Raw genomic sequence first — 144,179 nt, 5'->3', positions numbered from 1 at the left:
AGATAGTAAAAGAGCTCCACAATGTACATTTTCTTTAAGTAAAGTGACTCTGCAATGTTTCCAATTTAACATAAATTGATAAAATGATAATGAACAGCTTACATTTGTATTGCACTATATAGAATATGTAGCACACTTTGATCCAAATTAAATCATTTTATTTCCATACCAAACAATGTAGAGTTTTCCACCTCATAGATTAAGATATTGATGTCCTCAGAGTCAAGCAAGCTGTTCTTAGAAGTATTTGGTCCAGAAAACCCACATCCTATTACAAGGTTGTTTCTGTTCCTGATGTAGTGTAAGTGTTGTCATATTCTGAAATGAAAAGCATAGAAAAGTGAGAGATGCAGGTAACAAAAATATTTCTTTCTCCCCTCATTATCCAATACTGTAAAGCAGGCAGATCACCGGCTTCTTTCTTGATGTATCTATCGTGTGCCCAGTTCTCCATTATCCCCTTGTCCTATCCAGTCACCAAGGGATAAAGGTAGTCTGTGATCCAGGACTCCCAGAGCAGGGAGCATTCGCTAGAGGAGAAGGTGGAGGCGTCTCCGTCGATGGTGGGTTAGAGGGCACAGGCTGGAACATGTAGGGCTAACCATGCGCCCTCTGACATGACTGCTCAGGGAGGTGTGTTGGGACCCGACAGTAGGCATCCTGGTAGCACAGGTGACCCAGAGGCAAGTGCGGATTGCTGTGTGAGACCCTCCACTCTAATCTGCTAGAACCCACTGAATCTATTCACCAAATGATCAAATGTGCAGGATACAAGGTAATGTCTCATGTGTCCACAGTCCCATAACCTCAGAGAAACTTCCGTCTGAACGGGGCCCCATCCAATTCCCTGGACATTGTGACATTGCTTGCCTGTGTTCTTGATCCCCTCCCTGTTGAGAATCTCTGAAATCTGCTTTCCTGTGGTTAAAAAGAATTGATCCTTGGAAGGTCAATAAAATTCTATGTTCTCCTGTTATATTCTACACAAACCAGGCATATCATATATAATATAATGAGTGACCTCTTCTATTCTGTGGAAATATGAGAAAGTGGAGCAGAATGTAGAAAAGATTTACATCTGAATAATGATGTATGATCCACATGCAGGTCTCTAAAATTCTTGGTCTGAAGTCATCTACTGCTTGTGCTTGTACTGACCTTTTTTAAAAAAACAAATTCATTTCCAACAAAAAATATTTATAAACTATGTAAAAGTACAGGTAAGATAGTAAAATCAAAATATGTCCAACCACTTTCATAAATAATACTCACATTTTATTCTTTCTTGCCATTTATGAATGTCTTTAAAATAATGAGATTGATAAAAGGAAAAGTTTGTATACTATTTCTTACTCCTCAATAGTTTTATAACATGCCTTTTGTCAAATAAAGATAAAAAAACTAAAGAAATCTAAAATAGAAATGAGAAAACCACAATAAAATCCTGTACCTGTTCTGGATCCTGGATTTCTTTGTTCCCTGCTTTCTGTCTGCCAGAGGGTTCAGCACTGTCCCCTCCGTGACCTGGCATATATCACCCTGGCTGTGTCCGGACCTGGGTGCTGGTCTCTCAGGAGCAAGGGACAGGTATAACAAGATGTTGTGTCATGTGTTATTCCCTACAGGCTGGTGATTGAGAAAGAAACATGGACCTTTTGAAAATGTTGCTTTTGTCCCTCCCTGCCTTTTGCCTAATATTGTACTTACTTATCAATAGTAAAATGAGTGTATTGAGGGCTCTTTGTGTCCAGCTCACCAAATCTTATCCAAGTATGTTGTTTCCATCTCATAATTTGCAAAAACATCCACTCAAGTTACACAGAAAGACACACATATACAAACACTCTCACATTAAATATTTTCACAAAATAAAGATTTTTGTAAATACAGACAAAACTGACTATAATCATAGTGCTTAAGGAAAACTAAATTTTGTTGTCTATTATGGGATTTTTAAGGTTCAAACAAAAATAACAGCAGGATAAATAGAGCTTATATGCAAATAGTTATTCTGGAAAATGACAATGCAGCCTTTTTTACATTAATTTATTCATTCTTTTGCTAATAGCCTGTAGGTTTACAGAGAATCTTTATACCACAAAATTTTGATAGGAGTATAATTATACATACATAATTTATCATAGCTAAGTTCTTCTTTAAAATAAATTCTAAGAAATGAACTTTAAGAGCATATAAATATGACAGTAAATAAAGTTAATTTTGGCCTTTTTAACAGAGTGAGATGTTTTATGTTGTGTAATAATCACCATATATTATCACATATGTTATGATACATACATCCTGAGTTGTTTCTAATAAACTCATTATTTGATACAGAAATTGTAACCTAGAAATAATAAGTAAAGTAGAGTCTTTTACACATTTTCATTAAACTCATAAAAGTTGCTCAGAATAGGTGTTCTTTGAATGTTTGGTAAAATTCACCTGTGAAGCCATCTGGTCCAGGACTTTTGTTTGTTGGGAGTTTTTTGGTTACTGCTTCAATTTCCCTAGTTGTAACCTGTCTATTCAGATTCTCTGATTCTTCCTGATTCAGTGTTGCAAGATTGTGTGTTTCTAGGAACTTATCTATTTTGTCCTGGTTGTCCTATTCGTTAGCATATAGTCGTTTGTACTACTTTCTTACAATCATTGGCATTTCCTACGTATGGAGAAGAGGGATATCTCGTGCACTATTGGTGAGCTTGCAGATTGGTGCAGCCATGCTAGAAAGCAATATGGAGTTAACTAAAACAATAAAAATAAAGCTGCTGTATGACCCCGAAATTCCATTTCTGGGAATTTATGCTTGGTAACGGCACCAAGGGAAATGAGGTTCACTAGTCTCCTTGTTCCTGGAAATGATATTGGAAGGGACAACACATTAAAAGTCCTAGAGGAAAACATAGGCAGGAAAATCTCAGATATTCCATGCAGCAATGTTTTTACCTACATCTCCCCTATAGCAAGGGATGTTAAGGAAAGAATAAAGAAATGGGACTTAATCAAAATGAAAAGCTTCTCCACAGCTAAAGAAAACATCAGCAAAATGAAAAGGGAACCTACCGCATGGGAAAATGTATTTACAAATGACACCTCAGACAAGGGTTTGATCTTGAAAATATATAAACAATTCACAAGACTCTACTCAAAGAAGACAAAGAACCTAATTAAAAAATGGGCAAAGGACCTGAAGAGATAATTCTCAAACAGGACATACAGAGGGCCCAGAGACACATGAAAGGATGCTAGCCATTAGAGAGATGCAAATTAAAACCACAGTGAGATACCACTCCAGACCAGTGAGAATGGCCACCATAACCAATCAGCAAACAGGTGCTGGTGAGGTTGTGGAGAAAAGGAAACCCTAGTGCACTGTTGGTGGGAATGCAGACTGGGGCAGCCACTCTGGAAAACACTGTGGAATTTCCTCAGAAATGTAAAAAATGGAACTGACTTTTGACCTGACAATTCCACTGCTGGGGTTATGCCATAAGAATCCTGAAAGACCAATTCAAATGAATCTATACACCCCAATGTTCATAGCAGCACAATTTACATAAACCAAGTTTCAGAAGCATCATAAGTGCCTATCAGTAAATGAGTGGACCAAAAAATTATAGTACATTTACCCAATGGAATACTACACAGCAGAAAGAAAGAAGGAGCTCCTACTCTTCTGACAGCATGGATGGATCTGGAGAGCATTATGCTAAGTGAAATAAATCAGCCAGTGAAAAATAAATACCATATGATTAAACCTACAAGTGGAACATAGTCAACAATCCAAACAAACAAGCAAAATATAACCAGAGACATTGAAATAAAGAACAAACTGTCAGTAACCAAAGGGGAGGGAGGAGAGGAATAATGGGGGCAATTGGGGAGTGGTCGTCAATGAACATATATGAAGAATACCTGGACAGAGCCAAAGGGGGTAGGATCGAGGGTAGGGGGAGGTGATGGGTAGACTGGGAGGGAGTTGTGTGTTGAAAATGCAGACAACTGTACTTGAACAACAATAAAAAAAGAATGTTCATATTTTGAATAAGACATATTTTCTTAAAAAATACAGTAATCATTTATAAGCAAAGAGACACATTTTCACAGAAATATTCCATAAAGTCGCTCCATTATTTTACAAGAATATACTGAACTTTATTGTAGACAAGGCAGACTGGAAATAAGCATTTTATAATGATAAATTTCTGAAGTTTCTTAGAATCTAATGGTGCATACATAGATTTACTTTTTGGAGAACCTTTTTGATATGATTTTACTTAAATTATAAGTATAAAGCAAGATAAATTTAAAAATGAATACCCTAGTAACCAGGACTTGAACAATAGACAGAACACTACCAGAATCACCAAAGCCTTCTACTCGAGGATATCCTTTCATTAAAATATTTTACTTATTTGTGTTTAGAGAGATGGGACAGGAGGCTGAAAAAGAAGGAGAGAAACATGTGAGAGGGAAAGAGCAGTTGGTTGCCTCTTGTACACACCTTGACAGGGGACTGAACCTGCAACCCTTGTCTGTGCCCTGATTGGGTATCAAACTGGCAACCTTCCACTTTGCAGATGACACCCAAGAAACAGAGCCACATCCATCAATGCACCAGAAATCCTCTTAAGTCTCCAGTCTATTCATGCAAAGGAATAACTACATTTTCGGTTATTATCACGGAATATTAGTTTCGAACTGACCACAAGCAGACACCTAAAGCCTGTGCTGCTGTGGTCAGTTACACCCTTGTTCACGTTGTTGTGTTCAGTTGCAAAGATGGACCCCATTGGTGTACAGCATAGTTTTGTACAAGTGTATTGTTACTTTTTGATCTACTTTAATGTGCATTGTAGGCAGTGGAGTTGTTTTCTCTTTTGTTAGTAGTACTAATATTAGTGTGAAAACTCCTGAAATACCTTTTAGTAGACACAAACACTCATTTATCTTGTATATAAAACCAGGAGTTGAAATGTGTGTGGGTGTGTATGTGAAATTTATATTTATTAAATATCATCATACAGTTTTCTATGAAGTCTGCCAATCCACCTGGCAGTAACACAGTGCCCTTGTGTGAGTCCCTTGTTGAACATCCTTACCAATAACTAAGAGGATCTTTTCCTTTAACTGCAGCCATTATTTGGAGTATTTGATATTCCTGACAGCTAAGAAAGTTGAATATTCACTTTTATAAAGTGTGTCTCCTAGTGCAAATTCAGAATTGAAGGCCTGTTAAGGAGACCAGCTTGGTGGTAGTGGGACTCCCGCATCCCAAACTCTCTGTCTGTCTGCCGTCACTGCCACTTCCAGTTCAGGTCTGACTGGCCTACAGCTGTAATGCATTCCCCTGGTATGAGTGTATCCCTGCCATCTGCTATTGTCTCAATCATGCCCAGTGGGTAAGTGCACTGATAGACTCATGTTACTATAACCCAGGATGCAGTGACTTGAATAAAAAATTAAGATTGTTCCGTTTAAACACCTCATTTGACAGAGTTGAACCTGAGGTCCAAAGAGAAACAGTGGTTTGTTGAAGGTCAGAGTAGAGTCAGATGGGAAGAGACACTCTGACTGAATATTGTAATTGCTTCTGCGGTTCAGAGTGTGTTTCTGCACAAGATTTCAAGCTCGGTTGACTATGCTGCCTCTTCATATGGAGCCACACACTTATATATGACATGAGAATTAGTTCAGTTTTGATTTAACAAATTTTGCTAACCAGATTTTTACCACTATGTAGCTATTTGTTTGAATTATTATGCATAGATACTAACTGTTAAACCTGGTAGTGATTATGTTTCGAGATATTAATCCCTGAGCGGAAATAAAGAAGTATAGTTAAGGATTTGACGTGTAACACAAATTACAAAAAATTACTGAAGGAGACTATGCTCAGGAGCCAGACATGGGAAGAGGAAACTAGAGACAGTGGGACGACAGTGTGGTTGTGTTCTGGGGAAAGAACCCTACTGAAGTTAGGACTGTAAATTGAAAGAAAGTATATCAAGTGTGTGTGGAAAGAGTCCAGGCATTTTTAATATAAGAACAGTTTGTGTCATGAAATGTAACCTGTCAGCCAAGGAGCTTGGACTGGAATGCATATGACTGAGCATTGACCACTTCCCTGCACTAGTCAGTGGGGCAATGGATGCCCCTGAGTGAGCATGTGTGCTTGTGGGCATCACTTTCAAAGTGACTGAGTCAGGAGAGCAAAGAATCTGCATCAGATTTTATGTTAAGCTGATCATTCGTCTGTGTAAACTGTTGGGATGACTCTGAAGGCTCCAGCTATGGGCAACAGGTGATTGGCAGCTGCATCACGACAACATGACTGTTGTGCATCATGTCTACTGCAGAGTTTTTTGACTAAACATCTGATCAACCAGGTGACTAAGACCCCTCCATCCCTGATTTGCCTCTCTGTGACTTAATGGATTTTCCCCAAACTGAAATCTTTTGAAATGGAAGAGATTTCAGACCCAAAAGAGATTCAGGAAAATATGACAGGGCAGAGGACGGCTATTGGGATAACTGTGTGAGGGCCCAAGGTGCCTGCTTGCAGGAGACTGAGATGCTTTGTCCTTGTTGTTGTCCAATGATTCTTGTACCGTGTGTCTTCTTCAGTAAATGTCTCCATTTTTCAAATTCCGTGGGTGGATACCTTCTGGACAGATCTTGTACACATCAGGTGAGTTTGAGTAAAGGGAGAGAGGATGGAGTAGTGAGGAAAGCCTTCTGATAGTGAACATGTATGTTGGGTTATAATGTAGATTACAGTACCCTTTACTGCAAAGGAAGCTAACTTTCCAAACAGGGACTTGTCTGTGTAGATCAGTGGTGAGGTCGGGCTCTGGCCAAGGTGAGGTTTCAATAGAGAAGAATGGAATGGTGACCTATGAGGGATGAGAATCAAATACTGTTTTCTAAATCCTGAGCAGAAAATGTCCAGAGCACATGAGTTCATTGTAATAGATAAATATTGGTTCCTTTGTAGCTAATTGTGTCATTACAGCCACAGTCCTTGGGATGGGGACAAACAGAACACCATGAAGTGAGGTCCACTGGGAGTAATGATCTGAGCTCCTTTCTTGGCAGTGTGGGGTCTGGGATTAGACTAGTGGAGTGGGTGCAGGGATTTGGCCTGCATATGGGAATGGAGTGGCCAGGAGAGGTGGCCATGAGAAAACCTCTACTCAGCTCGAACAGTGAAGGCAGGGTCAGGAAAGGCAAGTTCTGAGGTGGGTTGCAGAGAGCCCCACACTAGCTGAGGCAGGGTGCACACAGGAGTCTGACCGTGGGGTGAGCAGGCTCCACTGCAGATGAGGGTGGAGCCTGGAGACTCCCCTTCCTGACACGAGGCCAGGAAGGACACGGTCTCTTCTTTCAGCACCAGGGCTTTAGCTCCTGATGAGCAGATGGTTGGCTCTGTATGATCTTATAGACTCAACAATCATAATTGTTTGTTTTTATATATATTTCCCCTCATAATGTATATATTAAGCCTGTGATAAAGAGATGAGGAAACTAAGGCTTAAAACAATTAAGTACTCTAAGGGTACACAGCTGACAAGGGAAGGAATTTTTTCTTCTTTTTTTCTTTGTATGGAATTTACTGGGGACAGGATAAGATTGAACAAATTTGAATTCAGGAGTGTCTCACTTCAAATTACAGTTCTTATCTTTAAAAAATATATATTTGAATTTTATTGTTGTTCAAGTACTGTTTTCTGCCTTTTCCTTGCACCCCTACCCACCACCCTAGCTATCCCCACCTCCCTCCTCTGTTTCTGACCCCCCTTTTTTTGGTCCATATGTCCTTTATAGTTGTTCCTGTAAATCCTTCCCCCTTCCCCCCACCCCCATTATCCCTGCTCATGTCTCCTCTGGTTACTGTCGGTTTTTCCCAGATCTTATCTTAACCGGTCTCCCATTTGATCATAATCTTAAAATAAGAAAATGAAAATGATGAAAATAAGAAACAAACGGAAACAAAAATTCAGCTTTCCTGACTATGTGTAAAAGCTAGTATTTCAGTATCTTTAAAGAAAAAGATAAATAAAAAAGCATGGGATTTTTCCCCTTAAAAATATACGCAAATTATGATCAACAAATCTAATTTTATACAACATAAATAGATATGAATACATTTTGTATGTTTTTAATAAAGTAATTGCCAGTGGAAGGAGTTTGGACAAAGATTGAGAGGTCCTGATGTGTTAGATATTCTATGAATAACAATGAGATTATTTGGTATTATAAAACAAAATAGTTAAGAGTAATAAAATATTTTTGTCTTAAAACTCTCTCCAATCAGTAACTGAAGTCAGGTTACCTGCTGAAAATTGCAGGCTTTTAATGTACTGTTTTCTTCTTATCATGCTCGGAAGCACGTGGCTCTCAGCACTTCTCATACACTGCAGGGGAGATACCACTGGGGATGGGGACCTGGATGGGAAGTCTTCTATCACCCAGTGCTCTGTCCTTCTGGACCCAGAAGAGAGAGTCTCCTCATTCCCTTCCAGGCAACATCACATAAAATAATCACCCATTAGAATCTGAAATTGTGTTTTGTTTTTCATAGGTGGTAATTGTTAGTTGAGTGCAAGGAGAACAACATAAGCAATTTAGTTAATTAAGTTATTAGAATAGTGTTGACATATTCAGAGATGACTATTATTAAAGATGTGTGTAAAATATGGTTCCAGTTTATTACACAGATAAACACACAGCAAAGGTAAATTGTTACAAGTGAAACACTATTTTCCTTATTTTGGTATTGGACAAATATTTTTGTTTATAACTATGCCTTTACAATTTACCCTGTGTCAATTGGGCAATTCAGTTTTTAAAATTTTGTTTTAATTAGTGTGGTGCTCTGAGCATATCAGATGCAGTTTTCTTCTCCAGTGACCTTGAGGAGGTCCTGCTGTTATTAAGCCCAACTTCCATTCCTGCATTTCTGTACCTGTATCAATAGGGTCACGTCTGTTCTCCACGGTGAGGGCAAGAGGGGAAATCCATAGGCTGATGTGCATAATCTGAGGTGCAATATGAATCTACAGCTCCTGATCCTTTGGATATTTGTTAATAAATTTGGGGCAGAATGATGAGAAATAGAGGTTTCAGGAAGTTCTCTATATGTGATCCCTGTGCCTGAAACTTATTCAGCCTAGGCTGAAAGACAAGGAGCACTGATGAACTTGGTCTAAGACGAACATACTAGCATAGAATAAAGTAAAATACAGGGAGGTCTGTATTTCAAAAAATTTTGCATCACTTTTGCAGAGGACACTTGTTCATTCATTCAACAAATGTATTTGAGTAACATCCTGGAACAGGGCATTGTCAATAGCAAGGCAGAAATATTAGTGAACAAGACAGGGAAGGGTCATGCATTTATGCCACTTTCAGTTCAGGCTATAGTTCTTTTGTAAATTCTTATTTACTAACTACACATAATTCTAAGTATTATGATGAACTATTTATATGGTTATACAAGTGCACAGGAATAAGACAAAAACATTTTCACACTTAAACTCCTTCTGAATGAGCAAGTTTATTATATCCATTCTTTGAAAAAAAAAATGGAACCTGGGAGAGTGAGTTGACCTGAGGGGAGTGGAACGGTTGCTCTGCCTGTGATGTCTCCCTGGGACTTACCCATGACTAGAGAAGGAGGGATAAAAAAAGTCCTCTTTGAAAAATATTAAAGTGAACATATTACTAGTCTCCCTTAGCGGGGGTGGGGGGAAGATTATGATCAATGATGACTGCCCCCCACATTGCATTTAGACACAATGATCAGTAATGAAAAATATCTAAAAAGGGCACTGTTGAGCCAGTAGAAATGTATGTCAAAATGCCTAAAAATGGAACTGGATTTTGACCCAGCAATTCCACTGCTGGGATTATACTCTAAGAATGCTGACACATCAGTTCAAAAGCACCGATGCACCCCAATGTTCATAGCAGCACAATTTACATGAGCCAAGTGTGGAGGCAACCCAAGTGCCTATCAGTAAATGAGTGGATCCAAATACTATGGTACACTTACACAATGGATCACTACAGAGCAGAAGGAATGAAGGAGCTCCTAACCTTGGCAACAGCATGGATGGATCTGGAGAGCATATGCTAAGTAAAATAAGCCAGGTGGTGAAAGACAAATACCATATAATCTCATCTATAAGTGGAATTTAACAAACAAAGCAAACAAATGAGCAATATAGAACCAGCGAATAGGAAATAAAGCACACACTGACAGTGACTAGAGGGGAGAGGGGAGGAGTATAAGGGGAGAAAGAAGGAGAAGGAGTAAGCAAAGGAACAGGAATAGAACACTCAGGGGCATGGGAAATGGAGGGGCATTGACTGTGGAGTTGCAGGGGATGGGGTAGAGGAGAGTAATAGGGAAAAAGACAAAAAAACCCAAACCCCAAACAACTATAACTGAAAACCAATAAACTAAAATACCTGAACTTTAGCTCTCAGGATCTTCACATAAATGCTTTGGGGGAAAGTATGGCTTCAGTCAGAAATAATATAGTGGCAACTGCTTTTTTAATGGCATCTTTCACATCCTTATTCCTCAAACTGTAGATCAGTGGGTTTAACATGGGGATGACAACTGTGTAGAAAACAGAGGCCACTTTGTCCGTGTCCATGGAGTAACTGGAGCTGGGTCGGAAATACATGAAGAGCAGTGTCCCATAAAACATAGCCACAGCGGTTAAGTGGGAGGCACAGGTAGAGAAGGCTTTGTGTCTGCCTTTGGCTGATTTCATTCTAAGGATGGTAGTTATGATGTAGCTGTAGGAGAGGAGGACAGTGACAATACTGAACCCCAGAACACAGCTACTGTAGGTGAATATCACTATCTCATTGATGGTTGTGTCTGGGGTGGAGATGGCTAGTAAGGGTGGGAAGTCACAGAAAAAGTGATTGATGGTATTGGACTTGCAGAATGACAATTGAATTGTGCAATAGGTAAAGATTGCAGAGTACAGCAGACTTTGGATGTACACAATGGCCACTAGCTGGGCACAGACTCTTCCAGACATGGCTGTTGTATACAGAAGGGGATTACAAATGGCTACATAACGGTCATAGGCCATGACAGACAGCATGACACATTCTATATCTGCAAAGGCAACAAAAAAGAACATCTGAAGGGCACATAAATTATATGAGATCTTCTTCTGCTCAGATAAGAAATCAGCCAGCATCTTGGGGGAGACAGAGGAGGAGTAGCAGATATCACTGAAAGACAGACTGCTCAGGAAATAATACATGGGCGTGTGGAGTCGGGCGTCCATGCTGATCAGCAGGATCATCCCTAGGTTGGCGATCACTGTGATGCCATAAACCAGCAGGAAGAGCCCGAAGAGCCCTCGCTGCACATCCCGCCTGCCAGAGAGTCCTAAGAGTATGAAGTCTGTGAACACAGTGCAGTTCTCAACAGCCATCAGTCATGTCTGGAAATCCCTAGTTGTGGAGGAAGGAAATGGATGTGCAGTGTTAACATCATCTATCTTATTAGTGAAATTGCTGATTCTCACTATTTTTCAGTAATTAGAAAAAGAAGTAAACAATGCGGGAACTCCATGAGGAAATCTGCCCTTTTGTAAATACATGCATTATAATGTAAATCAATACAGATGAATGATAATATCTCTTACATTTACATAGCATTATACTTAGTTTGTGGCACAGTTTTATATTAAATCATGCTATTTCCACACCAACCTATGTAGTATTTGTGATAAATTTTGTTACTCCCTTCTTAGAGATTAGAAAATTGATGCTTTCATAGCTAAGGAATAGTTCTTAAATTAATTGGTTCAGTAACCCATTATTCTGATAAGATTGTTGCTGTTTTTCAGTATTGTGGAGCCTGCGTTATATGCTGTAATTGAGAAAAATAGTTAGTTGAGAGGTACAAAGAGTGAATATGTTGTTTTATTTTCCTCCATTGTTATAATTGTGGATGGGCAGAGACATGGTGGTTTCTGGATAGAACATTCCCCTATTCACTACTAACTCCTCATGTCCTTTCCAGTCTCCACAGCCAGGGAGAGAGATAGTCTGTGATTCAGGACCCCCTGGAGCAGGAGGGTGGTGGTGCTCGGGAAGAGGCTGGAGGGTCCCCATGGGCAAGAGTTAGACTGGAATAGGCCTGGGCTCACTGTGTTCCCTCTGACAGCGGCTGTGGTTCCGCAGAGCCTCTGCAGAGTGTTTGGGACCTGACTCCAGGCATGCTGGTCTCAGGGGTGACAGAGAGGTAAGAAAGGGTTGTTGTATTTCCATGTGGGTCACTTTCCTCTAACCAACTAGAATCCACAGGATGTATTCACCAACAGAACAGTCGTGTCAGTCACAGGATAAAAGTCCTCATCTGTCCACTGCTCAGTAAATTCAGAGACAAATCATATTGAACTCTACCCTTGTATTCCCCCAAGTTAAAATATTGCTGATTGTTTTATATGATCCCTATTTTCCTTAAGTATCTCTGAAATCTGACTCTCTTTGCTTTAAAAGAATTGGTCTTTGGGAGGCCAATATGTTCTATGTGCCACTGTTCTAATTTACCCAATCAATTATGTCATGTGTGTCATATGTGACCCCTTCTGTTCTGCGAAAATATAGTGACAGTGGAGCGGAAGATAGAAGAACAGAAAAAGAAAATCCAATTGGTGATGTAGTATCCATGGGTATTCTCTAAACCCTTGGCACAAACTCATTTGAATATCTGTTCCTGAAGACACATCTTTAAAAAACACTTTGCTTAATAAAAGGAAATATTTCTTTTAAAATATACCAAGTACAGGTAAGAGATTGGAAATAAAAAATCCTCTCACGTCCATAATCCATGCTTGCATTTCATAGTATTTCCTGCCATTTATGTATATGTCTTTAAAATAATTAGATTGATAAAAGTAATTAAAATTTTTTATAACATTACATACCCTTTATAGGTTTCCTAGCATATATTCAGTGCCATGACGATAAAAATTGGAGAAATCTAATACAGTCATCAAACGAACAGCAGGTCCCTGCGCCTGTCCAGGAGCACTGACCTCTGTGCTCCATCCAGTCCGTCTGCAGGAGGGATCGGCCCTGCCTCCCCACTGAGCTACCTTATGTTGCTGTCTCTGTGTCTGCTCCCTGGGTTCTGAACACGGTCTCTCAGGAATACGTGACAGATACAATTAATTATATGTTTTATCATGTGTTATCTTTCTACAGGCAGGGTGATTGAGAAAGAACTACAGACTTAAAAGAAATGTTTGGTGTGTTGAATAACCACCTAAGTATTTTTCCACCAGGTAACCACAAGAGAGTGCTGTACCTGGGGGACCAAAGAGCTCCACTACCATTGTCTTATTTCCCTGGGGTGTGTGTGGAGGAGGCAGAGTCCTCCTTGGTCACCTCCTTCAGATTCCTCTCCACCCTCATTTTCCCCTCAGGTGCTCCCTGTCTCCAGGGATGCCAGCTGCCTCAGGGGACACCCCCTTCAAGCAGGATTCAAGGGTGATCTTCACAAGCTGGGAGCCCCTGTAGTGTAACTCCTACTCCTCATGACATCCGGAGTATGGAGAGCAACATAGTGTCAAAAAGTTGGTAATTTAAATTCATTCCCAAAGGTTTTACGTTCTAATACAATGGATTTTTTTAACTACACGGTGAGGGGGGAAGATTCACAACAAAATTTAAGACTTCAGAGCAAACAAGGGAGAAAAGATTTTCTATGTCTAGAGGGCTTTCCTGAGATCCCAGGCACTCCACACTCAGTGCTGCAGAGAGAACAGTCTACTCACAATCTCCTTCTTCCAGATAATGGGTGTTCCGCCCTGAGGCCTGGGTCCTTATCACAAAGTGCAGAGCTTGACAAAGCCACCAAGGAAAACCAGTTCAGTGAGGCTTCCTGGGTGAGGACAAGGAAAGTAGTTTCTGAAGGCTGCTAAAAATACCTCTGGTATATGTGAGGTAGCACTTTCTGGTAAAAAAGAAAAAGACAATCATTTAATGAAATAGTTTATATGGAAGTCGTATGCTTTGTTGTTTTACAATAATATTTTGAAAATGTGTGTATATAAGAAACTTAATGAATTAAAATCTCTGTAATAGGTTTAATTAATAGCATACTTTCAGTCCATTAAGATAAAAAGTAGAGAAATCTAAAACAGAAATCAGACCATTGCCTACAATCTGATAGTAAGTAGTCTTTGGTTTTTGGAAAACTTTTTAACGATATGTATATGTGTATTTTAAAAAGTACGTTTTTGAAAGTTCAAATGTGCCTGCATCCAAACCCTGAACAACAATGAGAAAACTAGCCTTTCAGAGACTGTTTGTGGACCGTAACACAATTGATACCAAAATGGCAAATAGTTGTGTATGTTTTTATAAAGTGTATGGAATTACAGTCTTCTGCTTTTATCCTCTAATGTCTGTATCCTTTCATTCAGTTCTATGTATATGAAACTCCCCCAAGCTGTTTCATGTGAGTGTATCAGGGTGCAGCCAACAGGGTGGCCCCACATAGGGATTTGTAATGGGGTGCAGAACTCAAGGTGTCCAGGAAATATTAGAACAATATATACAGGATGTCCTCACCCCCACAAGCCTGAGGTGGGGGCAGAGACACGTGGAGCAGGGCCATTCAGAGTTGTTTTGTACAGCAACAGCTGTGCAGCTAACCTCTGGCATGGTCATTTAACGTATTTATTACCTTTAACTGGTTTCATAGATATGTTCAATAGCTGTGGCCAAGCTTTGAGCCAGTGGGATGGAAGTGACTTCCACCCAAGATGTAACTGGGAGGCAACTTCCCCTGGTTCCAGAGCCTGCTTGAGAGCTTGGAGATTATTGGCACCATGCCAAGGAGCCACACCTGTCCAGACTTACTATGGCAGCCCAGCAAAGCTGGAAGAATCCTGGAATGCTGGCAGCTGTAAGAGATTGTAGGAGGAGTAGGAAATGGGGCTGCAAAGGAAGACTGGCACAGGGATTTAAACCCAGGCCCAGCAGCCATACCAAAGAGAGGATCACTCACAGGGTTTTGGCAGAGTGGACACCTTGTGGTGGAGACACAGTTGATGTTGCTGGGAGCCGGAATCATGGACTTGTACTTCTTTTCCTGATATATGCTACCCGGGACTGGGCAGAGGGAAAAGGAAGGACTGTGTGCATCTGTGGGTATTCTAAAGGACTTTAGTATTTTAATGAAGACATTAAGTCATGCCTCTAAGTCTATATAACTTCTAAATAAATAATTCCTTTCCTTTTCACCAATCTCTGGCATTGAGAGACATCTCTCCCTGGTGGTGGGCTAGGCGAACCTAGTAGGAGGGGGGACCCCCAGAGAGAAAGAGGGGGATCCCTTGGTAATAGTATATGGTTCATTCCCCCCACTCTGTCTGTTCTGCAACAGGAGGATAGTTTATTCATTCTGTTTGCTGTGTAGTATTCCAATTAATAATCACACTAAGTATTTTTTTTGAAATTCCAAATAATGCTACATTGATCACTTTTGTACAACCTTTGCCTGTACATACTTTCTCATTTCTGATGGGTACAAATGTACTAATGAGATTTGGGGGTCGGCTGCGACAGAAAGCTGCCATTCAGTTTAACAAAGCTGAACATCAGGTTTGAATTCCGTCAGTGGGTGAGAGCTGTAGACGTTCCACATTCAGGCAGGTGCTTGGTATTAATATTGAGAATCTTTCTCATGGTAGCTGATCTTAGGTGAGGCCTGGTGCAGCACGTACATACAGGGAATATGTGAGTGCTAAGTACACAAGTTGTTTTAAAAAATATCCTCGCAATCAGTATCCAGACCAAGAAACAGAACGTTATTACAATCGCTAAAGCCTCCTACCTTCTCCCTTCATTTTAGTTGTCTTTAGTTCACACATTATTCTCAGATCTGTTTAGAGTAGCTAGAAACTTATGCAGTCTGATTTTAAACATGTTTCCGTTGTGTTACAGGGGAACAGTGTGCCAGCTCGATGCTGTTATCGTTCTGTTTTCAGGGTCCACACTCATCTGTGCTTGGGCTTTGGTCTAGGTCAGTTGCACTCCTGCCACGTTGCTGTGCAGGACACGACCCAGGTCAGAGGTAGAGCTTCCAAGGCCATGGGTTAAAATGGACATATTATTACTACAAGAAGCATCTCCTGTTGTTATTCTACTGTATTGTGTCTGAGAATCCCAGCAACAATACCTCCCTAGAGACCAGAGCAGCGTCCTTTTCCTCCTTGGGTTTCCCTAGCAATCTGGAATGTTCTCACTCGAAAGCATTTTGTAACTGCACCTAGATATTGAATGACTTCTGGTTTTGTGTAACTGCCAAAAATGTAAGATGCCCTTGCTTCTTGTGTGGTCCTTCAAATTCATGTCCTTGTGCCTGTTTACTAAACAAGCCACTTCCCGTAATTTGGCCATGAACAAAGTTGAGCATAAGCATGTGAAGTTGTCAAATATCTTGATAATTGCTGCTTGGTGTATTTGTTCTCCAAATAATTTCTCTGCATGTCTTTAACATTCCCTTATTTCATCATCCACAACCACTTTATGTTCTTGCATAGGAGATACCAAAAGTGAATGGAAGTCACATACTAGGCTGTCAGTGAATTTTTTCTGCCTTAGATGTACAAGCCTTCAGTAACAATGAACATCTTTGATATCTTTCTTTCAGGTGCTATGCTAGTGTTTGGGTAAAGAAACAGAATGCACAGTTCTGAATCTCAGAGTGCTGGAAACCCCACATTGATGCTAGTGAATAGGGAACAGAGTCATGGATTCATCAGTGTCCCAGGGCACATGATGGTGCATGGACCAATGTGGAGAGTGCCGCAGGGAAGGACAGCCCCTGGAGGACGCCAATGAATTGTGAATTGCAGCCCAGGGATTGAGTCATGAGGCCAGTCCCCTTTGCTTTTCATACCTTAGCCACGCTGGTCTGCATTAAGCTTTTACATCCCAGAGAAATGGCGTGGTTTTGTCCATCTCAAGGCCTCTCTAATAGCTGATCCATCTGCCTAGAATGATGCTGTAAGTACTTGAAGCTCTCACTTACTTCCTACTTGTCATTTTGATCACAGGTAATTGTGTTCATGTCAGGAAGCACATTTAATCTTCCTTCACTCTATTTGCTCCATATGCTTTGGATATATAGTGCCTAGTCCTTTTTCATATGGTATCATTATAGTTTGTTATAAATAATTCAAATGATCATTTATCAAAATTTGTCACTTCCACCAGATGATAAGCTTCCTCAGTAGAAAAGCTGCAGGACTCACTGTGTAATAAAAAACACAAAGAACTGCAACAGAGATTGGAAACTCTCAGTAAGTTATAGAAAATTAAATTAATGCACAAATAATAGATCAATGTAATAAAAGTTTGGTAAGTAGAAGTCAACAGCATTTCCACAAATAAAGAGTAACACAGATACATTCAAGGCATGAAAGAAAGCATGGAGTAATTAGGAAATGACATATTTAGAGTGGCTGAAACATGGTATAAATAGTTATTGGTTCATACCAAATGAATCAAAACATTCCATTTTTGGAACATAGTGTATGTAATGTTGGGATATATATTGCATTGTATAACTTTTCAATGGACCCATTTTTTGTTTCTAAGTTTTTCCAGGTCCTCTTTTATATCCTTGGCTAGTAAGCTATAAGTCCCAGGGTTTACCATGATTCCCATGGTAATTGTCATTCCCTTGTGATTCCACAAGGGTGTAAAACAGTGAGTTTGCTTTGTCTTATGAAGTAGTAACAACTTGGCCTGAAATACATGAAGATCGAGTCCCCTGGGAAATTGCCACAACAGTTAATTATGAGGTGCTTCTGGAGAAAGCTTGACCCTCCCCTCAGCGCAGTTGGTCTTCATCAGTGCCAGGATATATAACAATTAGCACAAAAAGTCCTGACATAGTAATCAGGTAATGAAGCCCAGAATTGTGAATATCACCAACTGATTGAGCTGAGAATCATCAATACAGCAGAATGTAAGGTGGGCCATCCCAGAAGAAGTGGTTAATCTCATTTGACCCACAGGAACATAAGCAGCATATTAACATTGTATTTACTGAAGCATCCGTAATTCCCACCATGTGCTCCCCAGCCATGAGCAGGGTGCACACTCTACTGGACTTGGGGAATGTAAAGAGGAAGGGGTTGCTACTGGCCTTGTGCCCATCCAGGGCCATCACCACCAAATTTGGACACTCAGACTCTGCAAAGGTGCAGAAGATCAAGCATTGCAGAGTTAAACCACAGAAGGGAATTGACTTCTTGGCAAAGAAACCTACCAGCATTCTGGGTCCAGTTGCTGTGCTGTAGCAGAAGTCACTGAAAGAGAGGTGGCTGAGTAAAAAATACATCGGCATGTGCACCCAGAACCAGGCCAAAAGAAACACAATATTACTAGCATCTCAGAAATTATTCCCACACCCATCACAAATTGATGTCCAGTATGGTAAATCAGTTTGTATATTTTTGAGGTATATAGTAGTCAAATCATGTAATTTTTTACCCATCTTTGCCTGGCTTGTTCACTCAACATTATGTCTGTAAAATTTCTCTGTGCTGTTACATGTGGAAGCAGTTCATTCATCTTCGTTGCTGTTTAGTTTTTGAATGTACGAACTTATCATGAAGTAATTTGTCAAATCTAGACCACGGGTCATCAAACTACAGCACGTGAAGTGTTATTGAAGCTGCGATGCACCATTTCTTTACATATTGTCGATGGTTTCTCTTATGAAACAAAGGCCAATCTCAGTGCTTGTGGAAAAATTTTATAGCTCATAAATCTTAAAAGTGTGCACTACTTATCACTTTAAGGAAAAGTGTGTCGGCTCCTGATTTAATGTGTTGAGAAAAAAATGAGTTGTTTTCAGTTTTATACTGTTGCAAATAATTCAATGGTGAGTATTCTGTACATGTGTTTGGGTGAACATATTCATTGGTTTCCCTGGAGTATAATTCTAAGATTGTTGTGTGGGTCATAGGCATCTATATGGTTAACATCCATGAAGTGCTTCAAATGGCTTAGGCAGTCTTCTCAGCATTCACTTAGTTAATCATGTAACAATCAGTGACACAGGGTAGTATATTCTCCCCATTTCACAGATAGTTAACTGAGGAATAAAAAAATCAAGTAACTTATTCAAAGTGCCACTCAATAGCTGAGTACAGAGCTGGCATATGAATCAAGGGAACCTGGCTTCTTTCCTCATCCAGTAATCTACCCTTGCCAATGGATAATCTATACATGATGTTGCCTGCACACACACACTGTTTTGAGGTACTTGCTATATCATTTATTGGGTGTCAGCCTTTTGGTGTCTCTGGGCCACAGTGGAAGAAGACGAGTTGTCTTGGGCCAAGCATTAAATACGTTGCAACATGTAATCACAAAAAAAAAATCTCATAATGTTTTAAATAAATTTATAATTTTGTGTCGGGCTGTTTTCTCAACCATCCTGGGCCACATGCAACCTGCAGGCTGCAAGTGAGACACCCCTGTGACAACTGGTTACATTCCATTGCAGCTTTAACTTTAAGCAGCGATTTCAAAACTTAAATGTTTTCAAATACTTTGGGGCCATAAACTTCATTGGACTATGTGAAAAATGAGGGTTTGATGAAATTCTTGTGAGAGAAGTTGTGTGTGTGCTGGTAAGGCTGTTGCGGGTTGCCAGTTAGAGCTTGGAATTAGGGAATTGGACACATCTTGGAAAGTTGTGTCTCACGAGGAATCTGCCTTCAGTCCTGTGGCCTTCCTAGTGGTGCCGTTTACATATTTGTTCGTCAAACTATAAATCAGCAGGTTCAGCATGAGGATGACCATGGTGTAGAACTGAGATAAATTTATCAATATTGGGAGAAGACTGCCCTGATGGGTGGCCACAGAAACAGTTGAGAGGCCCATAGAGAGAAGGTATTTCTTCTTCCAGTGATAAAGCGGATCTTGAAGTCTGAGAAAGGGGTGAAAATGTAGGATTTGGTGATGTGATAAAACAGATCACTTCCACTGAGCTGCCCTATGTGGAGAGAAGCCACTCATTTATTGATGTGTCTTTGCAGGCTAGCTTAACCAGGGGAGGTGCAAGCTAGCAGCACAGAAAAATGATTCATAACCTTTTTTGTCACAGTACTTCAGAATAAATGCAAAGGATGTGTGAACCAAGCAATTCTTGTTGCCTCCAATGTGTGACAAGACACGGGCTTTCTTAAGTAATTGTATTTCAAAATAATCAGTATGCCAAAGTGGCATTTTGGGGGGTAGTATAAGTGCTCTTCTTTCATTGTATAACGCTGAATTCCCCTGGTACACACATTTTATAATTTACATATATATTTATGTATGTATTTGAAATCTATCACTGTACCTATCTAATTGATATGGCTATAGATATGTTTTTCTACATTCTCACAATCCTTAGCATAGAACTGATATGAATAATGACTCAGTACATGTGTGTTTTAGGTATTTTTCTCTGGTTAGGCTGGTGGATATCCAACAAAGTGTAGAAATAAAAAGCCATGAAAAGCTGCTTCTGCTAATGTAGTTCATTTGCTTGAGGGTATTTTTAGTAGTTTATTTTTTATGGTGTTTTTTCATTACCGTTTATCACCCTTATACTCTCATTCTCTTCCACCCACCCCATGAGTATGATCTTTTATAAAATGTATGTTTTTGGATAATGCTTTACAAAATACAATGATTTCTACTATACTGTTGCTCATAATATAATTCTGGTGGAGACTGGAGCAGAGGTAGTTGAAATCGACAAGTCTGAGGAATGTTCCGAGGTGAATGCTCTTTACTTAGAGTGTAAGTGTCACGTGGGTCTTTACAGATCCATCACTTCAGCGCCCACAACCATTCATGTACTTTCTGGTGGGTGATGGAATGTGTATTGCCAAGCATCGTACCCTGAGGTTTGTTGTTTTAGTGACTCTAACAAGAGGTAAAATGTCATCTAATTCTCCATTTTAGTATCTATTTGTCTGTTTTGTCATTTGGTGTGACTGACACCACGCAGGTGCTTTGGATAATAGTCATGGAATACTCAGTGCTTGAGCTAAGAACACTCACAATCTCATCTTGGAGATGGTGATATAGTAACAGATGATATTAGTACAATGCTTAAAGGAATAGTTGCCCATGATTTAAGATTGGGGCATTTAACCAGAGCTGAGAAGTGTGTTGTTTCATTCTTAGGATGTTTGAAGTAGGTAAATTAAGGACACTTTTTACATTAAAGGGAGGGGTGTGTGTGTGTATGTGTGTGTGTAAGGAGAAGAGGTCCTAAATGAGAAGCCTTGTGCAGTCTAGTGCTGTGTCCTCCAGGGAGAAGGAGAGAGAGGCTCCAGGTTTTTCTACAGAATGGCAACCTTAAAATTAAATGAATATTCTGAGACCCTGAAATTATATAATGTTTTTTAATAATGATATTAATAGTTATTCAGTAATAGTATAAATATCAGGTACAATTACCTTAAGTTATTAAAATAGATTGTAGCATTATTTAACATCCAACCACTAAGCAAAGACCACTATTACAATTTTGTTTAGACTAAGGTTTCAGTTTATTTCACAGATTGACAGAGAACCAAATTAAGACATCACAACTGGAATACTATTGTAAACACTATTTTGTTTTATGTTTTTTTCTCCATCAAAAATAAGTTTTTGTTAATAATTCTTCAAGTTAAACTACATCAATTTGGAATTTCATGTTTTTTTAAGTTAATTATTAAAATGCTATGAACATGTTGTAAAGGGAGATAAAGTACATACATTAAGCACACTTTATACAATAAAGGGATAGTGGCTATTAGAGGAGGTCAAGATTCTACACCCCCAAGCACCGTTCATGCAGTGTCTGTTCAGTTGTCAAAAGCAGGTATCTGTTCCCCAGAGCGAGGGCAAGAGGGGAAATCCACAGTCTGAGGTGAAGGCCATGATGTGACAAATGAATGTAGAGCTGCTGATGCTGCTCACCCCTGGGGTAGCACGATCAGAAATAGAGGATCTGAGAAGTTGTCTACATCACATGAACCGTGTCCCTGATGGTTACTCAGCCTTGGGCAAAGAAAAAATACAGGTGGGTTTCGTGTAAAATGAACATGCTAGAATAAAACAACACAAAGTTATTCTCTTTTTCATACACAAAGGCTGCTTTTTCCATCTGTCTTGCAGGACACACTCTTTCATTCAATAAATGTTTTTGAAATAATCCTGAAAATGAGCATTGTAAATGACAAAGTATAAATACTAGTGAACAAGACAGACAAGAGACTTGCATTGATAGGACTTTGAGCTAAAAGCAGAAGAATTTTAAGTTATTCTTATTCATTCATTTACTACTTATTACTTCTAAGTGTAATGATAGAAAATTTATAGGATGATACAAGCACATAGGAAGAAGAAAACAAAAGGTAACTTAAACCATTAAAAGTCACTTCAGGCTCAGCAATTTTATTAAAATAATTTTCTTAAAAAACTGGAATTTGAACATGGAGGAAAATGATACTGTGCCCATATATTCCTGGGATGTATATATATATATATATATATACACATACACTCATGAATAGAGCAGAATAGTACAAAAAAATCCTATTTCCAAAACAGCAGAGTAAACCTATTACTCCTCCTCTTTAATTCACAGAAATACAGATTTATAATTACTATCCTCCACATCAATTTAGGCACGAATGTGGGTAAAGAAACGTCCAGCATAGTATTTGTGAGACCACAGAAAACTGTGCCAATGTCCATAAACTTTAGGTGTCAACATCTATAAATAAAACCTTCGTGATTGACCACTCTTTCACGCAGTACACAATTTAGTGCCAATTGCTTTTTTCAGGGCACCTTTCACATCCTTATTCCTCAAACAGTAGATGAGTGGGTTTAACATGGGGATGACAACTGCGTAGAAAACAGAGGCCACTTTGTCTGTGTCCATGGAGTAACTCGAGCTAGGTTGGAAATACATGAAAAAGAGTGCCCCATAAAATATAGCCACAGTGGTTAAATGGGAGGCACAGGTAGAGAAGGCTTTGCATCTGCCTGCAGCGGACTTCATGCGAAGGATGGTAGTTACAATGTAGCTGTAGGAGAGGAGGACAGTGATGACGCTGGACCCCACTACACAACTACAGGAAATGGTCATTGCTATTTCGCTGGTGGTTGTGTCTGAGGTGGAGAGGTCTAGTAACGGTGGGAAGTCACAAAAGAAGTGATTGATGATATTGGAATTGCAGAATGACAATCGAACTGTGAAATAGGTAAAGACTGTGACATCCATAAAACCTGCAGTGTAGGCAGTGGCTATGAGCTGGATGCACACTCTCCTGGACATGGTCACTGTATACAGAAGGGGATTACAAATGGCTACGTAACGGTCATAGGCCATGACAGACAGCATGACACATTCCGCAACTGCAAAGGCACCAAAAAAGAACATTTGAGCCACACATAAATTATATGAGATCTTCTTCTGCTGAGATAAGAAATCAGCCAGCATCTTGGGAGAGACAGAGGAGGAGTAGCAGATATCACAGAAAGACAGATTGCTCAGGAAATAATACATGGGTGTGTGGAGCCGGGCGTCCATGCTGATCAACAGGATCATCCCTAGGTTGGCGACCACAGTGATGCCATAAACCAGCAGGAAGAGCACAAAGAGCCCCTGCTGCACATCCCGCCTGCCAGAGAGTCCCAAGAGTATGAAGTCTGTGAACACGGTGCAGTTCTCAACAGCCATGAGTCATGTCTGGAAATCCCTGGATGTGGAGGAAGGAAATGCAAGTGGAGGGCAAAAGCATCTTACTGTCTTAGCAGTTATACTGCTGGTTCTTTCTATTTGTCAGCAGTTAGTAAAAGAGCTCAACAATGTACATTCTCTTTAAGTAAACTGTCTCTGCAATGTTTCCAAAACTACATAAATTGTAAAAATGACAATTAATAGCTTACATTTGTATTGCACTATATAGAATATGTACACACTTTGAACCATATTAAATCATTTTATTTCCATACCAAACTATGTAGTGCTTTCCCATCTTATACATTAAGAAATTGATGTCCTCAGAGTCAACTAATTTGTTCTTAGAAGTATTTAGTCCAGAAAACCCACATCGTATTACAAGGTTGATTCTGCTCTGATGTAGTATAAGTGTTGTTGTATTCTGAAATAAAAATGCATAGAGAAGTGAGAGATACAGGTAACAAAAATATTTATTTCTCCCCTGATTATCCAATACTCTAAAGCAGGCAGATCACTGGCTTGTTTCTTGAAGTATCGGGTGCCCACCTCCCCATTATCCCCTTGTCCTGTCCAGCCTCAGTCACCAAGGGATAAAGATAGGCTGTGATCCAGGACTCCCAGAGCAGGCAGCATTCACTAGAGGAGAAGGTGGAGGGGTCTCCGTGGATGGTAGGTTATAGGGCCCAGGCCAGAACATGTAGGGCTAACCATGCGCCCTCTGACATGACTGCTCAGGGAGGTGTGTTGGGACCCGACAGTAGGCATCCTGGTAGCGCAGGTGACCCAGAGGCAAGTGTGGATTGCTGTGTGAGACCCTCCACTCTAATCTGCTGGAACCCACTGAATCTATTCACCAAAAGATCAAATGTGCAGGATAGAAGGTATTGTCTTATGTGTGCAATGTCCCTTAACATCAGGGAAATCTCTTTCTGAACTGGGCACCATCCAGTTCCCTAGATATTGTGACATTGTGTGACTGTGCTCTTGATCCCCTTCTTCTTGAGAATCTCTGAAATCTGCTTTCCTTTGGTTAAAAAGAGTTGGTCCTTGGAAGGACAATAAAATTCTATTTTCCACTGTTATATTCTACACAAACCAGGCATATCATATATAATGTAATATGTGACCTCTTCTATTCTGTGGGAATATGAGAAAATGGAGCAGAATGTAGAAAAGAGAAAGAATTACATCTGAATAATGATGTAGTGATCCACATACAGGTCTCCAAAAATCTTGGTCTGGACTCATCTAATTGTCCATGCTTGTAGAGACATTTTTTAAAAAACAACTTCATTTCCAACCAAAAATATTTGTAACTATGTAAAAGTCCAGGTAAGGAGTAAAAACAAAAAATGTCCAACCACTTTCATAAATAATACTCACATTTTATTCTTCCTTGCCATTTATGAATGTCTTAAAATAATGAGATTGATAAAAGAAAGGAAAAGTTTGTATACTATTTCTTACCCTGCATTAGTTTTATAACATGCTTTATGTCAAATAAAGATAAATACATCTAAAGAAATCTAAAATAGAAATGAAAAAACCACAATAAAATCCTCTACCTGTTCCGGATCCCTGACTTCTTTGTTGCCTGCCTTGTGTCTGCTTGATGGTTCAGCACTGTGCCCTCGGTGACCTGGCTTATATCACCCTGGCTGTGTCTGGACATAGGTGCTGGTGTCTCAGGAACAAGGGAGAGGTATAACAAGATGTTGTGTCATGTGTTATTCCCTACAGGCTGGTGATTGAGAAAGAAACATGGACCTTTTGAAAATGTTACTTTTGTCCCTCCCTTCCTTATTGCCTAATATTGTACTTACTTAGCAATAGTAAAGTGAGTGTATTGAAGGCTCTTTATCTCCAGCTCACCAAATCTATGCTTTCCATCTCATAATTATCAGAAACAACTACTCAAGTTACAGACAAAGACACATGTATACAAACACTCTCATTAAATACTTTTACAGAATAAAGATTTTTGTAAATAAAGACAAAACTGACTATAATCACAGTGCCTAGGGAAAAGTAAATTTTGTTGTCTATTATGGGATTTTTAATATTCATACAAAAATTACAGCAGGATAAATATGGTTCATATGCAAATAGTTATTCTGCAAAATGACAATGTAGCCTTTTTTACATTAATTTATTAAGTCTTTTTTTGCTAATATCGTCTAGGTTTACAGAGAAATTTTATACCATAAAATTTTGGTATGAGTATAATGATACATACATAATTTATCATAGCTAAGTTCTTCTTTAAAATAAATTCTAAGAAATAAACTTTAAGAGCATATAAATTTGACAGTAAATAAAGTCAATTTTTGTCTTTTTAACAGAGTGAGATGTTTTATGTTGTGTAATAATCACCATATATTATCACATATGTTATGATACATACATCCTGAGTTGTTTCTAATAAACTCAGTATTTGATACAGAAATTGAAACCTAGAGGTAATAAGTAAAGTAGAGTCTTTACAATTTTCATTGACTCATAAAAGTTGCTCAGAATAGGTGTTCTTTGAATGTTTGGTAAAATTCACCTGTGAGACTGCCTGGTCCAGGACTTTTGTTTGTAGGGGTTTTTGGTTACTGCTTCAATTTCCCTAGTTGAAACCTGTCTATTCAGATTCTCTGATTCCTCCTGATTCAGTGTTGCAAGATTGTCTGACTCTAGGAACTTATGTATTTTGTCCTGATTGTCCTATTTGTTAGCATATATTCATTTGTACTATTTTCTTAAAACCATTTGTATTTACTTGGTGTGGAGAAGAGGGATATCTCATGCACTATTGGTGAGCTTGGAGATTTGTGCAGCCATGGTAGAAAGCAGTATGGAGTACTTTTTAAGAAATTAAAAATAAAACTGCTTTATGACCCTGCAATTCACTTCTGGGAATTTATGCTTCGTAATGGCACCAAGGGAAAAAAAAAAGGTTCACTAGTCTTCTTGTTCCTGGAAATGATATTAGAAGGGGCAACACATTAAAAGTCCTAGAGGAAAACATAGGCAGGGAAATCTCAGATATTCCATACAGCAATATTTTCACCTACATCTCCCCTAGAGCAAGGGACGTTAAGGAAAGAATAAACAAATGGGACTTAATCAAAATGAAAAGCTTCTGCACGGTTAAAGAAAACATTAGCAAAATGAAAAGGGAACCTACCACATGGGAAAATGTATTTACAAGGACACCTCAGACAAGGGTTTGATCTCTTAAATATATAAAGAATTCACAAGACTCTACTTGAAGAAGACAAAGAACCTAATTAAAAAAATGGGCAAAGGACCTGAACAGATTATTCTCCAAACAGGACATAGACAAGGCCCAGAGGCACATGAAAGGATGCTAGCCATTAGAGAGATGCAAATTAAAACCACAATGAGATACCACTCCACACTGGTGAGAATGGCCACCATAACCAATCAGCAAACAGGTGCTGGTGAGGTTGTGGAGAAAGGAAACGCTAGTGCACTGTTGGTGGGAATGCAGACTGGTGCAGCCACTCTGGAAAACACCATGGAATTTCCTCAGAATAGTAAAAAATGGAACTGACTTTTGACCTGACAATTCCACTGCTAGGTTTATGCCCTAAGAATCCTGAAAGACCAATTCAAATGAAACTATGCGCCCCAATGTTCATAGCAGCAGAATTTACATAAGCCAAGTTTCAGAAGCATCATAAGTGCCTATCAGTAAATGAGTGGATCAAAAAATTATAGTACATTTACCCAATGGAATACTATGCAGCAGAAAGAAAGAAGGAGCTCCTACTCTTCATGACAGCATGGATGGATCTGGAGAGCATTATGCTAAGTGAAATAAACCAGCTAGTATAAAACAAATACCATATGATTAAACCTACAAGTGGAACATAGTCAACAATCCAAACAAACAAGCAAAATATAACCAGAGACATTGAAACAAAGAACAAACTGTCGGTAACCAAAGGGGAGGGAGGAGAGGAATAATGGGGGAAATTGGGGAATGGTCACCAATGAACACATATGAAGAATACCTGGACAGAGCCAAAGGGGGTAGGATCGAGGGTGGGGGGAGGTGATGGGTAGACTGGGAGGGAGTTGTGTGTTGAAAATGCAGACAACTGTACTTGAACAACAATAAAAAAAGAATGTTCATATTTTGAATAAAACATATTTTCTTAAAAAATACAGTAATCATTTATAAGCAAAGAGACACATTTTCACAGAAATATTCCATAAAGTAGCTCCATTATTTTACAAGAACATACTGAACTTTATGGTAGACAAGGCAGACTGGAAATAAGCATTTTATAATAATAAATTTCTGAAGTTTCTTAGAATATAATGGTGCATACATAGATTTACTTTTTTGAGAACCTTTTTGATATGTAATGTACATGAATTTACTTAAATTATAAGTATAAAGCAAGATAAATTTAAAGATAAATACCCTAGTAACGAGGACCAGAACAATAGATAGAACATTACCAGAATCACCAAAGCCTTCTACTTGAGGATATCCTTTCATTAAAATATTTTACTTATTTGTGTTTTAGAGAGAGGGGACAGGAGGCTGAAAAAGGAGAGAAACACGTTGTGAGAGGGAAAGAGCAGTTGGTTGCCTCTTGTAGAAGCCCCGACAGGAGACTGAACATGCCACCCGTGTCTGTGCCCTGATTGGGAATCAAACTGGCAACCTTTCACTTTGGGATGACACCCACCAAACACAGTCACATCCGTCAGGTCACCAGAAATCCTCTGAAGTCACTAGTGTCTTCATGCAAAGGAAAAACTACATTGTTGGTTATTATCACCGAAGATTAGTTTTGAACTGAGCACAAGCAGACACCTAAAGCATGTGCTGCTGTGGTCAGTCACACACTTGTTCACGTTGGCGCGTTCAGGTGCAAAGATGGATCCCATTCGTGTACAGCATAGTTTTGTACAAGTATATCGTTACTTTTTGATCTATTTTAATGTTCATGGTAAGCAGTTGAATTGTTTTCTCCTCTGTTATTACCAATAAGTTTAGTGTGAACATCCTTGTAATACCCTTTGGTAGACACAAACACCCATTTATCTTGTATATAAAAGCAGGAGTTGAAAATGTGTGTGGGTGTGTGTATAAATTTTATATTTAGTAAATATCATCATCCAGTTTTCTATGAAGTCTGTGAATCCATCTGGCAGTAACACACTGCCCTTGTGTGAGTCCCTTGTTGAACATCCTCACCAGTAACTAAGAGGACCTTTTCCTTTAACTGTAGCTATTATTTGGAGTATTTGATATTCCTGACAACTAAGAAAGTTGAATAATCAGTACTATAAAGTGTGTCTCCTAGTGCAAATTCAGAATTGAAGGCCTGTTAAGGAGACCAGCTTGGTGGTAGTGATGCTCCCGCATCCCAAACTCTCTGTCTGTCTGCCATCACTGCCACTTCCAGTTCAGGTCTGACTGGCCTACAGCTGTAATGCATTCCACTGGTATGAGTGTGTTCCCTGCCATCTGCCATTGTCTCAATCATGCCCAGTGGGTACAAACACTGATAGACTCATGTTACTATAATCCAGGATGCAGTGACTTGAATAAAGAATTGAGATTATTCAGTTTAATCCCCTCATTTGATGGAGTGGAACCCTAGGTCCAAAGAGAATAGTGGTTTGTTGAAGGTCACAGGTAGAGTAAGATGGGAGGAGACACACAGACTGAATATTGTTTTCATTGTCAACGCGGTTCAGAATGTGTTTCTGCAGAAGATTTCAAGCTCAGTTGAGTATGATGCCTCTTCATATGGAGCCTCACACTTATAGATATCATGAGAATTATTTCAGTTTTGATTCATCAGATTTTGCTAACCAAATTTTTACCACACTGAGCTGTTTGCTTGGATTATTATACATAGACCCGTCATCCTTGGCAGTGCTTGTGTTTGGAGATATTAATGCCTGTAGAGAAATAAAGAAGTATAGTTAAGGATTTGACATGTAACACTGATTGATTGCACACATTACTGAAGGAGACTATGCTCAGGAGCCAGAAATGGGAAGACAAACCTACAGATGTTCGGACAGCAGTGTGGTTGTTTTCTGCAGAATGAACCCTACTGAAGTTGGGAGTGTAAGTTAAACGAAGGTATACGAGGCATGTCTGGAAAAAGCCATTGTTAATATAAGGAAAACAGTGTGTGCCACATTGCTGTAATTGTCAACCAAGGAGAGTGGAATAAAATTCTCTTGTGTGAATGATGACCACTCCTGTCACTAGTAGTGCAGGCATTAGATGCCCCTGAGTGAGCATGTGTGCCTGTGGCCATCACATTCAAAGTGACTGAGCCAGTACAGCAAAGAATCTGCATCAGATTTCACGTTAAGCTGAACATTCCTGTGTAAACTGTTGGGACGACTCTGAAGGCTACAGCTATAGGCAACAGGTGATTGGCAACTGTATCACGACAACGTGGCCCCTCGTGCGACATGTAGTGTGCATCATGCAGAGTTGTTTGACTAAACCTCTGACCCCTCCAGCCCTGATGTGGTGCCCTGCGACTTATGGATTTTCCCAAAACTGAAATCTTTTGAAATGGAAGAGGTTTCAGACCCTCAAAGAGATTCAGGAAAATATGACAGGGCAGATGACGGAAATTGGGAGAACTGTGTGAGGGCCCAAGGTGCCTGCTTGCAGGAGACTGAGATGCTTTGTCCTTGTTGTTGTCCAGTGATTCTTGTACCTTGTGTCTTCTTCAGTAAGTGTCTCTATTTTTCATATTCCGTGGCTGGATACCTTCTGCACAGACCTGGTACACATCAGGTGAGTTTGCATAGAGGTTGAGAGGATGGAGTAGTGAGGAAAGCCTTCTGACAGTGAACATGTATGTTGGGTTATAATGTAGATTACAGTACCCTTTACTGCAAAGGAAGCTAACTTTCCAAACAGGGACTTGTCTGTGTAGATCAGTGGTGAGGTCGGGCTCTGGCCAAGGTGAGGTTTCAATAGAGAAGAATGGAATGGTGACCTGTGAGGGATGAGAATGAAATGTTTTTTTCTAAATCCTGAGCTGAAAATGTCCAGAGTACATGAGTTCATTGTAATAGATAAATATTGGTTCCTTTGTAGCTAATTGTGTCATTACAGCCACAGTCCTTGGGATGGGGACAAACAGAACACCATAAGTGAGGTCCACTGGGATTAATGATCTGAGCTCCTTTCTTGGCAGTGTGGGGTCTGGGATTAGACTAGTAGAGTGGGTGCAGGGATTTGGCCTGCACATGGGAATGGAGTGGCCAGCAGAGGTGTCTATGAGGAAACCTCTATTCAGCCTGAAGAGTGAAGGCAGGGTCAGGAAAGGCAAGTTCTGGGGTGGGTTGCAGAGAGCCCCACACTAGCTGAGTCAGGGTGCACACAGGAGTCTGACTGTGGGGTGAGCAGGCTCCACTGCAGATGAGGGTGGAGCCTGGAGACTTCCCTTCCTGACACGAGGCCAGGAAGGACGAGGTCTCTTCTTTCAGCACCAGGGCTTTAGCTGCTGATGAGCAGATGGTTGGCTCTGTATGATCTTACAAACTCTTTCAACAATCATAAATGTCTGTTTTTATATATATTTCTCTACATAATGCATATATTAAACCTGTGTTAAGGAGATGAGGAAACTAGGTTTAAAACAGTTAAGTACTCTAAGGTTACACAGCTAAGGAGAAAAGGATTTTTTTCTCCTTTTTTTCTTTTTATTGTATTTACTGGGGACAGGAAAGGATTTGAACAGAGTTGAATGCCGGTGTGTCTCACTTCAAAGTTCAGTTTGTATCTTAATCTCTCTCCCATTTCATCATTCCCTTAATATGAAAGAAAGACAGAAACAGGAAGAAAAATTCCACTTGCTGAGTACATGTAAAAGCTATTATTTCAGTATCTTTAAAGAAAAATATAAAAATATATATATATGGAATATTTTTTCCCTAAACATATATGTGAATAATGACCATCCGATCCAAATTTATACAACATAAAGAGATTTCATCTTTATAGATATGAATACATTTAACATGTTTTTTATAAAATAATTGACAGTGGAAGGGGTCTGGACAAAGATTGAGAGGTCCTGATGTGTTAAATATTCTATGAATAACAATGAAATTATTTGCCATTATAAAAGAAAAGAGTTAAGAGTAATAAAATATTTTTGTCTTAAAACTCTCTCCAAGCAGTAATTGAAGAAAAGTTACCTGCTGAAAACTGCAGGCTTTTAATGTACTGTTTTCTTCTTATCATGCTTGGAAGTGCTTGACACTCAGTACTTCTCATACACTGAAGGGGAGATAACCCTGGGGATTAGGACCTGGATGGAAGTCTTTTATCACCCACTGCTCTGTCCTTCTGGACCCAGAAGAGAGAGTCTCCTCGTTCCCTTCCTGACAACAATATAACATAAAAGAAGCACTCATTAGAATCTGAAATTGTGTTTTGTTTTTCATAGCTGGTAATTGTTAGTTGAGTGCAAGGAGAACAACATAAGCAATTTAGTTAATTAAGTTATTGGAATAGCGTTGACATATTCAGAGATGACTATTATTAAAGATGTGTATAAAATATGGTTCCAGTTTATTACACAGATAAAGAGACAGCAAATGTAAATTATTACAAGTGAAATATTATTTTAACAAGTGCACTTTTTTTCTCCAGTGACCTTGAGGAGGTCCTGCTGTTATTAAGCCCAACTTCCATTCCTGCATTTCTGTACCTGTATCAATAGGGTCACATCTGTTCTCCACAGTGAGGGCAAGAAGGGGAATCCATAGGCTGATGTGCATACTCTGAGGTGCAGTATGAATCTACAGCTCCTGATCCTTTGGATATTTGTTAATAAATTTGGGGCAGAATGATGAGAAATAGAGGTTTCAGAGAGTTCTCATTATGTGATCCCTGTGCCTAACATTTATTCAGCATCGGCTGAAAGACAAGGAGCACTGATGAACTTGGTCTAAGACGCACATACTAGCATAGAATAAAATAAAATAAAGTAAGGTCTGTATTTCAAAATAAATTTGCATCACTTTTGCAGAGGACACTCATTCATTCATTCAACAAATGTATTTGAATAACATCCTAGAACAGGGCATTGTCAATAGCAAGGCAGAAATATTAGTGAACAAGACAGGGAAGGGTCATGCATTTATGCAACTTGCAGTACAGGCTATAGTTCTTTTGTAAATTTTTATTTACTTACTACATATAATTCTATGTGTAATGATGAACTATTTATATGGTGATACAAGTGCACAGGAATAAGACAAAAACATTTTCACACTTAAACTACTTCTGAATGAGCAAGTTTATTATATCCATTGTTCAAAAAATAAAATGGAACCTTGGGAGAGTGAGTTGACCTGAGAGGGGTGGAAGGGTTGCTCTGCCTGTGATGTCTCCCTGGGACTTAGCCATGAATAGAGAAGGAGGGATAAAAAAAGTCCTCTTTGAAAAATATTAAAGTGAACATATTACTAGTCTCCCTTAGCGGGGGTGGGGGGAAGATTATGATCAATGATGACTGCCTCCCACATTGCATTTAGACACAATGATCAGTAATGAGTAACATTTAAAAAGGGCACTGGTGAGCCAATAGAAATGTCTGTCAAAATGCCTAAAAATGGAACTGCATTTTGACCCAGCAATTCCACTGCTGGGATTATACTCTAAGAATGCTGAAACACCAGTTTGAAAGCACCGATGCACCCCAATGTTCATAGCAGCACAATTTACATGAGCCAAGTGTTGGAGGCAACCCAAGTGCCTATTAGTAAATGAGTGGATCCAAATACTATGGTACACTTACACAATGGATCACTACATAGCAAAAGGAAAGAAGTAGCTCCTAACCTTGGCAACAGCATGGATGGATCTGGAGAGCATTATGCTAAGTGAAATACGTCAGGTGGTGAAAGACAAATACCATATAATCTCATCTATAAGTGGAATTTAACAAACAAAGCAAACAAATGAGCAATATAGAACCAGAGAATAGGAAATAAAGCACACACTGACAGTGACTAGAGGGGAGAGGGGAGGAGTATAAGGGGAGAAAGAAGGGGAAGGAGCAAGCAAAGGAACACGAATAGAGGACTCAGGGGCATGGGAAATGGGGGGGCCTTGACTGTGGAGTTGCAGGGGAAAGGGTAGAGGAGAGCAATAGGGGAAAAGGCAAAACCCCCCCCCAAAAAAACCTGTAACTGAAAAACAATAACTATAATACTTGAACTTTAGCTCTCAGGATCTTCACATAAATGCTTTAGGGGAAAGTATGGCTTCAGTCAGAAATAATTGAGTGGCAACTGCTTTTCTGAGGACATCTTTCACATCCTTATTCCTCAAACTGTAGATGAGTGGGTTTAACATGGGGATGACAACGGTGTAGAAAACAGAGGCCACTTTGTCTGTGTCCATGGAGTAACTGGAGCTGGGTCGGAAATACATGAACAGGAGTGCCCCGTAAAACATAGCTACAGTGGTTAAATGGGAGGCACAGGTAGAGAAGGCTTTGTGTCTGCCCTTGGCCGATTTCATTCTAAGGATGGTGGTTATGATGTAGCTGTAGGAGAGGAGGACAGTGACAATACTGAACCCCAGAACACAGCTACTGTAGGTGAATATCACTATCTCATTGATGGTTGTGTCTGAGGTGGAGATGGCTAGTAAGGGTGGGAAGTCACAGAAAAAGTGGTTGATGGTATTGGACTTGCAGAATGACAATCGAATTGTGCAATAGGTAAAGATTGCAGAGTACAGCAGACTTTGGATGTACACAATGGCCACTAGCTGGGCACAGACTCTTCCGGACATGGCTGTTGTATACAGAAGGGGTTTACATATGGCTACATAACGGTCATAGGCCATGACAGACAGCATGACACATTCCACATCCCCAAAGGCAACAAAACAGAACATCTGAAGGGCACATAAATTATATGGGATCGACTTTTGCTGAGATAAGAAATCAGCCAGCATCTTTGGAGAGATAGTGGAGGAGTAGCAGATATCACTGAAGGACAGGTTGCTCAGGAAATAATACATGGGTGTGTGGAGTCGGGCGTCCATGCGGATCAGCAGGATCATCCCTAGGTTGGCGATCACCGTGATGCCATAAACCAGCAGGAAGAGCACAAAGAGCCCCTGCTGCACATCCCGCCTGGCAGAGAGTCCTAAGAGTATGAAGTCTGTGAACACGGTGCAGTTCTCAAAAGCCATCAGTCATGTCTGGAAATTCCTGGTTGTGGAGGAAGGAAATGGATGTGTAGTGTTAACATCATCTATCTTATTAACTAAATTGCTGATTCTCTCTATTTTTCAGTCATTAAAAAAAGAAGTAAACAATGCCAGAACTCCATGAGGAAATCTGACTTTTTGTAAATACATGCATTATAATGTAAATCAATACAGGTGAATGATCATATCTCTTACATTTATATAGCATTTACCTAGTTTGTGGCATACTTTTTCATTAAATCATGCTGTTTCCATACCAACGTATGTAGTATTTATGGTAATTTTTGTAACTCCTTTCTTAGAGATTAGGAAATTGATGTTCCCATAGCTGTGGCAATAGTTCTTAAATTAATTCTTTCAGTAACCTACTCTTCTGATAAGATTGTTGCTGTTTTCATAATTATGGAGCCTGTGTTATATCCTGTAATTGAGAAACATAGTTGAGAGGTAAAAAGAGTGAATATGTTGTCTTATTTTCCTTCAGTGTTACAATTGTGGACAGGTAGAGACATGGTGGGTTATGGATATAACATTCCCCTATTCCCTCCTAACCCTTCATGTCCTTTCCAGTCTCCACAGACATGGATAGAGATAGTCTGTGATTCAGGACCCCCTGGAGCAGGAGGGTGGTGGTGCTGGGGAAGAGGCTGGAGGGTCCCCATGGGCGAGAGTTAGACTGGAATAGGCCTGGGCTCACTGTGCTCCCTCTGACAGCGGCTGCTGTTCAGCAGAGCTTCTGCAGAATGTTTGGGACCTGACTTTAGGCATGCTGGTCTCAGGGGTGACAGAGAGGTAAGAAAGGGTTGTTGTATGTCCGTGTGAGTCACTTTCCTATAAGCAACTAGAATCCACATGATGCATTTACCACAGAACAGATGTGTCAGTGTCAGGATAAAAGTCCTTATCTATCCACAGCCCAGTAAATTCAGAGAAAATTCATGTTGAACCATGTCTCCATTTCCCTAAAATTTGATATATTGCTTATTGTTTTCTTTGATCCCTATTTTTCTTAAATAGCTGTGAAATCTGCCCCTCTTTGCTTTAAAAGAATTGTCTTTGGGATGCCAATTATGTCCTATGTTCCACTGTTACAATTTACCCAATTAATTATGGCATATGTGTCATATATTACCCCTTCTCTTCTGTGAAAATATAGTGACAGTGGAGTGGAAGTTAGAAGAACACAAAAAGAAAATCCGATTAGTGATGTAGTTTCCCCGGGTATTTCTGCAAACCCTTGGCACAAACTCATTTGAATATCTGTTCCTGAAAACACATCTTTAAAAAATGCTTTGCTTAATAAAAGGCAATATTTCTTCAAAAATATACAAAGTACAGGTAAGGGATTAAAAATAAAATATCCTCCCAACTCCACAATCTATGTTTGCATTTCATTGTATTTCCTGCCATTTATGTATATGTCTTTAAAATAATTAGATTGATAAAAGTAATTAAAATTTTGTATAACATTTCATACCCTTCATAGGTTTCCTAGCATACATTCAGTCCAATGATGATAAAAATTAGAGAAATCTGATACAGACATCAGACGGACAGCAAGTCCCGGTGTATTGACTTCCGTGCTCCACCCAGTCTGTCTGCAGGAGGGCTCAGCCCTGCCTCCCACTGAGCTGCATTAAATCACCTTCTCCATGTCTGCTTGCTGGGCCTTTAACACGGCCTCTCAGGAATACGTGGCAGATACAAGTAATTATATGTTTTGTCATGTGTTATTTTTCTACAGGCAGGGTGATTGAGAAAGAACTACAGACTTAAAAAAATGTTAGGTGTGTTGAAAAACCACCTAAGTGTTTTCCACCAGGCAAACACAAGAGAGTGCTGTACCTGGGGGACCAAAGAGATCTCCCACAATTTTCTTATTTCCCTGGGGTGTGTGTGGAGGAGGCAGAGTCCTCCTTGGTCACCTCCTTCAGATTCCTCCCCACCCTCATTTTCCCCTCAGGTGCTCCCTGTCTCCAGGGATGCCAGCTGCCTCAGGGGACACCCCCTTCAAGCAAGATCCAAAGGTGATCTTCACAAACTGGGGGACCCTGTAGTGTAACTCCCATTCCCCATGACATCTGGAGTATGGAGAGCAACATATGGTCAAAAAGTAGATAATTTAAATTCATTCCCAAAGGTTTTATGTTCTAATACAATGGCTTTCTTTAACTACACGGTGAGAGGGAAAGATTCACAACACAAGTTAAGACTTCAGAGCAAACAAGGGAGAAAAGATTTTCTATGTCTACAGGGCTTTCCTGAGATCCCAGGTACGCCCCACACCCAGTGCTGCAGAGAGAACAGTCTACTCACAATCTCCTCCTTCCAGATAATGGCTGTTTGGCCCTGAGGCCTGGGTCCTTATCACAAAGTGCAGAGCTTGACAAAGGCACCAAGGAAAACCAGTTCAGTGAGGCTTCCTGGGTGAGGACAAGGAAAATAGTTTCTGAAGGCTGCTAAAAATACCTCTGGTATATGTGAGGTAGCACTTTCTGGTAAAAAAAGAAAAAGACAATCATTTAATGAAATAGTTTATATGGAAGTCGTATGCTTTGTTAACTTTACAATAATATTGTGAAAATGTGTCTATGTAAGAAACTGTTAGTGATTTAAAATCTCTGTAATAGGTTTCATAGCATACTTTCAGTCCAATAAAGATAAAAATTAGAGAAATCTAAAACAGAAATCAGACCATTGCCTACAATCTGATAGTAAGTAGTCTTTGGTTTTTCGAAAACTTTTAAATGATATGTATATGTATAATTTAAAATGTACGTTTTTGAAAGTTCAAATGTGCCTGCATCCAAACCCTGAACAACAATGAGAAAACTAGCCTTTCAGAGACTGTTCGTGGACCGTAACACAATCGATGCCAAAATGGCAAATAGTTGTGTATGTTTTTATAAAGTGTATGGAATTACAGTCTTCTGCTTTCCCCCCTCATGTCTGCATGCTTTCGTTAAGCACTGTGTATGTGAGATTCCCCCAGCTGTTCCAGGTGAGGATAGTTATTCATTATCTTTGCTGTGTAGGATTGCAATGAATAATCACATGGAATATTTTTGTGAAATCCCAAATCATGCTACACTGATCATTTTTGTACAGCCTTTGCATGTACATACTTTCTCATTTCTGATGGGTACAAAAGTACTAGGGGGAATTTGGGGACGGCTGCAACAGAAAACTGCCATTGAGTTTAACAAAGTTGAACTCAGGTTTGAATTCCGTCAGTGGGTGAGAGCTGTAGACGTTCCACATTCAGGCAGGTGCTTGGTATTAACACTGAGAATCTTTCTCATGGTAGCTGATCTTAGGTGCAGCACGTACGTACAGGGAATATGTGAGTGTTAAGTATACAACTTGTTTTAAAAAATATCCTCGTAATCAGTATCCAGACCAAGAAACAGAACGTTATTACAATCGCTAAAGCCTTCTACTTTCTCCCTTCTTTTTAGTTCTCTTTAGTTCACACATTAGACTCAGATCTGTTTAGAGTAGCTAGAAACTTATGCAATCTGATTTTAAACACGTTTCTGTTGTGTTACAGGGGAGCAGTGTGCCAGCTCGATGCTGTTATTGTTCTGCTTTCAGGGTCCACACCCATCTGTGCTTGGGCTTTGGTCTAGGTCATTTGCACTCCTGCCAATTGCTGTTCAGGATACGACCCAGGTCAGAGGTAGAGCTTCCAAGGCCATGGGTTAAAATGGACATATTATTACTACAAGAAGCATCTCCTATTGTTTTTCTACTGTATTGTGTCTCAGAATCTCAGCAACAATACCTCCCTAGAGAACAAAGCAGCGTCCTTTTCCTCCTTGGGTTTCCCTAGCAATCTGGATTGTTCTCACTGAAAAGCATTTTTGCTCAAGTATCTGCATTTTTTATTTAGTATTTTTAATTAATTAATTAATTATGCTTTTTAAAAATTGCTATTCAATTAGAGTTGTCTGCATTTTCTCCCCATCCCTCCACCCCACCCCAGACAAACCCACCTCCGTCCCCCACCTCCACCCTCCCCCTTGGTTTTGTCCTTGTGTCCTTTATAATAGTTCCTGAAAACCCCTCTCCCCACTGTCCCCTCCCTCCTCCCCTCTGGTTATTGTTAGATTGCCCTTAACTTCAATGTCTCTGGTTATATTTTGTTTGCTTTATTCTTTTGTTGATTAGGAAAATCATTTTGTAACTGCACCTAGATATTGAATGACTTCAGATTTTGTGTAACTGTGGCAAAAATTTAAGATTGCCCTTGCTTCTTGTGTGGTCCTTCAAATTCATGTCCTTGTCCCTGTTTAGTAAATAAGCCACTTCCTGTAATTTGGCCATCAACAAAGTTGAGCAGAGGCATGTGATGTTGTCAAATGTCTTGATAAGTGCTGTTTGGTGTATTTATTTTCCAAATAATTTCTCTGTATGTTTCTTTAAATTTTTTATTGTTATCCAATTACAGTTGTATGCTTTTTCTCCCCATCCCTCCACCCCACTCCAGCTGAACCCACCTCCCTCCCCCAACTCCACCATTCCCCTTGATTTTTTCCATGAGTCCTTTATAGTAGTTCCTCCAATCCCCTCTCCTCGATGTCCCCTCCCCACTCCCCTCTGGCTATTGTTAAATTGTTCTTAACTTCAGTTAAGTCTCTGGTTATATTTTGTTTGCTTTTTTGTTTTGTCGATTATGCTCCAGTAAAGGTGAGATCTGTATGTCTTTAACATTCCCTTATTTTATCATCCACTTTCTTAAGTGACTATATTTCAAAATAATCAGCATGCCAAAGTGGTTTTGGGGGGTAGTATAACTGCTCGTCTTTCACTGTATAACATTGAATTCCCCTGGTACAAAGGTTTTACAGTTTACATATATATATATGTATGTATGTATGTATGTATTTGAAATGTATCAATCTATCTATCTAATCTGTATGGCTATAGATATTTTTCTACATTCTCACAATCCTTAGCATAGAATTGATATGAACAATGACTCAGTAAATGTGTGTTTTAAGTATTTTTCTCTGGTTAAGCTGGTGGATATCCAACAAAGTGTAGAAATAGTCATTAAAAGCTGCTTCTGCTAATGTTAGTTCATTTTCATGAAAGTATTTTTAGTAGTTTATTTTTTATGGTATTTTTTCATTACCATTTATCACCCTTATACTCTTGTTCACTTCTACCTACCCCATGAGTATGATCTTTTATAAAATATACGCTTTTGGATAATGCTTTACAAAATACAATGTACTGTACTATATACTGTTGCTCATAGTATAGTTCCGGTGGAGACTGAGGCAGAGGTAGTTGGAATCGTCAAATCTGAGGAATGTTCCGAGGTGAATGCTCTTTACTTAGAGTGTAAGTGTCATGTGTGTCTTTACAGAGCCATCACTTCAGTGCCCACAACCATTCATGTACTTTCTGGAGGGTGATGGAATGTGTATTGCCAAGCCTCATACCCTGAGATTGTTGTTTTAGTGACATATAACAGGAGGCAAAATGTCATCTAATACATCATTTCAGTATCTATTTGTCTGTTTTGTCATTTGGTGTGACTGACACCACGCAGGTACTTTGGATAATGCACATGGAATGCTCAGTGCTTGAGCTAAGAACACGCACATTCTGATCTTGGAGATGGTGATATAGTAACAGATGATATTAGTACAATGCTTAAAGGAGATAGTTGCCTGTGATTTAAGATTGGGGTATTTAACCAAAGTTGAGAAGTGTGTCGTTTCATTCTTAGGATGTTTGAAGTAGGTACATTAAGCACACTTTATACATTAAAGGGAGAGGGGTGTGTGTGTGGGTGTGAGTGTGTGTGTAAAGAGAAGAGGACCTAAGTGAGAAGCCTTGTGCAGTCCACTACTCTGTCCTCCAGGGAGAAGGAGAGAGAGCCTCCAGGGTTTTCTGCAGAATGGCAACCTTAAAATTAAATGAATATTCCTAGACCCTGAAATTATATAATGTTTTAATAATGGTATTAATAATTATTCAACAGTAGAGAAAGTATCAGGTACAATTACCTTAAGTTATTGAAATAGATTTTAGCGTTACTTAACATCCAACCTCTAAGCAATGACCACTATTACAATTGTGTTTAAACTAAAGTTTCAGTTTATTTTACAGATTGACAGAGAACCAAATTAAGGCATTACAACTGGAATACTAATGTAAATACTATTTGTCTGTTTGTTTGTTTGTTTTTCATCAAACATAAATTCTTGTTAATAACTCTTGAACTTCAACTACATCAATTGGGAATTTCATGGTTTTTATTAAAGTTAATTAGTATAATGCTGTGAACATGTTGTAAAGGGAGATAAAATACATATATTAAGCACACTTTATACATTAAAGGAATAGAAGCTATTAGAGGAGGTCAAGGTCCAACACCCCCAAGCACTGTTCATGCAATTTCTGTTCAGTTGTCAAGAGCAGGTATCTGTTCCCCAGAGCGAGGGCAAGAGGGGAAATGCACAGTCTGAGGTGAAGGCTGTGATGTGCCAAATTAATGTAGAGCTGCTGATGCTGCTGACCCCTGGGGTAGCACGATCACAAATAGAGGTTCTGAGAAGTTGTCTACATCCCATAAACCGTGTCCCTGATGGTTACCCAGCCTTGGGCAAAGAAGAAATACAGGTGGGTTTTGTGTAAAATGAACACGCTAGAATAAAACAAAACAGTTATTCTACTTTTCATACACAAAGGCTGCTTTTTCCATCTGTCTTGCAAGGGGACACGTCATTCATTGCATAAATGGTTTTGAATGGAATCCTGAAAATGAGCACTGGAAGTAACAAAGTAGAAATATCGGTGAACCAGATAGAGAAGAGCCTTGCAGTTATAGGACTCTGAGCGAAGGCAGGACAGTTTTAATTTACTCTTACTCATTCATTTACTACTTATTACTTCTAAGTGTTATGATGGGAAATTTATAGGGTGATACAAGCACATAGGAAGAAGACAACAAAAACTAACTTAAACCACTAAAACTCCCTTCTGGCTCAGCAAGTTTACTAAAATAATTTGCTTAAAAAATGGAACTTTAATTATAGAGGAACATGGTACTATGCCCATATCTCTCTGGGATATATACCCATGAAGAGAGCAAAGTAATACATACAGACCCTCTTTACAAAACCAAGAGTAAGCCTATTACGTGTCTTTAGTTTGAAGAGATGAAGATTCATGATGACTATTCTCTGCATTCAATTTAAGCACAGAAGTTAATAAAGAAATGTTCAGAGTTGTATTTCTGAGACTACAGAAAACTGTGTCATACTGCCTAAATTTTAATTCTCAACAACTGTAAATAAATATTTTTTGGTGAACATGTTTTTGCTCAAAACATAATTTAGTGACAACTTTTTTCAGGGCACCTTTCACATCCTTATTCCTCAAACTGTAGATGAGTGGGTTTAACATGGGGATGACAACTGTGTAGAAAACAGAGGCCACTTTGTCTGTGTCTTTGGAGTAACTCAAGTTGGGTCGGAAATACATGAAGAGGAGTGTCCCATGAAATATAGCCACAGTGGTTAAGTGGGAGGCACAGGTGGAGAAGGCTTTGTGTCTGCCCTCAGCCGATGTCATGCGAAAGATGGTAGTTATGATGTAGCTGTAGGAGAGGAGGACAGTGATGATGCTGGACCCCACTACACAACTACACAAAACGGTCATTGCTATTTCACTGATGGTTGTGTCTGAGGTGGAGATGGCTAGTAAGAGTGGTAAGTCACAGAAAAAGTGATTGATAATATTGGAATTGCAGAATGACAACTGAATTGTGAAATAGGTAAAGATTGCCATATCTATAAATCCTGTGGTGTAGGCAGTGGCCACGAGCTGGATGCACACTCTCCTGGACATGGTCACTGTATACAGAAGGGGATTACAAATGGCAACGTAACGGTCATATGCCATGACAGACAGCATGACACATTCCACACCCCCAAAGGCACCGAAAAGCATTTGAACCATGCATAAATTATATGCAATCTTCTTTTGCTCAGATAAGAAATCAGCCAGCATCTTGGGAGAGACAATGGAGGAGTAGCAGACATCACAGAAAGACAGATTGCTCAGGAAATAATACATGGGCGTGTGGAGCCGGGGTTCCATGTGGATCAGCAGGATCATCCCTAGGTTGGCGATCACAGTGATGCCATAAACCAGCAGGAAGAGCCCAAAGAGCCCCTGCTGCACATCCCGCCTGCCAGAGAGTCCTAAGAGTATGAAGTCTGTGAACACGGTGCAGTTCTCAACAGCCATCAGTCATGTCTGAAAATCCCTGGTTGTGGAGGAAGGAAATGCAAGTGGAGGGAAAAGCATCTTTCTTCTTAGCACTTAAATGGCTAGTTCTTTCTATTTGTCAGCAGTTAGAAAAAGAGCTCAACAATGTACATTCTCTTTAAGTGAACTGACTCTGCAATGTTTCCAATTTAATATGAATTGATTGAATGATAATAATACAGCTTATATAGATAGGTACCACAATTTGATCCAAATTAGATCATTTAATTTCCATACCTACCTATGTAGAATTTTCCATGTTATAGATTAAGAAATTGATGTCCTCGGAATCAACCCAGTTTTTCGTAGAACTATTTGGCTCAGATAACCCATATCTAATTACATGGTTGTTTCTATTCCTGATGTATTGTAAGTGTTGTCATATTCTGAAATAAAAATGCATAGAGAAGTGAAAGATGCAGGTAACAAAAATATTTCTTTCTCCCCTCATTATCCAATATTGTAAAGCAGTGAGATCACTGACTTTTTTGTTGATGTAATGTCTGCCCACTTCCCCATCATCCCCTTGACTTATCCAGACTCAGTAACCAAGGGATAAAGATAGTCTGTGATCCAGGACTCCCAGAGCAGGGAGCATTCACTAGAGGAGAAGGTGGAGGGGTCTCCATGGACGGTAGGTTAGAGGGCACAGGCTGGAACAAGTAGGGCTAACTGTGTGCCCTCTGACATCACTGCTCGGACAGGTGTGTTGGGATCTGACAGTAGGCATCCTGGTAGCACAGGTGACCCAGTGGCAAGTGTGGATTGCTGTGTGAGACCCTCCAGTCTAATCTGCTAGAACCCACTGAATCTATTCACCAAAAGATCAGATGTGCAGGATACAAGGTAATGTCTCATGTGTCCACAGTCCCATAACCTCAGAGAAACTCCCATCTGAACTGGGCCCCATCCAACTCCCTAGACATTGTGACATTGCTTGACTGTGTTCTTGATCCCCTTCCTCTTGAGAATCTCTGAAATCTGCTTTCCTTTGGTTAAAAAGAGTTGGTCCTTGGAAGGTCAATAAAATTCTATGTTCTATTGTTATATTCTACACAAACAAGGCATATCATGTATAATATAATATGTGACCTCTTCTATCCTGTGGGAATATGAGAAAATGGAGAAGAGTGTAGAATAGAAAAGAATTACATTTGAACAATGACGTGTGATCCATATGCAGGTCTCTAAAAACCCTGGTCACAACTCATCTAATTATCTGTGCTTGTAGAGACATTTCCTAAAAAGAAACTTCATTTCCAATCAATAATATTTATAAAATATGTAAAAGTACAGGTAAGATAATAAAAACAAACAATACCTAACCATTTTCAGAAATAAAATACTTACATTTTATTCTTTGCCATTATGAATGTCTTTAAAATAATGAGATTGATAAAAGTAAGGAAAAGTTTGTATACTATTTCTTACTCTCCATTAGTTTTATAACATGCTTTATCAAATAAAGATAAAAGAACAAAGCAATCTAAAATAGAAATGAGAAAACCACAATAAAATCCTGTACCTGTTCCAGATCCCGGACTTCTTTGTTGCCTGCTTTCTGTTTGCCAGAGGGTTCAGCACTGTCCCCTCGGTGACCTGCCTTATATCAACCTGGCTGTGTCTGGAACTGGGTGCTGGTGTCTTAGGAACAAGGGACAGGTATAACAAGATGTTGTATCATCTGTTATTCCCTACAGGCTGGTGATTGAGAAAGAAACATGGACCTTTTGAAAATGTTGCTTTTGTCCCTCCCTACCTTCTTGCCTAATGTTGTACTTACTTAGCAATAGTAAAATGAGTGTATTGAGGGCTCTTTGCGTCCAGCTCACCAAATCTTGTCCAGGTATATTGTTTCCATCTCAAAATTATCAGAAACAACTACTCAAGTTACACACAAAGACACACATATAAAAATAATCACACATTAAACATTTTCACAAAACAAATATTTTTGTAAATACAGACAAAACTGACTATAATCATAGTGCTTAGGGAAAAACAAATTTTGTTGTCTATTATGGGATTTTAAATACTCAAACAAAAGTTACATCAAAATAAATACAGCTTATATGCAAATAGTTATTCTGAATAATAACAATGCAGCCTTTTATTCATACTTCTTTTGCTAATATCATTAGGTTTATAGAGAATCTTGAGACCTTAAAATTTTGAAATGAGTACAATTACACATACATAATTTTTCATAGCTAGGTTCTTCTTTAAAATACACTCTAGGAAATGAACGTTAAGAGAATATAAATATGACAGTAAATAAACTCAATTTTGGCAACAGAGTGAGATGTTTTATGTTGTATTATAATCACCATATATTATCATATATGTTTTGATACATATATCCTCAGTGGTTTATAATAAAGTCATTATTTGATACAGAAATTGAAACCTAGAGGTAACAAGTAGAGTCTATGAAATTTTCATTAAACTCGTAAAAGTTGTTCAAAATAGGTGTTCTTTGAATGTTTGGTAAAATTCACCTGTGAAGCCATCTGGTCCAGTACTTTGGTTTGTTAAGAGGTTTTGGTTACTGCTTCAATTTCTTAGTTGTAATCTGTGTATTTAGATTCTCTGATTCTTCCTGATTCAGTGTTGCAAGATTGTATGTTTCTAGCAACTAATCTATTTTTTCCTGATTAACTTGTTAGAGTATAGTTGTTTGTGCTCCTTTCTTACAACCATTTGTATTTCCTTGGTGTGGAGAAGAGGGATATCTCGTGCACTATTGGTGAGCTTGCAGATTGGTGCAGCCATGGTAGAAAGCAGTATGGAGTATTTTTTTAAAAATTAAAAATAAAACTGATTTATGGCCCAGCAATTCCATTTCTGGGAATTTATGCTTGGTAATGACATTAAGGGAAATGAGGTTCATTAGACTCCTTGTCCCTGGAAACAATATTAGAAGTGCCAACACATTGAAAGTCCTAGAGGAAAACATAGGCAGGAATATCTCAGATATTCCATGCAGCAGTATTTTCACCTACATTTCCCATAGAGCAAGTGACATAAAGGAAAGAATAAACGAATGAGACTTAATCAAAATAAAAAGCTTCTGCACGGCTAAAGAAAATATCAGCCAAATGAAAAAGGAACCTACCATATGGGAAAATGTATTCACAAATGATATCTCGGACAAAGGTTCGATCTCCAAAATATATAAAGAACTCACATGACTCTACTCCAGGAAGAAAAACAAGCCAATTAAAAAATGGCTAAAGGACCTGAACAGACAATTCTCCAAACAGGACATACAGAAGGCCCAGAGATACAGGAAAGGATGCTAGCCATTAGAAAGGTGCAAATTAAAACCACAGTGAGATACCACTCCACACCAGTGAGAATGGCCACCATAATCAATCAACAAACAAGTACTGGTGAGGCTGTGGAGAAAAGGGAACCCTAGTGCACTGTTGGTGGGAATGAAGACTGGTGCAGCCACTCTGGAAAACACTAGGAATTCCCTCAGAAAAGTAAAAATGGGACTGACTTTTGACCCAGTGATACCACTGCTGGGGTTATCCCTGAAGAATGCTGAAGCAGCAATTCAAAAGAAGCTATGCACCCCAATGTTCACAGCAGCACAATTTCCAATGGCCAAGTACTGGAAGCAACCCAAGTGCCATTCAGGAAACGAGTGGATCAAAAAATTATGGTACGTTTACCCAATGGAATACTGCGCAGCAGAGAGAAAGAAGGAGCTCCTACTCTTGCAACAGCATGGAAGGATCTGGAGAGAATTATGCTAAGTGAACTAAGCCAGGCTTTGAAGGACAAATACCATATGATCTCACCTATGAGTGGTCAACCAAACAAACAAGCAAGCAAAACATAACCAGAGACATTGAAATAAAGAACAAACAATCAGAAACCAAAGGGATGGTGGGTGTGAAATAATGGAGTAAAATAGGGGAAGGGTCACTAATGAACATACATGAAGGACACATGGACAAACCAAAGAGTAGGAACGAGGTTGTGGGTAGGGGGATTGGTTAGGCAGGCGTGAGTAGTGTGGGAAATTGGAGACAACTGTAGTTGAACATCAATAAAAAAAGAAAGTGCTCACATTTTGAATAAGACACTTTTGTTTAAAAATATAGTGATCATGTATAAGCAACTTGACATATTATTACAGACATATTCCTTAAAAGTTGCTCCATTATTTTACAAGAATATACTGAACTTTTTTGTAGACAAGGCAGTCCTGGAACTAAATATTTTACAACATTAAATTTCTGAAATTTCTTAGAATCTAATGGTGCATTCACAGATTCGCTTTTTGGAGAACATTTTTGATATGTAATGTACATGATATTACTTAAATTATAAGTATATAGCTAGACAAATTTAAAATATATACTGTTTAACCAAGACCAAAACAACAAATAGAAACCCAAAACAGAATCACCAAAGCATTCTACTCTAGGATATCCTGTTTAAAAATGATTTTATGGATTTGTGTTTAGAGAGAGGGCACAGGAGGGAGAAAAAGAAGGAGAGAAACATGTTGTGAGAGGGAAAGAGCAGTTGGTTGCCTCTTGTACACGCCCCGGCAGTGAATGAACCTGCCACCTGTATCTGTGCCCTGATTGGGAATCAAACTGGCAACCTTTCACTTTGCAGATGACACCCGACAGACTGAGCCTCATCCGTCAGAGCACCTGAAATCCTCTGAAGTCACTAGTGTCTTCATGCAAAGCAATAACTACATTTTGGTTATTATCACAGAAGATTAGTTTTGAACTGAGCACAAGTAGACACCTAAAGCACGTGCTGCTGTGGTCAGTGACACACTTGTCCACGTTTTTGCGTACAGTTGTAAAGATGGATCCGATCGGTGTAGAGCATAGTTTTGTACAAGTATATTGTCACTTTTTGATCTACTTTAATGAGCATGGTAGGCAGTGGAGTTGTTTTCTCTTTTGTTATTACTACTAATATTCATGTGAAAACTCCTGAAATACCATTTGGTAGATATAAACACCCATTTATCTTGTATATAAAAGCGGGAGTTGAAATGTGTGTGGGTGTGTATGTGAAATTTATATTTAGTAAATATTATCATACAGTTTTCTATGAAGTCTGCCAATCCACCTGGCAGTAACACACTGCCCTTGTGTGAGTCCCTTGTTGAACATCCTCACCAGAAACTAAGAGGATCTTTTCCTTTAATTGCAGTCATCACTTGGAGTATTTGATATTCCTGACAGCTAAGAAAGTTGAATATTCACTATTATACACTGTGTCTCATAGTGCAAATTCAGAATTGAAGGCCTGTGAAGGAGACCAGCTTGGTGGTAGTGATGCTCCCGCATCCCAAACTCTCTGTCTGTCTGCCATCACTGCCACTTCCAGTTCAGGTGTGACTGGCCTACAGCTGTAATGCATTCCCCTGGTATGAGTGTGTTCCCTGCCATCTGCCATTGTCTCAATCATGCCCAGTGGGTACGTGCACTGACAGACTCATGTTACTATAATCCAGGATGCAGTGACTTGAATAAAGAATAAGATTACTCACTTTTAAACCCCTCATTTGACAGAGTGGAACCTGAGGTCCGAAGAGAAAGAGTGGTTTGTTGAAGGTCACAGGCAGAGTAGGATGGGAGGAGAAACTCTGACTGAATATTGTAATTGCCTCCATGGTTCAGAGCATGTTTCTGCAGAAGATTTCAAGCTCAGTTGAGTAGCTGTCTCTTCATATGGAGCCACAAGCTTATAGATACCATGCAAATTATTTCATTTTTGATTCATCAAATTTTGCTAACCAAATTTTTACCACACAGAGCTGTTTGCTTGGATTATTATACATAGACCCTTCATCCTTGGTAGTGCTTGTGTTTGGAGATATTAATGCCTGAGCAGAAATAAAGAACTCTAGTTAAGGAATTATTGTGTAACACTGATTGATTACACAAAATTACTGAAGGAGACTATGCTCAGGAGCCAGAGATGGGAAGACAAACCTACAGATGTTGGGACGACAGTGTAGTCGTCTTCTGGGGAATGAACCCTACTGAAGTTAGGACTGTAAGTTGAAAGAAGGTATATCAAGTGTGTGTGAAAAGAGTCCAGCCATTGTTAATATGAGAACCATTTGTGTCACATCAATGTAGCCTGTCAGCCAAAGAGCTTGGACTGGAATGCACATGACTGAACAATGACCACTTCCCTGCACTAGTCAGTGGGGCAGCATAATGGTATGAACATGGTGTAAAGAGATATAAAGTACATACATTAAGCACCTTTATACATTAAAGGGAGAGTGGCTATTAGAGAAGGTCAAGGTCCTCCACCCCCAAGCACCGTTCATGCAATTTCTGTTCTGTTGACAAGAGCAGGTATCTGTTCCCCAGATCGAGGGCAAGAGGGAAAATCCACAGTCTGAGGTGAAGGCTGTGATGTGCCAAATAAATGTAGAGCTGCTGATGCTGCTCACCCCTGGGGTGGCACGATCAGAAATAGAGGTTCTGAGAAGTTGTCTACATCACATGAACCGTATACCTGATACCTAGCCAGCCTTGGGCAAAGAAGAAATACAGGTTGGTTTTGTGTAAAATGAACATGCTAGAAAAAAACAAAACAAAGTTATTGTCTTTTTCATAGACAAAGGCTGCATTTTCCATCTGTATTGCAGGGGGCACATCTTCACTTATTGCATAAATATTTATGAATGCCACCCTGAAAATGAGCATTGTAAATAACAAAGTAGAAATACCTGTGAACCAGATAGAGAGGAGCCTTGCAGTTATTGGACTCTGAGCAAAGGCAACAGTTTTAATTTACTCTTACTCATTCATTTACTAGTTATTACTTCTAAGTGTTATGATGGGAAATTTATAGGATGATATGAGCACATAGGAAGAAGACAGCAGAAGGTAATTTAAACCACTGAAGCTCCCTTCTGGTTCAGCAAGTTTATTAAAATCATTTGCTTAAAAATGGAGCTTTAAACCTGCAGGAGCATGGTACTATGCCCGTAATTGTCTGAGATATATACCAATGAATAGAGCAGAGTAATACATAAAGACCCCCTTTACAAATCCAAGAGTAAACCTATTACGAGTCTTTAGTTTGAAGAGATGAAGATTCATGATGACTATTCTCTGCATTCAATTTAGGCACAAAGGGAATAAAGAAATATTCAGATTTATTTGTGAGACTACAACAAAACTGTGTCCAAGTGCCTAAATTGCAATTCTCAACATCTCTAAATGAATATTTTTTGGTGAACATGATTTCAATGGGAACATAATTTAGTGACAACGACCTTTTTGAGGGCACCTTTCACATCCTTATTCCTCACACTGTAGATGAGTGGGTTTAACATGGGGATGACAACTGTGTAGAAAACAGCGGCCACTTTGTCTGTGTCCATGGAGTAGCTCAAGTTGGGCCGGAAATACATGAAGAGGAGTGTCCCATAAAACATAGCCACAGCAGTTAAATGGGAGGCACAGGTGGAGAAGGCTTTGCGTCTGCCTGTGGTGGACTTCATGTGAAGGATGGTAGTTATGATGTAGCTGTAGGAGAGGAAGACTGTGATGACGCTGTACCCCACTACACAACTACAGTAAATGGTCATTGCTATTTCATTGGTGGTTGTGTCTGAGGTGGAGATGGCTAGTAAGGGTGGTAAGTCACAAAAGAAGTGATTGATGATATTGGAATTGCAGAATGACAATCGAAGTGTGAAATAGGTAAAGATTGCCATATCCATAAAACCTGCAGAGTAGGCAGTGGCCACCAGCTGAGTGCACACTCTCCTGGACATGGTCACTGTATACAGAAGGGGATTACAAATGGCCATGTAATGGTCATAGGCCATGACAGACAGCATGACACATTCTGCATCTGCAAAGGCCCCAAAAAGCATTTGAACCACACATAAATTATATGCAATCTTCTTCTGCTCAGATAAGAAATCAGACAGCATCTTGGGACAGACAGAGGAGGAGTAGCAGACATCACAGAAAGACAGATTGCTCAGGAAATAATACATGGGCGTGTGGAGTCGGGCGTCCATGCTGATCAGCAGGATCATCCCTAGGTTGGCGATAACCGTGATGCCATAAACCAGCAGGAAGAGCACAAGGAGCCCCTGCTGCACATCCCGCCTGCCAGAGAGTCCTAAGAGTATGAAGTCTGTGAACACGGTGCAGTTATCAACAGCCATCACTCAGGTTGGCAATCCCTGGTTGTGGAAGAAGGACATGGATGTTCAGTGTTAACATCATCTATCTTATCAGTTAAATTGCTGATTCTTTCTATTTCTCAGTAATCAGAAAAAGAAGTAAACAATGCCAGAACTCCTTGAGGAAATCTGACTCTTTGGAAATACTTGATATATAATGTGAATCCATAAACGTTAATGATCCTATCTCTTACATTTATATAACATTATACCTAGTTTGTGGCACAGTTTTATATTAAATCATGCTTTTTCCATACCAACCTATGTAGTATTTGTGATAATTTTTGTTACTCCTTTCTTAGAAATGGAGAAATTAATGCTTTCATAGCTGAGGCAATAGTTCTTTAATTACTTGGTTCAGTTACCCACTCTTCTGATAAGATTGTTGCTGTTTTTCAGTATTGTGGAGCCTGTGTTACATCCTGTAATTGAGAAGCACAGTTAGCTGAGAGGTACAAAGAGTGGATATGTTGTTTTATTTTCCTTCACTGTTAGAATTGTGGACGGGCAGAGACATGGTGGTGTCTGGATAGAACATTCCCCTAATCCCTACTCACCCCTCATGTCCTTTCCAGTCTCCACAGCCAGTGAGAGAGATAGTCTGTGATTCAGGACCCCCTGGAACAGGAGGGTGCTGGTGCTCGGGAAGAGGCTGGAGGGTCCCCATGGCGAGAGTTAGACAGAAATAAGCCTGCGCTAACCATGCTCCCTCTGACAGTGGCTGCTGTTCAGCAGAGCTTCTGCAGAATGTTTGGGACCTGACTCCAGGCATGCTGGTCTCAGGGGTGACAGAGAGGAAAGAAAGTGTTGTTGGATGTCCCCGTGGGTCACTTTCCTCTAACCAACTAGAATCCACAGTATGTATTCACCAACAGAACAGATGTGTCAATGTCAGGATAAAAGTCCTCATCTGTCCACAGCCCAGTAAATTCAGAGAGAATTCATGTTGAACCATGTCTCCATTTCCCTAAAATTTGATATATTGCTTCTTGTTTTCTTTCATTCCTATTTTCCTTAAGTAGCTCTGAAATCTGCCCTTCTTTGTTTTAAAAGCATTGGTCTTTGGGAGGCCAATTATGTTGTATGTCCCACTGTTCTAATTTACCCAATGAATTATGTTATGTGTGTTGTATGTGACCCCTTGTGTTCTGTGCAAATAGTGACAGTGGATTGGAAGATAGAAGAACAGAAACAGAAAAGCAGATTAATGATGTAGTATCCATGGGTGTTTCTCCAAACCCTTGGCATAAACTCATTTGAACATCTGTTCCTGAAAACACATCTTTTAAAAATGCTTTGATATTTCTTTTAAAATATACAAAGTATAGGTAAGAGATTAAAAATGAAAAGTCCTATCACCTCCACTATTCATGCTGGCATTTCATTGTATTTCCTTCCATTTATATATATGTCTTTATAATAGATTGATAAAAGTAATTAAAATTTTGTATAACATTACATACCCTTTATAGGTTAGATAGCATATATTCAGTGCAATGATGATAAAAATTAGAGAAATCTGATACAGACATCAGAGGAACAGCAAGTCCAGGTGCACTGACTTCCGTGCTCCACCCAGTCTGTCTGCAGGAGGGCTCAGCCCTGCCTCCCCACTGAGCTGCGTTATTTTGCTGTTTCTGTGTCTGCTTGCTGGGCGTTGAACACGGCCTCTCAGGAATACGTGGCATATTCAATTAATTACATGTTTTGTCATGTGTTATTTTTCTACAGGCAGGGTGATTGAGGAAGAACTACAGATTTAAAAAACTGTTAGGTGTGTTGAAAAACCACCTAAGTATTTTTCCACCAGGTAACCACAAGAGAGTGCTGTACCTGGGGGACCAAAGAGCTCCACTACCATTGTCTTATTTCCCCGGGGATGTATGTAGAGGAGGCAGAGTCCTCCTTGGTCACCTTCTTCAGATTCCTCCCCACCCTCATTTTCCCCTCAGGTGCTTCTTGTCTCCAGGGATGCCAGCTGCCTCAGGGGACACACCCTTCAAGCAGGATCTAAAGGTGATCTTCATAAACTGGGAGCCCCTGTAGTGTAACTCCCACTCCCCATGACATCCGGAGTATGGAGAGCAATATATTGTCAAAACGTAGATAATTTAAATTCATTCCCAAAGGCTTTATGTTCTAATACACTGACTTTCTTTAACTACATGTGGAAGGGGGAAGAATCACAAGACAATTTAAGACTTCAGAGCAAACAAGGTAGAAAATATTTTTTATATCTACAGGGTTTCCCTGATATCACAGGCACCCCACACCCAGTGCTGCAGAGAGAACAGTCTACTCATAATCTCCTCCTTCCAGATAATGGCTGTTTGCCCCTGAGGCTTGGGTCTTTATGACAAAGTGCAGCACAGGACAATGTCACCAGGGAAAACCAGTTCAGTAAGGCTTCCTGGGTCAGGAACAAGGAAAGTAGTGACTGAAGGCTGCTAAAAATACCTCTTATATGTAAGTGAGGTAGTACTTTCTGGTGAGAAAAGACAATTATTTAATGAAGTAGTTTATATGAAAGTCATATGCTTTGTAAATTTTACAATAATATTTTGAAAATGTGTGTATATAAGAAACTGGAGCATCTGTAATTCCCACCATGTGCTCCCCAGCCATGAGCAGGGTGCACACTCTGCTGGACATGGGAATGTAAAGAGGAAGGGGTTGGTACTGGCCTTGTGCCCATCCTGGGCCATCACCACCAACTTCAGACACTGAGACTCTGCAAAGGTGCAGAAGATCAAGCATTGCAGAGAGTAGCGACTGAAGGGAACTCACTTCTTGGCAATGAAACCTACCAGTGTTCTGGGTCCAGTTGCTGTGCTGTAGCAGAAGTCACTGAAAGAGTGGTCGCTGAGGAAAAAATACATCAGCGTGTGCACCCAGAACCAAACCAAAAGAAAAAGAACGTTACTAGCATCTCAGAAAATGTACCCACACCAATCACAGATTGATGTCCAGTATGCTTGATCAGTTTTTATGCTTTTGAGGTTTACAGTAGTCAAACCATGTAATTTTTTACCCATCTTTGTCTGGCTTGTTCACTCAACATTATGCCTGTGAAATTTCTCTGTGCTGTTGCTTGTGGAAGCAGTTCATTCATCGTCATTGCTGCGTAGTTTTCAAACGTACAAACTTAATATGAAGTAATTTGTCAAATCTGGACCATGGGTCAGCAAACTACAGCACGTAAAGAGTTATTGAAGCTGCGATGCACCATTTCTTTACATATTGTCGATGGTTTCTCTTATGAAACAAAGGCTAATCTCAGTGCTTGTGGAAAAATTTTATAGCTCATATATCTTAAAAGTGTGTACTACTTATCACTTTAAGGAAAAGTGTGTCAGCTCCTGATTTAATGTGTTGAGGAAAAAATGAGTTGTTTTCAGTTTTATACTGTTGCAAATAATTCAATGGTGAGTATTCTGTACATGTGTTTGGGTGAACATATTCATTGGTTTCCCTGGAGTATAATTCTAAGATTGTTGTTTGGGTCATAGGCATCTATATGGTTAACATCCATGAAGTGCTTCAAATGGCTTAGGCAGTCTTCCCATCATTCACTCAGTTAAGCATGTAACAATCAGTGACACAGGTAGTATATTCTCCCCATTTCACAGATAGTTAACTGAGGCATAGAAAAATCAAGTAACTTATTCAAAGTGCCTCTCAATAGCTGAGTACAGAGGTGGCTCATGAATCAAGGTAACCTGGCTTCTTCCCTCATCCAGTAATCTACCTTGTGAATGGATAACCTGTACATGATCACATACCCACATTTCTGAGGTGTTTACTGTATCCTTTAAGACAACCAGCTACAGTCCATGGTAGCATAAACTTTAAGCACTGATTTTAAAACTTTTAAATATTTTCTTATAATTTGGGGCCATGAAATGCGTTGTACTTTGTGAAAAACGAGGGTTTGATGCAATTCTTGTGAGAGAAGTTGTGTGTGTGCTGGTAAGGCCATTGGGGGTTGCCAGTTAGAGCTCGGAATTAGGGAATGGATACATCTTGGAAAGTTGTATCTCACAAGGAATCTACCTTCAGTCCTGTGGCTTTCCTAGTGGTGTCATTTATGTATTTGTTTGTCAAACTATGAACAAACAGGTTCAGCATGAGGAGGACCATGGCTTAGAACTGAGATAAATTTATCAATATTGGGAGAAGACTGCCCTGATGGGTGGCCACAGAAATCAGGTGAGAGGCACATAGAGAGAAGGTATTTCTTCTTCCAGTGATAAAGCACATCTTTAAGTCTGAGAAAAGGGTGAAAAAGTAGGATTTGGTCATGCGATAAACGGATCACTTACACTGAGCTGCACTATGTGGAGAGAAGCCACTCATTTATTGATGTGTCTTTGCAGGCTAGCTTCACCAGGGGAGGGCATCACAGAAAAATGATTCATAACCTTTTTTGTCACAGTACATCAGAATAAATGCAAAGGATGTGTGAACCAAGGAATTCTTGTTGCCTCCAATGTGTGACAAGACACGGGCTTTCTTAACTTAACTGTATTTCAAAATAATCAGTATGCCAAAGTGGCATTTTGGGGGGTAGTATAATGGCTCTTCTTTCATTGCATAACATTGAATTAGTTGGTACACACATTTTGTAATTTACATATGTATATGTATGCATGTATTTGAAATCTATCACTCTATCTATCTCATCTATATGGCTATAGATATGTTTTTCTACATTCTCACAATCCTTAGCATAGAACTGATATGAATAATGACTCAGTAGATGTGTGTTTTAAGTATTTTTCTCTGGTTAGGCTGGTGGATATCCAACAAAGTGTAGAAATAAACAGCCATGAAAACCTGCTTCTGCTAATGTAGTTCATTTGCTTGAGGGTATTTTTAGTAGTTTATTTTTTATGGTATTTTTCATTACCATTTATCACCCTTATACTCTGATTCTCTTCCACCCACCCCATGAGTATGATCTTTTATAAAATGTATGTTTTTGGATCATGCTTTACAAAATACAATGTATTCTATTATACATTTGCTCATAATATCGTTCCAGTGGAGACTGGAGCAGAGGTAGTTGAAATCGACAAATCTGAGGGATGTTCCGGGGTGAATGCTCTTTACTTAGAGTGTAAGTGTCATGTGGGTCTTTACAGATCCATCACTTCAGTGCCCACAACCATTCATGTAGTTTCTGGGGGATGACGGAATGTGCATTGCCAAGCCTTGTACCCTGAGATTGTTGTTTTAGTGACTCTAAGAAGAGGGAAAATGTCATCTAATACTCCATTTTAGTATCTATTTGTCTGTTTTGTCATTTGGTGTCACTGACACCATGCAGGTGCTTTGGATAATACACATGGAATGCTCAGTGCTTGAGCTAAGAATGCTCACAATCTCATCTTGGAGATGGTGATATAGTAACAGATGATATTAGTACAATGCTTAAAGGAGATAGTTGCCTGTGATGTAAGAATGGGGCATTTAACCAGAGCTGAGAAGTGTGTTGTTTCATTCTTATGATGTTTGAAGAACGTACATTAAGCACACTTTATATGTTAAAGGGAGGTGTGTGTGTGTGCGTGTGTGTGTGTGTAAGGAGAAGAGGACCTAAATGAGAAGCCTTGTGCAGTCTACTACTCTGCCCTCCAGAGAGAAAAGGAGAGAGCCTCCAGGTTTTTCTACAGAATGGCAACCTTAAAATGAAGTGAATATTCTAAGACCCTGAAATTATATAATGTTTCTTATAACGGTATTAACAATTGTTCATTAATAGTGTAAAGATCAGGTACAATTACCTTAAGTTATTAAAATAGATTGTAGCATTATTTAACATCCAACCACTAAGCAATGACTACTATTACAATTGTGTTTAGACTAAAGTTTCAGTTTATTTCACAGATTGACAGAGAACCAAATTAAGACATCACAACTGGAATACTATTGTAAACACTATTTTGTTTTATGTTTTCTTCTCCATCAAAAATAAGTTTTTGTTAATAATTTTTCAAGTTAAACTACATCAATTTGGAATTTCATGTTTTTTTAAGTTAATTATTAAAATGCTATGAACATGTTGTAAAGGGAGATAAAGTACATACATTAAGCACACTTTATACAATAAAGGGATAGTGGCTATTAGAGGAGGTCAAGATTCTACACCCCCAAGCACCGTTCATGCAGTGTCTGTTCAGTTGTCAAAAGCAGGTATCTGTTCCCCAGAGCGAGGGCAAGAGGGGAAATGCACAGTCTGAGGTGAAGGCTGTGATGTGCCGAAGAAGTGTAGAGCTGCTGATGCTGCTGACCCCTGGGGTAGCACGATCAGAAATAGAGGATCTGAGAAGTTGTCTACATCCCATGAACCGTGTCCCTGATGGTTAATCAGCCTTGGGCAATGCAGAAATACAGGTGGGTTTTGTGTAAAATGAACACGCTAGAATAAAACAAAACAGTTATTCTACTTTTCATACACAAAGGCTGCTTTTTCCATCTGTCTTGCAGGACACACACTTTCATTCAATAAATGTTTTCAAAATAATCCTGAAAATGAGCATTGTAAATGACAAAGTATAAATACTAGTGAACAAGACAGACAAGAGCCTTGCATTTATAGGCCTTTGAGCTAAAGCAGAAGAATTTAAATTTATTCTTATTCATTCATTTACTACTTATTACTTCTAAGTGTAATGATGGAAAATTTATAGGATGATACAAGCACATAGGAAGAAGAAAACAAAAGGTAACTTAAACCATTAAAAGTCACTTCAGGCTCAGCAACTTTGTTAAAATAATTTTCTTAAAAAACTGGAATTTGAACATGGAGGAAAATGGTACTGTGCCCATATCTTCCTGGGATACATATATATACATATATACTCATGAATAGAGCAGAATAGTACAAAAAAAATCCTCTTTCCAAAACAGTAGAGTAAACCTATTACTCCTCCTCTTTAATTCACAGAAATACAGATTTATAATGACTATTCTCTACATCCAATTTAGGCACAAATGTGGGTAAAGAAACGTCCAGCATAGTATTTGTGAGACCACAGAAAACTGTGCCAATGTCCATAAACTTTAGGTGTCAACATCTATAAATAAAACCTTCGTGATTGACCACACTTTCACCCAGTACACAATTTAGTGCCCACTGCTTTTTTCAGGGCACCTTTCACATCCTTATTCCTCAAACAGTAGATGAGTGGGTTTAACATGGGGATGACAACTGCATAGAATACAGAGGCCACTTTGTCTGTGTCCCTGGAGTAACTTGAGCTAGGTTGGAAATACATGAAAAAGAGTGCCCCATAAAATATAGCCACAGTGGTTAAATGGGAGGCACAGGTAGAGAAGGCTTTGCATCTTCCTGTGGCGGACTTCATGCGAAGGATGGTAGTTACAATGTAGCTGTAGGAAAGGAGGACAGTGATGACACTGGACCCCACAAGACAACTACAGGAAACTGTCAATGCTATTTCACTGGTGGTTGTGTCTGAGGTGGAGAGGTCTAGTAAGGGTGGGAAGTCACAGAAAAAGTGATTGATGATATTGGAATTGCAGAATGACAATCGAATTGTGCAATAGGTAAAGATTGCCATATCCATAAAACCTGCGGTGTAGGCAGTGGCTATGAGCTGGATGCACACTCTCCTGGACATGGTCACTGTATACAGAAGGGGATTACAAATGGCTACATAACGGTCATAGGCCATGACAGACAGCATGATACATTCTACATCTGCAAAGGCACCAAGAAAGAACATCTGAACAGCACATAAGCTATATGAGATCTTCTTTTGCTCAGATAAGAAATCAGTCAGCATCTTTGGAGAGATAGTGGAGGAGTAGCAGACGTCACAGAAAGACAGATTGCTCAGGAAATAATACATGGGCGTGTGGAGCCGGGCATCCATGCTGATCAGCAGGATCATCCCTAGGTTGGCGATCACCGTGATGCCATAAACCAGCAGGAAGAGCACAAAGAGCCCCTGCTGCACATCCCACCTGCCAGAGAGTCCTAAGAGTAAGAAGTCTGTGAACACGGTGCAGTTCTCAACAGCCATCACTCAGGTTGGCAATCCCTGGTTGTGGAGGATAGAAATAGAAGTGGAGAGGAAAAGCACCTTACTGTCTTATCAGTTAAACTGCTCATTCGTTCTATTTGCCAGCAGTTAGAAGAAGAGCTCAGCAATGTACATTCTCTTTAAGTAAACTGACTCTGCAATGTTTCCAATATGACATAAATTGTAAAAATGACAGTAAATAGCTTACATTTGCATTGCACTATGTAGAGTATGTAAGACACTTTGAATCAAATTAAATCATTTTATTTCCATACCAAACTATGTAGTGTTTTTCCATCTTATAGATTAAGAGATTGATGTCCTCAGAGTCAAGCAAGTTGTTCTTAGAAGTATTTGGTCCAGAAAACCCACATCCTATTACAAGGTTGTTTCTGTTCCTGATGTAGTGTAAGTGTTGTTATATTCTGAAATGAAAGTGCATAGAGAAGTGAGAGATGCAGGTAACAAAAATATTTCATTCTCTCAACATCATCCAATACTGTAAAGCAGGCAGATCACGGGCTTCTTTCTTGATGTATCATATGCCCACCTCCCCATTATCCCCTTGTCCTGTCCCGCCTCAGTCACCAAGGGATAAACATAGGCTGTCATCCAGGACTCCCAGAGCAGGGAGCATTCACTAGAGAAGAAGTTGGAGGGGTCTCCGTGGACGGTAGGTTAGAGGGCGCAGCCTGGAACATGTAGGGCTAACTGTGTGCCTCTGACATGACTATTCCGGGAGGTGTGTTGGGATCCGACAGTAGGCATCCTGGTAGCACAGGTGACCCAGAGGCAAGTGTGGATTGCTGTGTGAGACCCTCCAGTCTAATCTGCTAGAAGCCACTTAATCTATTCACCAAATGATCAAATGTGCAGGATACAAGGTAATGTCTCCTGTGACCACAGTCCCATAACCTCAGAGAAACTTCCATCTGAACTGGGCCCCATCCAACTCCCTAGACATTATAACATTGCTTGACTGTGTTCTTGACCCCCTTCCTCTTGAGAATCTCTGAAATCTGCTTTCCTTTGGTTAAAAAGAGTCGGTCCTTGGAAGGTCTATAAAATTCTATTTTCTACTGTTATATTCTACACAATCCAGCGATATCATACATAATATAATATGTGACCTCTTCTATTCTGTGGGAATATGAGAAAATGGAGCAGAATGTAGAATAGACAAAGTACATCTGAATAACGATGTAGTGATCCACATGCAGGTCTCCAAAATTCTTGGTGTGACATCATCTAGTTATCTGTGCCTGTAGAGACACGTTTTTTAAAAAAATAACTTTATTTCCAACCAAAAGTAAACGTTTGTATACTATTTCTTACCCTCCATTAGTTTTATAACATGGTTTAAGTCAAATAAAGGTAAATACATCTAAAGAAATCTAAAATAGAAATGAGAAAACCACAGTAAAATCCTGTACCTGTTCCAGATCCCGGACTTCTTTGTTGTCTGCTTTCTGTCTGCCAGAGGGTTCAGCACTGTCCCCTCAGTGACCTGGCTTATATCACCCTGGCTGTGTCTGGACCTGGGTGCTGGTCTCTCAGGAGCAAGGGACAGGTATAACAAGATGTTGTATCATGTGTTATTCCCTATGGGCTGGTGCTTGAGAAAGAAACATGGACCTTTTGAAAATGTTGCTTTTGTCCCTCCCTACCTTATTGCCTAATATTGTACTTACTTAGCAATAGTAAAATGAGTTTATTGACGGCTCTTTGCATTCAGCTCCACAAATCTTGTCCAGGTATATGGTTTCCATCTCATAATTATCAGAAACAACTACTCAAGTTACACACAAAGACACACATTTACAAACACTCTCATTAAATATATTTACAAAATAAAGATTTTCATAAAAACAGATAAAATGACTAGAATCATAGTGCTTAGGGAAAAGTAAATTTTGTTTTCTAATATGGGATTTTTAGTATTCAAACAAAAATTACACCAGAATAAATACAGCTTATGTCCAAATATTTATTTTGAAAAATGACAATGCAGCCATTTTTACATTAATTTATTCTTTCTTCTTTTGCTAATATCATTAGGTTTATAGAGAATCTTTATACCACAAAATTTTGATATGAGCATAATTATATGTACATAAATTATCATAGGTAGTTTCTTCTTCAAAATGAATTCTAAGAAATGAACTTTAAGAGCATATAAGTTGACAGTCAATTTTGGCCTTTTTAACAGAGTGAGATGTTTTATGTTGTGTAATAATCACCATATATTATCATATATGTTATGATGCATACATCCTGAGTTGTTTCTAATAAACTCATTATTTGATACAGAAATTGAAACCTAAAATTAATAAGTAAAGTAGAGACTTTTAGACATTTTCATTAAACTCAAAGGTTGCTTAAAATAGGTGTTCTGTGAATGTTTGGTAAAATTCACCTGTGAGACTGTCTGGTCCAAGACTTTGGTTTGTGGAGAGTTTTTGGTTACTGCTTCAATTTGTGTAGTTGTAACCTGTCTATTCAGATTCTCTGATTCTTCCTGATTCAGTGTTGCAAGATTGTATGTTTCTAGGAACTTAGCTATTTTGTCCTGATTGTCCAATTTGTTAGCATATAGTTGTTTGTATTATTATTTTACAACCAATTGTATTTCCTTCATGTGGAGAAGAGGGATATCTCGTGCACTATTGGTGAGCTTGGAGATTGGTGCAGCCACGGTAGAAAGCATTATGGAGTATACTTTAAACAATTAAAAATAAAACTTCTATATGACCCCGGAATTCCATTTCTGGGAATTTATGCTTGGTAACAGCACCAAGGGAAATGAGATTCAGTAGTCTCCTTGTCCCTGGGAGCAATATTAGAAGGGGCAACACATTAAAAGTCCTAGAGGGAAACATAAGCAGGAAAATCTCAGATATTCCAAGCAGTAATGTTTTCACCTATTTCTCCCCTCAAGCAAAGGATGTTAAAGAAAGAATAAACAATGGGACTTAATCAAAATAAAAAGCTTCTGCACGGCTAAAGAAAACATCAGCAAAATGAAAAGGGAACCTACCATATCAGAAAAGTGTATTTATAAATGATACCTCAGACAAGGGTTTGATCTCCAAAATATATAAAGAATTCAGAAGACTCTACTCAAAGAAGACAAAGAACCTAATTAAAAAATGGGCAAAGGACCTGAACAGATAATTCTCCAAAGAGGATATACAGAGGGCCCAGAGACACATGAAAGGATGCTAGCCATTAGAGAAATGCCAATTAAAACCACAATGAGACACCACTCCACACCAGTGAGAATGGCCACCATAACCAATCAGCAAACAAGTGCTGGTGAGTTTGTGGAGAAAAGGAAACCCTAGTGCACTGTTGGTGGGAATGCAGACTGGTGCAGCCACTTTGGAAAACACTGTGGAATTTCCTCAGAAAACTTAAAATGGAACTGCCTTTTGACCCAGTGATACCACTGCTGGGGTGATACCCAAAGAATGTTGAAGCAGGAACTCAGAAGAAGCTATGCACCCCAATGTTCATAGCAGCACAATTTCCAATAGCCAAGTGCTGGGAGCAACCCAAGTGCTTATCAGGAAATGAGTGGATCAAAAATTATGGTACAATTACCCAATGGGATACTATGCAGCAGAGAGAAAGAAGGAGCTCCTACTCTTCATGACAGCATGGATGGATCTGGAGAGAATTATGCTAAGTGAACTAAGCCAGGCATTGAAAGACAAATACCATCAGATCTCACGTGCAAGTGGAACCTAATCAACCAAAGAAACACGCAAGCAAAACATAACTAGAGACACTGAAATAAAGAACAAACCGACAGAAACCAAAGGGATGGGGGGTGTGTAATAATGGAGTAAAATAGGGGAAGGGTCACCAATGACCATGCATGAAGGACACATGGAGAAAACCAAAGGGTAAGATCGAGGGTGGGGGAGGGGATTGGAGAGGTGGGCGGGAGCAGTGTGGGAAAGTGGAGACAACTGTACTTGAACATCAACAAAAAAGAAAGTGCTCACATTTTGAATAAGACATATTTGCTTAAAAATACAGTGATCATTTATAAGCAACATGACATATTATTACAGAAATATTCCTTATTAGTTGCTCCATTATATTACAAGAATATATTGAACTTTAATTGTAGACAAGGCAGCACTGGGACTAACATTTTACAACACTAAATTTCTGAAGTTTCTTAGAATCTAATGGTGCTTACACAGATTTGCTTATTGGGGAACCTTTTTGATATGTAATGTACTTGATATTACTTAACTGATAAATATATAGCTAGATATATTTAAAAAAAATACCGTTGTAAGCAAGACCACAACAACAAATAGAACACCAAAACAGAATCACCAAAGCCTTCTACTTGAGGATATCCTTTTTAAAAAAAGATTTTATTGATTTGTGTTTAGAGAGAGGGGAAAGGAGGGAGAAAAAGAAGGAGAGAAACAAGCTGTGAGAGGGAAAGAGCAGTTGGTTGCCTCTTGTACTCACCCCGACAGGAGATTGAACCTGCCACCCGTGTCTGTGCCCTGATTGGGAATCAAACTGGCAACTTTTCACTTTGCAGATGACGCCCAACTACATGAGCCCCATCCGTCAGGGCACCAGAAATCCTCTTAAGTCTCTAGTCTCTTCAAGCAAAGGAATAACTTCATTTTTGGTTATTAATTAACCAAATTAATTAATTTACCATGGAAGATTAATTTTGGATTAAGAACAAGCACACACCCAAAGCATGTGCTGCTGTGGTCATTTATACACTTGTCCACGTTTTTGCGTACAGTTGTAAAGATGGATCCGATCGGTGTAGAGCATAGTTTTGTACAAGTATATTGTCACTTTTTGATCTACTTTAATGAGCATGGTAGGCAGTGGAGTTGTTTTCTCTTTTGTTATTACTACTAATATTCATGTGAAAACTCCTGAAATACCATTTGGTAGATATAAACACCCATTTATCTTGTATATAAAAGCGGGAGTTGAAATGTGTGTGGGTGTGTATGTGAAATTTATATTTAGTAAATATTATCATACAGTTTTCTATGAAGTCTGCCAATCCACCTGGCAGTAACACACTGCCCTTGTGTGAGTCCCTTGTTGAACATCCTCACCAGTAACTAAGAGGATCTTTTCCTTTAACTGCAGCCATTATTTGGAGTATTTGATATTCCTGACAGCTAACAAAGTTGAATGTTCACTATTATAGAGTGTGTCTCCTAGTGCAAATTCAGAATTGAAGGCCTGATAAGGAGACCAGCTTGATGGTAGTGGGACTCCCACATCCCACACTCTCTGTCTGTCTGCCATCACTGCCACTTCCAGTTCAGGTGTGACTGGCCTACAGCTGTAATGCATTCCCCTGGTATGAGTGTGTTCCCTGCCATCTGCCATTGTCTCAATCATGCCCAGTGGGTATGTGCACTGGTAGACTCATGTTACTATAATCCAGGATGCAGTGACTTGAATAAAGAATTAAGATTATTAGGTTTAAGCCCCTCATTTGAGAGTGGAACCAGAGGCCCAAAGAGAAGATGGTAGAAGGCTTACCTTATTGAAGGTCACAGGTAGAGTGAGATCGAGGAGACACTCTGACTGAATATTGTAATTGCTTCCGTGGTTCAGAGCGTGTTTCTGCAGAAGATTTCAAGCTCAGTTGAGTATACTGCCTCTTCATATGGAGCCACACACTTATAGATGTCATGAGAATTATTTCATTTTTGATTCATCAAATTTTGCTAACCAGATTTTTACCACACAGAGCTGTTTGCTTGGATTATTATACATGGACCCTTCATCCTTGGTAGTGCTTGTGTTTGGAGGTATTGATGCCTGAGCAGAAATAAAGGACTCTAGTTAAGGATTTGACGTGTAGCACTGATTGATTACACACATTACTGAAGAAGACTACGCTCAGGAGCCAGACATGGGAAGAGGAAACTAGAGATGGTGGGATGACAGTGTGGTTGTGTTCTGGGAAAAGAACCCTACTCAAGTTAGGACGGTAAGTTGAAAGAAAGTATATGAAGTGTGTGTGGAAAGAGCCCAGCCATTGTTAATATAAGAACAGTATGTGTCACATAAATGTAACCTGTCAGCCAAGGAGCTTGGACTGGAATGAGCATGACTGAACAATGACCACTTCCCTGCACTAGTCAGTGGTGCCATAGCTGCCCCTGAGTGAGCATGTGTGCCTGTGGCCATCACATTCAAAGTGACTGAGCCAGGAGAGCAAAGAATCTGCATCAGATTTTATGTTAAGCTGATCATTCGTCTGTGGAAACTGTTCGGATGACTCTGAAGGCTGCAGCTATGGGCAACAGGTGATTAGCAGGTGCATCAAGAAAACGTGACCCCTCATGCAACATGTCATGCAGAGTTGTTTCACTAAACATCTGAACCCTCCAGCCCTGATTAGGCACGCTGCAACTTATGGATTTTCCCAAAACTGAAATCTTTTGAAATGGAAGAGATTTCAGACCCTCAAAGAATGAGGAAAATATGACAGGGCAGATCATCGCAATTGGGAGAACTGTGTGAGGTCCCAAGGTACCTCCTTTGCAGGGAATTGAGACGTCACTGTCCTATGTACAGTGTCTTGTATCTTGTGTCTTCTTCCATAAGTGTCTCCATTTTTCACATTCCATGAATGGATACATTCTGGACAGACCTTGTGCACCTCAGGCGAGTTTGTGTAGAGGTTGAGAGGATGGAGTATTGAGGAAAGCCTTCTGACAGTGAACATGTATGTTGGGTTATAATCTAGGTTACAGTACTCTTTACTGCAATGGAAGCTAACTTTCCAAACAGGGACTTGTCTATATAGATCAGTGGTATACGAGGCATGTCTGGAAAAAGCCCAGCCATTGTTAATATAAGGATAACAGTGTGTGCCACATTGCTGTAATGGTCAACCAAGGAGAGTGGAATAAAATTCCCCTGTGTGAATGATGACCACTTCCCTGCACTAGTTGTGCAGGCATTAGATGCCCCTGAGTGAGCATGTGTGCCTGTGGCCATCACATTCAAAGTGACTGAGCCAGTACAGCAAAGAATCTGCATCAGATTTCACGTTAAGCTGAACATTCCTGTGTAAACTGTTGGGACGACTCTGAAGGCTACAGCTATAGGCAGCAGGTGATTGGCAACTGCATCACGACAACATCGCCCCTCATGCAACATGTCGTGCATCATGCAGAGTTGTTTGACTAAACCTCTGACCCCTCCAGCCCTGATGTGGTGCCCTGCGACTTATGGATTTTCTCAAAACTGAAATATTTTGAAATGGAAGAGATTTCAGACCCTCAAAGAGATTCAGGAAAATATGACAGGGCAGATGACGGCTATTGGGAGAACTGTGTGAGGGCCCAAGGTGCCTGCTTGCAGGAGACTGAGATGCTTTGTCCTTGTTGTTGTCCAGTGATTCTTGTACCTTGTGTCTTCTTCAGTAAGTGTCTCCATTTTTCATATTCCATGGCTGGACACCTTCTGCACAGACCTGGTACACATCAGGTGAGTTTGAGTAGAGGGAGAGAGGATGGAGTGGTGAGGAAAGCCTTCTGACAGTGAACATGTATGTTGGGTTATAATCTAGGTTACAGTGCCCTTTACTGCAATGGAAGCTAACTTTCCAAACAGGGACTTGTCTGTGTAGATCAGTGGTGAGGTCGGGCTCTGGCCAAAGTGAGGTTTCAATAGAGAAGAATGGAATGGTGACCTGTGAGGGATGAGAATGAAATGTTTTTTTCTAAATCCTGAGCTGAAAATGTCCAGAGTACATGAGTTCATTGTAATAGAGAAATATTGGTTCCTTTGTAGCTAATTGTGTCATTACAGCCACAGTCCTTGGGATGGGGACAAACAGAACACCATAAGTGAGGTACACTTGGATTAATGATCTGAGCTCCTTTCTTGGCAGTGTGGGGTCTGGGATTAGACTAGTAGAGTGGGTGCAGGGATTTGGCCTGCACTTGGTAATGGAGTGGCCAGCAGAGGTGGCCATGAGAAAACCTCTACTCAGCTCGAAGAGTGAAGGCAGGGTCAGGAAAGACAAGTTCTGAGGTGGATTGCAGAGAGCCCCACACTAGCTGAGTCAGGGTGCACACAGGAGTCTGACCATGGGGTGAGCAGGCTCCACTGCAGATGAGGGTGGAGCCTGGAGACTTCCCTTCCTGACACGAGGCCAGGAAGGACACGGTCTCTTCTTTCAGCACCAGGGCTTTAGCTGCTGATGAGCAGATGGTTGGCTCTGTATGATCTTAGAAACTCAACAATCACAAACGTCTGTTTTTATATATATTTCTCCACATAATGCATATATTAAGCCCATGATAAGGAGATGAGGAAACTAGGTTTAAAAGAGTGAAGTACTCTAAGGTTACACAGCTAAGGAGAGAAATATTTTTTTCTCCTTTTTTTAAGTTTTATCGAATTTAATGGGACAGGAAAGGATTTGAACACATTTGAATTCAGGTGTGTCTCACTTCAAAGTTCAGTTCTTATCTTAATCTCTATCTCATTTCATCATTTCCTTAATATGAAAGAAAGACACAAACAGGAACAAATATCACACTTGCTGAGTAAATGTAAAAGTAATTATTTCAGTATCTTTAAAGAAAAATATAATAATAATATGGAATATTTTTTTCCCTAAACATATATGTGAATCATGACCATCCTATCCAAATTTATCCAACATAAAGAGATTTCATCTTTATAGATATGAATACATTTTATATGTTTTTAATAAAGTAATTAACAGTGGAAGAGGTTTGGACAAAGATTGAGAGGTCCTGATGTGTTAAATATTCTATGAATAACAATAAAATTATTTGGTATTATAAAAGAAAAGAGTTAAGAGTAATAAAATATTTGGTCACCTTCTTCAGATTCCTCCCCACCCTCATTTTCCCCTCAGGTCTTCCCTGTCTCCAGGGATGCCAGCTGCCTCAGGGGACACCCCCTTCCAGCAGGATCCAAAGGTGATCTTCATAAACTGGGAACCCCTGTAGTGTAACTCCCACTCCCCATGACATCCAGAGTATGGAGAGCAACATATGGTCAAAAAGTAGACAATTTAAATTCATTCCCAAAGGTTTTATGTTCTAATAGAATGGTTTTCTTTAACCACATGTGGAGCGGGGAAGATTCACAACACAAGTTAAGACTTCAGGGCAAATAAGACAGAAAAGATATTCTATGTCTACAGGGCTTTCCTGAGATCCCAGGTGCCCCCCACACCCAGTGCTGCAGAGAGAACAGTCTACTCACAATCTCCTTCTTCCAGATAATGGCTGTTTGGCCCTGAGGCCTGGGTCTTTATCACAAAGTGCAGAGCTTGACAAAGCCACCAAGGAAAACCAGTTCAGTAAGGCTTCCTGGGTGAAGACGAGTAAAGTAGTTTCTGAAGGCTGCTAAAAATACCTCTGATATATCAGTGAGGTAGCACTTTCTGGTAAAAAAAAAAAAAAAAGACAATCATTTAATGAAATACTTTATATGGAAGTTGTATTCTTTGTTAATTTTACAATAACATTTTGGAAATGTGTGTATATAAGAAACTGTTAGTGACTTAAAATCTCTGTTTAATAGCATACTTTCAGTCCAATAAAGATAAAAATTAGAGAAATCTAAAACAGAAATCAGACGATTGCCTACCATCTGATAGTAAGTAGTCTTTGGATTTTGGAAAACTTTTTAACGATACGTATATGTATATTTTAAAATGTACGTTTTTGAAAGTTAAAATGTGCCTTCATCCAAATCCTGAACAACAATCAGAAAACTAGCTTTTTAGAGACTGTGGACCGTAACACAATTGATGCCAAATTGGCACATAATTGTGTACGTTTTTATAATGTGTAAGTATTATAGTCTTCTGCTCTTATCCTGTCATGTCTGTATCCTTTCATTCAGTGCTATGTATATGAGATTCCCCCAAGCTGTTTCATGTGAGTGTATCAGGGTGCAGCCAAGAAGGCGGCCCCACATAGGGATTTGTAATGGGGTCCAGAACTCAAAGTGTCCAGGAACTATTATAAATATATATATAGGATGTCCTCACCCCACAAGCCTGAGCTGGGGGAAGTGACACGTGGAGCAGGGCCATTCAGAGTTGTTTTGTACAGCAACAGCTGTGCAGGTAACCTCTGGCATGGTCATTTCACATATCCATAACCTTTAACTGGTTTCATAGATAAGTTAAATAGCAGTGGCCAAGCTTTGAGCCAGGGGGATGGAAGTGACTTCCACCCAGATGTAACTGGGGGGTAACTCCCACTGGCTCCAGCCCTGCTAGAGAGCTTGGAGACGATTGGCTCCATGCCAAGGGGCCAACCTGCCCAGACTTACTATGGCAGCCCAGCAAAGAATCCTGGAATGCTGGCAGGTATAACTGGTTGTAGGAAGAGTGGAAAATTGGGCTGCCTAGGAAGACTGGTGCCAGGATTTAAACCCAGGCATAGTTGCTGTGCTGCAGAGAGTATCAGGTGGTTTTGGCAGAGTACAGGGTGAGAGGACCATGTGGCTTTGGCAGAATGGGCCCCCTGCAGCAGAGACACAGTTGATGTTGTCGGGACCCTGAATCATGGAATTCTACTTCTTTTCCTGAGATATGGTACCAGGGAGTTGGCAGAGGGAGATGCGTCTGTGGGTATTCTAAAGGATTTAATTATTAATGAAGACATTAGGTTATGACTCTAAGTCTATATAACTTTTAAATAAATAATTCCTTTCCTTTTCACCATCTCTGGCATTAAGAGACATCTTTCCCTGGTGGTGGGCTAGGAGAACCTAGTGGGGGGGGCCCACAGAGAGAAAGAGGGGGATCCCTTGGTAATAGTATGTCTCTCATCCCCTCCACTCTTTCTGTTCTGCAGCATGAAGATAGTTATTCATTCTCTTTGCTGTGTAGTATTCCAATTAACAATCACATAAATATTTTTGTCAAGTCCCAAATAATGCTACATTGATCATTTTTGTACAGCCTTTGCATGTACATACCTTCTCATTTCTGATGGGTACAAAAGTACTAACGGGATTTGGGGGACGGCTGCAACAGAAAGCTGCCATTCAGTTTAACAAAGTTGAACTCAGGTTTGAATTCCGTCAGTGGGTGAGAGCTGTAGACGTTCCACATTCAGGCAGGTGCTTGGTATTAATACTGAGAATCTTTCTCATGGTAGCTGATCTTAGGTGCAGCACGTACGTACAGGGAATATGTAAGTGTTAAGTATACAACTTGTTTTAAAAAATATCCTCGTAATCAGTATCCAGACCAAGAAACAGAACATTATTACAATTGCTAAAGCCTCCTACTTTTCTCCCTTCTTTTTAGTTCTCTTTAGTTCACACATTAGACTCAGATCTGTTTAGAGTAGCTAGAAACTTATGCAATCTGATTTTAAACACGTTTCTGTTGTGTTACAGGGGAGCAGTGTGCCAGCTCGATGCTGTTATCGTTCTGCTTTCAGGGTCCACACCCATCTGTGCTTGGGCTTTGGTCTAGGTCAGTTGCACTCCTGCCACGTTGCTGTGCAGGACACGACCCAGGTCAGAGGTAGAGCTTCCAAGGCCATGGGTTAAAATGGACATATTATTACTACAAGAAGCATCTCCTGTTGTTTTTCTACTGTATTGTGTCTGAGAATCCCAGCAACAATACCTCCCTAGAGAACAGAGCAGCGTCCTTTTCCTCCTTGGGTTTCCCTAGCAGTCTGGAATGTTCTCACTCAAAAGCATTTTGTAACTGCACCTAGATATTGAATGCCTTCTGGTTTTGTGTAACTGTGGGAAAAATTTATGATTGCCCTTGCTTCTTGTGTGGTCCTTCAATTTCATGTCCTTGTGCCTTTTTACTAAACAAGCCACTTCCCGTAATTTGGCCATTAACAAAGTTGAGCAGAGGCATGTGAAGTTGTCAAATATCTTGATAAATGCTGTTTGGTTTTTTGTTTACCAAATAATTTCTCTGCATGTCTTTAACATTCCCTTATTTTATCATCCACAACCACTTTATGTTCTTGCATAGGAGATACCAAAAATGAATTGAAGGCACATACTGGGCTGTCGGTGAATTTTTTCTGCCTTAGATGTAAAAGCATTCAGTAACAATGTACATTTTTGATATCTTTCTTTCAGGTGCTATGCTAGTGCTTGGGTAAAGAAACAGAATGCAGAGTCCTGAATCTCAGAGTGCTGGAAACCCCACATTGATGGTAGTGAACAGGGAACAGAGTCATGGATTCATCAGTGTCCCAGGGCACATGATGGTGCATGGACCAATGTGGAGAGTGCCGCAGGGAAGGACAGCCCCTGGAGGACGCCAATGAATTGTGAACTGCAGCCCAGGCATTGAGTCATGAGGCCAGTCCCCTTTGCTTTTCATACCTTAGCCACGCTGGTCTGCATTAAGCTTTTACATCCCAGAGAAATGACATGGTTTTGTCCAACTCAAGGCCTCTCTAATAGGTGATCCATCTGCCTAGAAAGCTCCTCTAACTACTGGAAGCTCTAAGAACTGTGACAGAGACTTTGGAAACTCTCAGTAAGTTTTAGAAAATTAAATTAGTGCACAAATAATAGATCATTGCAATAAAAATATGGTAACTAGAAGTCCACAGCATTTCCACAAATAGAGAGTACCACATATACCTTCAAGGCATAAAAAAAAGCATGGACTATTTAGTAAATGACACATTTTGGAGTAGCTGAAACATGGTTAAAATAGTTATTGGTTCATACCAAATAAATCAAAACTTCCATTTTTCAAACATAGTGTATATAATGTTGGGATATATATTGCATTGTATAACTTTTCAATGGAGGCATTTTTTGTTTCTATGTTTTTCAAGGTCCTCTTTCACCTCCTTGGCTTATAAGCTATAAGTTCCAGGGTTTACCATGGGAATCATAAGGGTGTAAAACAGTGAGTTCACTTCATCCTATGAAGTAGGAACAACTTGGCCTGAAATACATGATGATGGAGTCCCCTGGGAAATTGCCACAACAGTTAAATAGGAGGTGCTGGTGGCGAAAGCTTGACCCTCCCCTCAGTGCAGTTGGTCTTCATCAGTGACAGGATATATAACAATTAGCATAAAAAGTCCTGATACAGTAATCAGTTAATGAAGCCCAGAAATGTAAATATTACCAACTCATTGAGCTGAGAATCAGCAATATAGCAGAAGGCGAGGTGGGCCATCCCAGAAGAAGTGGCTAACCTTATTTGACCCACAGGAACATAAGCAGCACATTAACATTGTATTTAGTGAAGCATCCGTAATTCCCACCATGTGCTCCCCAGCCATGAGCAGGGTGCGCACTCTGCTGGACATGGGTAACATAAAAAGGAAGGGGTTGCTACTGGCCTAGTGTCCATCCAGGGCCATCACCACCAACTTCAGACACTCAGACTTTGCAAAGGTGCAGAAGATCAAGCATTGTAGAAAGCAGCAGATGAAGGGGACTGACTTCTTGGCAATGAAACCTACCAGTGTTCTGGGTCCAGTTGCTGTGCTGTAGCAGAAGTCACTGAAAGAGAGTTGGCTGAGGAAAAAATACATCAGCATGTACACCCAGAACCAGGCCAAAAGAAAAGCAACATTGCTAGCATCTCAGAAATTATCCCCACACCCATCACAAATTGAGGTCCAGTATGCTAGATCAGTTTGTAAGTTTTTGATGTATATAGTAGTCAAACCATGTAATTTTTTTACAGATCTTCATCTGGCTTGTTCACTCAAAATTATGTCTGTAAAATTTCTCTGTGTTGTTGCATGTGGAAGCAGTTCATTCATCTTCGTTGCTGTTTAGTTTTTGAATGTACAAACTTATCATGAAGTATTTTGCCAAATCTAGACTACGGGTCAGCAAACTATGGTATATAAAGTGTTATTGAAGCTGCGATGCACCAATTCTTTACATATTGTCGATTGTTTCTTTTATGAAACAAAGGCCAATCTCAGTGCTTGTGGAAAATTGTATAGCCCACAAATCTTAAAAATGTGCACTACTTATGACTTTAAGGAAAAGTGTGTCAGCTCTTGATTTAATGTGTTGAGGAAAAAATGAGTTGTTTTCAGTTTTATACTGTTGCAAATAATTCAATGGTGAATATTCTGTACATGTGTTTGGGTGAACATATTCATTGGTTTCTCTGGCGTATAATTCTAAGATTTTTGTTTGGGTCATAGGCATCTACATGGTTAACATCCATGAAGTGCTTCAAATGGCTTAGGCAGTCTTCCCATCATTCACTTAGTTAATCATGTAACAATCAGTGACACAGGTAGTATATTCTCCCCATTTCACAGATAGTTAACTGAGGCATAGAAAAATCAAGTAATTTATTCAAAGTGCCTCTCAATAGCTGGGTACAGACTGGCACATGTATCAAGGGAATCTGGCTTCTTCCCTCACCCAGTAATCTACCCTTGTCTGTGGATAACCTGTACATGATCAACAAATATATTTCTGAGGTATTTACTATATCCTTTAAAACAACCATCTACGGTCCATGGCAGCATTTACTTTAAGCAGCGATTTAAAAACTTTTAAATGTTTTCTTAAGGGTTGGGGCAATAAACTGCATTGGACTATGTTAAAAATAAGGGTTTGGTGCAATTCTTGTGAGAGAAGTTGTGTGTGTGCTGGTAAAGGCTGTTGCGGGTTGCCAGTTAGAGCTTGGAATTAGGGAATTGGACACATCTTGGAAAGTTGTGTCTCACAAGGAATCTGCCTTCAGTCCTGTGGCTTTCCTAGTGGTGCCGTTTACGTATTTGTTTCTCAAACTATGAATCAGCAGGTTCAGCATGAGGATGACCATGGTGTAGAACTGAGATAAATTTATCAATATTGGGAGAAGACTCCCCTGATGGGTGGCCACAGAAAGCAGGTGAGAGGCCCATAGAGAGAAGGTTTTCCTCCTCTCAGTGATAAAGCCGATCTTTAAGTCTGAGAAAGGCTGAAAAAGTAGGAGATGAGGCTGTGATAATACAGATCATTTCCCCTGAGCTGCCCTATGTGGAGGGAAGCCACTCATTTATTGATGTGTCTGTGCAGGCTAGCTTCACCAGGGGAGGGCATCACAGAAAAAATGGTTCATAATGTCTTTTGTCACAGTACTTCAGAATCAATGCAAAGGATGTGTGAACCAAGGAATTCTTGTTTTCTCCCATGTATGACAAGACACTGGCTTTCTTAAGTAACTGTATTTTAAAATAATCAGCATGCCAAAGTGGCATTTTGGGGGGTAGCATAACTGCTCTTCTTTCATGGTATAACATTGAATTCTCCTCAGACACAAATGTTGTAATTTACATATATATGTATGTATGTATTTGAAATCTATCACTCTCTCTATCTAATCGATATGGCTATAGATATGTTTTTCTACATCCTCACAATCCTTAGCATAGAACTGATATGAATAATGACTCAGTACATGTGTGTTTTAAGTATTTTTCTCTTGTTTGGCAGGTGGATATCCAACAAAGTATAGAAATAAACAGCCATTAAAAGCTGCTTCTGCTAATGTAGTTCATTTGCATGAAGGTATTTTTAGTAGTTTATTTTTTATGGTATTTTTTCATTACCCTTTATTACCCTTATACTCTTATCCATTTCCTCCCACCCCATGAGTATGATCTTTTATATAATATGTGTTTTTGGATCATGCTTTACAAAATACAATGTATTCTACTATACAGTTGCTCATAATATAGTTCCAGTGGAAACATATTTTATGGAGCAGAGATATTTGAAATAGACAAATCTGAGGAATGTCCTGAGGTGAATGGTCTTTACTTAGAGTGTAAGTGTCATGTGGGTCTTTACAGATCCATCACTTCAGTGCCCACAGCCATTCATGTACTTCCTGGTGGATGATGGAATGTGCATTGCCAAGCCTCGTACCCTGAGATTGTTGTATTAGTGATATCTAACAGGAGGTAAAATGTCATCTAATACTTCATTTCAGTACCTATTTGTCTGTTTTGTCATTTTGTGTCACTGATACCATGCAGGTGCTTTGGATAATAGACATGGAATGCTCAGTCCTTTAGCTAAGAATGCTCACAATCTCATCTTGGAGACAGTGTTGTAGTAACAGATGATATTAGTACAATGCTTAAAGGAATAGTTGCCTGTGATTTAAGATTGGGGCATTTAACCAGAGGTGAGAATTGTGTTGTTTCATTCTTATGATGTTTGAAGTAGGTACATTAGCACACTTTTTACATTAAAGGGAGGGGCGTGTGTGTGTGTAAAGAGAAGAGGACCTCAGTGAGAAGCCTTGTGCAGTCTAGTGCTCTGTCCTCTAGGGAGAAAGGGAGAGAGCCTCCAGGTTTTTCTACAGAATGGCAACCTTAAAATTAAATGAATATTCTGAGACCCTGAAATTATATAATGTTTTTTACAATGGTATTAATAGTTGTTCAATATTAGTATAAGTATCGGGTACAATAACCTTAAGTTATTGAAATAGATTTTAGCATTACTTAACATCCACCACTAAGCAAAGACCACTATTACAATTGTGTTTAAACTAAGGTTTGAGCTTATTTCACAGATTGACAGAAACCAAATTAAGGCATTGCAACTGGAATATTAGTGTAAATACTATTTGTTTGTTTGTTTTTCTTCATTGAACATAAATTCTTATTAATAACTCTTCTACTTCAACTACAGCATTTGGGAATTTCATGTTTTTTTAAAGTTAATTATTAAAATGCTATGAACATATTGTAAAGGAAGATAAAGTACATACATTAAGCACACTTTATACATTAAAAGGATAGTGGCTATTAGAGAAGGGCAAGGTTCTATGACCCCATGCACCGTTCATGCAGTTTCTGTTAAGGTGTCAAGAGCAGGTATCTGTTCCCCAGTGCGAGGGCAAGAGGGGAAATCCACAGTCTGAGGTGAAGGCTGTGATGCGCCAAATAAATGTAGAGCTGCTGATGCAGCTGACCCCTCGGGTAGCACGATCAGAAAGAGAGGATCTGAGAAGTTGTCTACATCACATGAACCATGTCCCTGATGGTTACTCAGCCTTGGACAAAGAAGAAATACAGGTGGGTTTTGTGTAAAATGAACATGCTAGAATAAAACAAAACAAAGTTATTTTCTTTTTCATACACAATGGCTGCTTTTTTCATATGTCTTGCAGGGAACACATCTTCATTCATTGCATAAATGTTTTGGATTGGCATCCTGAAAATGAGCATTGTAAATAACAAAGTAGAAATACCGGTGAGTCAGATAGAGAAGAGCCTTGCAGTTATGGGACTTTGAGCTAAGGGAGGACAATTTTAATTAATCTTACTCTTTCATTTACTACTTATTACTTCTAAGTGTTATGATGGGAAGTTTATAGGATGATACAAGCGCATAGGAAGAAGACAACAAAAGCTAACTTAAACCACTAAAACTCCCCTCTGGCTCAGCAAGTTTATTAAAATCATTTGTTTAAAAAATAGAACTTTAAACATGGAGGGAGATGGTACTATGCCCATATCTCTGGGGTATATATACCCATGAAGAGAGCAGAGTAATACATAAAGACCCTCTTTACAAAACTAAGAGTAAGTCTATTACGTGTCTTTAGTTTGAAGAGATGAAGATTCCTGATAACTATTCTCTGCATTCAATTTAGGCAGAAAGGTAAATAAAGAAATATGCAGAATTGTATTTGTGAGACCACAAAAAAACTGTCAAAGTGCCTATGTTGTAATTCTCAACATCTCCAAATGAATATTTTTTGGTGAACGTGTTTTCACCCGGAACATAATTTAGTGACAACAACATTTTTTCAGTGCACCTTTTACATCCTTATTCCTCAAACTGTAGATTAGTGGGTTTAACATGGGGATGACAACTGTGTAGAAAACAGAGGCCACTTTGTCCGTGTCCATGGAGTAACTCGAGTTGGGTCGGAAATACATGAAGAGGAGTGTCCCATAAAATATAGCCACATTGGTTAAGTGGGAGGCACAGGTGGAGAAGGCTTTGCGTCTGCCTGTGGCGGACTTCATGTGAAGGATTGTAGTTATGATGTAGCTGTAGGAGAGGAGGACAGTGATGACACTGGACCCCACAAGACAACTACAGGAAATGGTCAATGCTATTTCACTGGTGGTTGTGTCTGAGGTGGAGATGGCTAGTAAGGGTGGAATGTCACAGAAAAAGTGATCGATGATATTGGAATTGCAGAATGACAATTGAATTGTGCAATAGGTAAAGATTGCCATATCCATAAAACCTGCAGTGTAGGCAGTGGCCACGAGCTGGATGCACACTCTCCTGGACATGGTCACTGTATACAGAAGAGGATCACAAATGGCAACGTAACGGTCATAGGCCATGACAGACAGCATGACACATTCTGCATCTGCAAAGGCCCCAAAACAGAACATCTGAACCATACATAACTTATATGCGATCTTCTTTTGCTCAGATAAGAAATCAGCCAGCATCTTGGGACAGACAGAGGAGGAGTAGCAGACATCACAGAAAGACAGATTGCTCAGGAAATAATACATGGGCGTGTGGAGCCGGGGGTCCATGCTGATCAGCAGGATCATGCCTAGGTTGGCGATCACCGTGATGCCATAAACCAGCAGGAAGAGCACAAAGAGCCCCTGCTGCACATCCCGCCTGCCAGAGAGTCCTAAGAGTATGAAGTCCATGAACACGGTGCAGTTCTCAACAGCCATCACTCAGGTTGGCAATCCCTGGTTGTGGAGGAAGGAAATGCAAGTTGAGGGAAAATCATCTTACTGTCTCAGCAGTTAAACAGCTGGTTCTTTATATTTGTCAGTAGTTAGGAAAAGAGCTCAACAGTGCACATCCTCTTTAAGTAAAGTGACTCTCTGCAATATTTCCAATTTAATATAAATTGATAAAGTGATAATAATACAGCTTACATAGAATAGGTAGCACACTTTGATCTATATTAAATCATTTTATTTCCATACCTACCTATGGAGTATTTTTCCAACTTATAGATTAAGAAATTGATGTCCTCAGAGTCAACCAAGTTGTTCTTAGAACTATTTGGTTCAGAAAACCCATATGTAATTACATGGTTGTTTCTGTTGCTGATGTAGTGTAAGTGTTATATACTGAAATGAGAAAGCATAGAGAAGTGAGAGATGCAGGTAACAAAAACATTTCTTTCACCCCTCATTATCCATTACTGTAAATTAGGCAGATCACTGGCTTGTTTCTTGATGTATCGTGATCCCACCTCCCCATTATCCCCTTGTCCTACCCAGCCTCAGTCACCAAGGGATGAAGATAGGCTGTGATCCAGGACGCCCAGAGCAGGGAGCAAGGCTAAAGGAGAAGTTGGATGAGTCTCCGTGGATGGTAGGTTAGAGGGCACAGGCTGGAACATGTAGGACTAACCATGCGCCTTCTCCCAGCACTACTCGGGCAGGTGTGTTGGGACCTGACAGTAGGCATCTGGTAGCACAGGTGACCCAGAGGCAAGTGTGGATTGCTGTGTGAGACCCTCCACTCTAATCTGCTAGAACCCACTTAATCCATTCACAAAAAGGTCAGGTGTCCAGGATAGAAGGTAATGTCTCATGTGTGCACAGTCCCATAACCTCGGAGAAATTTCTGTCTGAACTGGACCCCATCCAACTCCGTAGACAGTGTGACATTGCTTGACTGTGTTCTTGATCTCTTTACTCTTGAGAATCTCTGAAATCTGCTTTCCTTTGGTTAAAAAGAGTTGGTCCTTGGAAGGTCAATAAAATTCTATGTTCTACTTTTATATTTGACACAAACCATGCATATCATATATTATATAATATGTGACCTTTTCTATTCTGTGAGAATATGAGAAAATGTAGCAGAGTGTAGAATAGACAAAGGATTACATCTGAACAATGATGTATGATCCACATGCAGGTCTCTAAAAAACCTGTCTGACCTCATCTAATTATCTGTGCTTGTAGAGACGTTTTTTTCCAAAAAAACCCTTAATTTCCAACCAAAATAATTTGTAAAATATGTAAAAGACAGGTAAGGGAGTAAAAACAAAAAACATCTAACCACTTTCATAAATAGTACTCATGTTTCATTCTTCCTTGCCATTTATGAATGTCTTTAAAATAATGAGATTTATAAAAGTAAGGAAAACTTTGTACACTATTTCTTACCCTCCATTAGTTTTATAACATGCTTTATGTCAAATAAACATAAATACCTCTTAACAAATCTAAAATAGAAATGAGAAAACCACAGGAAAATCCCGTACCTGTTCTGGATCCCGGACTTCTTTGTTGCCTGCTTTCTGTCTGCCATATGCTTTAGCACTGTCACCACGGTGACCTGGCTTATATCACACTGGCTATGTCTGGACCTGGGTGCTGGTCTCTCAGGAGCAAGGGACAAGTATAACAAGATGTTGTATCATCTGTCATTCCCTACAGGCTGGTGCTTGAGAAAGAAACATGGACCTTTTGAAAATGTTGCTTTTGTCCCTTCCTTCCTTATTGCCTAATATTGTACTTACTTAGCAATAGTAAAGTGAGTGTATTGATGGCTCTTTGCATCCAGCTCACCAAATCTTATCCAAGTATGTGGTTTCCATCTCATAATTATCATAAACAACTACTCAAGTTACACACAAAGACACACATATACAAACACTCTATTAAATATTTTTACAAAATTAAGATTTTCATAAAAACTGATAAAACTGGCTATAATCATAGTGCTTAGGGAAAAGTAAGTTTTGTTTTCTAATATGGGATTTTTAATATTCCAAGTAAATTACGCCAGAATAAGTACAGCTTATGTGCAAACAGTTACTCTGAAAAATGACAATGCAGCCTTTTTTACATTAATTTATTCTTTCTTCTTTTGCTAATATCATTAGGTTTATAGAGAATCTTTATACCACAAAATTTTGATATGAGTATAATTATATATACATAAATTATCATAGGTAGTTTCTTCTTCAAAATAAATTCTAAGAAGTGAACTTTAAGTGCATATAAATTTGACAGTCAATTTTGGCCTTTTTAAGAGAGTGAGATGTTTTATGTTGTGTAATAATCACCATATATTATGTATGTTATGATGCATACATCCTGAGTTATTTCTAATAAAGTCATTATTTGATACAGAAATTGAAACCTAAAATTAATAAGTGAAGTAGAGTCTTTTAGACATTTTCATTAAACTCATAAAGGTTGCTTAAAATAGGTGTTCTGTGAATGTTTGGTAAAATTCACCTGTGAGACTATCTGGTCCAAGACATTGGTTTGTTGAGAGTTTTTTAGTTACTGCTTCAATTTGTGTAGTTGTAACCTGTCTATTCAGGTTCTCTGATTCTTCCTGATTCAGTGTTGCAAGATTGTATGTTTCTAGGAACTTATCTATTTTGTCCTGATAGCTCAATTTGTTAGCAGAGAGTTGTTTGTACTATCTTCTTACAACCATTTGTATTTCCTTCATGTGGAGAAGAGGGATATCTCGTGCACTATTGGTGGGCTTGTAGATTGGTACAGCCATGGTAGAAAGCATTATAGAGTATATTATTAAAAATTAAAAATAAATTTGCTTTATGACCCAGGAATTCCATTTCTGGGAATTTATGCTTGGTAACAGCACCAAAGGAAATGAGGTTCACTAGTCTCCTTGTTCCTGGAAATAACATCAGAAGTGGCAACAGATTTAAAGTTCTAGAGGAAAACATAGGCAAGAAAATCTCAGATATTCCATTGAGCAATATTTTTACCTACATCTCCCCTAGAGCAAGGGACGTTAAGGAAAGAATAACCAAATGGGACTTTAATCAAAATGAAAAGCTTCTGCATGGCCAGAGAAAACATCAGCAAAATGAAAAGGGAACCTACCACATGGGAAAAATATATTTGTAAATGATACCTCAGACAAGGGTTTGATCTGCAAAATATATAATGAATTCACAAAACTCTACTCAAAGAAGACAAAGAACCTAATTAAACAATGGGCAAAGGACCTGAACAGATAATTCTCCAAAGAGGACATACAGAGGGCCCAGAGACACATGAAAGGATGCTAGCCATTAGAGAGATGCAAATTAAAACCACAATGAGACACCACTCCACACCAGTGAGAATGACCACCATAACCAATCAGCAAACAGGTGCTGGTGAGGTTGTGGAGAAAAGGAAACCCTAGTGCACTGTTGGGGGGATTGCAGACTGGTGCAGCCACTCTGGAAAACACCATGGAATTTCCTCAGAAAAGTAAAAATAGAACTGCCTTTTGACCTGACAATTCCACTGCTAGGTTTATGCCCTAAGAATCCTGAAAGACAAATTCAAGTGAAACTATGCACCCCAATGTTCATAGCAGCAGAATTTACATAAGCCAAGTTTCAGAAGCATCATAAGTGCCTATCAGTAAATGAGTAGATCAGAAAATTATAGTACATTTACCCAATGGAATACTACGCAGCAGAAAGAAAGAAGGAGCTCCTACTCTTGCAACAGCATGGATGGATCTGGAGAGCATTATGCTAAGTGAAATAAGCCAGACAGGGAAAAACAAATACCATATGATCAAACCTAGAGGTGGAACATAGTCAACAATCCAAACAAACAAGCAAAATATAACCTGAGAACTTGAAATAAAGAACAAACTGTCGGTAACCAAAGGGGAGGAAGGAGAGGAATAATGGGGGAAATTGGGGAGTGGTCGTCAATGAACATATATGAAGAATACCTGGACAGAGCTAAAGAGGGTAGGATCGAGGATGGGGGGATGTGATGGGTAGACTGGGAGGCAGTTGTGTGTTGAAAATGCAGACAACTGTACTTGAACAACAATTAAAAAAAGAGTGTTCATATTTTGAATAAGACATATTTTCTTAAAAAATACAGTAATCATTTAAGAGCAAAGAGACACATTTTCACAGAAATATTCCATAAAGTCGCTCCATTATTTTACAAGAATATACTGAACTTTATTGTAGACAAGGCAGACTGGAAATAAGCATTTTATAACAATAAATTTCTGAAGTTTCTTAGAATCTAATGGTGCATACATAGATTTACTTTTTCGAGAACCTTTTTGATATGTAATGTACATGATTTTACTTAAATTATAAGTATAAGCAAGATAAATTTAAAAATGAATATCCCAGTAACGAGGACCAGAACAATAGATAGAACCCTACCAGAAGCACCAAAGCCTTCTACTCCAGGATATCCTTTTTAAAAAATATTTTATTGATTTGTGTTTAGAGAGAGGGGACAGGAGGGAGAAAAAGTAGGAGAGAAACATGTTGTGAGAGGGAAAGAGCAGTTGGTTGCCTCTTGTAGGCACCCCGACAGGAGACTGAACCTGCCACCCGTGTCTGTGCCCTGACTGGGAATCAAACTGGCAACCTTTCACTTTGCAGATGACACCCAACAAACTGAGCCACATCCGTCAGGGCACCAGGAATCCTCCTAAGTCACTAGTCTCTTCATGCAAAGGAATAACTACATTGTTGGTTATTATTACGGAATATTAGTTTTGAACTGAGCACAAGCAGACACCTAAAGCATGTGCTGCTGTGGTCAGTTACACACTTGTTCATGTTGTTGCGTTCATTTGCAAAGATGGATCCCATTGGTGTACAGCATAGTTTTGTACAACTATATTGTTATTTTTTGATCTACTTTAATGAGCATGGTAGGCAGTTGAATTGATTTCTCCTCTGTTATTACCAATAATTTTAGTGTGAACATCTTTGTAATACCCTTTGGTAGACATAAACACCCATTTATCTTGTATATAAAAGCAGGAGTTGAAATATGTGTGGGTGTGTATGTGAAATTCATTTTTATTAAATATTATCATACAGTTTTCTATGAAGTCTGCCAATCCACCTGGCAGTAACACACTGCCCTTGTGTGAGTCCCTTGTTGAACATCCTCACCAGAAACTAAGAGGATCTTTTCCTTTAATTGCAGTCATCACTTGGAGTATTTGATATTCCTGACAGCTAAGAAAGTTGAATATTCACTTTTATAAAGTGTGTCTCCTAGTGCAAATTCAGAATTGAAGGCCTGTTAAGGAGACCAGCTTGATGGTAGTGGGACTTCCACATCCCACACTCTCTCTCTGTCTGCCATCACTGCCACTTCCAGTTCAGGTCTGACTGGTCCACAGCTGTAATGCATTCCACTGGTATGAGTGTATTCCCTGCCATCTGCCAGTGTCTCAATCATGCCCAATGGATACATGCACTGACAGACTCATGTTACTATAATCCAGGATGCAGTGACTTGAATAAAGAATTAAGGTTATTCCATTTAAACCCCTCATTTGACAGAGTGGAACCTGAGGTCCAAAGAGAAGAGTGGTTTGTTGAAGGTCACAGGTAGAGTGAGATGGGAGGAGACACTCTGACTGAATATTGTCATTGCTTCTGCGGTTCAGAGTGTGTTTCTGCAGAAGATTTCAAGCTCAGTAGAATATGCTGCCTCTTCATATGGAGCCACACACTAATAGATAGCATGAGAATTAGTTCAATTTTGATTTAACAAATATTCCTAACCAGATTTTTACCAGTATGGAGCTGTGTTTGAATTATTATACATAGATACTAACTGTAACCCATGGTAGTGCTTGTGTTTCGAGATAATAATGCCTGAGCGGATATAAACAAGCATAGTTAAGGATTTGACATGTAGCACTGATTGATTACACACATTACTGAAGGAGACTATGCACAGGAGCCAGACATGGGAAGAGAAACCTACAGATGGTTGGACGACAGTGTGGTTGTGTTCTGGGGAAAGAACCCTACTGAAGTTAGGACTGTAAGTTGTAAGAAAGTATACCAAGTGTGTCTGGAAAGAGTCCAGCCATTGTTAATATAAGAACAGTTTGTGTCACATCAATGTAACCTGTCAGCCAAGGAGCTTAGACTGGAATGCCCATGACTGAACAATGACCAGTAACCTGCACTAGTCAGTGGGGCAGTAGATGCCCCTGAGTGAGCATGTGTGCTTGTGGCCATCACATTCAAAGGGACTGAGCCAGTAGAGCAAAGAATGTGCTTCAGATTTTATGTTAAGCTGAACATTCCTGTGTAAACTGTTGGGACGACTCTGAAGGCTGCAGCTATGGGCAACAGGTGATTGGCAGCTGCATCACAAAAATGTGACTCTGGTGCATCATGTGTCCCGCAGAGTTTTTTCACCAAACAGCTGATCACCCAGGTGACTAAGAACCCTCCCGCCCTGATTTGGTGCCCTGCCAATTACGGATTTCCCCAAAACTGAAATCTTTTGAAATGGAAGAGATTTCAGACCTTCAAAGAGATTCAGGAATCTCTTCTCAGGAAAATATGACAGGATAGGTGATGGCCATTGGGAGATCTGTCTGAGGGCCCAATGTGCCTGCTTGAAGGAGACTGAGATGCTTTGTCCTCGTTATTGTCCAATGATTCTTGTACGTTGTGTCTTCTTCAGTAAGTGTCTCTATTTTTCATATTCCATGGCTTGATACCTTCTGGACAGACCTTGTACACGTCAGGCGAGTTTGAGTAGAGGGAGAGAGGATGGAGTGGTGGGGAAAGCCTTCTGATAGTGAACATGTATGTTGGGTTATAATCTAGATTACAGTGCCCTTTACTGCAATGGAAGCTAACTTTCCAAACAGGGACTTGTCTGTGTAGATCAGTGGTGAGGTCGGGCTCTGGCCAAAGTGAGGTTTCAATAGAAAAAATGGAATGGTGACCTATGAGTGATGAGAGTCAGATGTTTTTTCTAAATCCTGAGCAGAAAATGTCCAGAGTACATGAGTTCATTGTAATAGAGAAATATTGTTTCCTTTTTATAGCTAATACTGTCATTACAGTCCTTGGGATGGGGACAAACAGAACACCATGAAGTGAGGTCCACTGGGATTGATGATCTGAGCTCCTTTCTTGGCAGTGTGTGGTCTGGGATTAGACTAGTAGAGTGGGTGCAGGGATTTGGCCTGCACATGGGAATGGAGTGGCCAGCAGAGGTGGCCATGAGAAAACCTCTATTCGGCCTGAAGAGTGAAGGCAGTGTCAGGAAAGGCAAATTCTGAGGTGGATTGCAGAGAGCCGCACACTAGCTGAGGCAGGGTGCACACAGGAGTCTGACCGTGGGGTGACCAGGCTCCACTGCAGATGAGGGTGGAGCCTGCAGACTTCCCTTCCTGACACGAGGCCAGGAAGGACACGGTCTCTTCTTTCAGCACCAGGGCTTTAGCTCCTGATGAGCAGATGGTTGGCTCTGTATGATCTTAGAAACTCAACAATCACAAACGTCTGTTTTTATATATATTTCTCCACATAATGCATATATTAAGCCCATGATAAGGAGATGAGGAAACTAGGTTTAAAAGAGTGAAGTACTCTAAGGTTACACAGCTAAGGAGAGAAGGATTTTTTTTCTCCTTTTTTTAAGTTTTATCGAATTTACTGGAGACAGGAGAGGATTTGAACAGAGTTGAATTCAGGTGTGTCTCACTTCAAAGTTCAGTTCGTATCTTAATCTCTCTCCCATTTCATCATTCCCTTAATATGAAAGTAAGACATAAACAGGAACAAAAATTCCACTTGCTGAGTACATGTAAAAGCTATTATTTCAGTATATTTGAAGAAAAACGTAAAGAAAAATTTATGGAATATTTTTTCCCTAAACATATATGTGAATCATAACCATCTGATCCAAATTTATCCAACATAAAAAGATTTATTTTTATAGATATGAATACATTTAATATGTTTTTCATAGAGTAATTGACAGTGGAAGGGGTTTGGACAAAAAGATTGAGAAGTCCTAATGTGTTAAATATTCTATGAATAACAATGAGATTATTTGGTATTATAAAAGAAAAGAGTTAAGAGTAACAAAGTATTTTTGTCTTAAAACTCTCTCCAAGCAGTAATTGAAGAGAAGTTACCTGCTGAAAACTGCAGGCTTTTAATGTACTGTTTTCTTCTTATCATGTTCGGAAGCACGTGACTTTCAGCACTTTTCATACAATGCAGGAGAGATAACACTGGGGATGGGGACCTGGATGGGAAGTCTTCTATCACCCAGTGCTCTGTCCTTCTGGACCCAGAAGACAGAGTCTCCTCATTCCCTTCCTGACAACAACATAACATAAAATAAGCACTCATTAGAATCTGAAATTGTGTTTTGTTTTTCATAGCTGGTAATTGTTAGTTGAGTGCAAGGAGAACAACACAAGCAATTAATTTAATTAAGTGATTGGAATAGTGATGGCATACTCAGAGATGACCACTATTAAATTTGTGTGTAAAATATTGTTGCAGTTTATTTCACAGATAAAGAGATAGCAAAGATAAATTATTACAAGTACTACTATTTTTCCTTATTTTTCATTGAACACATATTTTTGTTTATAACTATGCCTTTACAATTCACCCTGTGTCAATTGGGCAATTCATTTTATAAATTTTGTTTTAACTAGTGTGGAGCTCTGAGCACATCAAGATGCAGTTTTCTTCTCCAGTGACCTTGAGGAGGTCCCGCTGTTATTAAGCCCAACTTCCATTCCTGCATTTCTGTACCTGTATCAATAGGGTCACGTCTGTTCTCCACGGTGAGGGCAAGAGGGGAATCCATAGGCTGATGTGCATACTCTGAGGTGCAATATGAATCTACAGCTCCTGATCCTTTGGATATTTGTTAATAAATTTGGGGAAGAATGGTGAGAAATAGAGGTTTCAGGAAGTTCTCTATATGTGATCCCTGTCCCTGAAACTTGTTCAGCATCGGCTGAAAGACAAGGGGCACTGATGAACTTGGTCTAAGACGCACATACTAGCATAGAATAAAGTAAAATAAAGGGAGCTCAGTATTTTTTTAAAAATTTACAAAGGCTCTTTATTGCTTCAGTTTGCAGAGGACACTCAGTCATTGATTCAACAAATAACAACCTGGAACGGGGCGTGATCAGTAGTCAGGTAGAAACATTTGTGAACAAAAATGGGAAAGGTCATGCAGGAATGAAACTTTCAGTTAGGCCAGAGTGTTTTTAAAGTTCTTATTTATTTATTTATTACTTATATTTGTAGGTGTTATGGTGCAATATTTATAGAGAGAGACAATTACATAGGAATGAGACAAACAAACCCATTTTATCCCATAAACTCCCCCTGAATGAGCAAGTTTATTACAACCATTGTTTAAAACGGACCCTTGGGAGGGTGAGTTGAATTGACATGGGCAGAGGGGTTCTCAGCCCATGATGTCTTACTGGGACTTACCTATGAATGGAGAAGGAAGGGATAAAATCCTCTTTGAAACAGTGAAGTTTATCTATTACTAGTCTCCATTAGCTTGGGGAGAAGATTAAGAACAATAATGACTGTTCCCTGTGTTTAATTTAGAAACAATGATAAGCAGTGAAAAATACTTATCATTAGGCTCTGGTGAACACATAATAATGTATATCAAATACCTGAACTATAGCTGTCAGGATCTTCAAATAAACATTTTGGGTGAAAACATGGCTTCAGTCAGAACATAATTTATTGCCAACTACTTTTTTCAGGGCCCGTTTCACATCCTTATTCCTCAAACTGTAGATGAGTGGGTTTAACATGGGGATGACAACTGTGTAGAAAACAGAGGCCACTTTGTCCGTGTCCATGGAGTAACTCGAGTTGGGTCGGAAATACCTGAAAAGGAGTGTCCCATAAAATATAGCCACAGTGGTTAAGTGGGAAGCACAGGTAGAGAAGGCTTTGCATCTGCCTGTGGCAGATTTGATGCGAAGGATGGTAGTTATGATGTAGCTGTAGGAGAGGAGGAGAGTGATGATGCTGGATCCCACAACACAACTACAGGAAATGGTCATTGCTATTTCACTGGTGGTTGTGTCTGAAGCAGAAAGGGCTAGTAAGGGAGGGATGTCACAGAAAAAGTGATCGATGATATTGGAATTGCAGAATGATAATGGGAAAGTACAAGAGGTGAAGATTGCCATATCTATAAAACCTGCAGAGTGGGCAGTGGCCACCAGCTGGAGGCACACTCTCCTGGACATGGTCACTGTATACAGAAGGGGATTACAAGTGGCTATGTAACGGTCATAGGCCATGACGGACAGCATGATACATTCTACATCTGCAAAGGAACCAAAAAAGAACATCTGAACAGCACATAAGCTATATGAGATCTTCTTTTGTTCAGATAAGAAATCAGTCAGCATCTTTGGAGAGATAGTGGAGGAGTAGCAGACATCACAGAAAGACAGATTGCTCAGGAAATAATACATGGGCGTGTGGAGTCGGGCGTCCATGCTGATCAGCAAGATCATCCCTAGGTTGGCGATCACTGTGATGCCATAAACCAGCAGGAAGAGCACAAAGAGCCCCTGCTGCACATCCCGCCTGCCAGAGAGTCCTAAGAGTATGAAGTCTGTGAACACGGTGCAGTTCTCAACGGCCATCACTCAGGTTGGCAATCCCTGGTTGTGGAGGAAGGAAAAGGATGTGCAGTGTTAACATCATCTATCTTATCAGTTAAATTGCTGATTCTTTCTATTTCTCAGTAATCAGAAAAAGAAGTAAACAATGCCAGAACTCCTTGAGGAAATCTGACTCTTTGGAAATACCTGATATATAATGTAAATCAATAAACGTTAATGATCCTATCTCTTATATTTATATAACATCATACCTAGTTTGTGGCATAGTTTTATATTAAATCATGGTATTTCCATACTAACCTATGTAGTATATATGATAATTTTTGTTACTCCTTTCTTAGAGATTAAGAAATTGATGCTTTCATAGCTAAGGAATAGTTCTTCAATTACTTGGTTCAGTAAGCCACTCTTCTGATAAGATTGTTGCTGTGTTTCAGTATTGTGGAGCCTGTGTTATATCCTGTAATTGAGAAACATAGTTAGTTGAGAGGTACAAAGAGTGGATATGTTGTTTTGTTTTCCTCCATTGTCACAATTGTGGACGGGCAGAGATATGGTGGTGTCTGGATGGAACATTCCCCTATTCCCTACTATCCCCTCATGTCCTTTCCAGTCTGCACAGCCAGGGAGAGAGATAGTCTGTGACTCAGGACCCCCTGGAGCAGGAGGGTGCTGGTGCTCGGGAAGAGGCTGGAGGGTCCCCATGGGCGAGAGTTAGACTGGAATAGGCCTGGGCTCACTGTGCTCCCTCTGACAGTGGCTGTGGTTCAGCAGAGCTTCTGCAGAGTGTTTGGGACCTGACTCCAGGCATGCTGGTCTCAGGGGTGACAGAGAGGTAAGAAAGGGTTGTTGTATTTCTGTGTGAGTCACTTTCCTGTAACCAGCCAGAATCCCCACGATGTATTCACCAACAGAACAGACCTTGTCAGTCACAGGATAAAAGTCCTCATCTGTCCACAGCCCAGTAAATTCAGACAGAATTCACATTGAACTATGTCTCCATTTCCCTAACGTTTAAAATATTGCTTCTTGTGTTCTTTGATTCCTATTTTCCTTAAGTAGCTCTGAAATCTGCCCTTCTTTGCTTTAAAAGCATTGGTCTTTGGGAGGCCAATTATGTTGTATGTCCCACTGTTCTAATTTACCCAATCAATTATGTTATGTGTGTTGTATGTGACCCCTTCTGTTCTGTGCAAATAGTGACAGTGGATTGGAAGATAGAAGAACAGAAACAGAAAATCAGATTAATGATGTAGTATCCATGGGTGTTTCTCCAAACCCTTGGCATAAACTCATTTGAATATCTGTTCCTGAAAACACATCTTTTAAAACTGCTTTGATATTTCTTTTAAAATATACAAAGTATAGGTAAGAGAGTAAAAAAGAAAAGTCCTATCACCTCCACTATTCATGCTGGCATTTCATTGTATTTCCTGCCATTTATATATGTCTTTAAAATAGTTAGATTGATAAAAGTAATTAAAATTTTGTATAACATTACATACCCTTTATAGGTTAGATAGCATATATTCAGTGCAATGATGATAAAAATTAGAGAAATCTGATACAGACATCAGAGGAACAGCAAGTCCAGGTGCACTGACTTCCGTGCTCCACCCAGTCTGTCTGCAGGAGGGCTCAGCCCTGCCTCCCACTGAGATGCATTAAATCACCTTCTCCGTGTCTGCTTGCTGGGCGTTGAACACGGCCTCTCAGGAATACGTGGCGATACAATTAATTATATGTCTTGTCATGTGTTATTTTTCTACAGGCAGGGTGATTGAGGAAGAACTACAGACTTAAAAAACTGTTAGGTGTGTTGAAAAACCACCTAAGTATTTTTCCACCAGGTAACCACAAGAGAGTGCTGTAGCTGTGGGACCAAAGAGCTCCACTACCATTGTCTTAATTCTCTGGGGTGTGTGGGGAGGAGGCAGAGTCCTCCTTGGTTACCTTCTTCAGATTCCTCCCCACCCTCATTTTCCCCTCAGGTGCTCCCTGTCTCCAGGGATGCCAGCTACTGCAGGCCACACCCCCTTCCAGCAGGATCCAAAGGTGATCTTCATTAACTGGGAGCCCCTGTAGTGTAACTCCCATTCCCCATGACATCCGGAGTATGGAGAGCAATATATTCTCCAAAAGTAGATAATTTAAATTCATTCCCGAAGGTTTTATGTTCTAATAGAATGGTTTTCTTTAACTACATGTGGAGCGGGGAAGATTCACAAAACAAGTTAAGACTTCAGAGCAAACAAGGGAGAAAAGATTTTCTATGTCTACAGGGCGTTCCTGATATCCCGGGCGCAAAACACCCAGTAGTTCGAAGAGAACAGTCTTCTCAGCATCTCCTTCTTCCAGATAATGGATGTTCTGCCCTGAGGCCTGGATCTTTATCCAGAAATGCAGAGCTTGACAAAGCCAGCAAAGAAAACCAGTTCTCACCTTTAACTGGAACATAAGCAATAGAAGAAAAAAGCAAACAAAATATAACCAGAGACATTGAAGTTAAGAACAATCTAACAATAGCCAGGGCGGGGGTGGGGGGTGGGGGCGGGGACAGTGGGTAGAGGGGATTACAGGAACTACTATAAAGGACACATGGATAAAACCAAGGGGGAGGGTGGAGAGGGGGGAGGGAGGTAGGTTCACCTGGGGTGGGGTGGACGGATGGGGAGAAAAGGAATACAACTGTAATTGAATAACAATAAAAAAAATGTGTGGAATACATTTCCAAAAAAAAAAAAAAAAAAAAAAAGAAAACCAGTTCAGTAAGGCTTCCTGGGTCAGGAACAGGGAAAGTAGTTTCTGAAGGCTGCTAAAAATACCTCTGATATATCAGTGAGGTAGCACTTTCTGGTAAAAAAAAAAAAAAAAAAAAGAAGACAATCATTTAATAAAATACTTTATATGGAAGTTGTATTCTTTTTTAATTTTACAGTAATATTTTGAAAATGTATGTTGATAAGAAACTGTTAGTAATTTCAAATCTCTGTAATAGGATTAATAGCATACTTTCAGTCCAATAAAGATAAAAATTAGAGAAATCTAAAACAGAAATCAGACCATTGCCTACAAGCTCTTAGTAAGTAGTCTTTGGTTTTTCGAAAACCTTTAACGATATGTATATGTGTATTTTAAAAAGTACGTTTTTGAAAGTTCAAATGTGCCTGCATCCAAACCCTGAACAACGAGAAAACTAGCTTTTCCGCGACTGTTAGTGGACCGTAACACAATCGCTGCCAAATTGTCAAATAGTTGTGTATGTTTTTATAAAGTGTATGGAATTACAGTCTTCTGCTTTTATCCTCTCACGTCTGTATCCTTTCATTCACTTCTGTGTATATGAGATTTCCCCAAGCTGTTACATATGAGTGTATCAGGGTGAAGCAAGAGGGCGGCCCCACATAGGGATTTGTAATGGGGTGCAGAACTGAAGGCATCCAGGAAATATTAGAAAAATATAAATAGGATGTCCTCAACCCCACAAGCCTGAGATGGGGGAAGGGACACATGGAACAGGGCCATTCAGAGTTGTTTTGTACAGCAACAGCTGTGCAAGTAACCTCTGGCATGGTCATTTAACATATCTATAACCTTTACTTGGTTTCATAGATATGTTATACAGGCCCGGCCAAGCTTTGAGTCAGGGAGATGGAAGTGACTTCCAGTGAAGGTGTAACTGGGAGGCAACTCCCCCTGGTTCCTGCCCTGCTTGAGAGCTTGGAGATGATTGGCTCCATGCCAAGGGGACACACCTGCCCAGACTTACTATGGCAGCCCAGCAAAGCTGGAAGAATCCTGGAATGCTGGCAGGTGTAACTGATTGTAGGAGGAGTTGGAAGTGGGGCTGCCTAGGAAGACTGGTGCCAGGATTTAAACCCAGGCATAGCAGCTGTACTGCACACAGAATCAGGCGGTTTTGGCAGAGTGGGCACCCTGTGGCGGAGACACAGTTGATGTTGCTGGGGGCCTGAATCACGGACTTGTACTTCTTTTCCTGAGATATGGTACCCTGACTGGGCAGAAGGAGATGAACCTGTGGGTATTCTAAAGGACTTTAGTATTTTAATGCAGACATTAAGTCATGACTGTAAGTCTATATAACTTTGAAGTAAATAATTCCTTTCCTTTTCACCAACGTCTTGCATTGAGAGACATCTCTCCCTGGTGGTGGGCTAGGAGAACCTAGTAGGAGGGGGGGGGGCCCACAGAGAGAAAGAGGGGGATCCCTTGGTAATAGTATGTCGTTCATCCCCCCACCCCGTCTGTTCTGCAACATGAGGATAGTTATTCATTCTCTTTGCTGTGTAGTATTCCAATTAATAATCACATTAAATATTTTTGTCAAGTCCCAAATAATGCTACATTGATCACTTTTGTACAGCCTTTGCATGTACATACTTTCTCATTTCTGATGGGTACAAAAGTACTAGGGGGATTTTGGGGACGGCTGCAAAAGAAAGCTGCCATTCAGTTTTCCAAAGTTGAATGAACATCAGGTTTGAATTCCGTCAGTGGGTGAGAGCTGTAGACGTTCCACATTCAGGCAGGTGCTTGGTATTAATATTGAGAATCTTTCTCATGGTAGCTGATCTTAGGTGAGGCCTGGTGCAGCACGTACATACAGGAAATATGTGAGTGTTAAGTACACAAGTTGTTTTAAAAAATATCCTCGTAATCAGTATCCAGACCAAGAAACAGAACATTATTAGAATCGCTAAAGCCTTCTACCTTCTCCCTTCTTTTTAGTTCTCTTTAGTTCACACATTAGACTCAGATCTGTTTAGAGTAGCTAGAAACTTATGCAGTCTGATTTTAAACATGTTTCCATTGTGTTACAGGGGAACAGTGTGCCAGCTCAATGCTGTTATGGTTGTGCTTTCAGGGTCCACACCCATCTGTGCTTGGGCTTTAGTCTAGGTCAGTTGCACTCCTGCCACGTTGCTGTTCAGGATACGACCCAGGTCAGAGGTAGAACTTCCAAGGCCATGGGTTAAAATGGACGTATTATTACTACAAGAAGCATCTCCTGTTGTTTTTCTACTGTATTGTGTCTGAGAATCCCAGCAACAATACCATCCTACAGAACAGAGCAGCGTCCTTTTCCTCCTTGGGTTTCCCTAGCAATCTGGAATGTTCTCACTGAAAAGCATTTTTTTTCAAGTTTCTGCATTTTTTATTTAGTACTTTTAAATTTATTTATTATTTTGCTTTCTTTTATTGCTATTCAATTACAATTGTCTGTATTTCCTCCCCATCCCTCCACCCTACCCCAGACAAACCCACCTCCCTCCTCCACCTCCACCCTCCCCCTTGGTTTTGTCCATGTGTCCTTTATAGTAGTTCCTGAAAACCCCTCTCCCCACTGTCCCCTCCCCACTCCCCTTTGGGTATTGTTAGATTGCTCTTAACTTCAATGTCTCTGGTTATATTTTGTTTGCTTTATTCTTTTGTTGATTAGGAAAAGCATTTTGTAACTGCACCTAGATATTGAATGACTTCAGGTTTTGTGTTACTGTGGCAAAAATTTAAGATTGCCCTTGTTTCTTGTGTGGTCCTTGAAATTCATGTCCATGTCCCTGTGTAGTAAAGAAGCCACTTCCAGTAATTTGGCCATCAACAAAGTTGAGCAGAGGCATGTAAAATTGTCAAATATCTTGATAAATGCTGTTTGGTGTATTTGTTTTTCAAATAATTTCTCTGCATTGTCTTTAATATTCCCTTGCTTCATCATCCACTTTCTTATGTAACAGTATTTCAAAATAATAAGCATGCCAAAGTGGCATTTTGTGGGGTAGTATAACTGCTCGTCTTTCATTGTATAACACTGAATTCCCCTGGCACAAATTTTTATTTTACATACATATATGTATGTATGTATTTGAAATCTATCACTCTATCTATCTAATGTATATTTGTATAGATATGTTTTTCTACATTCTCAAAATCCTTAGCACAGAATTGATATGAATAATGACTCAGTACATGTGTGTTTTAAGTATTTTTCTCTTGTTTGGCAGGTGGATATCCAACAAATTGTAGAAATAGCCATTAAAAGCTGCTTCTGGTAATGTAATTCATTTGCATGAAGTTATTTTTAGTATTTTATTTTTTATGGTATTTTTTCATTACCATTTATCACCCTTATACTCTTGTGCACTTCCACCCACCACATGAGTACGATCTTTTATAAAATATATGTTTGTAGATTGTGCTTTACAAAATACAATGTATTCTACTATACAGTTGCTCATAATATAGTTCAGGTGGAGACTGGAGCAGAGTTAGATGAAATCGGCAAATCTGAGGGATGTTCCGGGGTGAATGCTCTTTACTTAGAGTGTAAGTGTCATGTGGGTCTTTACAGATCCATCGCTTCAGTGCCCACAACCATTCATGTACTTTCTGGTGGGTGATGGAATGTGCATTGCCAAGCCTTGTACCCTGAGATTTGTTGTTTCAGTGACATCTACCAGGAGGTAAAATGTTATCTAATACTTCATTTTAGTACCTATTTGTCTGTCTTGTCATCTTGTGTCACTGACACCATGCAGGTGCTTTGGATAATAGACATGGAATGCTCATTGCTTGAGCTAAGAACACTCACAATTTCACCTTGGAGCTCGTGATGTAATAACAGATGATATTAGTACAATGCTTAAAGGAGACAGTTGCCTGTGATTTAAGAATGGGGCATTTAACCAGAGCTGAGAAGTGTGTTGTTTCATTCTTAGGATGTTTGAAGTACGTACATTAAGCACACTTTATACATTAAAGGGAGGTATGTGTGTGTGTGTGTGTGTAAAGAGAAGAGGACCTAAATGAGAAGCCTGGTGTAGTCTAGTGCTCTCTCCTCCAGGAAGAAGAAAGTACCCGCAGGTTTTTTTTATGTCATGGCAACCTTAAAATTAAATGAATATTCCGAGATTCTGAAATTATATAATGTTTTTTATAATGGTTTTAATAGTTATTCAATAATAGTATAAATGTTAAGTACAATTACCTTAAATTATTAAAATATATTTTAGCATTATGAAACATCCAACCAATAAGCAATGACCACTAAGCAATGTAAAAATTGTGCTTTGAGTAAGGTTTCAGTTTATTTCACAGATTGACAGAGAACCAATTTAAGGCATTACAAGTGGAATACTAATGTAAATAGTATTTGTTTGTTTGTTTTTCATTGAACATAAATTCTTATTAATAACTCTTCCACTTCAACTACAGCATTTGGGAATTTCATGTTTTTTTAAAGTTAATTATTAAAATGCTATGAACATATTGTAAAGGAAGATAAAGTACATACATTAAGCACACTTTATACATTAAAAGGATAGTGGCTATTAGAGAAGGGCAAGGTTCTATGACCCCATGCACCATTCATGCAGTTTCTGTTCAGGTGTCAAGAGCAGGTATCTGTTCCCCAGAGCGAGGGCAAGAGGGGAAATCCACAGTCTGATGCAAAGGCCATGACGTGCCATATAAATGTAGAGCTGCTGATGCAGCTGACCCCTCGGGTAGCACGATCAGAAATAGAGGATCTGAGAAGTTGTCTACATCACATGAATCATGTACCTGATAGCTACCCAGCCTTGGGCAAAGAAGAAATACAGGTCGGTTTTGTGTAAAATGAACATGCTAGAATAAAACAAAACAAAGTTATTTTCTTTTTCATACACAATGGCTGCTTTTTTCATCTGTCTTGCAGGGGGCACATCTTCATTCATTGCATAAATGTTTTTGAATAGCATCCTGAAAATGAGCTTTGGAAATAACAAAGAAGAAATACCAGTGAGTCAGATAGAAAAGAGCCTTGCAGTTATGGGAGTTTGAGCTAAGGGAGGACAATTTTAATTAATCTTACTCTTTCATTTACTACTTATTACTTCTAAGTGTTATGATGGGAAAATTACAGGATGATACAAGTGCATAGGAAGAAGACAACAAAAGCTAACGTAAACCATTAAAACTCCCTTCTGGTTCAGCAAGTTTATTAAAATCATTTGTTTAAAAAATAGAACTTTAAACATGGAGGGAGATGGTACTATGCCCATATCTCTGGGGTATATATACCCATGAATAGAGCAGAGTAATACATACAGACCCTCTTTACAAAACTAAGAGTAAGACTATTAGGTGTCTGTAGTTTCAAGAGATGAAGATTCATGATGACTATTCTCTGCATTCAATTTAGGCAAATAGGGAATAAAGAAATATTCAGAATTGTATTTGTGAGACTACAAAAAAAACTGTCAAAGTGCCTAAATTTTAATTCTCAACAACTCTAAAAAATATTTTTAGGTGACCATGTTTTCACCCAGAACATAATTTAGTGACAACGACTTTTTTCAGTGCACCTGTCACATCCTTATTCCTCAAACTGTAGATGAGCGGGTTTAACATGGGGATGACAACTGTGTAGAAAACAGAGGCTATTTTGTCCATGTCCATGGAGTAACTCAATTTGGGTCGGAAATACATGAACAGGAGTGTCTCATAAAACATAGCCACAGCAGTTAAGTGGGAGGCACAGGTGGAGAAGGCTTTGTGTCTGCCCATGGCAGACTTGATGTGAAGGATGGTAGTTATGATGTAGCTGTAGGAGAGGAGGACAGTGATGACACTGGACCCCACTACACAACTACACAAAACAGTCATTGCTATTTTACTGGTGGTTGTGTCTGAGGTGGAGATGGCTAGTAAGGGTGGTAAGTCACAAAAGAAGTGATTGATGATATTGGAATTGCAGAATGACAATCGAACTGTGAAATAGGTAAAGATTGCCATATCCATAAAACCTGTGGTGTAGGCAGTGGCTACGAGCTGGATGCACACTCTCCTGGACATGGTCACTGTATACAGAAGGGGATTACAAATGGCTACATAACGGTCATAGGCCATGACAGACAGCATGACACATTCCACACCCCCAATGGCTCCAAAAAGCATTTGAACCATGCATAAATTATATGCGATCTTCTTTTGCTCAGATAAGAAATCAGCTAGCATCTTGGGAGAGACAGAGGAGGAGTAGCAGACATCACAGAAAGACAGATTGCTCAAGAAATAATACATTGGCGTGTGGAGCCGGGGTTCCATGCTGATCAGCAGGATCATCCCTAGGTTGGCGACCACAGTGATGCCATAAACCAGCAGGAAGAGCACAAAGAGCCCCTGCTGCACATCCCGCCTGCCAGAGAGTCCTAAGAGTATGAAGTCTGTGAACACGGTGCAGTTCTCAACAGCCATCACTCAGGTTGGCAATCCCTGGTTGTGGAGGAAGGAAATGCAAGTGGAGAGCAAAAGCATCTTACTGTGTTAGCAGTTAAACTGCTGGTTCTTTCTATTTGTCAGCAGTTAGTAAAAAAGCTCAACAATGTACATTCTCTTTAAGTAAACTGTCTCTGCAATGTTTCTATAATTACATAAATTGTAAAAATGACAATAAATAGCTTACATGTGCATTGCACTGTATAGAATATGTAACCCACTTTGATCCAAATTAAGTCATTTTATTTACATACCAAACTATATAGTGTTTTTCCATCATATAGATTAAGACATTCAGGTCCTCAGAGTCAACCAAGTTGATCTTAAAAGTATTTATTCCCGAAAACCCACATCCTATTACATGGTTGTTTCTATTCCCGATATAGTATAAGTGTTGTTATATTCTGAAATGAAAAGCATAGAAAAGTGAGAGATGCAGGTAACAAAAATATTTCTTTCTCTCCTCATTATCCAATACTGTAAAGCAGGCAGATCACTGGCTTCTTTCTTTATGTATCGTGTACCCACCTCCCCATTATCCCCTTGTCCTGTCCAGCCTCAATCACCAAGGGATAAAGATAGGCTGTGATCCAGGACTCCCAGAGCAGGCAGCATTCACTAGAGGAGAAGCTGGAGGGGTCTCCGTGGACGGTAGGTTAGAGGGCACAGGCTGGAACATGTAGGGCTAACTGTGTGCCCTCTGACATGACTGTTCCGGGAGGTGTGTTGGGATCCGACAGTAGGCATCCTGGTAGCACAGGTGACCCAGAGGCAAGTGTGGATTGCTGTGTGAGACCCTCCAGTCTAATCTGCTAGAAGCCACTTAATCTATTCACCAAATGATCAAATGTGCAGGATACAAGGTAATGTTTCACTTGTCCACAGTCCAACAACCTCAGAGAAACTTCCATCTGAACTGAGCCCCATCAAACTCCCTAGACATTGTGACATTGCTTGACTGTGTTCTTGACCCCCTTCCTCTTGAGAATCTCTGAAATCTGCTTTCCTTTGGTTAAAAAGAGTCGGTTCTTGGAAGGTCAATAAAATTCTCTTTTCTACTGTTATATTCTACACAAACCAGCCATATCATATATAATATAAAATGTGACCTTTTCTATTCTGTGGGAATATGAGAAAATGGAGCAGAATGTAGAATAGACAAAGAATTACATCTGAATAACGATGTAGTGATCCATATGCAGGTCTCCAAAATTCTTGGTCTGGACTCATCTAGTTATCTGTGCCTGTACAGACATGTTTATTAAAAAAACTTTATTTCCAACCAAAAATATTCCAACCAAAAGTAAACATTTGTATATTATTTCTTACCCTCCATTAGTTTTATAACATGGTTTAAGTCAAATAAAGGTAAATACATCTAAAGAAATCTAAAATAGAAATGAGAAAACCACAATAAAATCCTGTACCTGTTCTGGATCCCGGACTTCTTTGTTGCCTACCTTCTGTCTGCCCGATGGTTCAGCACTGTCCCCTTGGTGACCTGGCTTATATCACCATGGCTGTGTCTGGTCCTGGGTGCTGGTCTCTCAGGAACAAGGGGCTGGTATAACAAGATATTGTATCATGTGTTATTCCCAATGGGCTGGTGATTGAGAAAGAAACATGGACCTTTTGAAAATGTTGCTTTTGTCCCTCCCTACCGTATTGCCTAATATTGTACTTACTTAGCAATAGTAAAATGAGTTTATTGACGGCTCTTTGTGTCCAGCTCACCAAATCTTGTCCAGGTATATGGTTTCCATCTCATAATTGTCAGAAACGACTACTCAAGTTATACACAAAGACACATATATACAAACACTCTCATTAAATATATTTACAAAATAAAGATTTTCATAAAAACAGATAAAACTGACTAGAATCATAGTGCTTAGGGAAAAGTAAATTTTGTTTTCTAATATGGGATTTTTAGTATTCAAACAAAAATTACACCAGAATAAATACAGCTTATGTCCAAATATTTATTTTGAAAAATGACAATGCAGCCATTTTTACATTAATTTATTCTTTCTTCTTTTGCTAATATCATTAGGTTTATAGAGAATCTTTATACCCTAAAATTTTGATATGAGCATAATTATATGTACATAAATGATCATAGGTAGTTTCTTCTTCAAAATGAATTCTAAGAAATGAACTTTAAGAGCATATAAGTTGACAGTCAATTTTGGCCTTTTTAACAGAGTGAGATGTTTTATATTGTATAATAATCACCATATATTATCATATATGTTATGATGCATACATCCTGAGTTGTTTCTAATAAACTCATTATTTGATACAGAAATTGAAACCTGGAGGTAATAAGTAACATAGAGTCTTTTGGACATTTTCATTAAACTCATAAAGGTTGCTTAAAATAGGTGTTCTGTGAATGTTTGGTAAAATTCACCTGTGAGACTGTCTGGTCCAAGACTTTGGTTTGTGGAGAGTTTTTGGTTACTGCTTCAATTTGTGTAGTTGTAACCTGTCTATTCAGATTCTCTGATTCTTCCTGATTCAGTGTTGCAAGATTGTATGTTTCTAGGAGCTTATCTATTTTGTCCTGATTGTCCATTTGACAGCAGAGAGTTGTTTGTACTATTTTCTTACAACCATTTGTATTTCCTTCATGTGGAGAAGAGGGATATCTCCTGCACTATTGGTGAGCTTGGAGATTGGTGCAGCCATGCTAGAAAGCATTATGGAGTATATTTTAAACAATTAAAAATAAAACTGCTTATGACCCCACAATTCCATTTCTGGGAATTTATGCTTGGTAACAGCACCAAGGGAAACGAGGTTCTCTAGTCTCCTTGTTCCTGGAAACAATATTAGAAGGGGCAACACATTAAAACTCCTAGAGGAAAACATAGGCAGGAAAATCTCAGATATTCCAAGCAGTAGTGTTTTCACCTACATCTCCCCTCGAGCAGAGGACGTTAATGAAAGAATAAACAATGGGACTTAAACAAAATAAAAAGCTTCTGCACGGCTAAAGAAAACATCAGCAAAATGAAAAGGGAACCTACTGTATTGGAAAATGTATTTATAAATGATACCTCGGAGAAGGGTTTGATCTCCAAAATATATAAAGAATTCAGAAGACTCTACTCAAAGAAGACAAAGAACCCAATTAAAAAATGGGCTTAGAACCTGAACAGATAATTCTCCAAAGAGGATATACAGAGGGCCCAGAGACACATGAAAGGATGCTAGCCATTAGAAAGGTGTGAATTAAAACCAAAAGGTGATACCACTCCACACCGGTCAGAGTGACCATCATAAACAAATCAAAAAACAAGTGCTGGTGAGGTTGTGGAGAAAAGGAAACCCGAGTGCACTGTTGGTGGGAATGCAGACTGGTGCAGCCACTTTGGAAAACACTGTGGAATTTCCTCAGAAAACTTAAAATGGAACTGCCTTTTGACCCAGTGATACCACTGCTGCGGTGATACCCAAAGAATGCTGAAGCAAGAACTCAGAAGAAGCTATGCACCCCAATGTTCATAGCACCACAATTTCCAATAGCCAAGTGCTGGGAGCAACCCAAGTGCTTATCAGGAAATGAGTGGATCAAAAATTATGGTACAATTACCCAATGGGATACTATGCAGCAGAGAGAAAGAAGGAGCTCCTACTCTTCATGACAGCATGGATGGATCTGGAGAGAATTATGCTAAGTGAACTAAGCCAGGCATTGAAAGACAAATACCATCAGATCTCACCTGCAAGTGGAATCTAATCAACCAAACAAACAAGCAAGCAAAACATAACTAGAGACACTGAAATAAAGAAAAAATCATCAGAAACCAAAGGGACGAGGTGTGTGTAATAATGGAGTAATATGTGGGAAGGGTCATGAATGACCATAAATGAAGGACACATGGAGAAAGCCAAAGGGTAGGATTGAGGGTGGGGAGAGGGGATTGGTGAGGCAGGCGTGAGTAGTGTGGGAAATTGGAGACAACTGTAGTTGAACATCAAAAAAAAAGAAAGTGCTCATATTTTGAATAAGACATATTTGCTTAAAAATACAGTGATCATTTATAAGCAACATGACATATTATTACAGAAATATTCCTTATTAGTTGCTCCATTATATTATAAGAGTATACTGAACTTTAATTTAAACAAGGCAGCACTGGAACTAAACATTTTACAACATTAAATTTCTGAAGTCTTAGAATCTAATGGTGCTTACACAGATTTATTTTTTGGGGAACCTTTTTGATATGTAATGTACATGATATTACTTAAATGATAACTATGTAGCTAGACAAATTTAAAATATATACCCTTGTAACCAAAACCGAAACAACAAATAGAACACCAAAACAGAATCACCAAAGAGTTCTGCTTGAGGATATCCTTTTTAAAAAAGATTTTAAAATTTTATGGATTTGTGATTAGAGAGAAGGGACAGGAGGGAGAAAATGAGGGAGAGAAAGAGGTTGTGAGAGGGAAAGAGCAGTTGGTTGCCTCTTGTAGATGCCCCGACAGTGCATGTACCTGCCACCTGTGTCTGTGCCCTGATTGGGAATCAAACTGGCAACCTTTCACTTTGCAGATAACACCCAACAAACTGAGCCCCATCCGTCAGGGCACCAGGAATCCTCTTAAATCACAAGTGTCTCCATGCAAAGGAATAACTACATTTTTGGTTATTTTCAAGGAAGATTAGTTTTGGAACATGAACAAGCAGACACCTAAAGCATGTGCTGCTGTAGTCAGTTACACACTTGTTCACGTTGTTGTGTTCAGTTGCAAAGATGGATCCGATTGGTGTACAGCATAGGTTTGTACAATTATACTGTTACTTTTTCATCTACTTTAATGTGCATGGTAGGCAGTGGAGTTGTTTTCTCTTTTGTTATTACTACTAATTTTAGTGTAAACACTCCTGAAATACCTTTTAGTAGATATAAACACCCATTTATCTTGTATATAAAACCAGGAGTTGAAAATGTGTGTGGGTGTGTGTGTAAATTTTAAATTTAGTAAATATCATCATACAGTTTTTCTATGAAGTCTGCCAATCCACCTGGCAGTAACACACTGCCCTTGTGTGAGTGCCTGGTTGAACATCCTCACCAGTAACTAAGAGGATCTTTTCCTTTAATTGCACCCATTATTTGGAGTATTTGATATTCCTGACAGCTAAGAAAGTTGAATATTCACTTTTATAAAGTGTGTCTCCTAGTGCAAATTCAGAATTGAAGGCCTGTTAAGGAGACCAGCTTGATGGTAGTGGGACTTCCGCATCCCAAACTCTCTGTCTGTCTGCATCACTGCCACTTCCAGTTCAGGTCTGACTGGCCCACAGCTGTAATGCATTCCCCTGGTATGAGTGTGTTCCCTGCCATCTGCCATTGTCTCAATCATGCCCAGTGGGTACGTGCACTGACAGACTCATGTTACTATAATCCAGGATGCAGTGACTTGAATAAAGAATAAGATTACTCACTTTTAAACCCCTCATTTGACAGAGTGGAACCTGAGGTCCGAAGAGAAAGAGTGGTTTGTTGAAGGTCACAGGTAGAGTGAGATGGAAGGAGACACTCTGACTGAATGTTGTAATTGCTTCTGCGGTTCAGAGTGTGTTTCTGCAGGAGATTTCAAGCTCAGTTGAGTACGCTGCTTCTTGATATGGAATCATGCGCTTATAGAGATCATTAGAATTATTTCATTTTTGATTTATCAAATTTTTGCTAACCAAATTTTTACCACACAGAGCTGCAGCCTGGATTATTATACATAGACGCTTCATCCTTGGTAGTGCTTGTGTTTGGAGATATTAAATTCCTGAGTGGAAATAAAGAACTATAGATATCATGAGAATTTTTCAGTTTTGTTTTAAAAAATATTGCTAACCAGATTTTTCCCACTATAGAGCTATGAGTTTGAACTACTATACATAGATACTAACTCTCACCTGGGGTAGTGCTTGTGTTTTGAGATAATAATGCCTGAGTGGAAATAAACAAGTATAGTTAAGGATTTGACATGTAACACTGATTGATTACACACATCACTGAAGGAGACTATGCTCAGTAGTCAGACATGGGAAGAAAAACCTACATTTGGTGGGACGACAGTGTGGTTGTGTTCTGGGGAAAGAAACCTACTGAAATTAGGACTGTAAGTTGAAAGAAAGTATATCAAGTGTGTGTGGAATGAGTACAGCCATTGTTAATATAAGAACAAATTATGTCACATAAATGTAACCTGTCAGCCAAGGAGCTTGGACTGGAATGAGCATGACTGAACAATGACCACTTCCCTGCACTAGTCAGTGGGGGAGTAGATGCCCCTGAGTGAGCATGTGTGCTTGTGGCCATCACATTCAAAGTGACTGAGCCAATAGAGCAAAGAATCTGCATCAGATTTCATGTTAAGCTGATCATTCGTCTGTGTAAACTGTTGGGATGACTCTGAAGGCTGCAGCTATGGGCAACAGGTGACTGGCAGCTGCATCACCACAATGTGACCCCTCCTGCAACATGTTGTGCATCATGAAGAGTTGTTTGACTAAACGTCTGACCCGTCCAGCCCTGATTTGATACCCTGTGACTTATGGATTTTCCCAAAACTAAAATCTTTTGACATGGAAGAGGTTTCAGACCCTCAAAGATTCAGGAAAATATGAGAGGGCAGATAATGGCCATTGGGAGAACTGTGTGAGGTCCTAAGGTGCCTGCTTTGAAGGGAATTGAGATGTCACTGTCGTATATACAGTGTTTCTTGTATCTTGTGTCTTCTTTAGTAAATGTCTCTATTTTTCATATTCTGTGGCTGGACACCTTCTGGACAGACGTGTACAGTTCAGGTGTGTTTGAGTAAAGGGAGAGAGGATGGAGTAGTGAGGAAAACCTTCTGATAGTGAACATGTATGTTGGGTTATAATCTAGGTTACAGTACCCTTTAATGCAATGGAAGCTAACTTTCCAAACAGGGACTTGTGTGTGTAGATCAGTGGTGAGGCTGGGCTCTGGCCAAAGTGAGGTTTCAGTTGAGAGGAATGAAATGGTGACCTATGATGGAGGAGAATCAGATGCTTTTTTCTAAATCCTGAGCAGAAAATGTCCAGAGTACATGAGTTCATTGTAATAGATAAATATTGGTTCATTTTTGTAGCTAATAGTGTCATTACAGTCCTTGGGATGGGGACAGAGAGAACACCATGAAGTGAGGTCCACTGGGATTGATGATCTGAGCTCCTTTCTTGGCAGTGTGGGGTCTGGGATTAGACTAGTAGAGAGGGTCCAGGGATTTGGCCTACACATGGGAAAGGAGTGGCCAGCAGAGGTGGCCATGAGAAAACCTCCACTCAGCTCGAAGAGTGAAGGCAGGGTCAGGAAAGACAAGTTCTGAGGTGGGTTGCAGAGAGCCCCACACTAGCTGAGGCAGGGTGCACACAGGAGTCTGACTGTGGGGTGAGCAGGCTCCACTGCAGATGAGGGTGGAGCCTGCAGACTTCCCTTCCTGACACGAGGCCAGGAAGGACACGGTCTCTTCTTTCAGCACCAGGGCTTTAGCTCCTGATGAGCAGATAGTTGGCTCTGTATGATCTTAGAAACTCAACAATCATAAGTGTCTGTTTTTATATATATTTCCCCTCATGATGTATATAATAAGCCCGTGATAAGGAGATGAGGAAACTAGGTTTAAAAGAGGTAAGTACTCTAAGGTTACACAACTAAGGAGAAAAGGATTTTTTTCTCCTTTTTTAAATTTTTATTGAATTTACTGAGGACAGGAGAGGATTTGAACAGAGTTGAATTCAGGTCTGTCTCATTTCAAAGTGCAGTTTGTATCTTAATCTCTCTCCCATTTCATCATTCCCTTAATGTGAAAGTAAGATATAAACAGGAACAAAAATTCCACTTGCTGAGTACATGTAAAAGCTATTATTTCAGTATATTTGAAGAAAAGCATAAAGAAAAATTTATGAAGTAGTTCTTCCCTAAACATATATGTGAATCATAACCATCTGATCCAAATTTATCCAACATAAAGAGATTTATTTTTATAGATATGAATACATTTAGTATGTTTTTAATAAAGTAATTGACAGTGGAAGGGGTCTGGACAAAGCCTGAGAATTCCTGATGTGTTAAATATTCTATGAATAACAATGAGATTATTTGGTATTATAAAAGAAAAGAGTTAAGAGTAACAAAGTATTTTTGTCTTAAAACTCTCTCCAAGCAGCAATTGAAGAGAAGTTACCTGCTGAAAACTGCAGGCTTTTAATGTACTGTTTTCTTCTTATCATGTTCGGAAGCACGTGACTTTCAGCACTTCTCATACACTGCAGGGGAGATACCACTGGGGATGGGGACCTGGATGGGAAGTCTTCTATCACCCAGTGCTCTGTCCTTCTGGACCCAGAAGAGAGAGTCTCCTCGTTCCCTTCCTGACAACAACTTAACATAAAATAAGCACTCATTAGAATCTGAAATTGTGTTTTGTTTTTCATAGCCGGTAATTGTTAGTTGAGTGCAAGGAGAACAACACAAGCGATTAATTTAATTAAGTGATTGGAATAGTGATGACATACTCAGACATGACCACTATTAAAGTTGTGTGTAAAATATCGTTGCAGTTTATTTCACAGATATAGAAAGAGCAAAGGTAAATCATTACAAATGGAATACTAGTATTTTTCCTTATTTTACCATTGAATACATATTTTTGTTTATAACTATGCCTTTACAATTCACCCTGTGTCAATTGGGCAATTCATCTGTTAAAATTTTGTTTTAACTAGTGTGGAGCTCTGAGCACATTTAGATACACTTTTCTTCTCCAGTGACCTTGAGGAGGTCCTGCTGTTATTAAGCCCAACTTCCATTCCTACATTTCTGTACCTGTATCAATAGGGTCATGTCTGTTCTCCACAGTGAGGGCAAGAAGGGGAATCCATAGGCTGATGTGCATACTCTGAGGTGCAATATGAATCTACAGCTCCTGATCCTTTGGATATTTGTTAATAAATTTGGGGCAGAATGATGAGAAATAGAGGTTTCAGGAAGTTCTCTACATGTGATCCCTGTCCCTGAAACTTGTTCAGCATCGGCTGAAAGACAAGGAGCACTGATGAACTTGGTGTAAGATGAACATACTAGCATAGAATAAAGTAAAATAAAGGGAACTCAGTATTACAAAAAAAATTACAAAGGCTCTTTATTGCTTCAGTTTGCAAATGACACTCAGTCATTGATTCAACAAATAACAACCTGGAACGGGGCGTGGTCAGTAGTCAGGTAGAAACATTTGTGAACAAAATGGAAAAGGTCATGCCGGATTGAAACTTTCAGTTAGGGCCAGAGTGTTTTTAAAGTTCTTATTTATTTATTTACTACTTATATTTGTAGGTGTTATGGTGCAATATTTATAGAGAGAGACAATTACATAGGAATGAGACAAACAAACCCATTTTATCCCATAAACTCCCCCTGAATGAGCAAGTTTATTACAACCATTGTTTAAAAAAATGGACCCTTGCGAGGTTGAGTTGATTTGACATGGATAGAGGGGTTCTCAGCCCATGATGTCTTACTGGGACTTACCTATGAATGGAGAAGGAAGGGATAAAATCCTCTTTGAAACAGTGAAGTTTATCTATTACTAGTCTCCCTTAGCTTGGGGAGAAGATTAAGAACGATAATGACTGCTCCCTATGTTTAATTTAGAAACAATGATAAGCAGTGAAAAATACTTATCATTAGGCTCTGGTGAACACATAATAATGTATATCAAATACCTGAACTATAGCTGTCAGGATCTTCCAATAAACACCTTCGGTGAAAACATGGCTTCAGTCAGAACATAATTTATTGCCAACTACTTTTTTCAGGGCACCTTTCACATCCTTATTCCTCAAACTGTAGATGAGTGGGTTTAACATGGGGATGACAACGGTGTAGAAAACAGAGGCCACTTTGTCCGTGTGCATGGAGTAACTGGAGCTGGGTCGGAAATACATGAAGAGGAGCGTCCCATAAAATATAGCCACAGTGGTTAAGTGGGAGGCACAGGTAGAGAAGGCTTTGCGTCTGCCCGTGGCAGATTTGATGCGAAGGATGGTAGTTATGATGTAGCTGTAGGAGAGGAGGACAGTGATGATGCTGGACCCCACAACATAACTACAGGAAATGGTCATTGCTATTTCACTGGTGGTTGTGTCTGAAGCAGAAAGGGCTAGTAAGGGAGGGATGTCACAGAAAAAGTGATCAATGATATTGGAATTGCAGAATGATAATGGGAAAGTACAAGAGGTGAAGATTGCCATATCTATAAAACCTGCAGAGTGGGCAGTGGCCACCAGCTGGAGGCACACTCTCCTGGACATGGTCACTGTATACAGAAGGGGATTACAAATGGCTATGTAACGGTCATAGGCCATGACGGACAGCATGATACATTCTACATCTGCAAAGGCACCAAAAAAGAACATCTGAACAGCACATAAGCTATAAGAGATCTTCTTTTGTTCAGATAAGAAATCAGTCAGCATCTTTGGAGAGACAGTGGAGGAGTAGCAGACATCACAGAAAGACAGATTGCTCAGGAAATAATACATGGGCGTGTGGAGCCGCGCGTCCATGCTGATCAGCAGGATCATCCCTAGGTTGGCAATCACAGTGATGCCATAAACCAGCAGGAAGAGCACAAAGAGCCCCTGCTGCACATCCCGCCTGCCAGAGAGTCCTAAGAGTATGAAGTCTGTGAACACGGTGCAGTTCTCAACAGCCATCACTCAGGTTGGCAATCCCTGGTTGTGGAGGAAGGAAAAGGATGTGCAGTGTTAACATCATCTATCTTGTCAGTTAAATTGCTGATTCTCTCTATTTCTCAGTCATTAGAAAAAGAAGTAAACAATGCTAGAACTCCATGAGGACATCTGACTCTTTGTAAATACATGCATTATAATGTAACTCAATACAGGTGAATGATCATATCTCTTACATTTACATAGCATTATACCAAGTTTGTGGCATATTTTTTCATTAAATCATGCTATTTCCATACCAACCTCTGTACTATTTATGGTAATTTTTGTAACTCCTTTCTTCGAGATTAAGATATTGATGTTCTCATGGCTGAGGCAATAGTTCTTAAATTAATTGTTTCAGTAACCCACTCTTCTGATAAGATTGTTGCTGTTTTTCAGTATTGTGGAGCCTGTGTTATATCCTGTAATTGAGAACCACAGTTAGCTGAGAGGTACAAAGAGTGGATATGTTGTTTTATTTTTCTTCACTGTTAGAATTGTGGATGGGCAGAGACATGGTGGTGTCTGGATAGAACATTCCCCTATTCCCTGCTCACCCCTCATGTCCTTCCAGTCTCCACAGCCTGGGAGTGAGATTGTCTGTGATCAGGAGCCCCTGGAGCAAGAGGGTGGTGGTGCTTGGGAAGAGGCTGGAGGGGCCCATGGGCGAGAGGTAGACTGGAATAGGCCTGGGCTAACCATGCTCCCTCTGACAGTGGATGTGGTTCAGCAGAGCTTCTGCAGAATGTTTGGGACCTGACTCCAGGCATGCTGGTCTCAGGGGTGACAGAGAGGTAAGAAAGGGTTGTTGTATTTCTGTGTGAGTCACTTTCCTCTAACCAACTAGAATCCACATAATGTATTCACCAACAGAACAGATGTGTCACTCAGAGGATAAAAGTTCTCATGTCCACAGCCCAGTAAATTCAGAGAGAATTCACATTGAACTATGTCTTCATTTCCCTAAAATTTGAAATTTTGGTTCTTGTTTTCTTTGATCCCTATTTTCCTTACGTAGCTCTGAAATCTGCCTCTCTGCTTTAAAAGAATTGGTCTTTGGGGGGCCAATTATGTTGTATGTCCCACTGTTCTAATTTACCCAATCAATTATGTCATGTATGTCATATGTGACCCCTTCTGTTCTGTGAGAATACAGTGACAGTGGAGTGGAAGATAGAAGAACAGAAAAAGAAAATCTGATTAGTGATGTAGTTTCCATGGGTATTTCTGCAAACCCTGGGCACAAAGTCATTTGAATAGATGTGTTCCTGAAGACACATCTTTTAACATGATTTGCTTAATAAAAGGAAATATTTCTTCTAAAATATACAAAGTACTGGAAAGAGATTAAAAATAAAAAATCTTTCCTCCTCCTCAGTCCATGCTTGCTTTTCATTGTATTTCCTGCCATTTATGTATATGTCTTTAATATAATTAGAATGATAAAAATAATTAAAATTTTGTATAACATTACATACCCTTTATAGGCTTCATAGCATACATTCACTCCAATGATGATAAAAATTAGAGAAATCTAGTAGAGACATCAGACGAACAGCAAGTCCCTGTGTGTGTCCAGGACCACTGACTTCTGTGGTCCACCCAGTCTGTCTGCAGGAGGGCTCAGCCCTGCCTCCCCACTGAGCTGCGTTATTTGGCTGTCTCTGTGTCTGCTCCCTGGGCGTTGAACACGTCCTCTCAGGAATACGTGGCATATACAATTAATTATATGTTTTGTCATGTGTTATTTTTCTACAGGCAGGGTGATTGAGAAAGAACTACAGACTTAAAAAACTGTTAGGTGTGTTGAATAACCACCTAAGTATTTTTCCACCAGGTAAACACAAGAGCATTCTGTACCTGTGGGACCAAAGAGCTCCACTACCATTGTCTTATTTCCCTGGGGTGTGTGTGGAGGGCGCAGAGTCCTCCTTGGTCACCTTCTTTAGATTCCTCCCCACCCTCATTTTCCCCTCAGGTGCTCCCTGTCTCCAGGGATGCCAGCTGCCTCAGGGGACACACTCTTCCAGCAGGATCCAAAGGTGATCTTCATAAACTGGGAGCCCCTGTAGTGTAACTCCCACTCCCCATGACATCCAGAGTATGGATAGCAACATATGGTCAAAAAGTAGATAATTTAAATTAATTCCCAAAGGTTTTATGTTCTAATATACTGAGTTTCTTTAACTATGGGTGGAGGGGGAACACAATTTAAGACTTCAGAGAAAATAAGAGAGAAAAGATTTCTATATCTTAGGGATTTCCTGATATTCCAGGCACCCCACACCCAGTGCAGCATAGAGTACAGTCTACTCACAATCTCCTAGGTCCAAATAAGGCTGTTTGGCCCTGAGGCCTGGGTCTTTATCACAAAGTGCAGCACAGGACAAAGCCACCAAGGAAAACCAGTTCAGTAAGGCTTCCTGGTGCAGGAAAAGGGAAGTAGCAAGTGAAGCCTGCTAAAAATACCTCTGATGGTTCATAAGTAAGGTAGCATTTTATGGTGACAAAAGTCATTGATTTAATGAAATAGTTTATATGGAAGTCATATGCTTTGTTAACTTTACAATAATATTTTGAAAATGTATGTTGATAAGAAACTGTTAGTGATTTAAAATCTCTGTAATAGGATTAATAGCATACTTTCAGTCCAATAAAGATAAAAATTAGAGAAATCTAAAACAGAAATCAGACCATTGCCTACAATCTGATAGTAAGTAGTCTTTGGTTTTTGGAAAACTTCTTAACGATATGAATATGTGTATTTTAAAATGTACGTTTTTGAAAGTTCAAATGTGCCTGCATCCAAACCCTAAACAACAATCAGAAAACTAGCTTTTCCGAGACTGTTTGTGGACCGTAACACAATTGCTGCCAAATTGTCAAATAGTTGTGTATGTTTTTATAAAGTGTATGGAATTACAGTCTTCTGCTTTTATCCTCTCACGTCTGTATCCTTTCATTCACTTCTGTGTATATGAGATTTCCCCAAGCTGTTACAGATGAGTGTATCAGGGTGAAGCAAGAGGGCGGCCCCACATAGGGATTTGTAATGGGGTGCAGAACTGAAGGCATCCAGGAAATATTAGAAAAATATAAATAGGATGTCCTCAACCCCACAAACCTGAGTTGGGGCAAGGGACACATGGAACAGGGCCATTCAGAGTTGTTTTGTACAGCAACAGCTGTGCAGGTAACCTCTGGCATGGTCATTTAACATATCTATAACGTTTACCTGGTTTCATAGATATGTTGTACAGGCCAGGCCAAGCTTTGAGTCAGGGAGATGGAAGTGACTTCCAGTGAAGGTGTAACTGGGAGGCAACTCCCCCTGGTTCCTGCCCTGCTTGAGAGCTTGGAGATGATTGGCTCCATGCCAAGGGGCCATACCTGCCCAGACTTACTTTGGCAGCCCAGCAAAGCTGGAAGAATCCTGGAATGCTGGCAGGTGTAACTGATTGTAGGAGGAGTTGGAAGTGGGGCTGCCTAGGAAGACTGGTGCTGGAATTTAAACCCAGGCATAGCAGCTGTACTGCAGAGAGGATCAGGCGGTTTTGGCGAGTGCGCACCCTGTGGTGGAGACACAGTTGATGTTGCTGGGGGCCTGAATCACAGACTTGTACTTCTTTTCCTGAGATATGGTACCCTGACTGGGCAGAAGGAGATGAACCTGTGGGTATTCTAAAGGACTTTAGTATTTTAATGCAGACATTAAGTCATGACTGTAAGTCTATATAACTTTGAAGTAAATAATTCCTTTCCTTTTCACCAACGTCTTGCACTGAGAGACGTCTCTCCCTGGTGGTGGGCTAGGAGAACCTAGTAGGGGGGGGGCCCACAGAGAGAAAGAGGGGGATCCCTTGGTAATAGTATGTCGTTCATCCCCCCACCCCGTCTGTTCTGCAACATGAGGATAGTTATTCATTCTCTTTGCTGTGTAGTATTCCAATTAATAATCACATTAAATATTTTTGTCAAGTCCCAAATAATGCTAAATTGATCACTTTTGTACAGCCTTTGCATGTACATACTTTCTCATTTCTGATGGGTACAAAATACTAAGAGGATTTTGGGGACAGATGCAACAGAAAGCTGCCATTCAGTTTAACAAAGTTGAACATCAGGTTTGAATTCCGTCAGTGGGTGAGAGCTGTAGACGTTCTACATTCAGGCAGGTGCTTGGTATTAATATTGAGAATCTTTCTCATGGTAGCTGATCTTTTGGTGAGGCCTGGTGCAGCACGTACATACAGAAAATATGTAAGTGCGAAGTATACAACTTGTTTTAAAAAATATCCTCGTAATCAGTATCCAGACCAAGAAACAGAACATTATTACAATCGCTAAAGCCTTCTACATTCTCCCTTCTTTTTAGTTGTCTTTAGTTCACACATTAGACTCAGATCTGTTTAGAGTAGCTAGAAACGTATGCAGTCTGATTTTAAACACATTTCCGTTGTGTTACAGGGGAGCAGTGTGCCAGCTCGATGCTGTTATCGTTCTGCTTTCAGGGTCCACACCCATCTGTGCTTGGGCTTTGGTCTAGGTCAGTTGCACTCCTGCCACGTTGCTGTTCAGGACACGACCCAGGTCAGAGGTAGAACTTCCAAGGCCATGGGTTAAAATGGACGTATTATTACTACAAGAAGCATCTCCTGTTGTTATTCTACTGTATTGTGTCTGAGAATCCCAGCAACAATACCTCCCTAGAGAACAGAGCAGCGTCCTTTTCCTCCTTGGGTTTCCCTAGCAATCTGGAATGTTCTCACAGAAAAGGATTTTTTTCAAGTATCTGCATTTTTTATTTAGTACTTTTAAATTTATTTATTATTTGGCTTTCTTTTATTGCTATTCAATTACAATTGTCTGTATTTCCTCCCCATCCCTCCACCCCACCCCAGACAAACCCACCTCCCTCCCCCACCTCCACCCTCCCCCTTGGTTTTGTCCATGTGTCCTTTATAGTAGTTCCTGAAAACCCCTCTCCCCACTGTCCCCTCCCCAATCCCCTTTGGGTATTGTTACATTGCTCTTAACTTCAGTGTCTCTGGTTATATTTTGTTTGCTTTATTCTTTTGTTGATTAGGAAAAGCATTTTGTAACTGCACCTAGATATTGAATGACTTCAGGTTTTGTGTTACTGTGGCAAAAATTTAAGATTGCCCTTGCTTCTTGTGTGGTCCTTCAAATTCATGTCCTTGTCCCTGTTTAGTAAACAAGCCACTTCCAGTAATTTGGCACTTAACAAAGTTGAGCAGAGGCATGTGAAATTGTCAAATATTTTGATAAATGCTGTTTTGTGTATTTGTTTTCCAAATAATTTCTCTGCATGTCTTTAACATTCTCTTGTTTCATTATCCACTTTCTTAAGTAACTGTATTTCAAAATAATTACTATGCCAAAGGGGCATTTTGGGGGGTAATATAACTGCTCTTCTTTCATTGTATAACATTGAATTCCCTTGGGACACAAATTTTGTATTTTTTATATACATGTATATATATATTTGAAATCTATCAGTCTACCTATCTAATCTATATGGCTATAGATATGTTTTTCTACATTCTCACAATCCTTAGCATAGAATTAATATGAATAATGACTCAGTACATGTGTGTTTTAAGTATTTTTCTCTGTTTAGGCTGGTGGATATTGAACAAAGTGTAGAAATAAACAGCCATTATAAGCTGCTTCTGCTAATGTAGTTCATTTGCATGAAGGTATTTTTAGTAGTTTATTTTTTATGGTATTTTTTCATTACCATTTATCACCCTTATACTCTCGTTCACTTCTACCCACCCCATGAGTACAATCTTTTATGAAATATATGTTTTTGGACTATGCTTTACAAAATACAATGTATTCTACTATACCGTTGCTCATATATAGTTCCAGTGGAAACTGGAGCAGAGATAGATGAAATGGACAAATCTGAGGAGTGTTCCGATGTGAATGCTCTTTACTTAGAGTGTAAGTGTCATGTGGGTCTTTACAGATCCATCACTTCAGTGCCCACAGCCATTCATGTACTTTCTGGTGGGTGATGGAATGTGTATTGCCAAGCCTCATACCCTGAGATTGTTGTTTTAGTGACATCTAACAAGAGGTAAAATGTCATCTAATACTTCATTTTAGTACCTATTTGTCTGTTTTGTCACTTGGTGTCACTGACACCATGCAGGTGCTTTGGATAATAGACATGGAATGCTCTGTGCTTGAGCTAAGAACACGCAGGATCTCATCTTGGAGATGGTGATGTAGTAACAGATGATATTAGTACAATGCTTAAAGGAAATAGTTACCCGTGATTTAAGAATGGGGCATTTAACCACAGCTGAGAAGTGTGTTGTTTCATTCTTATGATATTTGAAATAGGTAAATTAAGCACACTTTTTACATGAAAGGGAGGGGTGTGTGTGTGTGAGTGTGTGTGTAAAGAGAAGAGGACCTAAGTGAGTAGCCTTGTGCAGTCCAGTGCTCTGTCCTCCAGGAAGAAAAGGGGAGGGGCTCCAGGTTTTTCTATAGAATGGCAACCTTAAAATTAAATGAATGTTCTGAGACCCTGAAATTATATAATGTTTCTTATAACAGTATTAATAATTATTAATTAATAGTGTAAGTATCAGGTGCAATTACCTTAAGTTATTGAAATAGATTTTAGCATTACTTAACATCCAACCAGTAAGCAATGACCACTATTATAATTGTGTTTAAACTAAGGTTTCAGTTTATTTCACAGATTGACAGAGAACCAAATTAAGGCATTACAACTGGAATACTAATGTAAATACTATTTGTTTGTTTGTTTTTTTCTCCATTAAAAAAGTGTTTTTGATAATAATTCTTCAACTTAAACTACATCAACTGAGAATTTCATGTTTTTTGTTAAAATTAATTAGTTTAATGCTATGAACATGTTGTAAAGGTAGATACAGTACATACATTAAGCAACTTTATACATTAAAAGGACAGTGGCTATTAGAGGACATCAAGGTTTATAGCCCCAAGCACCATTCATGCAGTTTCTCTTCAGTTGTTAAGAGCAGGTATCTGTTCCCCAGAGCCAGGGCAAGAGGGGAAACCTACAGTCTGAGGTGAAGGCTGTGATGTGCCAACTAAATGTAGAGCTGCTGATGCTGCTGACCCCTCGGGTAGCACGATCAGAAATAGAGGATCTCCCCAATATCCCCTCCCCACTCCCCTCTTGCTATTGTTACATTGTTCTTAATTTCAATGTCTCTGGGAATATTTTGTTTGCTTTTTTCTTTTGTTGATTATGTTCCAGTTAAAGGTGAGATAATATGGTATTTGTCCCTCACTGCGTGGCTTATTTCACTCAGCATAATGCTCTCCAGTTCCATCCATGCTGCTGCAAAGGGTATAATCTCCTTCTTTCTCTCTGCTGCATAGAATTCCATTGTGTAAATATTCCGTAGGGAGGTGGGATTGGCTGGTGTGGGGTGGAGGGATGGGGAGAAAATGCAGACAATTGTAACTGAATAAAAAAAAAAGAAATAGAGGATCTGAGAAGTTGTCTACATCACATGAACCGTGTCCCTGAAACCTACTCAGCTTTGTGCAAAGAAGAAATACAGGTGGATTTTGCATAAAATGAACATGCTAGAATAAAACAAAACAAAGGTATTTTCTTTTTCATACACAAAGGGTGACTTTTACATCTGTCTTGCAGGGGGCACAACTTCATTAATTGCATAAATATTTTTGAATGGCATCCTGAAAATGAGCATTGTAAATAACAAAGTAGAAATACCAGTGAACCAGACAGACAAGAGCCTTGCAGTTATGGAACTTTGAGGGAAGGGAGGACAATATTAATTACTCTTACTCACTCATTTACTACTAGTTATTTCTAAGTGTTATGATAGGAAATTTATAGGATGATACAAGCACATAGGAAGAAGACAACAAAAACTAACTTAAACCACTAAAACTCCCTTCTGGCTCAGCAAGTTTGTTAAAACCATTTGCTTAAAAAATGGAACTTTAAACATGGAGGAACATGGTACTATGCCCATATCTCTGGGGTATATATACCCATGAAGAGAGCAGAGTAATACATACAGACCCTCTTTACAAAACTAAGAGTAAGCCTATTGTGTGTCTTTAGTTTGAAGAGAACAAGATTCATGATGACTATTATCTGCATTCAATTTTGTCAGAAAGGGAATAAAGAAATACTCAGAATTGTATTTGTGAGACTACAGAAAACTGTGTCAAAGTGCCTAAATTTTAATTCTCAACAACTGTAAATGAATGTTTTTTGGTGAACATGTTTTCACCCAGAACATAATTTAGTGACAACAACTTTTTTCAGGGCACCTTTCACATCCTTATTCCTCAAACTGTAGATGAGTGGGTTTAACATGGGGATGACAACTGTGTAGAAAACAGAGGCCATTTTGTCCGTGTCCATGGAGTAGCTTGAGTTGGGTCGGAAATACATGAAGAGGAGTGTCCCATAAAATACAGCCACAGCGGTTAAGTGGGAGGCACAGGAAGAGAAGGCTTTGCATCTGCCTGCGGCGGACTTCATGCGAATGATGGTAGTTATGATGTAGCTGTAGGAGAGGAGGACAGTGATGATGCTGGACCCCACAAGACAACTACAGGAAACGGTCATTGCTATTTCACTGGTGGCTGTGTCTGAGGTGGAGATGGCTAGTAAGGGTGGTAAGTCACAGAAGAAGTGATTGATGATATTGGAATTGCAGAATGACAATCGAATTGTGCAATAGGTAAAGATTGCCATATCCATAAAACCTGCAGTGTAGGCAGTGGCCACAAGCTGGATGCACACTCTCCTGGACATGGCTGTTTTATAGAGAAGGGGTTTACAAATAGCTACGTAACGGTCATAGGCCATGACAGACAGCATGACACATTCTGCATCTGCAAAGGCACCAAAAAGCATTTGAACCACACATAAATTATATGCGATCTTCTTTTGCTCAGATAAGAAATCAGCCAGCATCTTGGGAGAGACAGAGGAAGAGTAGCAGACATCACAGAAAGACAGATTGCTCAGGAAATAATACATGGGCGTGTGGAGCCGCGCGTCCATGCTGATCAGCAGGATCATCCCTAGGTTGGCGACCACAGTGATGCCATAAACCAGCAGGAAGAGCACAAAGAGCCCCTGCTGCACATCCTGCCTGCCAGAGAGTCCTAAGAGTATGAAGTCTGTGAACACGGTGCAGTTCTCAACAGCCATCACTCAGGTTGGCAATCCCTGGTTGTGGAGGAAGGAAATGCAAGTGGAGGGCAAAAGCATCTTACTGTCTTATCAGTTAAACTGCTGTTTCTTTCTATTTGTCAGCAGTTAGAAAAAGAGCTCAACAATGTACATTCTCTTTAAGTAAACTGTCTCTGCAAAGTTTCCAATATTACATAAGTTGTAAAAATGACAATAAATAGCTTAAATTGCATTGCACTATATAGAATATGTAGCACACTTTGATCCAAATTAAATCATTTCATTTCCATACCAAACTATGTAGAGTTTTTCCATCTTAGAGATTAAGAAATTGATGTCCTCAGAGTCAACTAAGTTGTTTGTAGAAGTATTTACTCCGGAAAACCCACATCCTATTACATGGCTGTTTCTGTTCCTGATGTAGTATAAGTGTTGTTATATTCTGAAATGAAAAGCACAGAAAAGTAAGTGATGCAGGTAACAAAAATATTTCTTTCTCCCCTCATTATCCAATACTCTAAAGCAGGCAGATCACTGGCTTATTTCTCGAAGTTTCAGGTGCCCACCTCTCCATTATCCCCTTGTCCTATCCAGCCTCAGTCACCAAGGGATATAGATAGGCTGTGATCCAGGACTCCCAGAGCAGGGAGCATCACTAGAGGAGAAGGTGGAGGGGTCTCCGTGGACGGTAGGTTAGAGGGCACAGGCTGGAACAAGTAGGGCTCAAAGTGCTCCCTCTGACATCACTGCTCGGGCAGGTGTGTTGGGACCTGACAGTAGGCATCCTGGTAGCACAGGTGACCCAGAGGCAAGTGTGGATTGCTGTGTGAGACCCTCCAGTCTAATCTGCTAGAACCCACTGAATCTATTCACCAAAAGATCAAGTGTCCAGGATACAATGTCATGTCTCATGTGTGCACAGTCCCACAATCTCAGAGAAATTATCATGTGAACTGGGCCCCATCCAACTCCTAGACATTGTGACATTGCTTGACTGTGTTCTTGATTCCCTCCCTGTTTAGAATCTCTGAAATCTGCTTTCCTTTGGTTAAAAAGAGTTGGTCCTTGGAAGGTCAATATAATTCTATGTTCTCCTGTTATATTCTACATGAACCAGGCATATCATATATAACGTAATACCTGACCTCTCTATTCTGTGGGAATATGAGAAAGTGGAGCAGAATGTAGAAAAGAGAAAGAATTACATCTGAATAATGATGTATGATCCATATGCAGGTCTCCAAAATTCTTGGTGTGACCTCATCTAGTTATCTGTGCTTGTAGAGACACGTTTTTTAAAAAAACTTCATTTCCAACCAAGAATATTTATAAAGTATGTAAAAGTACAGGTAAGATAGTAAAAACAAAAAATGTCCAACCACTTTCATAAATAATACTCACATTTTATTCTTTCTTGACATTTATGAATGTCTTTAAAATAATGAGATTGATGAAAGTAAAATTTTGTATACTATTTCTTACCCTCCACTAGTCTGATAACATGGTTTATGTCAAATGAAGGTAAATACATCTAAATAAATCTAAAATAGAGATGAGAAAACCACAATAAAATCCTGTACCTGTTCTGGATCCCGGATTTCTTTGTTCCCTGCTTTCTGTCTGCCAGAGGGTTCAGCACTGTCCCCTCGGTGACCTGGCTTATATCACCCTTGCTGTGTCTGGACCTGGGTGCTGGTCTCTCAGGAACAAGGGACAGTTATAAGAAGATGTTGTATCATGTGTTATTCCCTACAGGCTGGTGATTGAGAAAGAAACATGGACCTTTTGAAATGTTGCTTTTGTCCCTCCCTACCGTATTGTCTAATATTGTACTTACTTAGCAATAGTAAAATGAGTGTATTGAGGGCTCTTTGCGACCAGCTCACCAAATCTTATGCAGGTATATGGTTTCCATCTCATAATTTACAAAAACATCCACTCAAGTCATACACAAAGACACACATATACAAACACTCTCACATTAGATATTTTTACAAAATAAAGATTTTTGTAAAAACAGGCAAAACTGACTATAATCATAGTGCTTAGGGAAAAGTACACTTTTTGCATCTTATTGGATATTTAATATTCAAACAAAAATTACACCAGAATAAATACAGCTTATGTGCAAATAGTTACTCTGAAAAATGACAATGCAACCTTTTTTACATTAATTTGTTCATTCTTCTTTTGCTAATATCATTAGGTTTATAGAGAATCTTTATACCACAAAATTTTGATATGAGTATAATTATATATACATAAATTATCATAGGTAGTTTCTTCTTCAAAATAAATTCTAAGAAATGAACTTGAAGAGCATATAAATTTGACAATCAATTTTGACCTTTTTAACAGAGTGAGATGTTTTATGTTGTATAATAATCACCATATATTATCATGTATGTTATGATGCATACATCCTGAGTTGTTTCTAATAAACTCATTATCTGAAACAGAAATTGAAACCTAGAAGTAATAAGTAGAGTCTTTTAGACATTTTCATTGAACTCATAAAATTGCTCAGAATAGGTGTTCTTTGAATGTTTTGTAAAATTCACCTGTGAGACTGTCTGGTCCAAGACTTTGGTTTCTTTGGAGTTTTTTAGTTATTGCTTCAATTTGCGTAGTTGTAACCTGTCTATTCAGGTTCTCTGATTCTTCCTGATTCAGTGTTGCAAGATTGTATGTTTCTAGCAACTTATCTATTTTGTCCTGATTGTCCAATTTGTTAGCATATAGTTGTTTGTATTATTATTTTACAACCATTTGTATTTCCTTCATGTGGAGAAGAGGGATATCTCGTGCACTATTGGTGAGCTTGGAGATTGGTGCAGCCACGGTAGAAAGCATATGGAGTATATTTTAAACAATTAAAAATAAAACTGCTTATGACCCAGGAATTCCATTTCTGTGAATTTATGCTTGGTATGCTTTGTAACGGCACCAAGGGAAAAAAGGTTCACTAGTCTCCTGCTAACTGGAAACAATATTAGAAGGGTCAACACATTAAAAGTCCTAGAGGAAAACATAATAGGCAAGAAATCTCAGACATTCCAAGCAGTAGTGTTTTCACCTACATCTCCCCTTGAGCAGAGGACATTAATGAAAGAATAAACAATGGGACTTATATCAAAATAAAAAGCTTCTGCCTGGCTAAAGAAAACATCAGCAAAATGAAAAGGGAACCTACCGTATCGGAAAAATGTATTTATAAATGATACCTTGGAGAAGGGTTTGATCTCCAAAATATATAAAGAATTCAGAAGAGTCTACTCAAAGAAGACAAAGAACCCAATTAAAAAATGGGCAAAGGACCTGAACAGATAATTCTCCAAATAGGACATACAGAGAGCTCAGAGACACATGAAAGGATGCTAGCCATTGGAGAGATACAAATTAAAACCGCAAGGTGATACCACTCCACACCAGTCAGAGTGACCATCATAAACAAATCAACAAACAAGTGCTGGTGAGGTTGTGGAGAAAAGGAAACCCGAGTGCACTGTTGGTGGGAATGCAGACTGGTGCAGCCACTCTGGAAAACACCATGGAATTTCCTCAGAAAACTAAAAATGGAACTGCCTTTTGACCCAGTGATACCACTGCTTGAGTTATCCCCAAAGAATGCTGAAGCAGCAATTCAAAAGAAGCTATGCACCCCAATACTCAGCAGCAAAATTTCCAATAACCAAGTTTTGGAAGCCACCCAAGTGCCTACCAGTAAATGAGTGGGTCAAAATTTATGGTACAATTACCCAATGGAATACTACACAGCAGAGAGAAAGAAGGAGCTCCTACTCTTGCAACAGCATGGATGGATCTGGAGAGAATTATGCTAAGTGAACTAAGCCAGGCATTGAAAGTCAAATACCATCAGATCTCACCTGCAAGTGGACCCTATTAAACCAAACAAACAAGCAAGCAAGCAAAACATAACCAGAGACAATGAAATAAAGAACAAACCAGAAAACATCCCTTTGTCAGAAAACAAAGGGATGGGGGGTGTCTAATAATGGAGTAAAATAGGGGAATGGTCATTAATGATCATACATGAAGGACACATGGACAAACCAAAGGGAAGGATGGAGGATGTGGGTAGGGGATTGGTTAGGCAGGTGTGAGTAGTGTGGGAAATTGGAGACAACTGTAGTTGAACATCAATAAAAAAAGAAAGTGCTCACATTTTGAATAAGACACATTTGTTTAAAAATATAGTGATCATTTGTAAGCAACTTTACATATTATTACAGAAATATTCCTTAAAAGTTGCTCCATTATTTTACAAGAATATACTGAACTTTTTTATAGACAACGCAGCACTGGAACTAAATATTTTACATTAAATTTCTGAAGTTTCTTAGAATCTAATGGTGCATTCACAGATTTGCTCCTTGGAGAACCTTTTTGATATGTAATGTACATTATATTACTTAAATGAAAAGTATATAGCTAGACAAATTTAAAATATATACCGTTTAACCAAGACTAAAACAACAAATAGAACACCAAAACAGAATCACCAAAGCATTCTACTCGAGGATATCCTTTTTAAAAATGATTTTACAGATTTGTGTTTAAAGAGAGGGGATAGGAGGGAGAAAAAGAAGGAGAGAAACATGTTGTGAGAGGGAAAGAGCAGTTGGTTGCCTCTTGTACACGACCCGACAGGGAAAGAACCTGCAACCCGAGTCTGTGCCCTGACTGGGAATCAAACTGGCAACCTTTCACTTTGTGGATGACACCCAACAAACTGAGCCCCATCCATCAGGGCACCTGAAAACCTCTGAAGTCACTAGTGTCTTCATGCAAAGCAATAACTACATTTTTGGTTATTATCATGGAAGATTAACTTTTAACTGAGCACAAGCAGACACCTAAAGCATGTGCTGCTGCGGTCAGTTACACACTTGTTCACGTTGTTGCGTTCAGTTGCAAAGATGGATCCGATTGGTGTACACCATAGTTTTGTACAAGTATATTGTTACTTTTTGATCTACTTTCACGTACATGCTAGGCAGTGGAGTTGTTTTCTCTTTTGTTATTACTACTAATTTTAGTGTGAACACTCCTGAAATACCTTTTAGTAGACATAAACACCCATTTATCTTGTATATAAAACTAGGAGTTGAAAATGTGTGTGGGTGTGTATGTAAAATTAATATTTAGTAAATATCATCATACAGTTTTTCTATGAAGTCTGCCAATCCACCTGGCAGTAACACACTGCCCTTGTGTGAGTCCCTTAATGAACATCCTCACCAGTAACTAAGAGAATCTTTTCCTTTAACTGCAGCCATTATTTGGAATATTTGATATTCCTGACAACTAACAAAGTTGAATATTCACTTTTATAAAGTGTGTCTCCTAGTGCAAATTCAGAGGCCTGTTAAGGGGACCAGCTTGGTGGTAGTGGGGCTCCCACATCCCAAACTCTCTGTCTGTCTGCCATCACTGCCACTTCCAGTCCAGGTCTGACTGGCCTACAGCTATAATGCATTCCACTGGTATGAGTGTGTTCCCTGCCATCTGCCATTGTCTCAATCATGCCCAGCGGGTATGAGCACTGACAGACTCATGTTACTATAATCCAGGATGCAGTGACTTGAATAAAGAATAAGATTACTGACTTTTAAACCCCTCATTTGACAGAGTGGAACCTGAGGTCCGAAGAGAAAGAGTGGTTTGTTGAAGGTCACAGGTAGAGTGAGATGGGAGGAGACACTCTGACTGAATGTTGTAATTGCTTCCGTGGTTCAGACCATGTTTCTGCAGAAGATTTCAAGCTTGGTTGGACATGCTGCCTCTTCATATGTAGCCATGCACTTATAGATACCATGAGAATTATTTCATTTTTGGTTCATCAAATTTTGCTAACCAGATTTTTACCACACAGAGCTGTTTGCTTGGATTATTATACATAGATCCTTCATCCTTGGTAGTGCCTGTGTTTGGAGATATTAATGCCTGAGCAGAAATAAAGAACTCTAGTTAAGGAATTATTGTGTAACACTGATTGATTACACAAAATTACTGAAGGAGACTATGCTCAGGAGCCAGAGATGGGAAGACAAACCTACAGATGTTGGCACGACAGTGTAGTTGTATTCTGGGGAAAGAACTCTACTGAAGTTAGGACTGTAAGTTGAAAGAAGGTATATCAAGTGTGCGTGGAAAGAGTCCAGCCATTTTTAATATAAGAATCATTTGTGTCACATCAATGTAGCCTGTCAGCCAAGGAGCTTGGACTGGAATGGACATACTGAACAATGATCACTACCCTGCAGTAGTCAGTGTTGCAGTATAATGCTATGAACATGGTGTAAAGAGAGATAAAGTACATATATTAAGCACACTGCATACATTAAAGGGACAGTGCCTATTAGAGAAGGTCAAGGTCCTCCACCCCCAAGCACCGTTCATGCAATTTCTGTTCTGTTGACAAGAGCAGGTGTCTGTTCCCCAGAGCGAGGGCAAGAGGGAAAATCCACAGTCTGAGGTGAAGGCTGTGAAGCGCCAAATAAATGTAGAGCTGCTGATGCTGCTGACCCATGGGGTAGCACGATCAGAAATAGAGGTTCTGAGAAGTTGTCTATATCACATGAACCATATACCTGATACCTAGCCAGCCTTGGGCAAAGAAGAAATACAGGTGGGTTTTGTGTAAAATGAACATGCTAGAATAAAACAAAACAAAGTTATTGTCTTTTTCATAGACAAAGGCTGCATTTTCCATCTGTATTGCAGGGGGCACATCTTCATTCATTGCATAAATATTTATGAATGCCACCCTGAAAATGAGCATTGTAAATAACAAAGTAGAAATACCTGTGAACTAGATAGAGAGGAGCCTTGCAGTTATTGAACTCTGAGCGAAGGCAGGACAGTTTTAATTTACTCTTACTCATTCATTTACTAGTTATTAATTCTAAGTGTTATGATGGGAAATTTATAGGATGATATGAGCACATAGGAAGAAGACAGCAGAAGGTAATTTAAACCACTAAAGCTCCCTTCGGGTTCAGCAAGTTTATTAAAATCATTTCCTTAAAAATGGAGCTTTAAACCTGGAGGAACATGGTACTATGCCCATAACTCTCTGGGATATATACCAATGAATAGAGCAGAGTAATACATAAAGACCCCCTTTACAAATCCAAGAGTAAACCTATTACGAGTCTTTAGTTTGAAGAGATGAAGATTCATGATGACTATTCTCTGCATTCAATTTAGGCACAAAGGGAATAAAGAAATATTCAGATTTATTTGTGAGACTACAACAAAACTGTGTCAAAGTGCCTAAATTGCAATTCTCAACATCTCTAAATGAATATTTTTTGGTGAACATGTTTTCACACAGAACATAATTTAGTGACAACGACCTTTTTCAGGACACCTTTCACATCCTTATTCCTCACAGTGTAGATGAGTGGGTTTAACATGGGGATGACAACTGTGTAGAAAACAGAGGCCACTTTGTCTGTGTCCATGGAGTAGCTTGAGTTGGGTCGGAAATACATGAAGAGGAGCGTCCCATAAAACATAGCCACAGCAGTTAAATGGGAGGCACAGGTAGAGAAGGCTTTGTGTCTGCCTGTGGCGGACTTCATGTGAAGGATGGTAGTTATTATGTAGCTGTAGGAGAGGAGGACAGTGATGACGCTGTACCCCACAACACAACTACAGTAAATGGTCATTGCTATTTCACTGGTGGTTGTGTCTGAGGTGGAGATGGCTAGTAAGGGTGGTAAGTCACAGAAAAAGTGATTGATGATATTGGAATTGCAGAATGACAATCGAAATGTGAAATAGGTAAAGATTGCCATATCCATAAAACCTGCAGTGTAGGCAGTGGCCACCAGCTGGATGCACACCCTCCTGGACATGGTCACTGTATACAGAAGAGGATTACAAATGGCTACATAACGGTCATAGGCCATGACAGACAGCATGATACATTCTACATCTGCAAAGGCACCAAGAAAGAACATCTGAACAGCACATAAGCTATATGAGATCTTCTTTTGCTCAGATAAGAAATCAGCCAGCATCTTTGGAGAGATAGTGGAGGAGTAGCAGACGTCACAGAAAGACAGATTGCTCAGGAAATAATACATGGGCGTGTGGAGCCGGGCATCCATGCTGATCAGCAGGATCATCCCTAGGTTGGCGATCACAGTGATGCCATAAACCAGCAGGAAGAGCACAAAGAGCCCCTGCTGCACATCCCGCCTGCCAGAGAGTCCTAAGAGTATGAAGTCCGTGAACACGGTGCAGTTCTCAACAGCCATCACTCAGGTTGGCAATCCCTGGTTGTGGAGGAAGGAAATGGATGTGCAGTGTTAACATCATCTATCTTATCAGTTAAATTGCTGATTCTTTCTATTTCTCAGTAATCAGAAAAAGAAGTAAACAATGCCAGAACTCCTTGAGGAAATCTGACTCTTTGGAAATACTTGATATATAATGTAAATCCATAAACATTAATGATCCTATATCTTACATTTATATAACATTATACCTAGTTTGTGGCACAGTTTTATATTAAATCATGCTATTTCCATACCAACCTATGTAGTATTTGTGATAATTTTTGTTACTCCTTTCTTAGAGATTAAGAAATTGATGCTTTCATAGCTGAGGCAATAGTTCTTTAATTACTTGGTTCAGTAAACCACTCTTCTGATAAGATTGTTGCTGTTTTTCAGTATTGTGGAGACTCTGTTGTATCCTGTAATTGCGAAACATAGTTAGTTGAGAGGTACAAGGAGTGCATATGTTGTTTTGTTTTCCTCCATTGTCACAATTGTGGACGGGCAGAGATATGGTGATGTCTGGATGGAACATTCCCCTATTCCCTACTATCCCCTCATGTCCTTTCCAGTCTGCACAACCATGGAGAGAGATAGTCTGTGACTCAGGACCCCCTGGAGCAGGAGGGTGCTGGTGCTCGGGAAGAGGCTGGAGGGTCCCCATGGGTGAGAGTTAGACTGGAATAGGCCTGGGCTCACTGTGCTCCCTCTGACAGCGGCTGCTGTTCAGTAGAGCTTCTGCATAGTGTTTGTGACCTGACTCCAGGCATGCTGGTCTCAGGGGTGACAGAGAGGTAAGAAAGGGTTGTTGTATTTCTGTGTGAGTCACTTTCCTGTAACCAGCCAGAATCCCCACGATGTATTCACCAACAGAACAGACCTTGTCCGTCACAGGATGAAAGTCCTCATCTGTCCACAGCCCAGTAAATTCAGAGAGAATTCACATTGAACTATGTCTCCATTTCCCTAAAGTGTAAAATATTGCTTCTTGTGTTCTTTGATTTCTATTTTCCTTAAGTAGCTCTGAAATCTGCCCTTCTTTGCTTTAAAAGCATTGGTCTTTGGGAGGCCAATTATGTTGTATGTCCCACTGTTCTAATTTACCCAATCAATTATGTTATGTGTGTTGTATGTGACCCCTTGTGTTCTGTGCAAATAGTGACAGTGGAGTGGAAGATAGAAGAACAGAAACAGAAAAGCAGATTAATGATGTATTATCCATGGGTGTTTCTCCAAACCCTTGGCATAAACTCATTTGAATATCTGTTCCTGAAAACACATCTTTTAAAAATGCTTTGATATTTCTTTTAAAATATACAAAGTATAGCTAAGAGATTAAAAATGAAAAGTCCTATCACCTCCACAATTCATGCTGGCATTTCATTGTATTTCCTGCCGTTTATATATGTCTTTAAAATAGTTAGATTGATAAAAGTAATTAAAATTTTGTATAACATTACATACCCTTTATAGGTTAGATAGCATATATTCAGTGCAATGATGATAAAAATTAGAGAAATCTGATACAGACATGAGAGGAACAGCAAGTCCAGGTGCATTGACTTCCGTGCTCCACCCAGTCTGTCTGCAGGAGGGCTCAGCCCTGCCTCCCCACTGAGCTCCGTTAAATCTCCTTCTCCTTGTCTGCTTGCTGGGCGTTGAACACAGCCTCTCAGGAATACGTGACAGATACAATTAATTATATGTTTTGTCATGTGTTATTTTTCTACAGGCAGGGTGATTGAGAAAAAACTACAGACTTAAAAAACTGTTAGGTGTGTTGAAAAACCACCTAAGTTTTTTTCCACCAGGTAACCACAAGAGAGTGCTGTAGCTGTGGGACCAAAGAGCTCCACTACCATTGTCTTAATTCTCTGGGGTGTGTGGGGAGGATGCAGAGTCCTCCTTGGTCACCTTCTTCAGATTCCTCCCCCCCTCCTTTTCCCCTCAGGTGCTCCCTGTCTCCAGGGATGCCAGCTGCCTCAGGGGACACACTCTTCCAGCAGGATCCAAAGGTGATCTTCATAAACTGGGAGCCCCTGTAGTGTAACTCCCATTCCCCATGACATCCAGAGTATGGAGAGCAATATATTCTCCAAAAGTAGATAATTTAAATTCATTCCCGAAGGTTTTATGTTCTAATAGAATGGTTTTCTTTAACTACATGTGGGGCGGGGAAGATTCACAACACAAGTTAAGACTTCAGAGCAAACAAGGGAGAAAAGATTTTCTATGTCTACAGGGCATTCCTTATATCCTGGGCGCCCCACACCCAGTAGTTAGAAGAGAACAGTCTTCTCTGGATCTCCTTCTTCCAGATAATGGATGTTCTGCCCTGAGGCCTGGGTCTTTATCACAAAGTGCAGAGCTTGACAAAGCCACCAAAGAAAACCAGTTCAGTAAGGATTCCTGAGTCAGGAACAAGGAAAGTAGTTTCTGAAGGCTGCTAAAAATACCTGTGATATATCAGTGAGGTAGCACTTTCTGGTAAAAAAAAAAAAAAAAAAAGAAGACAATCATTTAATGAAATACTTTATATGGAAGTTGTATTCTTTGTTAATTTTACAATAATATTCTGAAAATGTGTGTTGATAAGAAACTGTTAGTAATTTAAAATCTCTGTAATAGGTTTAATAGCATACTTTCAGTCCAATAAAGATAAAAATTAGAGAAATCTAAAACAGAAATCAGACCATTGCCTACCATCTGATAGTAAGTAGTCTTTGGTATTTGGAAAACTTTTTAATGATATGTATATGTGTATTTCAAAAACTACGTTACTGAAAGTTCAAATGTGCCTGCATCCAAACCCTGAACAACGAGAAAACTAGCTTTTCCGCGACTGTTAGTGGACCGTAACACAATCGCTGCCAAATTGTCAAATAGTTGTGTATGTTTTTATAAAGTGTATGGAATTATAGTCTTCTGCTTTTATCCTCTCACGTCTGTTCATTCAGTTCTATGTATATGAGATTTCTCCAAGCTGTTACATGTGAGTGTATCATGGTGCAGCCAAGAGGGCAGCCCAACATAGGGATTTGTAATGGGGTGCAGAACTGAAGGCATCCAGGAAATATTAGAAAATATTTGACAGTCGATTTTGGCCTTTTTAACAGAGTGAGATGGTTTATGTTGTGTAATAATCACCATATATTATCATATATGTTATGATGCATACATCCTGAGTTGTTTCTAATAAACTCATTATTGGTACAGAAATTGAAACCTAGAGGTAATAAGTAAAGTAGAGTCTTTTGGACATTTTCATTAAACTCATAAAGGTTGCTTAAAATAGGTGTTTTGTGAATGTTTGGTAAAATTCACCTGTGAGACTGTCTGGTCCAAGACGTTGGTTTGTTGAGAGTTTTCGGTTACTACTTCAATTTCCCTAGTTGTATCCTGTCTATTCAGATTCTCTGATTCTTCCTGATTCAGTGTTGCAAGATTGTATGTTTCTAGGAACTTATCTATTTTGTCCTGATAGCTCAATTTGTTAGCAGAGAGTTGTTTGTACTATTTTCTTACAACCATTTGTATTTCCTTCATGTGGAGAAGAGGGATATCTCGTGCACTATTGGTGAGCTTGGAGATTGGTGCAGCCATGGTAGAAAGCATTATGGAGTATACTTTAAACAATTAAAAATAAAACTGCTTATGACCCCACAATTCCATTTCTGTGAATTTATGCTTTGTAACGGCACCAAGGGAAAAAAGGTTCACTAGTCTCCTTGTTCCTGGAAACAATATTAGAAGGGGCAACACATTAAAAGTCCTAGAGGAAAACATAGGCAAGAAATCTCAGACATTCCAAGCAGTAATGTTTTCACCTACATCTCCTCTTGAGCAGAGGACATTAATGAAAGAATAAACAATGGGACTTAAACAAAATAAAAAGCTTCTGCACGGCTAAAGAAAACATCAGCAAAATGAAAAGGGAACCTACTGTATTGGAAAATGTATTTATAAATGATACCTCGGAGAAGGGTATGATCTCCAAAATATATAAAGAATTCAGAAGACTCTACTCGAAGAAGACAAAGAACCCAATTAAAAAATGGGCAAAGGACCTGAACAGATAATTCTCCAAAGGACATACAGAGGGCCCAGAGACACATAAAAGGATGCTAGCCATTAAAGAGATTCAAATTAAAACCACAAAGAGATACCACTCCACACTGGTCAGAGCTACCATCATAAACAAATCAACAAACAAGTGCTGGTGAGGTTGTGGAGAAAAGGAAACCCGAGTGCACTGTTGGTGGGAATGCAGACTGGTGCAGCCACTCTGGAAAACACCATGGAATTTCCTCAGAAAACTAAAAATGGAACTGCCTTTTGACCCAGTGGTACCACTGCTTGAGTTATCCCCAAAGAATGCTGAAGCAGCAATTCAAAAGAAGCTATGCACCCCAATACTCAGCAGCAAAATTTCCAATAACCAAGTTTTGGAAGCCACCCAAGTGCCTACCAGTAAATGAGTGGGTCAAAATTTATGGTACAATTACCCAATGGAATACTACACAGCAGAGAGAAAGAAGGAGCTCCTACTCTTGCAACAGCATGGATGGATCTGGAGAGAATTATGCTAAGTGAACTAAGCCAGGCATTGAAAGACAAATACCATCAGATCTCACCTGCAAGTGGAATCTAATCAACCAAACAAACAAGCAAGCAAAACATAACCAGAGACACTAAAATAAAGAAAAAACCATCAGAAACCAAAGGGACGGGGTGTGTGTAATAATGGAGTAATATGGAGGAAGGGTCATGAATGACCATACATGAAGGACACATGGAGAAAGCCAAAGGATAGGATCGAGGGTGGGGAGGGGATTGGTAAGGAAGGCATGAGTAGTGTGGGAAATTGGAGACAACTGTAGTTGAACATCAATAAACAAAGAAAGTGCTCATATTTTGAATAAGACATACTTGCTTAAAAATACAGTGATCATTTATAAGCAACATGACATATTATTACAGAAATATTTCTTATTAGTTGCTCCATTATATTACAAGAGTATACTGAACTTTAATTTTAAACAAGGCAGCACTGGAACTAAACATTTTACAACATTAAATTTCTGGAGTTTCTTAGAATCTAATGGTGCTTACACAGATTTGTTTTTTGGGGAACCTTTTTGATATGTAATGTACATGATATTACTTAAATGATAAGTATGTAGCTAGACAAATTTAAAATAAATGCCCTTGTAACCAAAACTAAAACAGCAAATAGAACACCAAAACAGAATCACCAAATAGTTCTACTTGAGGATATCCTTTTTAAAAAAGATTTTAAAATTTTATGGATTTGTGATTAGAGAGAGGGGACAGGAGGGAGAAAATGAGGGAGAGAAACATGTTGTGAGAGTGAAAGAGCAGTTGGTTCCCTCTTGTAGACGCTCCGACAGTGCATGAACCTGCCACCTGTGTCTGTGCCCTGATTGGGAATCAAACTGGCAACCTTTCACTTTGCAGATGACACCCATCAAACTGAGCCCCATCCGTCAGGGCACCAGGAATCCTCTTAAATCACTAGTGTCTCCATGCAAAGGAATAACTACATTTTTGGTTATTTTCACGGAGGAGTAGTTTTGGATCAAGAACAAGCAGACACCTAAAGCATGTGCTGCTGTAGTCAGTTACGCAGTTGTTCATGTTGTTGCGTTCAGTTGCAAAGAGGAATCCGTTTAGTGTACAGCATAGGTTTGTACAACTATATTGTTACTTTTTCATCTACTTTAATGTGCATGGTAGGCAGTGGAGTTGTTTTCTCTTTTGTTATTACTACTAATTTTAGTGTGAACACTCCTGAAATACCTTTTAGTAGATATAAACACCCATTTATCTTGTATATAAAACCAGGAGTTGAAAATGTGTGTGGGTGTGTGTATAAATTTTAAATTCAGTAAATATCATCATACAGTTTTCTATGAAGTCTGCCAATCCACCTGGCAGTAACACACTGCCCTTGTGTGAGTCCCTTAATGAACATCCTCACCAATAACTAAGAGGATCTTTTCCTTTAATTGAAGCCATTATTTGGAGTATTTGATATTCCTGACAGCTAAGAAAGTTGAATATTCACTTTTATAAAGTGTGTCTCCTAGTGCAAATTCAGAATTGAAGGCCTGTTAAGGAGACCAGCTTGATGGTAGTGGGGCTCCCACATCCCAAACTCTCTGTCTGCCTGCCATCACTGCCACTTCCAGTTCAGGTGTGACTGGCCTACAGCTGTAATGCATTCCCCTGGTATGAGTGTGTTCCCTGCCATCTGCCATTGTCTCAATCATGCCCAGTGGGTACGTGCACTGACAGACTCATGTTACTATAACCCAGGATGCAGTGACTTGAATAAAGAATAAGATTACTCACTTTTAAACCCCTCATTTGACAGAGTGGAACCTGAGGTCCGAAGAGAAAGAGTGGTTTGTTGAAGGTCACAGGTAGAGTGAGATGGAAGGAGACACTCTGACTGAATGTTGTAATTGCTTCTGCGGTTCAGAATGTGTTTCTGCAGAAGATTTCAAGCTCAGTTGAGTGCGCTGCTTCTTGATATGGAACCATGCACTTATAGAGATCATGAGAATTATTTCATTTTTGATTTATCAAATTTTGCTAACCAAATTTTTACCACACGGAGCTGTTGCCTGGATTATTATACATAGACGCTTCATCCTTGGTAGTGCTTGTGTTTGGAGATATTAAATTCCTGAGTGGAAATAAAGAACTATAGATATCATGAGAATTTTTCAGTTTTGTTTTAAAAAATATTGCTAACCAGATTTTTCCCACTATAGAGCTATGAGTTTGAACTACTATACATAGATACTAACTCTCACCCGGGGTAGTGCTTGTGTTTTGAGATAATAATGCCTGAGCGGAAATAAACAAGTATAGTTAAGGATTTGACATGTAACACTGATTGATTGCACACATTACTGAAGGAGACTATGCTCAGTAGTCAGAGATGGGAAGAAAAACCTACATTTGGTGGGATGACAGTGTGGTTGTGTTCTGGGGAAAGAAACCTACTGAAATTAGGACTGTAAGTTGAAAGAAAGTATATCAAGTGTGTGTGGAATGAGTCCAGTCATTGTTAATATAAGAACAGTATGTGTCACATAAATGTAACCTGTCAGCCAAGGAGCTTGGACTGGAATGAGCATGACTGAACAATGACCACTTCCCTGCACTAGTCAGTGGGGCCGTAGATGCCCCTGAGTGATCATGTGTGCTTGTGGCCATCACATTCAAAGTGACTGAGCCAATAGAGCAAAGAATCTGCATCAGATTTCATGTTAAGCTGATCATTCGTCTGTGTAGACTGTTGGGATGACTCTGAAGGCTGCAGCTATGGGCAACAGGTGACTGGCAGCTGCATCACCACAATGTGACCCCTCCTGCAACATGTTGTGCATCATGAAGAGTTGTTTGACTAAACGTCTGACCCGTCCAGCCCTGATTTGATGCCCTGTGACTTATGGATTTTCGCAAAACTAAAATCTTTTCAAATGGAAGAGGCTTCAGACCCTCAGAGATTCAGGAAAATATGACAGGGCAGATGATGGCTATTGGGAGAACTGTGTGAGGTCCTAAGATGCCTGCTTTGAAGGGAATTGAGACGTCACTGTCGTATGTACAGTGTTTCTTGTATCTTGTGTCTTCTTCAGTAAATGTCTCTATTTTCCATATTCCGTGGCTGGACACCTTCTGGACAGGCCTTGTACAGTTCAGGTGAGTTTCAGTAAAGGGAGAGAGGATGGAGTAGTGAGGAAAGCCTTCTGATAGTGAACATGTATGTTGGGTTATAATCTAGGTTACAGTACCCTTTACTGCAATGGAAGCTAACTTTCCAAACAGGGACTTGTGTGTGTAGATCAGTGGTGAGGTCAGGCTCTGGCCAAAGTGAGGTTTCAGTTGAGAAGAATGGAATGGTGACCTGTGAGGGATGAGAATCAAATACTGTTTTCTAAATCCTGAGCAGAAAATGTACAGAGTACATGAGTTCATTGTAATAGATAAATATTGGTTCATTTTTGTAGCTAATAGTGTCATTACAGTCCTTGGGATGGGGACAAAGAGAACACCATGAATTGAGGTCCACTGGGATTAATGATCTGAGCTCCTTTCTTGGCAGTGTGGGGTCTGGGTTTAGACTAGTAGAGTGGGTCCAGGGATTTGGCCTGCACATGGGAATGGACTGGCCAGCATAGGTGTCCATGAGGAAACCTCTACTCAGCTCAAACAGTGAAGGCAGGGTCAGGAAAGGCAAGTTCTGAGGTGGATTGCAGAGAGCCCCACACTAGCTGAGGCAGGGTGCACACAGGAGTCTGACTGTGGGGTGAGCAGGCTCCACTGCAGATGAGGGTGGAGCCTGGAGACTTCCCTTCCTGACACGAGGCCAGGAAGGACACGGTCTCTTCTTTCAGCACCAGGGCTTTAGCTCCTGATGAGCAGATGGTTGGCTCTGTATGATCTTAGAAACTCTTTTCAACAATCATAAATGTCTGTTTTTATATATATTTCCCCTCATGATGTATATAATAAGCCCGTGATAAGGAGATGAGGAAACTAGGTTTAAAAGAGGTAAGTACTCTAAGGTTACACAGATAAGGAGAAAAGGATTTTTTTCTCCTTTTTTAAATTTTTATCGAATTTACTAGAGACAGGAGAGGATTTGAACAGAGTTGAATTCAGGTGTGTCTCACTTCAAAGTTCAGTTCGTATCTTAATCTCTCTCCCATTTCCTCATTCCCTGAATATGAAAGTAAGACATAAACAGGAACAAATATTCCACTTGCTGAGTACATGTAAAAGCTATTATTTCAGTATATTTGAAGAAAAAAGTAAAGAAAAATTTATGGAGTATTTCTTCCCTAAACATATATGTGAATCATAACTATCTGATCCAAATTTATCCAACATAAAGAGATTTCATTTTTATAGATATGAATACATTTAATATGTTTTTCATAAAGTAATTGACAGTGGAAGGGGTTTGGACAAAGATTGATAGGTCCTAATGTGCTAAATATTCTATGAATAACAATGAGATTATTTGGTATTATAAAAGAAAAGAGTTAAGAGTAACAAAATATTTTTGTCTTAAAACTCTTTCCAAGCAGTAATTGAAGAGAAGTTACCTGCTGAAAATGTGGGCTTTTAATGTATTGTTTTCTTCATATCATGCTCGGAAGCACGTGACTCTCAGCACTTCTCATACACTGCAGGGGAGATACCACTGGGGATGGGGACCTGGATGGGAAGTCTTCTATCACCCAGTGCTCTGTCCTTCTGGACCCAGAAGAGAGAGTCTCCTTGTTCCCTTCCTGACAACAACATAACATAAAATAAACACTCATTGGAATCTGAAATTGTGTTTTGTTTTTCATAGCTGGTAATTGTTAGTTGAGTACAAGGAGAACAACACAAGCAATTAATTTAATTAAGTTATTGGAATAGTGATGACATACTCAGACATGACCACTATTAAAGTTGTGTGTAAAATATCGTTGCAGTTTATTTCACAGATAAAGAGACAGCAAAGATAAATTATTACAAATACTACTATTTTTCCTTATTTTTCCATTGAACACATATTTTTGTTTATAACTATGCCTTTACAATTTACCCTGTGTCAACTGGACAATTCATTTGTTCCAATTTTGTTTTAATTAGTGTGCAGCTCTGAGAACTACTAGATGCAGTTTTCTTCTCCAGTGACCTTGAGGAGGTCCCGCTGTTATTAAGCCCAACTTCCATTCCTGCATTTCTGTACCTGTATCAATAGGGTCACGTCTGTTCTCCACGGTGAGGGCAAGAGGGGAAATCCATAGGCTGATGTGCATACTCTGAGGTGCAATATGGATCTACAGCTCCTGATCCTTTGGATATTTGTTAATAAATTTGGGGCAGAATGATGAGAAATAGAGGTTTCAGTAAGTTCTCTATATGTGATCCCTGTGCCTGAAACTTGTTCAGCATCGGCAGAAAGACAAGGAGCACTGATGAACTTGGTCTAAGACGCACATGCCAGCATAGAATAACGTAAAATAAAGGGAGCTCAGTATTTTTTTAAAAATTTACAAAGGCTCTTTATTGCTTCAGTTTGCAGAGGACACTCATTCATTGATTCAACAAATAACAACCTGGAACGGGGCATGGTCAGTAGTCAGGTAGAAACATTTGTGACAAAAATGGAAAAGGTCATGCATGAATGAAACTTTCAGTTAGGGCCAGAGCATTTTTAAAGTTCTTATTTATTTATTTACTACTTATATCTGTAGGTGTTATGGTACAATATTTATAGAGAGAGATAATTACATAGGAATGAGACAAACAAACCCATTTTATCCTATAAACGGCCCCTGAATGAGCAAGTTTATTACAACCATTCTTTAACAAAATGGACCCTTGGGAGGTTGAGTTGAATTGACATGGGCAGAGGGGTTCTCAGCCCATGATGTCTCACTGGGACTTACCGATGAATGGAGAAGGGAGGGATAAAATCCTCTTTGAAACACAGAGAAGTTTATGTATTACTAGTCTCCCTTAGCTTGTGGAGAAGATTAAGAACAATAATGACTGTTCCCTATGTTTAATTTAGAAACAATGATAAGCAGTGAAAAATACTTATCATTAGGCTCTGGTGAACACATAATAATGTATATCAAATACCTGAACTATAGCTGTCAGGATCTTCCAATAAACACCTTCGGTGAAAACATGGCTTCAGTCAGAACATAATTTATTGCCAACTACTTTTTTCAGGGCACCTTTCACATCCTTATTCCTCAAACTGTAGATGAGTGGGTTTAACATGGGGATGACAACTGTGTAGAAAACAGAGGCCACTTTGTCCGTGTGCACGGAGTAACTGGAGCTGGGTCGGAAATACATGAAGAGGAGCGTCCCATAAAATATAGCCACAGTGGTTAAGTGGGAGGCACAGGTAGAGAAGGCTTTGCGTCTGCCTGTGGCAGATTTGATGCGAAGGATGGTAGTTATGATGTAGCTGTAGGAAAGGTGGACAGTGATGATGCTGAACCCCACAACATAACTACAGGAAACAGTCATTGCTGTTTCACTGGTGGTTGTGTCTGAAGCAGAAAGGGCTAATAAGGGAGGGATGTCACAGAAAAAGTGATCGATGATATTGGAATTACAGAATGATAACGGGAAAGTGCAAGAGGTGAAGATTGCCATATCTATAAAACCTGCGATGTAGGCAGTGGCTACAAGCTGGAGGCACACTCTCCTGGACATGGTCACTGTATACAGAAGGGGATTACAAATGGCTATGTAACGGTCATATGCCATGACAGACAGCATGACACATTCTGCATCTGCAAAGGCTCCAAAAAACATTTGAGCCATGCATAAATTATATGCAATCTTCTTTTGCTCAGATAAGAAATCAGCCAGCATCTTGGGACAGACAGAGGAGGAGTAGCAGATATCACAGAAAGAGAGATTGCTCAGGAAATAATACATGGGCGTGTGGAGTCGGGCATCCATGCTGATCAGCAGGATCATCCCTAGGTTGGCAATCACCGTGATGCCATAAACCAGCAGGAAGAGCACAAAGAGCCCCTGCTGCACATCCCGCCTGCCAGAGAGTCCTAAGAGTATGAAGTCCGTGAACACGGTGCAGTTCTCAACAGCCATCACTCAGGTTGGCAATCCCTGGTTGTGGAGGAAGGAAAAGGATGTGCAGTGTTAACATCATCTATCTTATCAGTTAAATTGCTGATTCTCTCTATTTCTCAGTCATTAGGAAAACAAGTAAACAATGCCAGAACTTCTTGAGGAAATCTGACTCTTTGGAAACACCTGATATATAATGTAAATCAATACAGGTTAATGATCATATCTCTTACATTTACATAGCATTATACCAAGTTTGTGGCATACTTTTTCATTAAATCATGCTATTTCCATACCAACCTATGTACTATTTATGGTAATTTTTGTAACTCCTTTCTTAGAGATTAAGAAATTAATGTTCTCATAGCTGAGGCAATAGTTCTTAAATTAATTGTTTCAGTTACCCACTCTTCTGATAAGATTGTTGCTGTTTTTCAGTATTGTGGAGCCTGTGTTACATCCTGTAATTGAGAAGCACAGTTAGCTGAGAGGTACAAAGAGTGGATATGTTGTTTTATTTTCCTTCACTGTTAGAATTGTGGATGGGCAGAGACATGGTGGTGTCTGGATGGAACATTCCCCTAATCCCTACTCACCCCTCATGTCCTTCCAGTCTCCACAGCCAGGGAGAGAGATAGTCTGTGATTCAGGACCCCCTGGAGCAGGAGGTTGGTGGTGCTTGGGAAGAGGCTGGAGGGTCCCCATGGGTGAGAGTTAGACTGGAATAGGCCTGGGCTAACCATGCTCCCTCTGACAGCGGCTGTGGTTCCGCAGAGCTTCTGCAGAGTGTTTGGGACCTGACTCCAGGCATGCTGGTCTCAGGGGTGACAGAGAGGTAAGAAAGGGTTGTTGTATTTCTGTGTGAGTCATTTTCCTCTAATCAACTAGAATCCACACAATGTATTCACCAACAGAACAGATGTGTCAGTCACAGGATAAAAGTTCTCATGTGTCCACAGCCCAGTAAATTCAGAGAGAATTCACATTGAACTATGTCTTCATTTCCCTAAAATTTGAAATTTTGGTTCTTGTTTTCTTTGATCCCTATTTTCCTTACGTAGCTCTGAAATCTGCCTCTCTGCTTTAAAAGAATTGGTCTTTGGGGGGCCAATATGTTCTATGTCCCTCTGTTCTAATTTACCCAATCAATTATGTCATGTATGTCATATGTGACCCCTTCTGTTCTGTGAAAATATAATGACAGTGGAGTGGAAGATAGAAGAACAGAAAAAGAAAATCTGATTAGTGATGTAGTATCCATGGGTATTTCTGCAAACCCTGGGCACAAAGTCATTTGAATAGATGTGTTCCTGAAGACACATCTTTTAACATGCTTTGCTTAATAAAAGGAAATATTTCTTCTAAAATATACAAAGTACTTGTCTTCCCACCTCCTCAATCCATGCTTGCTTTTCATTGTATTTCCTACCATTTATGTATATGTCTTTAATATAGTTAGAATGATAAAAGTAATTAAAATTTTGTATAACATTACATACCCTTTATAGATTTCATAGCATTCATTCACTCCAATGATGATAAAAATTAGAGAAATCTAGTAGAGACATCAGACGAACAGCAAGTCCCTGTGTGTGTCCAGGACCACTGACTTCTGTGGTCCACCCAGTCTGTCTGCAGGAGGGCTCAGCCCTGCCTCCCCACTGAGCTGTGTTATTTGGCTGTCTCTGTGTCTGCTCCCTGGGCATTGAACACGGTCTCTCAGGAATATGTGGCATATACAATTAATTATATGTTTTGTCATGTGTTATTTTTCTACAGGCAGGGTGATTGAGAAAGAACTACAGACTTAAAAAACTGTTAGGTGTGTTGAATAACCACCTAAGTATTTTTCCACCAGGTAAACACAAGAGAGTGCTGTACCTGGGGGACCAAAGAGCTCCACTACCATTGTCTTATTTCCCTGGGGTGTGTGTGGAGGAGGCACAGTCCTCCTTGGTCACCTTCCTCAGATTCCTCCCCACCCTCATTTTCCCCTCAGGTGCTCCCTGTCTCCAGGGATGCCAGCTGCCTCAGGGGATACCCCCTTCCAGCAGGATCCAAAGGTGATCTTCAGAAACTGGGAGCCCCTGTAGTGTAACTCCCACTCCCCATGACATCCGGAGTATGGAGAGCAACATATTGTCCAAAAGTAGATAATTTAAATTCATTCCCAAAAGCTTTATGTTCTCATACACTGACTTTCTTTAACTACACGTGGAAGGGGGAAGATTCACAACACAATTTAAGACTTCAGAGCAAACAAGGGAGAAAAGATTTTTTATATCTACAGGGTTTCCCTGATATCCCAGGCATCCCACACCCAGTGCTGCATAGAGAACAGTCTACTCACAATCTCCTCCTTCCAGATAACGGCTGTTTGCCCCTGAGGCTTGGGTCTTTATGACAAAGTGCAGCACAGGACAATGTCACCAGGGAAAACCAGTTCAGTAAGGCTTCCTGGGTCAGGAACAAGGAAAGTAGTGACTGAAGGCTGCTAAAAATACCTCTTATATGTAAGTGAGGTAGTACTTTCTGGTGAGAAAAGACAATTATTTAATGAAGTAGTTTATATGAAAGTCATATGCTTTGTAAATTTTATAATAATATTTTGAAAATGTGTGTATATAAGAAACTGGAGCATCTGCAATTCCCACCATGAGCTCCCCAGCCATGAGCAGGGTCCACACTCTGCTGGACATGGGTAACATAAAAAGGAAGGGGTTGCTACTGGCCTTGTGCCCATCCTGGGCCATCACCACGAACTTCAGACACTGAGACTGTGCAAAGGTGCAGAAGATCAAGCATTGCAGAGAGTAGCAACTGAAGGGAACTCACTTCTTGGCAATGAAACCTACAAGCGTTCTGGGTCCAGTTGCTGTGCTGTAGCAGAAGTCACTGAAAGAGTGGTCGCTGAGGAAAAAATACATGAGCGTGTGCACCCAGAACCAAACCAAAAGAAAAAGAACGTTACTAGCATCTCAGAAAATGTACCCACACCCATCACAGATTGATGTCCAGTATGCTTGATCAGTTTTTATGCTTTTGAGGTTTACAGTAGTCAAACCATGTAATTTTTTACCCATCTTTGTCTGGCTTGTTCACTCAACATTATGTCTGTAAAATTTCTCTGTGCTGTTGCATGTGGAAGCAGTTCATTCATCTTCGTTGTTGTTTAGTTTTTGAATGTACGAACTTATCATGAAGTAATTTGTCAAATCTAGACCACGGGTCATCAAACTACAGCACGTGAAGTGTTATTGAAGCTGCGATGCACCATTTCTTTACATATTGTCGATGGTTTCTCTTATGAAACAAAGGCCAATCTCAGTGCTTGTGGAAAATTGTATAGCCCACAAATCTTAAAAATGTGCACTACTTATCACTGTAAGGAAAAGTGTGTCAGCTCCTGATTTAATGTGTTGAGGAAAAAATGAGTTGTTTTCAGTTTTATACTATTGCAAATAATTCAATGGTGAATATTCTGTACATGTGTTTAGGTGAACATATTCATTGGTTTCCCTGGAGTATAATTCTAAGATTGTTGTGTGGGTCATAGGCATCTATATGGTTAACACCCATGAAGTGCTTCAAATGGCTTAGACAGTCTTCTCAGCATTCACGTAGTTAATCATGTAACAATCAATGACACAGGTAGTATATTCTCCCCATTTCACAGATAGTTAACTGAGGCATAGAAAAATCAAGTAACCTATTCAAAGTGCCCCTCAATAGCTGAGTACAGAGCTGGCATATGAATCAAGGGAATCTGGCTTCTTCCCTCATCCAGTAATCTACCCTTGCCAATGGATAATCTATATATGATGTTGCCTGCACACACACACTGTTTTGAGGTACTTGCTATATCATTTATTGGGTGTCAGCCTTTTGGTGTCTCTGGGCCACAGTGGAAGAAGAGTTGTCTTGGGCCAAGCATTAAATACGTTGCAACATGTAATCACAAAAAAAAATCTCATAATGTTTTAAATAAATTTATAATTTTGTGTCGGGCTGTTTTCTCAACCATCCTGGGCCACATGCAACCTGCAGGCTGCAAGTGAGACACCCCTGTGACAACTGGTTACATTCCATTGCAGCTTTAACTTTAAGCAGCGATTTCAAAACTTAAATGTTTTCAAATACTTTGGGGCCATAAACTTCATTGGACTATGTGAAAAATCAGGGTTTGATTAAATTCTTGTGAGAGAAGTTGTGTGTGTGCTGGTAAGGCTGTTGTGGGTTGCCAGTTAGAGCTTTGAATTAGGGAATTGGACACATCTTGGAAAGTTGTGTCTCACGAGGAATCTGCCTTCAGTCCTGTGGCTTTCCTAGTGGTGCCGTTTACATATTTGTTCGTCAAACTATAAATCAGCAGGTTCAGCATGAGGATGACCATGGTGTAGAACTGAGATAAATTTATCAATATTTGGAGAAGACTGCCCTGATGGGTGGCCACCGACAGCAGGTGAGAGGCCCATAGTGAGAAGGTGTTTGTCCTCCCAGTGATAAAGCAGATCGTTAAGTCTGAGAAAAGGGTGAAAAAGTAGGTGATGATGATGTGATAAAACAGATCATTTCCATTGAGCTGCCCTCGGTGGAGGGAAGCCACTCATTTATCGATGTGTCTGTGCAGGCTAGCTTCACCAGGGTAGGGCATCTCAGAAAAAATGATTCATAACCGTTTTTGTCACAGTATTTCAGAATAAATACAAAGGATGTGTGAACCAAGGGACTCATGTTGTCTCCAATGTGTGACAAGACAATCCACCATGTAGAGATTCCCTAAGACATCACAACTGTACACAGTGAAGGGTTACAGATGGCAACATAGCAGTCGTATGCCATAGCAGCCAAGGTAAAGGATTCTGTGTCAAGAAAAGCACAGAAAAAATAAAACTGCAAGGCACAGCCATAATAAGGAATAGGTTTGTTCTCTGAAAGGAAATTGGTCAGCATTTCGGGAACAATGACTGAGGAGTAACAAAGGTGTACAAAGGATAGTTTGCTGAGGAAAAAGTACATGGAGATTTGGAAGCATGGATTAATCAATCAATCTATCTATCTATCTATCATGTACATTCTTTAGACAGACTGACACATTGTAGGTAAACAGTAAATATTAGTTTTAATTGCTCCCCTGCTCTATCTTCTTCACTTATGACTAGGGATATGGGGCAAGGTCTTTTATTGATAATAACTATCATTTATATAATAATTATTATTTGCCATTTAATATTCTAAATTCTACAAATAACTGATTTAATTGCCCCCCTCCCCCATAAAAAGTGTTAAATCACAGTCTTTGGCAAGAAATTGTTAGGAAAAGAACTAAGTTCATGTAAACTTTTCTTTTGGTATTATGGTTAGAGCGATTCCATATGGGTGCAAGGTGGGTTAAATAAATATGTTCCCAAAGTTTATTGATGCTCTAAAATCTCTAGATTTTGCCAGGAATATGAGGTAGGCCATAGCACTACTTATTTACCCTTTAAATAAATAACCTTTGAATATTTATTTTCACTTAAACCATCCTTCCACCATTAACTATGTTTTATTCACCTATTTAATTCAATGTAGAGTCTAATAACTGGGCAATGCAGTGAATTAATCACTCACTCTATCTTTCTAGGCTCACATGCATCAGGCACCCCAGGGTCTGTTCTTGATGTAGCCTCTTCTCTCATTCTTTGATACCCTCTCTACATTATTCCTTACTGTTCAAGCGGAGCAGTACATCTGAGGATCAAACTGAAACTATGGTTCCAAAAAAAAAAAAAAATTGACAAGCAACAGAAACACATACATACTTTAAAAAACAAAAGAGGTGAGAGAAGTCTGACTTTCATTGTATCCTACATATACTGAATCCATAGCTACATAGGCTGCTTCCAGCACTTGGCTATTGTATGTCCTATGAA

At 39.5% G+C, this 144,179-nt stretch overlaps 14 protein-coding genes across 14 annotated transcripts in view; all 14 read right to left on the bottom strand.

The window, feature by feature from the left end:
• LOC128780974 (olfactory receptor 5AP2) overlaps positions 1 to 1,656 on the bottom strand; it is a 3,734-nt gene extending 2,078 nt beyond the window's left edge. The window contains exons 1-2 of the mRNA XM_053924800.1: positions 1,451 to 1,656; positions 1 to 318 (exon numbers count right to left, since the gene is read on the bottom strand). The exon at positions 1 to 318 is cut by the window's left edge and continues 2,078 nt beyond it. The gene's annotated coding sequence lies outside the window, so the exon portion shown is untranslated. The remainder of the gene's footprint in view (positions 319 to 1,450) is intronic.
• An 8,846-nt stretch (positions 1,657 to 10,502) lies between these two features.
• Positions 10,503 to 11,471, bottom strand: LOC128780841 (olfactory receptor 5AP2-like). Its single transcript, XM_053923862.1, has one exon. The coding sequence runs from the start codon at positions 11,469 to 11,471 to the stop codon at positions 10,503 to 10,505; it is 969 nt and encodes a 322-aa protein (XP_053779837.1).
• An 11,399-nt stretch (positions 11,472 to 22,870) lies between these two features.
• LOC128780840 (olfactory receptor 8U9) lies at positions 22,871 to 23,809 on the bottom strand. The gene has a single exon (XM_053923861.1). The coding sequence runs from the start codon at positions 23,807 to 23,809 to the stop codon at positions 22,871 to 22,873; it is 939 nt and encodes a 312-aa protein (XP_053779836.1).
• Positions 23,810 to 33,235: 9,426 nt separating this feature from the next.
• Positions 33,236 to 35,039, bottom strand: LOC128781073 (olfactory receptor 8U9). Its single transcript, XM_053925375.1, has one exon. The coding sequence runs from the start codon at positions 35,037 to 35,039 to the stop codon at positions 34,071 to 34,073; it is 969 nt and encodes a 322-aa protein (XP_053781350.1). The 3' UTR covers positions 33,236 to 34,070.
• Positions 35,040 to 41,752: 6,713 nt separating this feature from the next.
• Positions 41,753 to 43,468, bottom strand: LOC128781005 (olfactory receptor 5AP2-like). Its single transcript, XM_053925017.2, has one exon. It carries the CDS (start codon positions 43,323 to 43,325, stop codon positions 42,354 to 42,356), a length of 972 nt encoding a protein of 323 aa, XP_053780992.1. The 5' UTR covers positions 43,326 to 43,468; the 3' UTR covers positions 41,753 to 42,353.
• Positions 43,469 to 50,598: 7,130 nt separating this feature from the next.
• On the bottom strand, positions 50,599 to 51,534 carry LOC128780839 (olfactory receptor 8U9). Its single transcript, XM_053923860.1, has one exon. The coding sequence runs from the start codon at positions 51,532 to 51,534 to the stop codon at positions 50,599 to 50,601; it is 936 nt and encodes a 311-aa protein (XP_053779835.1).
• A 6,423-nt stretch (positions 51,535 to 57,957) lies between these two features.
• LOC128781018 (olfactory receptor 8U9-like) lies at positions 57,958 to 59,882 on the bottom strand. Its single transcript, XM_053925082.1, has one exon. It carries the CDS (start codon positions 59,601 to 59,603, stop codon positions 58,665 to 58,667), a length of 939 nt encoding a protein of 312 aa, XP_053781057.1. The 5' UTR covers positions 59,604 to 59,882; the 3' UTR covers positions 57,958 to 58,664.
• A 16,270-nt stretch (positions 59,883 to 76,152) lies between these two features.
• Positions 76,153 to 79,887, bottom strand: LOC112302686 (olfactory receptor 8U9). Its single transcript, XM_045193586.2, has 3 exons — positions 79,870 to 79,887; positions 78,582 to 78,724; positions 76,153 to 78,334 (listed from the first exon to the last, which is right to left on the bottom strand). Exon 3 carries the CDS (start codon positions 78,314 to 78,316, stop codon positions 77,393 to 77,395), a length of 924 nt encoding a protein of 307 aa, XP_045049521.2. The 5' UTR covers positions 78,317 to 78,334; positions 78,582 to 78,724; positions 79,870 to 79,887; the 3' UTR covers positions 76,153 to 77,392.
• Positions 79,888 to 88,118: 8,231 nt separating this feature from the next.
• LOC112302661 (olfactory receptor 5AR1) lies at positions 88,119 to 89,057 on the bottom strand. Its single transcript, XM_024558219.3, has one exon. It carries the CDS (start codon positions 89,055 to 89,057, stop codon positions 88,119 to 88,121), a length of 939 nt encoding a protein of 312 aa, XP_024413987.2.
• A 7,088-nt stretch (positions 89,058 to 96,145) lies between these two features.
• On the bottom strand, positions 96,146 to 98,692 carry LOC128781014 (olfactory receptor 5AP2-like). Its single transcript, XM_053925034.1, has one exon. The coding sequence runs from the start codon at positions 98,286 to 98,288 to the stop codon at positions 97,353 to 97,355; it is 936 nt and encodes a 311-aa protein (XP_053781009.1). The 5' UTR covers positions 98,289 to 98,692; the 3' UTR covers positions 96,146 to 97,352.
• A 7,983-nt stretch (positions 98,693 to 106,675) lies between these two features.
• On the bottom strand, positions 106,676 to 109,071 carry LOC128781062 (olfactory receptor 5AR1). The gene is made up of 2 exons (XM_053925234.1): positions 108,079 to 109,071; positions 106,676 to 106,724 (listed from the first exon to the last, which is right to left on the bottom strand). Exon 1 carries the CDS (start codon positions 109,069 to 109,071, stop codon positions 108,133 to 108,135), a length of 939 nt encoding a protein of 312 aa, XP_053781209.1. The 3' UTR covers positions 106,676 to 106,724; positions 108,079 to 108,132.
• A 6,824-nt stretch (positions 109,072 to 115,895) lies between these two features.
• On the bottom strand, positions 115,896 to 118,502 carry LOC112302687 (olfactory receptor 8U9). Its single transcript, XM_045193585.2, has one exon. It carries the CDS (start codon positions 118,319 to 118,321, stop codon positions 117,386 to 117,388), a length of 936 nt encoding a protein of 311 aa, XP_045049520.2. The 5' UTR covers positions 118,322 to 118,502; the 3' UTR covers positions 115,896 to 117,385.
• Positions 118,503 to 123,461: 4,959 nt separating this feature from the next.
• On the bottom strand, positions 123,462 to 126,594 carry LOC128780838 (olfactory receptor 5AP2). The gene is made up of 2 exons (XM_053923859.1): positions 125,680 to 126,594; positions 123,462 to 123,494 (listed from the first exon to the last, which is right to left on the bottom strand). The coding sequence occupies exons 1-2, from the start codon at positions 126,592 to 126,594 to the stop codon at positions 123,462 to 123,464; spliced, it is 948 nt and encodes a 315-aa protein (XP_053779834.1).
• A 9,698-nt stretch (positions 126,595 to 136,292) lies between these two features.
• Positions 136,293 to 138,285, bottom strand: LOC128780836 (olfactory receptor 5AR1). Its single transcript, XM_053923856.1, has 2 exons — positions 137,380 to 138,285; positions 136,293 to 136,469 (listed from the first exon to the last, which is right to left on the bottom strand). Exons 1-2 carry the CDS (start codon positions 138,283 to 138,285, stop codon positions 136,293 to 136,295), a joined length of 1,083 nt encoding a protein of 360 aa, XP_053779831.1.
• Between the last annotated feature and the right edge of the window lie 5,894 nt (positions 138,286 to 144,179).

Source organism: Desmodus rotundus, chromosome 5 (genome assembly GCF_022682495.2).
Source record: "Desmodus rotundus isolate HL8 chromosome 5, HLdesRot8A.1, whole genome shotgun sequence".
Taxonomy (NCBI): Eukaryota; Metazoa; Chordata; class Mammalia; order Chiroptera; family Phyllostomidae; genus Desmodus; species Desmodus rotundus.
Note: the sequence above shows the minus strand (reverse complement) of the source record. Positions and strands in the feature narration are given on the sequence as shown.

Bases quoted from the DNA above. Each gene is read 5' to 3' on its own strand.
- LOC128780841 (XM_053923862.1), bottom strand. From the start codon at position 11,471: ATGGCTGTTGAGAACTGCACTGTGTTCACAGACTTCATACTCTTAGGA.
- LOC128780840 (XM_053923861.1), bottom strand. From the start codon at position 23,809: ATGGCTGTTGAGAACTGCACCGTGTTCACAGACTTCATACTCTTGGGA.
- LOC128781073 (XM_053925375.1), bottom strand. From the start codon at position 35,039: ATGGCTTTTGAGAACTGCACCGTGTTCACAGACTTCATACTCTTAGGA.
- LOC128781005 (XM_053925017.2), bottom strand. From the start codon at position 43,325: ATGGCTGTTGAGAACTGCACCGTGTTCACAGACTTCATACTCTTAGGA.
- LOC128780839 (XM_053923860.1), bottom strand. From the start codon at position 51,534: ATGGCTGTTGATAACTGCACCGTGTTCACAGACTTCATACTCTTAGGA.
- LOC128781018 (XM_053925082.1), bottom strand. From the start codon at position 59,603: ATGGCTGTTGAGAACTGCACCGTGTTCACAGACTTCTTACTCTTAGGA.
- LOC112302686 (XM_045193586.2), bottom strand. From the start codon at position 78,316: ATGGCTGTTGAGAACTGCACCGTGTTCATGGACTTCATACTCTTAGGA.
- LOC112302661 (XM_024558219.3), bottom strand. From the start codon at position 89,057: ATGGCCGTTGAGAACTGCACCGTGTTCACAGACTTCATACTCTTAGGA.
- LOC128781014 (XM_053925034.1), bottom strand. From the start codon at position 98,288: ATGGCTGTTGAGAACTGCACCGTGTTCACAGACTTCATACTCTTAGGA.
- LOC128781062 (XM_053925234.1), bottom strand. From the start codon at position 109,071: ATGGCTGTTGAGAACTGCACCGTGTTCACAGACTTCATACTCTTAGGA.
- LOC112302687 (XM_045193585.2), bottom strand. From the start codon at position 118,321: ATGGCTGTTGAGAACTGCACCGTGTTCACAGACTTCATACTCTTAGGA.
- LOC128780838 (XM_053923859.1), bottom strand. From the start codon at position 126,594: ATGGCTGTTGAGAACTGCACCGTGTTCACGGACTTCATACTCTTAGGA. The intron at 123,495-125,679 runs GTCACTAAATTA...CAGACTTCATAG, and splicing joins GTGTCCTGAAAAAGGTCGTT to AAAAACTGTATGATGATATT.
- LOC128780836 (XM_053923856.1), bottom strand. From the start codon at position 138,285: ATGGCTGTTGAGAACTGCACCGTGTTCACGGACTTCATACTCTTAGGA. The intron at 136,470-137,379 runs GTAGTTGGCAAT...ATTGCACCTCAG, and splicing joins TGAAAGGTGCCCTGAAAAAA to AGTATGCACATCAGCCTATG.